The sequence below is a fragment of the Marmota monax genome, unplaced genomic scaffold (genome assembly GCF_021218885.2).
Source record: "Marmota monax isolate L192 unplaced genomic scaffold, Marmota_monax_Labrador192_F-V1.1 WCK01_AAM20220418_F8-fsc00245, whole genome shotgun sequence".
NCBI classification, from domain to species: Eukaryota; Metazoa; Chordata; class Mammalia; order Rodentia; family Sciuridae; genus Marmota; species Marmota monax.
Window position 1 is genome coordinate 614,994 of NW_026693895.1, and position 144,179 is coordinate 759,172.

General features: G+C 54.4%; 1 long non-coding RNA gene across 1 annotated transcript; it reads right to left on the minus strand.

Moving 5' to 3' along the window:
• Nucleotides 1–21,847: 21,847 nt before the first annotated feature.
• LOC124105601 (uncharacterized) lies at nucleotides 21,848–102,322 on the minus strand. Its single transcript, XR_006855793.2, has 4 exons — nucleotides 101,516–102,322; nucleotides 41,295–54,093; nucleotides 26,876–27,051; nucleotides 21,848–22,943 (listed from the first exon to the last, which is right to left on the minus strand). It is a non-coding gene; the product is annotated as an uncharacterized LOC124105601 (long non-coding RNA).
• Between the last annotated feature and the right edge of the window lie 41,857 nt (nucleotides 102,323–144,179).

Consider the following 144,179-nt stretch of genomic DNA (forward strand, 5'->3'; position numbering starts at 1 on the left):
CCAAAAACTGGCTGACTTTTGACAACGTAGTAAAGCAATATGATAAAAAGAGTCTTTTCAACACACGTTGCATGAACAATTGGATGTATGCGTGGAAAAAAAATGAACTTTGATCCAGGTCTCACACCATATGCAAAATCTAACCCCAAATGGGTCATCATAGATCAAAATAACTATAGCTTCTGAAATAAAATATGAGAAAGTCATTGTGACCTAGGGTTAGGCAAAGATTTCTTATGCCAAAAGCCTGACATATAAAAGAAAATATTTTTAAATTGGGCTTCTTCAAAATTAAAAACAAAAGACTCTGCTAAGAAGGTCAAAAGACAGGCTTTTAACTTAAGCAAGGGAAAAGAAAAGATGGGGAGAATATATTTGCAAATCATATATCTAAGAAAGAATTTGTATCCATAATATATAAAGAGTTCCCCAAACTCAGTAAGAAATTAATTTAAAAATGGGCAAATTACTTTTTTTTTTCATTTCTGTCACTTTTTTGTATTTTTACTGTGGAACTGAGTTTTCTTCTTTACATTGAATATCCTCAGTGGAAGAAAAGTCTGCACACAAATATCAGAACAGACGTGACAGGACAGAAGGGATGAAGGATCATAAGGTGTAACGTCATATACGGCTGCAGAGGGTCGCAAACCCCATTCAGAACAACAGATCAGAGTGTGAACGTTTCTCAGTGGCTTCAGGACAGCTTCACAAGGCTGGATAAAGAGGGGCTCACGCAGTGCAGGAGAAGTGTGACTCAGAGCTGCCCCATGGTGTCCTGGGCAAAACTAACTTACTTTCTATCTATCAGTCTGTGTATCTATGCTGGGGATTAAACCCAGAGGTGCTTTACCACTGACCTGCATCCCCAGCTCTATTTTGTTTTTAATTTTGAGACAGGGTCTTGCTAAGTTAATAAGGCTGGCCTCAAACTTGTGATCCTCCTGCCTCAGCCTCCCCAGCCTCTGGGATGACAGGTGTGCGCCCCTGTGTCCGGCTGGGCAAAACATTTAAACAGACGTTTCCTAAGGAAGAAAGACCAATGACAACAAGCATATGAAGGCTGCCGGTGGGGTCACCAGTAGCCAGTAGGGAGACTCACACTAAAGGAGCAATGAGGTGCCCCTCTGCACCCACTGGAATGGTCCCAAGACAAAAGAGCAGCTGTAACTGTATCACAGAAAGTGACAGGAAATAAGACTCCCCTGCACTCCTGTGATTCGAAATGACAAGGCTGTCCTTAACTGGACCTTTTCCTGCCAAAGGAATGGCCAGTGGACATTTCCTGCCCAGCCTCCCTAGGCCCGCTTCCCGGCCCCCAGGCTGCCCCAGCAGGGGAGCTTGCACTAGAGGCACCCTGGGGAGGCTAGCGCTCACAGGCAACCCTTCCGGTGTTTTGTTGAAGCACCAGACTAGGAAGACCACGGGCTCCCGACCATTGTGCTCAGGGGCCTGCCCGCCTGGCTTTGGATTTGCAGTCAGGTCTTTTGGCAACACAAGCCCAATCAAACGAGCCAGGCGGGAAGTACAGGACCAGCAGCCTCTACTCCGGGCAGTTTCAGAGGACTGGACAGAACCTGGTGTGTCTCTGTGCTGGACACGTGCATTTTGGACCAGCAGGAAGGGGCCGGTTGGGGGCAGGAAGGATCCTGCCTTAGCTGATAAAGCCAAAGCCTGCGGTTTTCTTCTTTGGGAGCTGCAAGCCTATCTTTAGCAGCTCTCCCCAGGGCCTCAGAGGAGAGGAACTCTCTAGGAAGAGGCACTTTACCCCAAAGCGTGATTTGCATATTGGGCAGGGGAGGCACCTGGCCCATGTCCGGGTGGAGACCTGGGCACCCAGGGCCGTGTGCTCCGGGTCAGGAGAGCAGGACAACAAGTTTTCTCTGTTAAATGTCTTAACAGTTGAGTTCCTCCTCCGACCGCCTCCCTGGGCTTCTTGCTGTCTGGGGAGGAAAGCCGGTCGGGCTGCTGTGCAGCGGGGCCAGGGTGGGTCCCAGACGGCCCGGCCCAGCCCAGGTGCTGAGCACTTAGCAGTGAACTTGGCCACTGAAAGACTGGACCTGTGCACATGCTGCAGGCCCAGCTTTGCTTTGGAACGGAAAAGGCTGTCTTTCTGCTCTCCTGAAACAATTCAGGGAACTGCTGGAGGTGGGGGGGACTCAGTCCTGCTTCAAGGACTAGCAAAATCTCTCCAGAGCCAAAATCAATCAACACAAAAAGACCGATTTTTTTCTTTTTTTTAACCAATAGCTGGTTTGCAAATGGAGCTGTCCTCCTGGAAGCCCCTGAGCCCAGCCTGGGTCTGCAGAATGGGCTGTGAGATTCCAGCTGGCCGACCCTGCCGGCTCCTGGTGGCCTCGGATATGATGCAACCTGGGCCTGAGCTTAACTGATTCATGGCGCCTCGCTGCACAGAGAAGCTCCAAGACTCACGGGAGGCCAGCAGGCCAGCCCCCTTGGCAAAGCCGCCCATCCCATGCCTTTTTTTTAAATCTTCAGAAGATTCAGTACCATTTGGAGGGAAAAGGACATATCAAAGATTTATAAATGAAGCAATCATCTGATCCATTTTGTCTTCTGCTTGGTCCCAAGTCCAGTTCTGGGCAGACCCTAGACACCCGCCCCGGCGCCCCAGCTCTCACCTGTCCATGAGACGATGACGCCTGCTGTCTGACCAGCCAGTCTCCTAGAGAGCTCCAGAAAGATGCTGTGGGTTGCAGGTCTGTGGGGCCCCTTCCCCTCCTGCTCCCCACTTTCTTGTCTGAAATTAAGGAGAGGTACAACCTTACCAGTCACATTTCAATCATTTTGGGTTTTTTTAGAAGTTAGAATAAACCAGGCGCAGTGGCGCACACCTATAATCCCAGCGGCCCAGGAGGCTGAGGCAAGAAGATTCCAAGTTCAAGGCCAGCCTCAGCAACTTAAGGAGGTTTTAGGGAGGGCTTAAGCAATTTAGTGAGACCCTGTCTCTAAATAAAATACAAAAAAGGCCTGGAGATGTGGCTCAGTGGTAAAGCACCCCTGGATTCAACCGCTGATACCAAAAAAAAAAAAATAAAGAAATTAAAAATAAAAGTGGAATAACCATCATAAAATATCCACATCTGTTATTTCTGGAGTGTGGGTCCACAGGTGTTTGTTCCGCTCTTCTCTGGGTTTTCCTGTCTCCCTCCAACCTCCTGCCCCAATAAAAGAGGAAAGAGTCAGAGGGGCCTGTGACCTATAGACCTCTTTACTTGGACTTTGTTTTGTACAAGAAAGTGCTGAGCAAGCCCACTCCTGCAGGAAGGAGAGGCGTCACTACTCGCAGGGCTCATCTAGGAACTCACTGGACCCCTGCCCTGGGCCTCACCCCCACCTGCCCCTCTGGTCTCAGGTGGCTGTTTGCTCAGGGGCTGTTTGATTGACAGGAGTTTCCAGTCCAAGGCTCAGCGCCCAGGATGATGTAACCTCATTTCTAAGGCTCTGATTCAATCTCTCCCCCCCACCATGACCCCAACCTGTCCCCAACAGAAGCGCACACCTGTACAAAGACAAACCACTGTCCACCGTGGTTAAAAGACTGCTTCGTGTAATAAAATCCCAAATGTGTTCTCAGGCTTAACAAAAACCCAGAGCTAGAGAAAACCCACGTGGACATTTGCACTCCTCCTGACTTCAAAACAGCCCAACTAAATTAAGTAACAACAGCAACAAAAAGTTGTTTCCCACACCGATTGCCCAGCTCTTACCGCCAGTTTTCAGCCTGAAACAATTTTCATGCTTCAGTTATTAGCTTATGAAAATAGGCACCAAAGGGGGAAAATTTGAACAGATCTCCGGCTGCATTATTAGTCACCGCTACAGCTGAATGCGTTCCGGCACACGGCGGGTTATTCTGCCTGCCAGTATCTCAGTTTTGAACAAAATGTAGCTCACTAATGGGTTCTGCCTCACAGACCTTTCTGAAATCGTTACGTTGCCTTTCTCCGCCACTTATCCTACTTTTTCATGAGTAGTATGTGCATTAGTCATTTGTAACAAAAAGGAAAGGTCACAAAGCTGCCAGTCATTTGAAGGAAGCGCCACAGTATTGATAATGATGATCTCTGGCACTCAGGGTGGTGGATGGGAACAGATTCTGAAAACCTGGTGAGACAAGTGTATGGAGCTAGCAGGTGGTAGTCTGGAATAGAGGGAGCCAGGGTGGGTGAGTTGGACCCTCCCTCCGGCTCTTTGATTGGGCGCTTGGTGCTGGACTGACATCTTTCTGGGCCAATCAGAGACACCTTGTTCAGTTGCTGAGTGGTTTCAGGATTCCCGAATGAGCCCCCCAGGTTCCCAGCAGCAGCAGCAACAATGGGGCAGTTGCTATTGACTTAAGCTAAGAGTGTTGCCCCCCCAAACCAGTTTGAGCCAAGTGGGCAAAGAAATTGAATTTTGAGCCTCGTTTTTTTTTTTTTTTAATTTCTGCAAACTCCAGAATTGGTTAAAGAAAGTAAAGCCTGTGAATATTTATCTTTGAAAAAAGTACCACCAAGTTAGTGTGCAAGAGAGTAACTGGGCAAAAGAATAGAGAAGAGATATGGAAAGCTTGGTGTGCACCCCAGTTTTCACAAGGCAAGTGTGAATCGCTAAGACTCTTTCCTGAACTGGTCAGAGAGCTGGAGGCTCCTCCACAGTCTCCACTCTCCATGGGCTGAAGAGGTCCTCAGAGCTTCCTCCCAGATTAGGGTAACACATCACCCATCAGAGGCCCCCTGGCCAGGACTGCAGCAGGGACAACCAACTGTGTTCTCTGAATTGCTAACAGACGCTTTGATTTCCTCTGAAAGACACACGTGGCTCTCGCTGCCCGGGGAGGCTGACCTCACCTCCCAGGCCAGCCGCTCGGCTTGCCTTCCTGCTCTGCTAAGCCCAAACCCTGAGCCCAAAACATGTCCCTCTTGTCAAGTGGCCTAAATATCTGCCCTGCCAAACTCTTCTCCACCAGCGTCCCCACATCCCGGGGTCCCGGCCTCCTCGGGGTCTCTCCCTGCCTCTTGCTGCTCTGGAGCCCAGCAGACATCACTGCCAGACTCCAATTAACGTGACGACACAACCCTGAAGTCCTGCTAGACACTAAGAAGCAAAGAGGTGATTTCTTTTCCCCTGACTCTGTGTCCGTGGGGCATTACCAATCTGGACAGAACCTAGGAAGACGGAGCCCCGCAAAGACCTGGGATCTTTAGAGATGCTGAGGTTCAATGGAGCAGAGTGGCTCCCTGGGCCTTCCTGCCCGGCCACCAGCACCGGGACTGGGGCAGCTTTACTGGCCCAGCTGACCTCGAGCCCTCTGGTGGCCTCCCGCCTCAGCCCTTCCTTCCCCTCCTCCCAGTGCCAGGGCAAGGCCACAGGATGGGATGGTACCTGTGGACCTGAGGGGGCCTGAGCCCTGTGGCCTACCCAGGGCCACTGAAGGGGCCTCTCGCATCCTGTTCCAGCCCCAGGGCAGATTTAGCCATGGGACAGAGTCTGTGGCCCAGAGTCACAGTGCCCAGTGGGCATGGATGGCTTCAGGTGTGCCCGCGACCTAGGAGCCCAACAGCTGTCAGTGGGAAGTGGGAGGTGGGAGGGTGGAGTGAGCACCATCCTGGGGAACAGAAACCTGAGCAAACATGGCCCACCTTGTCTCGCTCCAAGTTACGATCCTCACCGCCCACCTTGTCTTGCCCCAAGTTGCAATCCTCACCGCAACAGGCCATGGCGTACAAAGGGCATGCACCTCGCTGAGTCCCTTCGCCTGTCCACGAGGGGCGTCCTGGTGAGTTCCCTCCCTTCACTTTTCTTTTTATTCATCTTGACCATCTGAGTGCAGGACTCAGCAGTGTGATGTGCCGATCTCCAGAACTCCTCATCTTGCAAACGGCAACTCCACACCCTCTCCCGCCCCGCGCACTCCAATCCATGTCTCTGTGGATTTAAGTACTCGAACACTGTATGCCAGTGCGCTCATCTAGTTTTTGTCCTTTGTGTCTGGCTTATTCACTTAGTGGAATGTCTTCCAGGTTCATCCAGGTATCAATGTGTCCCTCTTTTTTTTTTTAATTTTTATTGTTGGTTGTTCAAAACATTACATAGTTCTTGATATATCATATTTCACACTTTGATTCAAGTGGGTTATGAACTCCCATTTTTACCCCATATACAGATTGCAGAATCACATCAGTTACACATCCATTGATTTACATATTGCCATACTAGTGTCTGTTGTGTTCTGCTGCCTTTCCTATCCTCTACTATCCCCCCTCCCCTCCCCTCCCCTCTTCTCTCTCTGCCCCCTCTACTGACATTCATTTCTCCCCCTTGTATTTTTTTCCCTTTCCCCTCACTTCCTCTTGTATGTAATTTTGTATAACCCTGAGGGTCTCCTTCCATTTCCATGCAATTTCCCTTCTCTCTCCCTTTCCCTCCCACCTCTCATCCCTATTTAATGTTAATCTTCTTCTCATGCTCTTCGTCCCTACTCTGTTCTTAGTTACTCTCCTTATATCAAAGAAGACATTTGGCATTTGTTTTTTAGGGATTGGCTAGCTTCACTTAGCATAATCTGCTCTAATGCCATCCATTTCCCTGCAAATTCTATGATTTTGTCATTTTTTAATGCAGAGTAATACTCCATTGTGTATAAATGCCACATTTTTTTTATCCATTCGTCTATTGAAGGGCATCTAGGTTGGTTCCACAGTCTTGCTATTGTGAATTGTGCTGCTATGAACATCGATGTAGCAGTGTCCCTGTAGCATGCTCTTTTTAGGTCTTTAGGGAATAGACCTAGAAGGGGAATAGCTGGGTCAAATGGTGGTTCCATTCCCAGCTTTCCAAGAAATCTCCATACTGCTTTCCAAATTGGCTGCACCAATCTGCAGTCCCACCAGCAATGTACAAGTGTACCCTTTTCCCCACATCCTCACCAGCACTGGTTGTTGTTTGACTTCATAATGGCTGCCAATCTTACTGGAGTGAGATGGTATCTTAGGGTGGTTTTGATTTGCATTTCTCTGACTGCTAGAGATGGTGAGCATTTTTTCATGTACTTATTGATTGATTGTATGTCCTCCTCTGAGAAGTGTCTGTTCAGGTCCTTGGCCCATTTGTTGATTGGGTTATTTGTTATCTTATTGTCTAATTTTTTGAGTTCTTTGTATACTCTGGATATTAGGGCTCTATCTGAAGTGTGAGGAGTAAAGATTTGTTCCCAGGATGTAGGCTCCCTATTTACCTCTCTTATTGTTTCTTTTGCTGAGAAAAAACTTTTTAGTTTGAGTAAGTCCCATTTGTTGATTCTAGTTATTAACTCTTGTGCTATGGGTGTCCTATTGAGGAATTTGGAGCCCGACCCCACAGTATATAGATCGTAGCCAACTTTTTCTTCTATCAGACGCCGTGTCTCTGATTTGATATCAAGCTCCTTGATCCATTTTGAGTTAACTTTTGTGCATGGCGAGAGAAAGGGATTCAGTTTCATTTTGTTGCATATGGATTTCCAGTTTTCCCAGCAATGTGTCCCTCTTTTTTAAGGTTGAATAATATTCTGTTATTCGTAGAACCACACTTGTTAGCCATTCTTCTGTCGACGGACCCTTGGGTGGCTCCTCTCTTTGGGCTACTGTGAATAATGCCATTATGAACGTGGGTTTGCAAATGTCTCTTCAAGACCCTGCTTTCTCTTGGATATGCACGCACCAAGTGGAATTGCTGGTGGAACGGCCATCCTGTTTGTTCCGGGGGGCTCGCCAGGTGGCTTCCTGCACAGCTGTAGCTCTTCGCAGTGCCACCAACAGTGCAGGGACTTCCAGCTTCTCCACGTCCCCTTCTGTCTGGTCATGTGCTCTTTTTCTTATTAGCCAGCCTAATGGGTGCGAGGCGGGCTTGCTCGTGCGCTTCCCGTGTTGACGGTGACATGGAGCAGCCTTGTATGAGCTCACTGGCCATCTGTACGTCCTCTGAAGGAAGTGTCCACTGGAGTCCTTGGCCACTTTCCCGTGGGTGCCTTTCTTCTCAGTGGTCTTGTTGTAGCAGCTCTTCGTCCCCCTCCACCTTGGGCAGTTGACAAAGCTGAAGAGCGAAGACAAGGGGGACTTGCTGGAGTCTCTGGTCGAGGACGGCAGGTTTCCCAGCACAGGTGACAACTGGAGAGAGCTCTAGGCTCATGCTCCCAGCCCTGGGGTCCCCGCGAGAACACTGTCCGTCAAACACGCCGTCCGGGTTCACAGCCTCCTGTACCAAATGCCTCTTTGAAAGCCAACGGCCAACACTGGTGGCCGAGACCCTCGCGGGGTGTGTAATATCCACTTTAACGATGGTTCCATTTTCTTGTTCTTATCCTGCTTCGAGAATGGGGACAGAAAGCAGAGGCCATTGGTGGAAAGATACTGAAACAGATTGGAGCAGCGGAACCTCGTGTGCGTCTGTCCTTAACAGGTTTCAGCTGGGGTGACTGAAAATCTCCCTGGATCTGTTTACGTGGAACCAGGTAAATACGATCAGATCACAGCGGGGAGGGCCATGGATTTAGTAGTGGGAAAAGAGAGCCCCCTCCACGCGTGGTCTCCATGCTCAGAACATTCTACCACAGATTTGTGGAGGGGGTGGATCTGCTGTGAATTTAGATCTGAATTATTTGAGAGGAGATGTCCCTTAGCCTCTCTAAGGCTGCCTGGCCTCCAGCTGGCCCGGTCTTTGGTTAGGACAGGGCCTCCCCTGGGGAGTCCCTGGTTTCTATGTAGTTCTGTCTTCACTCCCGCCGGAGGCTATTCAGGAAGAAGGCAATGTGAAGGATTTCACAGACTCCGAAGGCCCCAGTGCCCGCTGAGGACACACAGGCTGGGCTGGGGACCTCTGCCGGCAGGCTCTGTTCTCTTTAAGGAACGCTTTTACCTAGTACTTGCAACCACCCCGTGAAGCCCCACTGTTGTTCCCATTGTAGAGCTGGGCAGACTGAGGCCCTGGGCACTGGGTTGCTTTGCCTGGGGCCACACTGACAGGGAGGTGCTCCAGAGGAAAAAGATCTTTTAAATATCCCCATGACCCAAATCCAGCAGGGCTCAGCAGGAAGGGAGGGAATAGGGGCTCCTGAGTAGCTGATAATGGCTTCAGCAAATTGGTTCTGGGGGTCAACACAGCACTGTGGACCCAGGTCCTCTGGTGTTTGTAAAGAGAGGTGGGAATCTAGTTTTTCACAATGGCTTAAGTGTTAAACCTAGCTTTCCGCACAGCCCAGCTGTGGTCCTTTGTAGCCCCACAGGCAGTAGGAAGGGGCTGCTTTGGCTTTGCCCCTCCAGGTGGAGTCCCGGGGTCTGACTGTCAGGATTCTTGCATCCTGGTGCAGGAGGGCTCTGTCCCAGGTGGCAGATACCACAGCTCAGCACCCCGTCCTGCCTCCCTTCCAAACCTCCCTGGACTCCACACCTTGACTGGGCAGTAAGCATTCATCTGTAAACATTTACTCTGTCATTTACCTCTCCAACAAGTGACATCAGTCTATAAAACGCACCACAGGACTCGGGAATGGAAATCACGCGGCTTCAGAAGCAATCAGCCCAAATTGACATCTGAGAACGCACCCCCCCACCGCAACCCCCCGGGGGGGCCGGGCTGTGATTGGGAAGGTTCCATTCCTGATGGACCCCATGCTGTGAGAATTCACCCAGTTTTGTTCCTAGAAGATCATTTCTTTTTTAATAAGCAGCCTATTGAAAACACTTGTGAATGGCAGTTTCATTACATTTGGATTTTTAGAACAAAGAGAATATTGCTCACACTCTGACCTGTTCCATGATACTGAATTTTAATTAAAAAAAATGTTAACGTGTCAGATCGATGACAAGCAAAGGTGCCTCTGCAGGGTTTTTGAAGGAATCCGGAAGGAGGAGTATGGTTGACAGATTGTTGCAATTATCTGTTCAGTGTTACTTCACATTTGTCGTCTTTGGTTTTTCATTTGAAACTTTCTGTTTTGAACAAAAGGGACCAAATCCAAGCTGTCCAGATCTGTGGGGGTGGGAGGCTGGGTGGGTATGAGGAAGGGGAGCCCTATTATCCCTCTGGGAACCCCAAATACCATTCTGGCAAAGGAACAATGGTTGTCTTAAAGTCCCCCCCCCTGCACCTCCCACCCCCGAAATGGCTACTATCCCGGGCTGTCCTAGAAAAGCCTCCAAAAGGCATTTTTCTGGGCAAGAAACTTGATGCCACTTCCAAGTGATTAATTGAAGGAGGTCATCCTAGCTGGATGCGGTGGCGCATGTCTGTAATCCCAGTGATTCGGGAGGCTGAGGCTGGAGGATGTCAAGTTGGAGGTCAGCCTCTGCAATTTAGCAAAGTCCTGTCTCAAAAGAAAATACGTAAGGTCTGGGAATGTGGTTCGGTGATTAAAAAAAAAAAAAACTGGGCTCAATCCCCAGTACAAAAAAAAAAAGAGAGAGGAGGAGGAAGAAGAGGGGAGGGAATATCATCCTTAGAAGGCTTGATTCATGGAAATAAGTCATCGTGGGGCAAAAATCTCCGCGCTGTATGGGCAGGTGCCTGATGTTCAACCCAGCCCAGGTTTCACTAATCAGAGGAGCATTTTCCTGAGATATTGCAACCATAGTATTGGACAGTCCAAGGGCTGAGAGCATGCCAGTGCATTGTCTTGAGAAAGAAGGGCCTTCTAAGCCAGGCAGAGCCGTTGGCACCATGTACGCTATCTTGGCAGGCCTCTAGGAAATGCCATGTCCATTCATCCAATGCAGAGCCTGAGCTCTGGCCGAAGGCTCGTGGTGGAGACCCCCATTCAGCAGCTCCTGAGGGCCAGCTTCAACCTGGGCAGGGGAGGGACTGCAAGGTGCTGGCAGAGCCACGGCTCCTGGAGCATTTAGGTTTGGGGGTGTCTGAGCCCAGCAGGCTGCAGAGTTAACCAGCGGCCTGCTCTGTTCTCCACCTCCCCAGGAGGAGACAGAATGCCCTCTGAGTCCAGGGCCCAAATCAGGGGTCGGCAGCCAGAAACCCAAGAACCCGCTGAGCAGGTGAGCCAGCTGCGGGATGGCGGAGGTGCTGCTGAGCACAGAGAGGAGGTGAATTCTAAGAGTCACAGGAAGCAGGAAGCAGGAAAGGTCAGTGTGGGTTTCCCAAAGATCATGCCGGCTGCTGTCCCAGGGGGAGTCTGGGCTGAGGGTCACGTGGCAGGTCACGAGGCAGACACAGGATGGAGCTGGACCGTGATGCATCTCACAGGTAGGATGGACAGACCCTGGAAGGAGCTGGGCCAGGAGGGTCAGTGGGTCTGCGAACGAGACATCTGGGCCTCCGATTTCCTCGCTGGCAAAAGGAGTCCGAGAATGCCCACCAGTCAGGGCCTGTGCTGGGAGTGGGGTCTGCCTTCAGGCCACTGCCTGCTGGGCCACTGCACCCACGGGGGCCTCGGGCTGCAGCCACTCTGCTTCGGATCCCCTGGGGAGGTGGGAACCAGGCCTGGGTGGAGGTGGGGGACAGGGTGCGTCCTGGTTGCTCTTTCTGGGAAACCACGGGCAGCGGCGGGCAGAAGCTTATGCAATGACTCGAGGCTCCTGAAACACTGGCGGTTACAACAGAAAGTGAGCAGGGTGCTGACGCAGCCTGCAGCACCCTCGTAACCACCGTCACCCTGCAGCTCCAGTGAGCTGGACAGAGCGATGGCCCTTCCGCCAGGACCTGGGTCTGCTCCTTGCAGCACCTGCCGGACATGCACCCTGGAGTCAGTCCTGCGGGGAGCCAGGCCTACCCACGGGAGGCTCCAGGCTCTCCACTAGCAGGCAGAGCTGGGCCCTTCCCGCAGGAGCCTTCCCGTGGCTGGGAGCAGGGGAGGAGGGAGGTTTGAGCTGGTGCAGATGGACGACGGCAGGGCCGTGGGCGGGGGTCACAGCACCCTACTTGGACAAGGACACGTGACTCCTTTCCTCTGAGCCAGCAAATTTTCCATTCTAAATATAGCCCCAGATGATCCAAGAGCCTTCCCCTCCAAAGAGACCAAGATTCTGTGTTTTTCACCATTTCTGTGATTTCTGAAAGACTTGGACACTGAACCCCAGTGCTCTGCACCCCCATCCCCTGACGCCCCGACTCTAGGTCCAAAACACCCACGTCCACCCTTGTTTGAAAGCAGCACCTACCCCTGGGGTGGAGGGAACTATTTTGGGCAATCACTTTGTTATAGGTACCAAAATACTTGGCCAGCCTCTGTCCAGCAAAGGGACCAGGGCTTCTGTGGACCCGTGAAGGGTCATCTGTCACCCTGGGGCCAGCAACAGGTGACTGTGGCTGTCTACAGCCCAGGGCTGGTTCACTGCTGCCAGTGTAGGACCCAGCCTAGGCCCAAGGGGCCTTTCATGGACAGCGGGTCCCTGTGTCTCTGGGAACCTTCCTGCAACATCAGCGTTTGTAGTTTTGCAGGACACAAACGAGGCTTTTGAAGAGAGGCGCCTGCCCTGGGCCTCGGGTGCAGGGGTGACCCTGGGCTCCGAGGTCCTTCTGGGCTTGTTTGCAACTGAGGGGATATTTTTGCGTATCTGAGTGGGGCCCACTAATTGCTACACAAGCATTTCCGGGGAAGTTCAAGTTTCCAGAGGCAGGAGGCTGTTAACTCTAAAAGTCCCGGAGCACAGCAGACAGGGCCCTGGGGGCCTTTGGTGAAGAGGTAGACACAAAGCATGCTGGGTGTCTCTAAAGGGTTAATGGCTGAAGACAAGAGGACAGTTGCCAAGCCCTACTGGGAAAGGGTGAGAAAAGCACATTTCCCTTTAGAGATACCCAGAATTAACCCTTTACAGATACCCAGCATGCTTTGCGTCTCCCAACTACCTCTTCACCAAAGGCCCCCAGGGCCCTGTCTGCCGTACTGGGGACTTTTAGAGTTAACAGCCTCCTGCCTCTGGAAACTTGAACTTCCCCGGAAATGCTTGTGTAGCAATTAGTGGGGCCACTCAGATATGCCCCCGCAGTTGCAAACAAGCTGGGAAGGACCTGGGGATGTGGCTCAGCTGGTAGAGTGCTCATCTCGCCTGCACAAGGTCCTGGGTTCAATCCCCAGCACTGCAAGGGGGAAAAAAAGAAAAAAGAAAAGAAAAGCAGCAAGAAAAAAAAAGGTAGATAGAAAAATCCCTCCTGGATCCCCTGCGCCCCCATCTGCTCCTGGCCGCCCCTCCCCGCCCCCTGCACCACACTGTGTATACAGACCGCAGCTGGGAGCCCAGTTAAATCTGGTACACAGAGAGCAGAGCAAAGAAAGAAAACAGATCCGGTTACACGGAGTCCTATTCAGATCTGGAGCTGGGCCCTGTGTGCGCCGTGACTGGCCCAGCACAAGGCCTCCGTTTTGTGGAAGCTTCCCAGTCATATGCTGGCTGGGCCCCAATGGCAGGTTGGTTCCTGGCCCCTCAGGTGGAGTCCTGCGCTGCAGGAAGGCTTGCTTTCACAACTTGATCCCCCTCCAGAAAGGAAACGCGCAGGGCCTCTGCCCTGGACAGTAATCTGTTTTCTTAGGGTGCAGAGAGGGACCTGGTGGCCAGGATAAATAAGGCAAGCGGTGGTAGGGGTTTTGGCAGCCCAACTGCAAGGGAAGTTTGAAAAGACCCACTTCCTACGCTCTGATCCCAACCCAGAGGGAGCTGTCAATCTTGCTGGATGGAGGTGTTCTGGAAAACACCGTGGAGGGAGCTCCAGCTGATGGGGAGAAACCTGAGCCACAGGTGCACGCCCGCCCGGAGCCTCGCCCCCCTCCCTCCCCGCTGCCTCATCTGGCCAGAGCCCAGCCTGAGAGGCTGCTGCCTTCCAAGTGCACCAGTGGGAGCGCAGGCTGGGACTCCTGGAACCCAGCCCGGGTGGGTTTCAGCTTGTGCCCGGCTGCCGGCAGGCTGCCAGGGAGGCTTGGCTGAGCCACCACTGCCTGCAGAGCCAGCCACGGGAAGGCCAGGCACATTTCAGTGATTAGACACGGGCCCACTGGCAGGCAGGCAGGTGGTACATGGTGAGACTGCCAGCTAGCTCTTGGCAGCACCGAGCATCCTTAGCCGGATGGCGCCTCACAGGGCCATTGTGTGGGTCTTTGCAAAGCCATTGCATCTTGTATCCATTTGAGCTTCACTTGACTGTAGGTGACCAGGGCAGGCAGAGCATTGTACCCATTCCACTGGAGGAGGTCTCAACACAGCAAGGTCGCCCTGCCTGGGTGGGTACAAAGGGCTCAGAGGCTGCCCTTATCCAGCCTGCTGAACAGGCACTGATACCGGGTGTGCTCCAAGTCACAGGGGCTGTCACGACATGTACTCAGTCCGCATCCACAACATGGGGACAGTGGCTCTCAGTGTGTCTGGGGCTGCCCCCCAGGGAGGGGCCCAGTGCAGTGCATCCCCTTTCCCTGCCTGAGAGTTGATGGCTCTCCAGACTTGGCTGCCCATTTAGAAAGGATGCCATCAGGTGGCACGGTGGGTCCCCTTCCAAATGCCTGCATTTCAGTCCTGACCTCTCACGTGTCAGAACGTACCCTTCTCTGAAAACAGGCCTATTGTACACGTCCCCATTGAGACAAGGTCATTAGGGTGGCCCTCGTCCAATAGGACTGGAGGCCTGACCCACAGGGAAATGTGGGCACACAGGTGCCCACACAGGGCCAAGGCCACGTGAAGGAGGCACAGGCTGGGCCACGAAGCCACAGCCAGGGAATGCCAACGTGCCAGCAGAGCCAGAGGTGAGAGGCGCTGCAGGCCCGAGGTCACCTGTAAGGTCACACCCACCCTCCGCCCTGCTCAGCATTACAGATGCTCTATCATAACCGTGATCAGTCTGTGAGGTCCCTGCTCCAGACCACCCTGACAGGGAAGAAGGACGGTCTCTCCTCCTCCAAACCCTGACCTGACTTTTTTCGGCAGGAATTCTGTTCTTCCCAACTGTCCCAAAGTGCCTTCAAAGCCGGACAAATGCCTACTTCCTCTTTTGGACATAGGTGGTCCCCTGGCACGTGACAAGGTGTGACAGTGCCTCTTCCAACCAGCTGAGACCCGGCCTCCTGCCAACTTCCTGACTCTGCCATGTAATTTGCAGGAGAGTAAAAACTCCTTCCCGTGAGTAGAGTGGAAGTGACAGGCAGGAGCTTGCAGTGCCAGCTCTCCAGGTGGAGGAGGCCCCAGTGGGGACCGAGATGGCAGCTGGTTCACACAGAGGTCAAGGGCCCACTTTGCCAGATACCTGGTCCTTCCCACGTGGGGGGGATCCCCCCTATGGCAGCGTGAAACTCTGTTCTATCTCTACAGTGTCCCCGAAACCCAATGATACCACCACCCTGTGGGACTAGGAAAGTCCTCCCAGAACCTGCCACCACCCTGGTACCCTGGCAGACCCTCCTTGTGATGGAGCTTTGGATAGGGCAGCACTCAGGGCTGAAGTTTGCAGTTCTGGGGGGGTGGAGGGAACCACAGAGAAAGGCCATGTTATTAGGCCTGGTGACTGAAGGCCACTTTGTGACTCTATCCCTGGATTCTTCTGTTATGTTTTGGACATGAGGTGTCCCCAAAAACTCTTGCATGAGACGATGCAATTATGTTCAGAGGTGAAATGATGAGGTAATGATCAGTAGATTAATCCACTGATATGGGTTAACTGCATGATAAGTGTGGGCAGCGAGGGTGTGGCCAGGGGAGGTAGGTCACTGGGAACCTGCCTTTGGGGCTTACATTTTGTCCCTGGTGAGCCGAGTTCCCTGGCTGCTTCCTGGCTGCGAGTCCCGAGCAGCGTTCCTTGGCCACACCGTTCTGCCTGGTCTGGGGCTCAGAGCCATGGAGTCAGCCAACCACGGACTGAGCCTCTGGAACCAGGAGTCAAAATAAACTTTTCCTGCTCTCAGTTGTTCCTGTCAGGTCTTTTGGTCACAGCAAGGAAAAGCTGACTAACACACGTTTCTCCACAGTCGCCTCCTGAATTCCCGTTCAGCCCGCAGTCCCCCGGCTTCCTATTGTTTACGCAAGGCCTGGCTCTCCCCCTCCCACCCCCCACCCCCGCTAAGCATAACCTGGTGCATTATTAGAATACATTGTTTTCAGAGGAGAGACTGACCTCTCCCTTTGTCCCCTGTAGGATTTCAGTGGTTTGAATGTAGAAGTCACTCAGTAAAGATCTGTCGAAGCTTGATTCCTTCCACTTTAGACATTTGGTCAACCCATCTAGGGATATTGCATCTCCCAATTTAGACCACACCTGAGGAGCATCAACTGTAGCTGATGTCCTTATTAATCCAGTGGCAAAAGGACTCAGACTTTCAGAGCTGTACGATCCTTTAGAAAGTCCATTTCTTTATTTTATTGTATTTTTATGTGGTGCTGAGGATCGAACCCTGAGCTCAAAAGTCCATTTCTTTCATAAGAGGCCATGTGACATCCTGGGCCACATGGCTGGGGAGGTGGCAGAGAGGAACCAGGAAGCCCCATGTTCTGGTTTGAAGTGAGGGTATTGATCATGTCTATGGAGATGGCATCAATGTTGCCAGCATGCCAGGGTGGGGGCGGGGCGTCACATGACACGTGTGTTCTGGAAAGTTCCATCTGTTAGCCTCTGAAAATTTTCAGTTTAACCTAAACATGCTTTCAAGTAAGTCCGTCTTCTGCACAGGCCTTCCGGGTGGACAGCTGGATGTGACCCACCTCCAGCACAGCCACCTGCACAGCCTCTGCTCCGAGGCTGAGTGGCAGACCACCCTCTCCTGCTCTGTCTCGCAAATCCTGCATCACAACCCACAGGAGCAGTTCCGGTGCAGAGCACCGTGCAAATCTCAGAGATCCATCTGTTTTCAACTGCTGAGGAGACCTCAAGCAGGAGTCTTACCGGGGTACGAAGGAGCCCCGTTGTTCCCGTGCCAAACACATGTTTTCCACCAGGGGAGGGCTGTGCTTGCGGCAGCGGGGCCCAAGAGAGAGTCGCAGTCTCCTGGGCTCTCATGGGTCTCGACCTGCAGGAAGTCTCATCCCACTGGACAGCAGTGCCCACGTCTCAGGGGCCACAGTGCATGCACAGGGCTCGGCTGTGGTCCAAGAACAGAGAACAGATCCTGGTGGGACGGCCACCTCGCGGCAGATATTTTTCCTGCAGATGTAATTTTTCCTTTGGGACTTGATGAACTCCCTGCGGCACATTCACCTGCACAGAGCAGCTGATCCTGTCAGCGAGACCACGTCCAGCATCATGGCGATGCCTGTCAGTCCCCCACACACTTCTGGAGACAGGCGACTTCTCCCTGGGACCTCTGGCAGGTGGGTCCCATCAGAGCCAGAGTCAGGGAGGACAGTGGTAGGAACACACGTCCATCTGAGAACTGGAGCATGGTACCGGTCAGGGTTCTACAGAACCCACAGGAAGAGAGCTGGAAGTAACGGGTGCTGGACACAGGGGTGGGGCGTTTCTAAAGGAGAGGAGCAAGAGGAGGGCGGGGGGAGGAAGGGAAAGAGGAGAAGGATTGCCGGTTTTCTTCAGTAAACTCCTTATTTTAGAACAGTGCTGAATTTCCTCACATCCTTTCCCTGTTGTGAGTTAACTGACATCAGGACCACACATTCACCATGATGGATGACAGATACCAACACGTCTTCGTTAGCCAAAGTCTATATTTTACTGTGATTTCCTTAGTTTCCATCTGACCTCCTTTTTCTTGTACAGGATCCCACGTCACATTTCGTTACCAGAGCTCCCCAGGCTCTTCTTGGCAGTGACAGTTTCTTGTTTTTGTGTTTTGTTTGTTTGGTTGGTATTTTGTTTGTTCCATACTAGGAATTGAACCCAGAGCTTCACACAGGCTAGGCAAGCGCTCTACCTCCGAGCTACATCCCCAGCCTCTTTCGTTTTTTATTTTGAGACAGGGTCTTGCTAAGTTGCTGAGGCTGACTTTGAACTTGTGATCCTCCTGCCTCAGCCTCCCAAGTCCCTGGGATTACAGACATGCACCGCAAGACTTTCCTTGTTTTTGGTGACCAGGATGGTTTTGAGAGGTACTTGGCAGGTGTGTGGCAGAATGACCCTGACCATGCATTATCTGCTATTTTGCTCATGGTAGGGTAGGGACCATGAATTTTGGAGAAGACCACAGAGGTGAAGTTCAGCTATCCCATTGTCGAGGGTACACGCTCTTGACCTTGACCTTCATCATCTGGCTGAGTAGTGCTTGTTGAGCTTTTCTCCTTGTGAAGTCCCTGGGCTTCCCACACAGTACACTGTGGAAGGAAGTCACTATGCAGGAACACACTAAGGGAGGGGACTTAGGCTTCACCTTCTTGGGGATGAAGAACTTCTAAATCATTTGAACCCTACTGCACTCTGGAGGTTTATGTATTCTCTTCCATTAATTAATTCACTTATTTAATTGTACACACATATATCAGTGTGGAGTTACGGCTATGTATTTTATGCTTGGGTTATTTATAATACAACACTGTATTGCTCAAATTGTTCCCGCTTTGGCCACCTTCAGTTCTTCCAAGTGGTTACTATGTTCCTTGGACACGTCTTCTGCTGTGGGTTCGTTGGATTTCCTGAGCACTTTCTTACTTTGGGGTACAGTAAACAGATCCAGCCTCCTCTTGTCCGTTCCCTGCCTGTCTTAGAAACCAGCCATTCCTCCAAAAGGGTACAGTTCCTTTTATTAAGTGGTATTAAGAAAGGTGCCAAACCAGGCGCAGTGGCCGCATCTGTGATCCCAGGGGCTCAGGAGGCTGAGTCAAGAGGATAGCGAGTTCAAAGCCAGCCTCAGCAACTTAGTGAGGCCCTGTTTCTAAATAAAATATAAAAAGGATAAAAAGGGCTGGGGATGTGGCTCAGTGGTTAAGAGGCCCTGGGTTCAATTCCTGGTACCAAAAAAAAAAGGATGGTACTGAAAACTAAGATCTGGACACAGGGTGTGCCCATTGCCACAGGAGTGACGTTTCTGTTAGGCCCTCTCCGCTGACAGACTGAGGAAATCCGTGCATATACCCCAGCCCATATCTGGGACTATTTGTAGGCACCGCTGCATCTGCATTAAGCAGAAGTTGGTTCCACGCTGATTTCTCTACCACTGGCGCACTAACAGGATTCATTCCGACCTTGCCCTTGGCTGGTCTATGGGTTCCTACTCTGACCCTGAAAGCCTGGCTCCCGCCCTCCGCCCTCGTTTATTCCAGTCTCAGTGTGTGATTCTGTTTTATTTTGCATACATGCGAGCTCACTTGACCTGGTGATGTCAAGGTCACGTGCTTCGACACGTGCGGCATGGCGTATCCACGCCTCAGCGTCATAGACAGCAGTTTTTACTCTCCTAAAAAGAGCTCCCCACTCCCTCGTGCAGCTCTCTGCCCTCCCCAAGCCCCTGGAGACCACTGGCTTCTATTTTAAGCTCCCCCTGCTTCCTGGCTGCCCTCCCCACGCCCTTCCACCACGTGCCCCACCTCAGCCCAGGCGCAGGCCCATGGAGTCAGCCGACCCCAGACTGAACCTCGGGCTCCGTGAGCCAAAGTAGACTTTTCTTCCTCTAAGTCGTCCTCGTCAGGTCTTTTGGTCACAGTGAAGCGGGGAGGAAGACAACAACATCTTAACAATATTAAGTCATCTAATCCCTGAAAATGGAATCTAAATTTATTAAGATTATTTTTCTCCTGCCACTATTTTCTAGTTTTCCACATACAGACCCCATGCATATTATGTCATATTTATAACTCAGTACTGATTTCTTGATTGCTCTTATAATTGCTAATGTGGTTTTTCAATTCCAATTCCGATCGCTCATTGTAAACGGCAAAGCAATTGACTTTAGTATATTGGGCCGTGGCTGTGCCCGTGGCACACTCCCCTGTTAGTGCCACGAGTTTGGTTGCTTTTGTTGTTGTTTTGTTTTGTTTTTGTCGTAAATTTGGCATTTTCTACATGGATAATCACGTCTCTATGATAACAGTGTTTTTCTCTCTGATCTATATGTGTGCCTTTTGTCTAGCTCATTTTCTTATCTTATTGCTACAGCTAGGATTTCTAGTGTGATGTTGAATAGGAGGGGGAGAGAGACTCCTTGCCTTGTTTCTGATTTTAGGAGGAAGCTGTCTAGCCTCCCACCATGAAGTGTGATATTTGTAAATATTTTATCTAGTTGAAGAAATTCTCCTGTATTCCTACTTGGATGAATGCTTTTTTTTTACATAAATTGATAGGATCATATGAATTTTCCTTTCTAGACTGTTCATATGATAGACTACATGGATTTTTTTTTTTAGTGTCAAATCATCCTTGGATACCCACAATTCCATTTAGCGTTGGTTTATAATTCATTTTATGTATTATTAATTATGATTTAGTAATATTTTCCAATAATTTTTGCAGCTGTGAACGTTAAAGCTAGTGGTCAGTAGCTTTCCTGCTTTAGTTGGCTGTTCTGCTGCTGTGACTAAAAGACCTGAAAAGAATCATGTTAGGAGGAAAAGTTTATTGGGTGCTTGCTGTTTCTGAGGTCCGTGGACAGTGGACTCCACTCCTCAGGGTAGAGGTGAGACAGAAGAACAGCATGATGGAGGGTGTGGCAGAGGAGAATCAGGAAGCAGAGAGACTCCATGTGCCAGATACAAATTGTACACCCCCAAAGTATAGCCTGGATGCCCACCTCCTCCAGCCACACCCACCACCTGCAGTGACCACTCAGTTATTCCCCATCAGGGGATTCAGGCCCTCAGAACCCACTCATTTCACCTCTGAATGTCCTTGCACTGTCTCGTATAGGAGCTTTAGAGGGACACCTAATATCTAAACTGTATCATTCCCTTTCTTAAAAGTCCTTATCAGACTGTAGTGTCAGGTGATGTTGGCGCTGTGGTCTGAACCAGGAGGCAGCCCTCACCAGACCCCAAATCTGCAGATGCATTGAGCTTGACTTCCCAGCCTTCAGGACTATGGGAAGCAGATCCCTGGGGTGTAGAAGCTCCCAGTTTACAGTGTGAAGTAAGTCAGCCGACCTCATGGAGGGAGTCGGAAGCATCCCCTCTGCCTAGGTTTCCTGGGGACAGTGTGGAGGGACATTGTTTCCTCTTCGGAGTTCTGCTCAGTGCACCTGGGACACTCTGGGCCTTCTGCTCCTTCTCTGGAAGGTTGACATTGCTGAGTGTGATGAAGGTTGACACTGCTGAGTGTGAGGCTGCTCTTTCTGTGTGAGTTGGCAGTTCGCGTCCTTCAAGGCCCCGATTCCCGTCACCTCCGTCACACTCGTGGGCACAGGGTGGGTTATAGGATCACCTGATGGTGCTCCTGGGTCCAGAGGATCTGTCATGAGGACCCCTCTTTCATTCTGGCAATCTGTGTCTTCCCTTTTTTTATTCCTAGTTGGCGTGACTAGAAGTTTATTGATTTCATTGATTTTTTCAAAGGCTCGGTTTTTGTTTCATTGATTTTGTTCTTTGTTTTCCTATTTTCAATTTCATTTTTTGACTGGGATTGAATTGATTCTATGTCAATTTGGAGAGGATTAACCATCTGTTTTACTCAGCTTTCTCGTTGCTGTGACTAAAGGACCCGAGCAGCTCCACCGTAGAGGAGGAAGAGTTTATTGAGGGCTCACGGTGTCAGAGGTGTCAACCCATGGACAGCAGCCTCCATTCCTCAGGCTGGAGGTGAGGCTGAACCTCATGGCGGGAGAGTGTGGCGGAGGGAAGAGGCTCACATGGGGATCAGGAAGCAGAGAGAGACTCCACTCCCAAGATACAAATATGTACCCCAGGGCCAGCCCCATGCCCACCTGCCCAGCCACACCCACCACCTCAGCTGCCATCAGCTCATCCCAGCAGGGGACTGATCACCGACTGGGGGACGACTCTCACCTCTGTCATTTCTCCTCTGACCCTTCTTGCCTTGTCTCACACCTGAGCTTTTGGGGGACACCTCATTAAACCACAACACCATCTTAACAATACAGACTTTTGGCCCAGAGCTATTTAGGTTTTGTTTAGCTCCTCTCAGCAATACTAAGGGTTTTCCTAAATATTTCAAATTTCTAAGGTTATAATAATGGCATTTTAAAAAATTCCTTACTGTTCATTGTTCACCAGCAAACTCTGATCGTTTGTGTTACCGACCCCATGTCTTGTACACTATCTAAACTCTCTGTGGCTAGTTCTAGTTAGTTCTTTTGTTGATTCATATACCTTTGCCATTTTTTTGCTTATTTCCTATGAGTTTAAATTTCACCTATTTCACTCCTTTAATCAGAAGTGCAGAGGGTCTGCTTTTTAAGAGAAATCTTCCCAAGGTCAGACAGGGATGGTGGACTGAGTGGCTGCACCTGGGCGTGGTGGCAGCAAGACCCAACATGCACTGGGGATGAGGAGTCTGGTGTGCCCTGGCCATGGGCCATGAGTGGAGGGGACGATTCTGAGAGCAATTTGCCCCATGAATGAGAGTGAGCCGTGTGAGGGCTGTCCTGGGGGTCCCTTCTGCAAACGAGGGTGTTAAGTCCAGTGCAGATTTAGCGTCCATCATGGAGGGACATTAGACAAAGTAGGAGAGGGCCAGGGAATGGGGTATTCTGCAGCCACTAAAGCAGACTATGTCACAAAGTTCTTTGGTGTGAAAAATGGTTTTATTCTGTTTGCTACAAACAAAAAAAATAGTTTTATTCTGTTTGCTACAAACTTACCAGCTAAAACCCCAAATGTTAACAAAACACCCACTCATCTATCACCTCCCAGTTGTACAAGGCATAAATCCAGGTGGACCCCAGGGGGTTCTGCCCGGGGTCTCACAAGGAAGGCCCAAGTTCTCAGCTCTAGTTTGGAGGCTCCAGGGAAGAACCTGCTCACAAGTTTGTTCAAGTGTTTAGAATTTGGTTCTCTGTGGTTGTCTCTTGGCTGGTTGTTAGCCAGGGCCGTCTCAGCTTCTAGAACCTCGGAAGGCTCTGCCTTATACGATTACCCAATAAAAGCCTAGAAGATTCAAAACAGAACGTGCAGTAAGACAACATTTTTTATAAGAAAGAGGCACATAGTAAAAATTTATAGGTAATAATTTCTTTTTTATAATAAATTTATAAGTAATAGATTTCTTTTTCATCCTGCTTTGTTTGTATGTTTGTTTTTTACAATAAACGAACATCACTCGGATGCTATGAACGGTTTACACAAAACCCAAACCCTTACAAATCCACCTGCAAGCTGGAACTCAGGGGGCCTCTTCCCAGAGACACAGTGTTTGGGGTGATTCGAGTCCTGTGACTTTCCATGAAAGACCTTAGTCCCCAAATCCTAGTCCCCACTTGTTACTCCTGGTGGGGCCCAGATCCCCAGGTCTAATCCAGGATGTCAGGAATAGAGGCTCCGTCCCCGTCCCCTCGCCCTCCAACCCATTAGCTAACCCTGTGTAATGGGTGCTCCCTGAGTTTACAGGGGTGTAACGTCCCTGAAATGACAACATGGTAACAATGGAGAGCAGATTGCTGAATGCCGAGGGTTAAAGACAGGAGAGGATGGGAGGAAATGGCTGTAAAGGCAACAACCCCCCCGGGTGGGAGGAGAGCCCCAGCAACGGTGGCTTAGGATGCAGGAATCTCAAGACCCAAGAGAACAGCCCGCAGACAAATGCATGCACACACACACACACACACGCACACGCACACACACACACCACAGGCACACGCACACCGCGGGCACTAGTGCATATTACCGTCACCCCTCAGCGTGTGGTATTACACTATTGCTCTGCAAGATGTCACCTTGGGGAGGGACAAGGAAAAGGCACATGCGATTTTCTGATTTATTTCTTACAGCTGCCTGTGAATTCACCACTGTCTCAAAATGAAAGTTTAACTTTTAAAAAGTGAAGGACAAATGAAGATTTTTCTTGGCGAAATTAAGGAAGGGAACGCATTGCCGGCAGCCGCGCCCTGCAGGAACTCCCAAAGCCCTCTGAGCAGAAAGAGAACCTACAAGCTGCAAACCTGAATCTGCATAGAGCGGTGATGGGTGTCGGAGAAGGAAAAGTGAAGGTCAAACGCAAGAACACATTTCTCTTATTCCTCGTTGATTTGAATTCCTATTACATTGTGCAGCTTTTTAAAACTTCAGAGCCGTTTTTTTTTCGGGACTGGGGATTAAATCCAAGGGTGCTTTACCACTGACTGGCATCCCCTGCCCCCTCCCTTTAGGTCTTGCCAGCTTTCCCAGGCTAGCCTCAAACTTGCCATCCTCCCGCCTCAGCCTCCCAAGTAGCTGGGGTGACAGGTGTGCATCATTATGCACAGCGTCTAGAGCACCCTCCTCCTGTGTTTGTTTAACTACAGTGTGAAGCACGCCTTGCAATTTGGCAGACTCAGGTATAGCTTGGGTCTATGAGTCAGTGCCTGGGAGGGCCTGGAAAGAATGCTGACAGCTCAAGGTTCAACCCAAGGCTCACCCAGCCGTGGCCTCCGGTCTTGTAAAGGAACCTTGACAGCTTTTGTTAGAGGGTCCCACTGACTAGCTTAGCACATAGATGCTGTTTAACGCCATGGTCATGAGTGGCAGATGCTAGTGCACTAGAATTAGGCAGACTGAGTTCAAACTCCAGCTTTGCCTCTTGGTAGCTGTGTGACTTTGGGCTATTTAATCAACATCTCTGGCTCCAATACTGTAATGGTATTTTCCAGGACAGTTTTAGAGCCTAATAAATGTGAGAAAGACCACCACCATGCAATTGCCTCTGTTCACTTCCTCTTTCTTCAGGGTACTCAACTCCTTCCGACTGAGCCGCCAGTGGGTGCACTTACATAGGAGACCTGGTTCCTTGACGAAATTGGTATGTAGGACCCAAGCACCCGTCTGCTACCCAGAGTTTATTCTCTGTAGGAGATTGAACTTAACTACCACTTCTTGGTTGTCCTCAAAACTGAGGTGGAGGCCTGTCCCCCAAGCTCTGGAGAGCAGGACCATTGTACGGCCTTCTTCATGGCTCCCAAAACTGGGCATCTTGGTTCTGATACAATTCTGCAGTCCATCTCTGCCCAGCAACCAAAATGTGGCTCTAGACATTTGAAATAGGAGCTGTTAATGAGCAAGACTCCAGACCCTGTCTGCTTAGGTCTCTCTATTCTGCCCTTGGCTCCCGTGACCCCAACCACACCCATCTTTCTGTTTCTCAGTTAGATAAACTCATGCCCCCAGCCCCAGGGCCTTTGCATATGCTGATCCCTCTGCCTGGTGAGCTTCTCACCTGACCTGACAAGCTGGCTCCTCAGTCCTTGTCCCTGCAGCTCTGCTGTGGCGTGTCACCATTGTCTACAGCAGAGTCTCCTGCTTGTCTCCCTCAGCGTCATTCCTCCCACCTACCCTGGGCCCTCGCCATGCCCAGAATCGTCTCATCCCTTGACTTTTTCTGTTCCTTGAGCAACATCAGCTCCGTGAGCCGAGGGACAGTGACAGAGTGCTATGGATTGAATATGATCTGTCCCCTCTGAGCTCCTGTGGAGTTTGACTCCCCTGGTGGTAGTAAGAAAGGGAAAAGAATCTGACGTTGCTCCTTAGAGGCGGCCTTGAGAGGTCACGAGGATTGGTGATTGGGTGGAGCCTCCGTGACTGTACACTGCAGCTTTACAAGAACAAGGGCCAGCGCACGTGTGTGTGCATGCACGCTCACACACACACACCCGCCCAGCTCCCTCCGTGGGATGCTCTACACCCGCTTGGGCCTCTGCCATAAGAAGGCCACCACCAGATGTGGCCCCTCGACCTTGAACCACAAGCTAAAATAAATTCCTCTTGATAATTTCCATAATATGTGCTCTTGTGTTGTTAGCCCATAGAAAATGGGCTCAGACCCCAAGAAATCCCTGGTGCCCCCATCAGGGGCCGCACCCAGGGCAGGTGCCCCCCGATCTGCTTATAAATGAATGACAGCCCCCCACCCCGCCCCCACCCCCACTGAGGACTTCCTACACCTGCAGAAGTGACCCTGTCCCTGCCCTGCCTGGAGCTCCGTCTGTGGATCCGGAGCCATTCAGATCGGCTCTCTGCAGCTGGCCCCGGGGATGTGCCGGGATCCAGGGGCCCTGCAGGGCGGGTGTGAGTCACGGAGCCCATTGGGAACAGCTGACACCAAGGTTGGGGGGCACCCAGGAAGATTTACGCCTCGTCTTGCACACCTCCTGTCCCCCCACCCCCACAGTGGCCGTGATCACCAGCTCTGCCGCCCGTCACTCAGCCCGCTGGGCCACAGCCAAGCCATGCTGCCCTCCCCACAGCCACAGAGGAGCGTTCCCCGCGCAGCTCCGGGAGGGGAATGAGTATTCCAGAAAGATTTCATTTTTGTTGGACTCTGTCCACCTCTCTATATGGTCATCAAACTTCAATAGGAAACTTCCATTTTAGAAAAAGGAGGGATAATTAAAAAGAGATGGCACAGCTCCTGCGGAGGCTGGGATTAAAGGCCCAGAGGCCCCGGGCGGACGGGGAGGTTGATGAGCTACCAAACACACCCCACACAGACGTGCAGCCAGTAGAGACGGCCCGGGTGCCCTGAAGGTGGGGACAGGCACTCAGGGTCCCTGTGCCATATAGGGGCGTCAGGGTGGCCTAAGACAGTGTGTGTGGGCACCAGCTGGAGAGGGCCCCTGGGTCTGTAAGCATTTTTCCTCATCACAATTCTTAATCACTTTTTTTGAAAATTAATAGATGCACAGTGTGAAGAAGTTCACATGGAACTCCCTCCCTGGGCCCCCCATGGCCAGTCTCCTGCGAGGGCCGCCCTCGTCGCCCGCCAAGCTGCAGGCTCCAGTGACGCAGAGAAGCCAAGCGCCAGTCCCTGTGCTTGGAGCCGGAAACTCCACAGGGGCCAGTGAGCACATCTCAGAATTGACCTGTTTCCCCTGAATTTCCACCCTACAAACCTGGGGAGGCTCCTTCAGATCCTGCAAATTTGTAGTTTTCCATGGAGAAAGAAAATAAGAGGCGTAGGGTCCTGGTGGCCTCTCTGGGGTGACCCTGGTATGGCGTGAGCAGCTGCCTGTGGCCTCCGCAGCTGTTACTGAGTGGTCCTGGTCTTCCCACTCCTGGCCTTGGTCGCCTGTGGACAGTGGGAAGGAGAGGGTTCCCCTGGGCCTCCTCCAGGAGGGTCCTGCAGCTTTCCATGTTTTAATGATATTTACAGCTGGAAACGAACCAGGCTCACAGCCACGGTGGCCATAGGGTGGGTAAGTCAGGGCCAGGCCAGCCCCGTGGAGCTGGTGTCCAGCAGGAGGGGACACACAGCAGCTGGGAAAGGGACCTGGCCCTGCGTCTTGTTGGTATCACACTCAGAGGTACTTCCCTGGCCCCCCAGTCCTGAACCCCATGAGCCAAGTGGCCGAGCCTGTGGCTGTGCCTGAATGAAGGTGGACAGAGGCCCCCAGGGCCACTGCTCAGCAGCCAGCCAACCACCCCATCTTCAAAGCTGTGCCGTACCCACCCCGTCCCCCCACCACCACCTGGCACCTCAACCCCAGACCTCAGGGTGGGTCCCAACAATTTTGAGTCCTGTGTTCCTGGGGACGAGCTTCAGACACTACGGGAGTGTCCCAGGCTCCCAAGACCCACTAGGTCAGTTAGAAATTAAATGGCCACTCACACATGCAGCCTCACACACACACCTCACCCACACAACCTCACACACACAACCTCACACACAGATACACACACAACCTCACACACGCAACCTCACACACACCTCACACACACAGCCTCACACACACAACCTCACACAGCCTCACACACACAACTTCACACACATACAGCCTCACACACACAACTTCACACACATACAGCCTCACACACACAACTTCACACACACACAGCCTCACACACACAACCTCACATACACAACCTCATACACACACAACCTCACACACACACAGCCTCACACACACAACCTCACACACACAACCTCACACACGCAACCTCGCACACACCTCACACACACAACCTCACATACACAACCTCATACACACACAACCTCACACACACACAGCCTCACACACACAACCTCACACACACAACCTCACACACGCAACCTCGCACACACCTCACACACACAACCTCACACACACAACCTCACATACACAACCTCATACACACACAACCTCACACACACAGCCTCACACACACAACCTCACACACACAACCTCACACACACAACCTCGCACACACCTCACACACACAACCTCACACACACAACCTCACACACAAACACACAGACAACCTCACACACAACCACACACACATCTCACACACACAGCCCCACACACACATCTCACACACACAACCTCACACACAACCACACACACATCTCACACATATAACCTCACACACATACAGCCTCACACACACAACCTCATACACACAACCTCACACACACAACCTCACACACAAACACACACACAACCTCACACACACAACCTCACACCTCCAAACTCAGGCACAGCAAGATGAGCCCAGCGTCTCCAGGAGGAGCTGTGCTGCATCCGCCCCTCTCTTCCGACGTCACCGCAGGCCAGGGAGCCGCCAGCCCAGGGAAACCCAGTGGGAGGAGCGGATAGGTGCAGTCACATTGCTGCCTTGGACAAGGACAGGACCGTCCAGAGAGTGCGGATCATGCCCCATGAACAGCCAGTCGCCTGGGTGCCACGCAGCTCCATCCTGCCTGGTGAGCCAAGGAAACGGAGCCCCAGGCAGGTCAAGGGTCCGGCTGTCGTCCAGGGAGCCCCGGGTGCCTCTCTCGCGTGCTCTTCTCCAAACGCATCCTCTGTCCCCCTCTGGAGCTGCCCCTTCACAGCCAGGACAGCAGCGAGCTCACAACAAAGCCTGAGCCTGCTCTTCCATCTGCGCCCAGCGGGAGCCAGCCTGGGTGACCTCAGGCCACTCTTCCTCTCTCCAGGTCTCAGAACAGAACAGCTGAAGCTGTCCCATCTTGGTGGTCAGAGGTGGGTTCATCCATGAGGCCCAGACTCACCAGCCAGAAGTGTCTGCTCAAGCCGCCCAGGGCCACGCGGCTCCTCTGATAGACCTTCTTTTCGAGGTCCCTGTGTCCTATGAGCCACGCTGCACTTATCGACAATGCTGCATTCTGCTTTTTAAATTCGGGTTGACCAAAAATGTAGCCAACTATCACATAGTGCTCCTGACGAGCAGGAGAAAACCAAAATCTCCATGAAGAGTGAGACACAGATCTAGTCCAAGGTAGGACAGGTAAAGCTTTCCTAACTGGACCCCCTTCCACTGACTTCCAGAAACTGCCCCCCGCCCTGGACTTCCTTCACAAACCCTCTCAGAATCCAGGGCCCTTGAGCTGGGAGGGACTGGGTCCGGCTTCCTAAGGTTCCGGTGTTGTACAGTATTTAACCTGAGAGAGTCCGGCTACCCAGAGGAAAGGAGACCAGGACGTCCATGTACCGCCAGTGGAGTGGAATGTCATCTGCTGTTATTTGTGGAGGTCAGTTTTGCAATACATTTTAAAAACCTTAAAAGAGCTATAGAAGTTCCAGCTCCTACTGCAGAAAAGATTTATAAGTTCTGAATAAAATGTAAAAAAAAAAAAGAAAAAAAAAACATGATTATTTGAAAGTTTTGGGAGCAACCAGAAGCAGACAGAAACTGAAATTCGACCTTTGAAAGAGGGAACTGCACGGGGTGCGATCTGTCCCCACTGTCCTCTCTAAGGGCTCCGTCCAGTCTGCCCAACACAGAGCTGCCATCTTATGCTAAGAGTCAGAGGACAGAGCCCAGGGCCACCAGAGTGACTGGAAATTGAGAGGTGCAGGTTCAGAGTTTTGAAAGCTAGGCAGAGATTTCAGCTCCTGTCCACGGATCGGGAGACAGAATTTGCAGTTTGAATCCTGCCAGTGTTTCCAAGAGAGGCTTTGGGACTATCACTGAAACCTAGGGGGGTGTCATACCTAGGGACAAAGACTGGGTTCCCAGGATTAAAGACTTTCCCTCAGACCAAGGGAAAAATCTTGAACAACCCTACCCCAAAACAGAATCCAACAAGTTTCTCCAGCTTCGAGGTGATGTTCCCTCATCAACCGCCCGGTGTGGTCAGCGGAAGAATCCAGAATCTCTAAAACTGTCATCCATGAAAAACAGCATGCCATAAAAAGCCACGGACATGCAGGGGAATGAGACAAGGGGCTTTGAGATCAAAGACAGAAAACCACTCAGTAGACACAAAGCCAAGGCCCGCCCCAGGCCCGCCACACGTCAGATGGAGACCTCTAGATAGCAATTCCAACAGTCCAACCACTGTGGAAATCGGCATGGAGGTTCCTCAAAAGACCAGCCACAGAACCACCGCAGGGCCCAGCTGGGCCACTCCTTGGCATTCATCCTGAATAATTAGAGCCAGATAGTACAGCGACCCATGCACACCCTGTGATGGCCGCAGTTCATAAGCCCAACGGTGGGACCAGCCTAGGTGTCCACTGGTGGATGAATGGATGAAGAAACTGTGGAGTCTATACACACTGGAGCTTCATTCAGCCGTAAAGAAAACGGAATTAGGTCATTTGCAGGAAAATGGATGGAACTTGATTAGGTTGAGTGATTATGTTAAGCCAAACTCAGAGGGCCCAGCGCTATGTGTTCTTTCTAATGTGTGGAAGAGAGAGAGGAAAATGGGGGGAGGGTGTCTCATGAAAATCCAAAGGGGATCAGGAGAAGACAGGGATCGGGGAGGGAGGGGAGGAGGGGAGAAATCCCGGGGGGTCGATATCGGCCAAATCGTGTTGCTCCGTTTTGTGCGTGGATTAAACCTAACAAGAGTCCCCCACTATGTTCAACTACAGGGCACCAATAAAACTTCGGGGAACTAAAAAGGAATGGCAAATGTCAGTGTGTTTAAGGACTTAAGGGAAACATTGCCATGTGAGGGAGCCGGTGAAGAATTGCAGGAAAGAATAGAAACACACACACACACACACACATTTTTTAAAGAACCAAATGGAAATTCTAGAACTGACAAGACCCAGAAATGACAAATTCAGCAGATAGGTTCAGCATATTGGAGGTCACAAAATGCAGGGTCGATGAGCCAGAAGATAGGTCAATAGAAGTTCTCCAATCCTAAGAATAGAGAGGGGGAAAGGTTTTTTGTTTTTTTGTTTTTCCTTTCTTAATATTTATTTTTTTAGTTTTCGGCGGACACAACATCTTTGTTTGTATGTGGTGCTGAGGATCGAACCCGGGCCGCACGCATGCCAGGCGAGCATGCTACCCCTCGAGCCACATCCTCAGCCCCAAGGGAAAAGGTTTTTTTTAAATGGAAATCTTAGTGACATTTTCTACAATATCAAACAGTTTAATGAATGTGTGATTAGAATTTCAGAAGAGGAAAAAAACATGGACGGAAACATATTTTTAAAAATATGGTTGTTGGGGCTGGGGATGTGGCTCAAGCAGTAATGCGCTCGCCTGTCATGCGCGGGGCGCTGGGTTAGATCCTCAGCACCACATACAAATAAAATAAAGATGTTGTGTTCACCAAAAACTAAAAAATAAATATTAAAAAAATTTTCTCTCTCTCTCTCTTAAAAAAATATGGTTGAAAATGACTTGTTTGATAGAAAGCATTAACTTATAAACCCAAGGATCTCAATAAACTTCAAGGAAGGTGAATTCTCTCTCTCTCTCTCTCTCTCTCTCTCTCTCACACACACACACACACACACAAGCATGGAGGCAGGTCATACCCAAACTCTTGAAAAGAAAAAGAGAAAACCAAAAACCTCAAGCAGCACTCCCCACAAAATGACACACCACATACATGAGATCAGTGATATGGGCCCCCATATGATGGACTGATATTTGTTGAAACTTTGTATTTTAAAAATATATCCTTCAGTTCAAAAAACTCGAAAAATTAAGAATAATAGAAACCAGTCTCAACTCAGTGGAAGGTATCTATGCCGAGCCCAAGGCCAACATCGTTCTACATGGAGAAAAACTGAAAGGTGTGGCGGAAGAGCAGCTCTCGGCTGGGTCAGCAAGCAGAGAGGTGCCGGGAAGGGGGCCACAGGGAAGCCACACCCTTCCAGGGAGCCCCCAGGGACCCACCTCCTCTAGCCATGCCCACCCACCACCGTCACCACCAGCCTGGTCAGTCAACTAGGATGGACTGATTTGGTTCCAGCCCCACAGTCTAATCACCTCCCCTTAGCACAGGAGCTTTGGGGGACACTTCATACCCAAGCCACCAACAGGTGACTAACCAAGTTATGGTATAACTATGCAATGAAGTGCTTCTCAGCCAATCTGGGGACACACATCATAGCTGGCCTTAGGGTCACGCCCATGGCCAGACCAGGCCAGAGGGAGAAACCTGTGGCCAGCAGAATGAAGTGTGTGGTCACTAGTAGGAAGGAGGCTTCGATGAGGATGAGCTTCCATGGGTGCTTTCCAAATGGAAGCTGTGATTTTTTGCAATTTCGACATGGCATTGAGCTGCTCCCGGGGTTTTAGAGGATGTAAATGCTAGAGGTGGGCCTTGAGGGGAGAGGCCTGCTAGAGGTCAGAGAAGGGGGACCCAAGAGGCCTGAGGCCTTGAGGACTCCACTGAGAGAGCTTTGGGACTCCTTGGCACCAAGGTGTCCCCGGAAGTAAAAGTGCTACGACCCTCTTCATCGCACCAGGAAGTGAACTCCTCTCCTTGTCTAATTCCAATGAACCCCAGGGCCATGTCACCTCTAGACAAAGAATAATTCCCATATCAACTCAAGACTGCTCTAAAAAGCATGATGTCTGCACATTGCCAAATAGTGTAATTTACTGTTAAAATAAGATCTTCTTAGTCTCATGAAATCCTGAAGGTTTTTAAGCATGCACCTTCCACTCCCCAGTCTAAGACCTTGGGGGAACCCTTCCTTCCACTCCAAGGGGGAACCATAGGGCAGCCCATCCCTCTACCCTCTCCTGCCCCTGTAAGAACAACCAGTGAAGGGGGGGCATCCCAGGGGTACCAAGTGCAAGATTAAAGAGGGTGAAGTTCTTTCATAGAGAATTCTAGAAACAGAAGATAACTAGAAACTATTTTGAAAATTTATACTCTAATAAAAAAGAAAATATCAAAGACAAAAACAAAGTTCTTAAACTGAATGAGGAGGTCATACATGATTTAAACAGATCAATTCCAAGTAATGAAATAGAAAATGCCATCAAAAGCCTACCAACTAAGAAAAGCCCAGGACCAGATGGATTCTCAGCCGAGTTCTATAAGACTCTCAAAGAAGAATCAACACCAATACTCCTTAAAGTATTCCATGAAATAAAAAAGGAGGAAACCCTTCCAAACTCATTCTATGAGACTAATATCACCCTGATGCCAAAACCAGACAAAGATACATCAAGGAAAGAAAACTTCAGACTAATATCCCTGATGAATATAGGTGCAAAAATTCTCAATAAAATTCTGGCAAATAGCATACAAAAATGTATAAAAAGATAGTGCACCATGATCAAGTGGGGTTCATCCCAGGGATTCAGGGTTGGTTTAACATACAGAAATCAATAAATGTAATTCATCACATCAATAGACTTAAAGATAAGAATCATACGATCATCTCAATAGATGCAGAAAAAGTATTCGACAAAATTCAGCACCCCTTCATGTTCAAAACACTAGAAAAACTAGGGATAGTAGGAACATAGCTCAACATTATAAAAGCTATGTATGCTCAACCCAAGGCCAGCATCATTCTAAATGGAGAAAATTGAAAGCATTCCCACTAAAAACTGGAACAAGTCAAGGATGTCCTCTTTCACCACTTCTATTCAACATCATCCTTGAAACTCTAGCCAGAGCAATTAGACAAAGGAAAGAGATTAAAGGGATATAAATTTGGGGTAAAGGAGAACTCAAACTATCACTATTTGCTAATGACATGATTCTATACCTAGAAGATCCAAAAAAAATCCCACCAGAAAACTTCTAGAACTAATAAATGAATTCAGCAAAGTAGCAGGATATAAAAACCAACACCTATAAATCAAATGCATTCCTGTACATCAGTGAAGAATCCACTGAAAGAGAAATTAGGAAAACTACTTTGTTCTCAATAGCCTCAAAACAAACAAACAAACAAACAAACCTGAGAGTCAATCTAACAAAAGAAGTAAAAGACCTCTACAATGAAAACTACAGAACACTAAAGAGAGAAATAAGAAAACCTCAGAAGATGGAAATATCTCCCATGCTCCTAGATAGGCAGAATTAATATTGTCAAAATGGCCATACTACCAAAAACCTTATACAGATTTAATGCAATTCCTCTTAAAATCCCAATGACATTTTTCATAGAAGTAAAAAAAGCAATCATGAAATGTATTTGGAAAAAAAAAAAGAGACCCAGAATAGCTAAAGCAATCCTTAGTAAGAAAAGTGAAGCAGGAGGCATCACAATACCAGACCTTAAACTATACTACAGAGCTATAGTAACAAAAATGGCGTGGTATTGGCACCAAAGTAGACTGGTAGAGCAATGCTACGGAATAGTGGACACAAACAAACCCATATAAATTTAGTTGTCATACTAGACAAAGGTGCCAAAAACATTCACTGGAGAAAAGATATCCTCCTCAACAAGTGGTGCTGGCAAAACTGAAAATTCATATGTAGCAAAATGAAATTAAACCCCTATCTCTCACCCTGCACAAAAACAACTCAAAGTAGATCAAAGACTTAGGCACTAGAACAGAGACCCTGTACCTAATAGAAGAAAATTAGGCCCAAATCTTTACCATGTCGGCCTAGGATCTGACTTCTTAACAAGAGTCCCAAAGAGGAAAAAGTAAAGTCAAGAATCAATAAATGGGATTGATTCAAATTAAAAAGCTTCTTCTCGGCAAAGGAAACAATCAGTAATGTGAGGAGAGAGCCTACAGGTTGGGAGAAAATCTTTACCACATGCACCTCTGATAAAGCATTAATCTTAGGATATATAAAGAACTCAAATAACACCAAGAAAACAAATAACCCAATCAATAAATGGGCTAAGGAACTGAACAGACTCTTCTCAGAAGAAGAAATACAATTGATCCACAAATATATGAAAAAGTGTTCAACATCTCTAGCAATTAGAGAAATGGAAATCAAAACTACTCTAAGATTTCATCTCCTGTCAGAATGGCAATCATCAAGAATACAGGGAATAATAAATGTTGGTGAGGATGTGGGGAACAGGTTCACTCATACATTGCTGGTGGGACTGCAAATTGGTGCAACCACTATGGAAAGCAGTATGGATACTCCTCAGAAAACTGGGAATGGAACCACCATATGACCCAGCTATCCCATTCCTTGGTTTATATCAAAGGACTTAAAATCAGCATCCTATAGCAACGCAGCCACATCAATGTTTATAGCAACTCAATTCACATTAGCTAGACTATGGAACCAACCTAATGTCCCTCAATAGATGAATGGATAAAGAAAACATGGTATATATACTCAATGGAATATTACTCCGATTTAAAGAAGAGTGAAATTACGGCATTTGCCAGTAAATTGTTGGAATTGGAGAATATCATGCTAAGTGAAATAAGCCAATCCCACAAAACCAAAGGTTGAATATTTTTTCTAATATGCAGATGCTAATTCACAATAAGGTGGGGGGCATTAGGGAAGAATAGCGTTACCTTAGATTAGGTAGAGGGAAGTGATGGGAGGGGAGGGGAGAGGGAGGGGATAGGAAGGACAGGAGAATGAAACAGACATCAGTACTGTATGTATACACGTGACTGCATGACTACAGAGTCTGCAATATGAATGCTCAGAAAAATGAAAAATTACATCCCATCTAGGTATGATATATCAAAGTGCATAAGTGCCTTCTACTGTCGTGTATAACTAATCAAAACAAGTTAAAAATTAAAAAAAAAAAAAAAGAAATCGACAGGAACTTGAGTGACAGCCACCCAGTTCTCTGGGGTTGATCTGGTTTTAGCTCTGGAAGTCCCACATCCCAGGGTATTTCTCAGTCCCTTCAACCAGCATGGTTGGCCCCAGGCCCAGAGTAGAGATCAGAGGCCCAGCCTCCCTGGCTGCTTCCTCCCCTTGAGCTTCAGTTTAAGAGTTCTGATGCAATGGGCAATAGCAGCCTTCCCCCACCCTGGATGGTGTTATTGTTCCTCTCAACCCCACCCACTCAGCCACCCACCCCTGCCTTGCTGGATTCCACTCTCTGCTTTGGCTGTTCTTGGTGCCAATACCCAGTGTCACCAGACTACTTCCCCAGGGACCCAGGGTTTAGAAAGTTTCAGTGCGGTGTTACCTGTAAATCCACTAAGCTGTGGGTTCTGATGCTAGAATGTCTTTCTGGTTGCTGTCGTCATCCTCAGCAGAGCTGCATAATTCCAGAATGCCTGGACGTGGGGGGCTGCAGCTCAGGCCACGGGACACGCTCAACATATACAAGCCCCGAGTCAACCCCCAGCACCCAGGACACAAAAACCCAAACAGCGTGCATCAGCATGACACCACCTGGGTCCCTTCACAGTGCAGAGATCTCCTACCTCCAGAGAAAGACGAATGGGGGGCATCCGTCTTCCTGGCGCTTCCAGTCCCCGGGGTCCCCGTGGGAGAAAACGCAGCAACGCAAAGCAGATGCGCCTGGGAGGTACTTGGTGCTCTGCAGATACCAGAGGCTCTGCTCTGAGGGACAGCAGACGTGCCTGGCCACGGCAGTCCCCAGCAAGGACGCTCGGCCCAGCTGGCCCTCGTTGGTTTGTTCATTCAACAAGCATGTGGTCATTGTCTAGGTCCCCAAAATCAAGACCCTCCGGGGTGCACTGAGGCCGTGGCCTGCTGCTGGGTCACAACCTCATGCCCCTTTCTCTATCCTGTGAGTCCTCCAAGCTGCTGTGTCCATGGGAATGTCATCGACACAGGGCTCTGGCAGTAACACTGATACCTTACTGAAGAGAAGAGCTGTTGAGCGAGACAGATAACCAGGGCAGAAATCCACGGAGCCACTCCATCCGCCATCGCCCCAGGACCTCCCAGGCACACCCCACAGAGCAGACAGTCCTGTCTCGGGACTTGAGGTCCACAGAGCCTGTGGGCCTGCGAATCCATCACGGGGCCTGTGTGCTAAGAGGGTTGCCGGTTCCCTGAACCATGGGGACATGGTTCTTCCGGCTTGGGAATGGGCATTTTGGCAGGGGCAGATACTAGGAAGCAGGAGGAATGTGGTCAGAGGTCCTTGCTGAGCTGAATAGCAGAAGCTCTCAAGTCTCAGAGAACAGCATCCCGGGGACAGAGCTCGTGGCATGTCCACCCCTGGCCATGCCAGGGGAAGAGAGGATAAACTGTCCCTCTGACTGCTGTGTGGGCTGGCATTGAGGTCCAGTCGCCGACCCAGGGTATCCTGTGACTGAGAGGACACCACCCCAAAGCAAACCAGAGGCTGCAGGGACACAGATGTGTTGGAGGGAGACTCTAAAGACACTCAGCCCTCCTGACCAGGTCTGGTGGCCCCTTTCTTACTAGGCTCCTTAAAGTACCACTCGGGAAGCCGGATGTGGTAGCACATGCCTGAAATCCCAGCAGCTCAGGAAGCTGAGGCAGGAGGATCTCCAGTTCAAAGGTAGCCTCGGCAACATAGTGAGGCATTAGGCAACTCAGTGAGACCCTGTCTCTAAATAAGATATAAAATAGGGCTGGGCGCGGCTCAGTGGTTAAGTGCCCCTGAGCTCAATTCCTGGTACCAAACCAAACCAAATGTACTACTAAGGAGGCTGCCTTGGAGTCTTCAGTGTGACTCTCTGTAGGAGATTGATAATGGCCCCCAAGACATGCACAGAGCCCAGCACTGAGGGTGCCACTTACAGAGTCAAGGGGAGTTTGCAGATGGCATTAATTGAAAGATCTCGAGTTAAGAAGCTTGTGTGCATTATCTGGGAGGGCCCTAGATGTGACCTTGAAATCGCTGGGGTCCTTATGAGAGGGACCTAGACTCTCACAGAGGGAAGGCCATGTGACACCCGGGCAGATCCTGGAGTGACATGCTTTAGGACAGTGGAAGGAGCCCCAAGCCAAGGGTTTCTGGCAGCCTCGAGAAACCAGCTCCCCCCTAGAGCCCCAGGGCCACGGTGACTTCTGCCCAGTCCTACTGGCTCCAGGCTCTGGCCTCCTGAGCTGTGGAGAATGCGTTCCTTCCGGGAGCTTCCGAGGGTGGAGCCACAGCCAGGAAGATGAGGGCCCTTCGCAGGAGGAAAGCAGGAAGAATCGTGGGGGCTCCTTCGGCCGTGGAGTCACATCCCAGGAACTGAAACCTCGTCCAGGAACCAGCCTCCAAACCCTCCATCCCTGAGCAGCCCCCAAAGCCTCAAGAAGAAAATGGCCAGGCGGGGTCCCCCCGGCACCAGCAGTCACCCTTCATTAGCCCAAAAGGGCTGGCTCAGCGGTGCTCCCTCTGCGGACAGGGGGGCGCTGGCCGTCCTGGAGCGGGCTGGCCTGTGAACGGCCTGTCAGTAGGCTCCAGATGCAGAGGCCCTGCAGCTGGAGCGCAGCCGGGGGACCGGCCTGGCTCACCAGGGCAGAGAGTAGGAGCTGTCGGTCTGCGGCCCGTGACTGGCTGTCCACTGCCTCAGCAAGACGTGCTAGAAACTTCCAGATCAGAGCAGGAGCCACTCTTCAGTGGCTCAGAAGGTCTACAGAGGGTGCTGCTCTTGGGCAGCTGCTGTCCTGTCCCCCAGCCACAGCACCTGGGGGACAGGGACTGGGTTGGGGTAGGGTTGCAGGTCTCCTTTAGAACATGCATGAGGAGGTAGGGAGGGGATGTCCCCACGGCTCGCTCTGTCCCCCTCAGCTCTGGCCTCCGCACATCGGGGTGGGGGGGCTGCTCTCCAGGGTCCCCTCTGGCTGAGCTGAGGTGCCGTCCCTAACAGCCCCTGAGGACAACGCGGGTTCCACTGACAACGGGAAAGTCCCCAGAAAAGGGGTCTGTCATCGTCATTGGATTCCTTTGCTTTTTTTGGTTGCAACAGTCAAAACTGTCCTTCAGACTGAGTCCCAAAAGACATCAGAGCTTGACAATGACAAATGGGAACACATGTTCCTTGCCTTCAGAGTCGCAGCTTCCTCCTCCTCTGCAGGCTCCTGGACATGGAGAGTGTGTCCCTGGTCAGCCTCTTGAGGCCAGGCCGGTGAGACTCTGCACACAACGCTCAGGTCCAGGGGCGGGCAGGGCCGGTGGCTCAGGCTCCCTTGCCACGTTGGGCAACCTGGGCTCCCGACTGCCTTGGGAACTAGGGTGCGCCTTAAATGAGGAACTAAGGCCACCCTGTTTCCCAGCAGTGGGACTGCTCAGCCCACGGAGCCCCTGTCCCTGAGGCCTCTGGGGCAGGGAGAGGGGAGGGTCTCTTCTCAGGACTCTGGGCAATGTCACCAGGTGGGCTGTTCACCCTTGTGTCCACCCTTCCTCCCCCGCCTCTCCCCTCCTCGAGGACCCCCACGGGTCAAGGACAGAGACCTGAGACCTGCAGAAGCTGGAGGGAAGGATCCTGCTAACGACAAGGACAACCTCCATCTCTGGTCCCCCTGGTGCCCGCCTTCTTCACAGGTAGCCCCGAGGGTCTCTGCCCCGACTTCCCCTCTGCAGCCCACCAGCTCAATGGTAGAGGTTTGATGATGCCTCTCCCTCCTCCTTCCTGTCCGCTCAAGTTCAGGTGCATGGTGAGTGGAAACTGGACGTCCTGTCACTTGCATGAGAATCCACCGAGACCTGCTAGGTGCCGGGTTCCAGGCAGGAAGACGGTGGAGTGCCCGTGACCTCGTTGGCCAGACCCCAGCCCAGAGCGGCCTCTGATGGGCTCTGGCATTGCCCCAATGCAGAGCCTCAGTTTCCCCGTCCTTAAAGGACGAGGAGACAGAGGCTCAGAGAAGCTGAGTTCCTGGCCTGAGGGTGGGGCAGGGTACGAGCGCAGAGGTCGGTGGCCCATCCAGTCCGGCCCTCACCAGCCTTCAGTGGGCGGAGCGCGCTGGGAGAGCCACCCATGCCACTGATGCGGAGCAGCGGTGCTGGGCGGCAAGCAGGGCAACGTGGCCACAGCACGGTGCCTCCTGAGTGGCAGGCAGGGACAAGGGGTGTGGAGCCCAGTTCGTTTTTGCGAAGCACTTCCTGAACTGCACATTCCGTCACCACAAAATGAGTCAAGGTCCCTTTTAAGTGGCTTGCCGAGCTTCCCTCTGATCTGGATGGACAGGCACAGCAGGCTTCCCTGACAATCGGACAGGCTCCTGTCCCTTCAGCAGGGAGCCTCCTCTGGGCACTGCCCATGGCACTGCCACGGGCCATCCTCACTTTGGAGCTGGGGAAACTGAGGCTCGGGAGTTTCTTGACTTTCAGAAGGAAACGGGCACCCAGCCCTCCAGGCAGAAAATGCCCAGGCCTGGCTGGTGGGCAGGGGCCGCCCTGTGGCCCGATTTCCCGAAAAGAAGGGGCCAGCCAGACCCAAGAGCTGCCTCTGAAAGACCTGTTCTCTGGATGGGGACCCAACACAGGGCTTTCCAGAGCTGGGCTGCAGGAGCTGACGCCAGCCTGGACACAGGAGGGGTCGCAAGAGGGTCCTCCACCCTGGGGTGGGGACTGGAGGTCTGGGGGTCTCCCACAGGACCCTGCTAGTGCTTCCATAGTGGCTCCTTGGGAGACCAGAACAAGAAGGAGGGGAATTCAGTGACAGGGAACGGGCAACTGGCACATCCTGGCGCATGGACAAGCCTTGCTGACCAGAAGCAGCCTCGGGGCAAACAGTGCTGCCAGGGATTCCGGGGGGCTGCTCGTTTCTCACTCCCTCCTGTGGTTTTCATTCCCTTTAGGGGGGTTTTCCTGGTCATCACTCCTGGGAGCCATATACACACACACACATGCACACACATATGCACACACACGCACACATGTACATACACACACTCGCACACACATACACACATTCACATGCACACACTCACACGTGCCCACATACACACTCGCACACACATACACACACTCACATGCACACACTCACATGCACACACGCACACACATATACACACACAAACACACACATACACATACATATGCACACATACACACGTACATACACATGCACACTCACGTGCATACACCATACATTCATATATACACACACACACACATATACACATATATACACATACACACACATACACGTGCACACTCAAGTGCACACACCACACACATACACACACATACATACACATATACACACACCACATATACACATACACACACATGCTCACACATACACATATACACACATACTCACATGCACACAGCAAGCCTGGCCTTGTTTTCTGACCCTCGCCATATTGGTGGAACGGAGCAGGCCTGGTCCAAGATCCTGACCCTGGTTTCCCCGACTCTCTGTCTTTGGAGAGCAGCTGTCAGCTACAGGAAGAAAAAACAGACTCCTTATCAATAAGGCTCATGGGCACCCAGATGGCTGCTCAGCTCTGCCAGCTGCCCAGGGCCGTCTGCTCTGGGTCCTTGCAGACTGCACCCATGGCTTCAGCTCACCCCTGCTCACTGCTCCCCAGGAGGGCAGGCTGAGGGGCACTGAGGCCTGCACTTAGAGAAGCATGTCCTGTGGTCAATCCCACACTTTTGCCTGGTGCCTTTCCCCCCAGAAGAGCCCAGAAGATCCCAGCTGCCCTGGCGCCTTGCCCAGACGACACCTCAGCCTTCTTCCCAAAGTTCCGAGGCTGATGCAGGCGGGATCAGCATTTCTCTACTGCAAAGAACTAAAGTCTGCAAGAGGCAGGTCTCAGGCAAAGCCGCTGCAATGATCAGTCTCCACTAAAGCAGAGACCCTGCGTCGCCAAGCCTGCCTTCTCACCGAGGACTTGGGGCCCTGGGGCTGCTGACCTTCCAGGCGTGGACATCCTGTGGTCACGGCTCACGGCCGTGGCAGCACATCCCTGGCCCAGCCTGCTGCACCTAGCTCAGCCTCCTGAAGTGTGGCCCATGTTCTCCTGAGCCAGGTCTTCCCAACAGTCTCTCAAGCCGGGAGCCTTGGCCTTGCGAGGTTTGGGAGGGTCTAAGGGACCAGAAGCACCTTCCAGAGCGCGGTGGCAGTGGCAGGGTTGAAGAGGAAGGAGACACACTGAGCCCCCTGCAGCCCTGCCCTACCCACACCTTCCAAACGGCCACGCAGATGACCCAATGAGGCCACAGTGTGGCTCGGAGGGTGAATAAGACACTGTGTGGGTCAAAACAACTCAGGTGGGTCCCTTTGAGTGGGAACAGGTGGAGAGGGCAGAGAAAAGGAAGACGATGGTGTGATCAAGGGCTTCCCAAGGAAGGCTCCTGGGCAGATGTCCCCACACACAAAGGACTCCCCACCAGCAGCTCTGATGGACCGGCCTCCCCTGCTGAGAGCCGCCTCATTCCTCGTCCAGTGCTTCCTAAGCAGTGGCAACTCCCACACCCTGATGGCAAGGGTGCTAGCCCCAGCCACCGCCGGGACAGACCCAGTGTCTGAAACACCAGACTATGACACTTGATGGGTTGAAAGCCCTGGGGTCCCAAACTATGGTCTGAGGCCAAACCTGGCTGCCGCTCAGTTTTTTAAATAAAGTTTTACTGGAACACAGCCACTCTCCTTCCTGCACGTCTTGCCTGTGGCCAGCTCTGTGCTGCAGTGGCGGAGCTGAGTGACGGTCACAGAGACCGTAGGGGCTGCAAAGTCTGCATATGCACCATGTGGCCTTGAGAAAGATGCTTACTGAACCCTGGTGTAAAAACAAATCAGACTCACCTGAAATAATAATTATATAAAGCCTCAATTGCATGGAAAACGTAGCTTCTCAATCCGTCAAATCTGGACAGATCCAGGTCATGCTGGGGATGTGTCCACACTGATGTAACTGATGCCCACGAGGGAGTAGGGGGTGTGTGCGCACATACAGGTGTGGAGAAGGAAGGCACAGGGCGAGAGGGTGAGTGCGACTTTCACACTTGAGACCAGAGCGCAGATCCTGGCTGTGCCACCAGCCCATAAGCCACGGCTCGATCATCTGGGAAACCCAGAGATGATGTCCTTGACTGCTCAGGAGGATGGCAAATGAGAGCATGTCTGTAGGGCAGACTCAGCAAGCCCTGGGGTCCCCCCCCCCCTCACCCCCACGGCTCCCAGTGGGGCTCCTCCCATGTGATCAGTGCTCCTTCCAGGAATTATGTGGAAGCAGACACTTTCTAGATCAGACAAAATCCCCACTCTTCTCTGGTTGGGTGTGAAATGCTTATTTGGGTCACCTCTTGAATGTGACTTTCTGCCACACTTTCAAATGTGGCCTTGGTCACTTTGCAGGCAAGTAGGGCACACACGACTACCGGGGGAAGCAGATGGTCCTATAGGAGTGACCTGCAGGCTCCACATGGCCACAGGCAAATGGCGCAGTGTGCATGGAATGTTCTGAATTTCTTGGGGCAGACCCGAGCAAACCTGCCCTCTGTCAGCTGGTAAGGGCTGCCCAGAGAGACCCTGGTGTCTGTCCCATATCCTTTAGTTTTTGTGGCACTCGGCTGCCCTGTAGGACTTAATGGGGGGGAATGTGCTGAAATGGTTACCCAGTCACAGGGGGGAGAGGGAGGGGCTGGGAGCTGATCTTCCACCCCGAAGTTGGCAAAATGTCTCATTAATCAGACCTGTGAGTGGGACAATGTTATTCATGTTGAGCATTAGAACTTGAAGCTACAATTGTAGCAGGAGGTAATTTGAGTCCAGCAGCCTGTCTCTGAGATGGATTTATGATGTTTACTCAACAATGAGTGGGAACTTTCAGGGCAAAGAATGACCCCTACTTTCCTTTTTTCAAAACACAGAGCTGACCCACAGGGATCAAGTTCCCCATTTTTGTGAGAGGGTGCAAGCGTTTTTGAAACAATTCTTCGTGCTGCATTTGGTCTCCCCGATTCTGCCATCTGTGGAAGGAGAGAAGCACACAGCTCAGACTATGTCCGGGACACAGTGGGTCATGGCAGCGCTCTCCAACAGCGTGGCATGAGTCAGGGGCACTTGCTCAGGGGACACACAGAATTCCCAGCCCACCTCCATGCCTCCTCTCCAGGGTTTTGCTTTTGGGTGATTTGTGGTTACAGTTCTGAGAATTGATGGCTGATGACTTCAAAAAAGTGGGATTCCCCGTTTTCCAGGGTTCCTCACCTCCTTTAAGTAAAACAACAACAACAACAAAAAAAACCCGGCAGAAAATAGGAGAGACACGTCTGCCTCCACCAGTCCAGGTAACATTTCCTTCAGGTCTCACGCAGTGGAGGGAGGGCCACCAGCCTGTCACTGGGTCTTGCCGCCCAGAGGGGAAGGTCTTTCTGGAAGAGGGTTCCTTCAAGATGCAGAGTAAGGAGCTCTCACGCTGCTGGGGTACGTGTGACAGGCAGGCACAGAGCGTGGGGACCTGGAAGTACTGGGCTGGGCCCACCTTCTCACCTTGGCCCAGGGGTCCTGGAGGCAGTGGGGAGGGGGCTTGCATTCCGATTGATCTAGTTTCTGGCTGCAGAACTTCACCTTGGGCCTGGGGTATTGGTGATCAATCGGAGATGATCATACCAACCACTCAGGTTGTTTGCAGTAACATGATGAGCCTCCGGGTGAAACAAACCCACCTTTTCCTAATAGATCTCAAAAATACTTGATTCACAGAGCCTTATAGATGCCCGGACTTACCAGTTGGAACACTACCGAGAATGTTTATCAACTAGAAGGGACATAGGTAGAAAAATAAATGAAGTTTCTTTTTTTTTGTACCAGGGAATGAATCCAGAGATGCTTTATCATTGATCTATACCCAGTTCTTTTTTTTTTTTTTCCCTGTATCAGGGATTGAACTCGCGCACACTAAACCATTGATTACCTATTGAGCCACATCCCAGCCCCTTTTTATTTTTTGACATTGGGTCTCCCTACATTGCTTAGGACCTCTCTAAGTTGTAGAGGCTGGCCATAAACTTGCCATTCTCCTGCCTCAGCTTCCCACAATTTCATTCTTTAGGATTTACCTGATGTCTTGTTATATTGCGGGGGAGAGTGGCTCCTTGCGTGGTGTGGACGTGGTCACCAGTAGCACCAGAAGCGGCTTCCTAGACCAAAGCTCCCAGTGAATGACAGAGGATGAACTGTTCACAGTAGCTATGGTTTCTGCAGGACAGGGGTGTATGTGTGTGTAGGTGTGTGTGTGTGTGTGTGTGTGTGTGTGAGAGAGAGAGAGAGAGAGAGAGAGAGACAGAGACAGAGACAGAGACAGAGAGACTGACTAACATTTAAAGAAATCGTGCGAATAATGTGCCTGGAGACCAGGAGGAGGATGCTAATAATTTACAAGTGAAGATAAGATATGATGAGGAGAAGGAGGTCAATCAGATAAATATACCACACACTTAACTTGGATTTTAGCCGATTCTCTAATTTACTCTGAAAGGAAGTGGAGGAGAGAAGGATGGAGACTGGGAGAGCTGGGGACTGACTTCCTAGGAGCTGCCCGTCTTAACTCATTCTGTGGTCTATCCCAATCCCGTCCTTTAACAAAGGTCCTGTGGGTCATTTCATTTTTCCTGCGACCTTCCTCCCCGTTCTAAGACTGCAAGGAAAATCTTGCCTGGAAGCTTCGTTGGCATTGCCACGCATCTTGGAAGACCTGGGATACTTATCCCAGTGTCCTTGGCTTAACTTTAAAGGACTGGTTCTGCTAGACGCAGAAGCCCTGGGCGACCCAGTGAAGACTTGTCCTGAGGCCAGGTCGCTGTTGGCCTCGTGGGCCCTTCCGGCCCCGCATTGCTCTGTTACAGTGGGGCTTCACAGGACATGGGATCCGAGGTGTCTTCATCCCTGTAGGTATTTCAAAGCACATGAGAGATCTAACACCAAGGCAGCAGATCTTCAGGTAACAGAGAAATTACAGGACAGAGGTGAAGGGAGACTCTCAATGGAACCGTCAGTAGTGGGACTCAAGTTGGTGTGGTTCCTGTCATTGTCACAAAATAACCTTTTGTTTTTTTTTGGTACGAGAGATTGAACCTAGGGGTGTTTAACCACTCGGCCACATCCTCAGCCCTTTTCAATATTTTATTTAGAAACAGAGTCTCACTAAGTTGCTTAGGGCCTCACTGAGTTACCTAGCACCTTGCTAAGTTGCTGAGGCTGGCTTTGAACTTGCAATCCTCCTGCCTCAGCCTCTCGAGCCCCTGGGGTTACAGGTGGGCACCACTGCAGCCGGGTTCACAAAATAATTTTATGCAATGGATTGGCACAGACAGGGTCTCTGAAGAAGGTTGGCCCAGTCAGCCGTCTGCCGGGAGAAGGAAGGCAGCCCCTTGGACATTAAGAGTGGACCTTAACATTCCTTCTTCTATCGTAAAACCTGCTCTAATGGATAAGCATGAAACAAAGTGGTCAGGGTAGGACAGGAACCAGGAAGGAATAGAGTCTCTACAGGCAGCAAACTGGGACCTGGAGTCTTGTATGGTTTGCTGTCTCAGGGACCTGGCAGGAGACTTCCCTTCTGTCTGCAGGTTTGCTCTCTGAATCTGGGCTCAAACACATAGTCATGGTTTTGATTTCCATACATTAAACTAAGGCTCTCTTTTAGTGGCCCAAAATCTCCTGAAGCAGGCTTAAGAAGCACAATAAGAAGGTTTTCAATCACATGCTAGACTGATAATTAGCTAATAAAAATCTTTCTTTTTTTTTTTTCCTATTTCCTCAAAAGTCAGTTCTCAGAAAAACAATTCATTTACTGTATGTGCCCTGTTTACCATCAAGGTTAAAAGTTCAGGAAAAGAAATACATCAAAATATTTACATTAAAGCAAATCACTGTTCCTATACCATGTCTGGCTCTGCAGATGAGGAGTGGGTCCTGGGTGTCCTGCTGTCACAGACAGGGGAAGCAGCAGTCTGGCAGGCTGGCCCTGCGTCCCTCGGTTCTCTCGCTCTCTGACCCTTCCTGCCTTCTTTCCTTCCTTCCTTCCTTCTTTCTTCTGAGACCTCTGCTATCCCTTCTCTCTAGATCCCCTTTTCCTCCTTGTGATAGTTTTCATTTCATGGCGAAGGTCATAAGGACCCTTGGGAGTGTCCTCCGGTGGCATGGCTATGCTCCTCTCTGACATATTTATAGTTTAATACACACTCAGTCTTTATGAACTAGGATGCTGTGTAGAATGGCCACCAGGTATTAGACCAAGCAGCCTCCCTCATGCCCGAGTGGGAGGCCGTGTTCTCTCCAGTTTGTGGATTTGGAAAACAGAGACTTGGAGCGACTCAGGGGAGGCCATGCAGACCAGATCAGGGACCCATTGTGACCAACTCCTGTAACTTATCACGTCTCCTTCTCCACAACCCTAAGAGAGGGGCCCCAGCTCCTACCATGTCTTCAGAAAAACGTTCCTGGGCCATTGTTGCCTCTGGGAGAGTGACTGTGACAGTTGGGTGGTCCTCAGCCAAGAGCAAAGCCCTTCCAGAGAGGTGACGGTGGGTGGCAGGGCTGGGGGTTGAGTAAACAGAGGGCAGGATGCCTCTGGCCCTGGGGGCGGGTTAGCCACCCTCCACCCATCAGCAGCAGAGTGATGTCCGAGGTGGGGCCATGACGGAGGGAAGCCCAATGTGCTTTCTCAGGGGGACACAGCAGGAGAGACCAAGACTGAGCTGGCAGGGGCCCTCCTTCTGGAGGACAGCTTCCTCGTGTCATAACTTCCACCAGCTAGGTCCTGGTCTCTTCTGCCCTATCTCCAGGAGAAAGCAATTTAGGAAGGCCAGTGACCCAAGAGGCAGGAGGAGGGAGCTCCCGGCTCCATCTTGGCTGCTATACAGGAAGTTGGAGCCAGAAGCATCCACAGGGGCCTTGTGTCACTAAGCAGGGCAGGAGGAAGGGGCTCCAGGTGGTGACCTGGATACAGCCTTCCTGGGGCCCAGCAAGGTGCTAGGCCCAACCTGGGGAAGCCCCACCCACCCACCTCGCCTCCAGGCCTGGGTGTCTGGCTCTGCACTCAGCAGGGCCTCTGTGCCCGTGGGCTAGCAGGCCTGGGAGGCGTTCCCTGTAGGCAGTGTCAAGCAGAGACCTGGGGAGACAGGTGGCCTGTGCCTCTGCCCCTCCCTGGCCCAGGAAGCACACGAGGCATCATGTGACTCCCACAGCCAAGGGGCACTCCACACCCACATCACATGGGCACAGTCCTGCACACACCCACCAGGCCCACACGTCCACCTGTGCCACAGACCCTTGTACCACAACACCCACTCACGTCCCCCTTGCACAACCACACCACACCACACACAAGACACACAGGCAGTGCACACCCCCTCACAGTGTGCCACCCCGTAGGCACACAGGCACCCCATCCAAACACCCCATGTCCCCACATGCAACACACCCATGTCACACGTTCATGTATGCCTGCATGACCACGGGCCTTCACCCAGGTGCCGAGTGCATACACTGTCCCTCCCCATTGTCCACCCTGCGTCTTCTGAGGTGGCCCTGCCAGAACTGCGGGGGCTGCCGGGCTCACTTCCCCGAGTTAGGAGCTGGTGTTTGCAGATCCAGCTCCTGATGGCACAGCAAAGCCGATGTGGGGCCCAAAGAGGGGACCCAAGCGTCCACACCAGGACGTCTCTGAGCACGACAGGGACATAGGAAGTGAGGCATGGCCCTAGGTCAATGTCTAGCCGCCATGAAGAGGCCATCCTCAGCAAACCAGGGTCCCTGGCCACCTTGCCAAAGGGACCGGGGACAGTGATTCCAGAGCTGTGCCCTGCACCTGGAAGAAGGGAGGAGGAGTGGGGCGAGGGCCAGAGGGGGAGCAGCCACCTGGACGGTGTCCCCCTTCTCCTTCCTCCCCACCCCCATGACAGTGATGGCCTGCTCTACGCTGCTCTTTCCATGGCTTCCTGACCCTTCCCCCTCCCTGAGGAGCTGAGGGGCCAGGGCTGCCCACTGGACCCCAGGAGCCTCCATCTGCCTGGTTGTCCCAGCCCCTGACCAGCTCCTGGGAAGAACGAGGGCAGAACCCACTTCTCTGTCACCCACACAGGGCCCAGAGTAAGGAGCAGACCTCGCACCTGCGTGCCCTCAAAGTCCCCCAGGATCTGTGGAAGTGCAGCTTCTGGTGGCAGTGGGAGGGCCAGCCCCTTGCTGCCTTTCTGACCCAGGTGGCCTGCAGAGCCCAGGTCTGCCTGCCCCTGACCCCAGTGACACAGTCCCTTCCCAATGTCACTCAGCACTCACAGCCCTTTCTAAGGGAAAATGGGTTTTCCTTTACGACGTACAGAGACAACATAATGACGAGAGGCGTGGGGCTGGGTTCCTCTGGATCTAAACCCAGGAGGCACCATGTCACAAGTGTTATGACCTGGGGTCTCACCAAAACTGTTTTCTTGACCTAACAAAAGGACACTAACCCTGCCCCTGGGTCCTGCTGTGGGGTTGGCAGTTACAAGCCACCAAAAGCTGATCCAGAGCAAACTGAGGCTCACCAGGGAGCCGGGGTGTTAGGAAGGCGCCTGCACCACCGAAAACATGGCGCCCCTAGACCTGGGGAGAGGACGGCCAGGCCCCGGGATGAAGGAGAGGAGCAGGACTTGACCCACTGCAGCCGCCGCTCAGGCTGGCCTCTGAGGTCCTGCTGCATCGTGTGGGGAAAAGGGGCAGATCCGGATCCCAGTGGTGAGAGCACAGGGCCCGGGCGGATGCATTTCCAAAAAGTCAACTGAGCCTGGTGCTTGGAGACAAGTGTCCAGCCCAGTGTCGAGGTCAGGCCAGACCTTCCCTCAGGTCGACTCCTTTCTCCCCCATGAAGGGAAGTGTGGCTCGAAGCACTTCAGCACTCAGGGCTGCTGGTGGGAAGGCCCCCGCAGGGGGGAGATGATGCCGCTCTTTCCATGGCTAGGGCACCGTGTGGGGCTCACTCGAATGCCACCAGGCCCGGTTACTCCCCTCTTGGCACATTCTGAGCCAAAGGTCGTCTGTGGAGCCGAAGGACAGTGGGTGGCTCCCACGAAGCGTCACCTCCCTGGCTCAGCCTTCTCTTACCACCTCCCTGATAATGTGGGAACGTGCTGGATCCATCAACTCCCTGAGGGAAGGAGCCACCTGAAACCCGGGAGCCCAGGCGTGAGCCTGGCGCCGGGTGCGTGCACCCAGCTGTGGCTGGAGAATGTGCCGTCTCACTTCAGGCCCACAGGCCCACGGCTCAGGGACGCTGGCCTGCCAGGGAGGGGGCCGGGGGCTGGAGCCAGGAGACCTCCCACTGTTTTCCCAAGGAGCCGCCCCGAGCATCGCAGAGGAGCAGATGCCCTCGCCTGGCCAGGAAAGCCCAGGGGAGGCTCGGAGCAAGGCCCACGGCCTTTTGGGAAGCTAGAGGTGGTCTCTAGGAGGCAACCAAGTTCTCTGAGAGAAAGTCATTCCATGCTAACCTCATTTCCTGTTTTGACGAGCCTCCCCAGCACAGCCGAGTGGGGGAATGCCCCAGAAAGGGTGGCTTGCTTTCAGTAGAGCATTTGACAACCTCTCGTGTCCTGTATGTGTGTGGGTGCACACGATGGCCCCGATGATGGTGTGGCTAGGAGGGGTCACACGGGCAGGACAGCCATCCTCAGGGGTCAGCTGGTGGCATCAGATCCATCCTGCCACCCTTACTCCCACGTCAGCCCTGGAGACGGCCCTGGTTGCTGGGGCCACCATGAGGTCTCAGCCGGTCAGACCAATAAGCAGTTGCTGTCCCCTGGAGGTGTGGTTTGACAGCCCTCTCTGCTACTACTCTACGTGGGAAAAGGTTGAAGACCCCCAAGGGAAGGGTGTCATGCTGTCTGTGCCTGGTAGGAGGGAGGAATGAGTCTCGTGGAGACCCACAGGGCCCTGTCCTGGCTGCCATTTTTAAATAACTTGCAGAAAGACACTGAAGGCATATTTACCAAATCTGTAGGTCACTGGAGCCTCCGAGGAAGGAATGTCCCCAGAGAATCCCGCCTGGAGGATTAGGAACCTGGTATGCAACCCAATAGAACAAGTGCAGAGTGCTGTTTTCCTTCAGAAACACAACCCACTGTAAATTAAAATTTAAAAAAAAAAATCTGTGTAATCTGTACATTTGTTTTGAGTTACACAACCTAAGCTCACGTGTGCAGCCTGGGATCGGACAACCAAACCTGCTCCCTTCCATCCTACCACGGTGTCGAGCTCCTTCTCGGGGTGCTGGCCACCAAAGGCCCCTTTCCTGCTTGTCTTAGAGGCTTGTTAGGAGGACCAAACAAGCCCAAGAGGGTGAGGTGCTCTGAAAAAGGGAAAGCTCTGAAATTCAAAATAGTATGACTCTTTTCGTCGTCCAGGTGCTTTCCCTCCAACAAAAAAAAAAAAAGAAAAAGAAAATCTGACACTCTCTGAGTGATAAGCAGAAAATGATTCAGCTTTGACTTCTATTTCTTCATCTGTAACCCCAAACTGGTGGAGCTTGCTGAGCCACCTCCCTGAGCCCATCTCGAAACCATGACTCCTCTCCTGGGTGACACATCTAGTCCCTGGTTTTCCCAAAAGTTCTTCGGGTACTGTCCCAGATTCTTGGAATAGAGTCATCCCATAGCAGAAAAGCTCCCTTCCCAGGCTGGGTCTCCAAAGAGGCAGACACAGCAAACTGGCAGAGGGGACACAAAGGGTGTCGGGTCTGGGCCTTGCACCTGGGTCGAGATTGATTCTCAATTCTTTTCCTCGTACGGCTCAGTGCTTTGAAAGCATATTGGCCTTGCTGGTACACAGCCCCCGTGCAAAATATAGATGCAAAACACACTGTAGGCCCAGGAGAGGAGGGCAGGTCCCTCTGAAGTCAACAGAGCCACGCCACAGGCCTCCCACGTTCAGACGGCAGTAAGGTCTGGTGGCCCCCTCAGGCCACACGAACCCACGGAACTTTCTTTATTACTCTTTTCGTGATACGTATGTTCTTTTCTGAGCTGTCCTACATGGCAGACCCAAGCCACATGTGGATATTTAAGTTTAAATTAAACCAAAATAAAAAAAAGGAAATAAAAGTTTAGCTCTTTGATCACGGGAGCCACGTTTTAAGTGTTCAAAGGACACCTGTGGCCAATGGCTACTGCACTGGACAGGGCAGCCTTGGGCCGGTGTTTCCAGCTATGCACCAAAATGGCCCGTGAAGTTGTTAAAAGGACTGAGATCTGACCCCATCCCCAATTCTGATGGGATTGGTCTAGGTGGGCCTGAGGGTCTAAACATGTTTTTCTGTAAGTCCTGAGTAATTCTACTATCTGGCCAGGGGCAGAGTTACTGCCTAACCACCTAGAGTTGCACGGTCCACCCTCTTGCTTTTTCTCTTATCCTCCTATGAACTGATTGGCCTGTGAACACTCTGGGGGTTATTTGTGATTCTCCTCAAGCCTTTGACTTCCATATTTTTAAGGCCCAACGTAACCCTAGCAGGTAAGATTGGGAAAGGGCAAAGGATATTGTTGTGTTCTGCTCTGGAACATGGGAGAGGGGTGACCCCTTGGGAGAAAGTGTGCCTGTCAGGGGAGCCCCTTGTGTGTAAGTCCAGCTAGGCCTGGGTGACTCGGGGTCCATGACACTAATGTCACCCGTCTGCACTGTTCCCTCTCTAGTAGAATCCAGTCACATGAAACCAGTAGAGAAAAAAAAAAAAAAACCAAGAAGCTCCGACCAGTGGGATCTTAAGAGTCACTTTATCTGGCCTTCTTAATGTCCTGCTGAGAAGCAGCAGCTAGAGACAGCCCACTGAGGACACGTCCCTCCACAACACAATTTTCCAGGAATATAAGCAAATAAACTTTTTTAAAAACATAGCTGAGCAACTTTGGGTTTCTGATGCGAATCGATTCGCAGGCCACCTTTCCTGTTGGGCAGTGTCATGGAGAGAGCCTGGCTGACACTGGCCAGTCCTGGCCACAGCGTCAACCAGCCTCAGAGATGGACTCGAAGTGCCCACCAAAACCCTGGTCAGAAGGCCAGACGGCTCAGCATGGCAGCCTTGCGGAGAAGTGAAGAGCTGACCCACTCAGCATTGTTCTGGAACGTCTGCTTATAGATGAAGAGACAGTACTGGGAGGTGACAACAAGTGGCCTCTCTCGGCACATCCTCAGGGAAGTGGGTTGTCCTGCTCGTGGCCTGGGGCAGGGGAGGCTGGCCTGCCATCTTGTTTCTTTGAGGACTATTCAGGGGCCAGTTCCAGGCCTCAGATCTGAGGCATGGATCTGGGGAATCAGGGCATCTCAGTGAGCCAGGCCTGGTGATCTGTCCGGCGCTCCCTGAGCGAAACCCCTCAGGAGGTGAGCAGCGCTGGGAGGTGGGGGCAGAGCTGGCCACAACCTGGGCCTTGTCGGCAGCCATGGGCACACAGTAGGCCCCAGAGAAAACTTTAGGGAATGAATAAGCAAAGGGGTAGTGGATGTGGGGCAGGGAGGAGGACACAGACAAGGCCAAGATCCCCAGCTGAAAGGCTCCTGGTGATCTTGGGGTCACAGGTGCAAGCCAGAATCAGGGTGGGCGAGGCAAGAGATTTCCAGATGGATTCCAGGGTTCTTCTCAAAGGTCGACCTGGCCATGCTGACTCTAGAGAGACCTTCTGGAGATTTAAGAAGTAGGACAACCATGGCTGAGTAATTGAGGTTCAAGCTCAACATCGTAAGGAACACGTGGTGGAGACGAGCATCACCTGTGCCTTCGGGAAGCTCAGTGGACATGGGTCGGCCCCTTCAGCTGGGGTTTCCATACAGCGAATAAGCAAACAGTTTGGTTTTCTTTAGTTTTGCTTTAATGAAGGAGAGGGATTAAGACACAAGAGACTGGCCGGATAAATAAGACAACATCACGAGTGCACCATCCATGACCAAAAGATTGCAGAAACATCCCAGTGAACATGGAAACCCTGAGCGTCCACAGCAGCTAGAATCCGGTCCCAGGAGACCCCTTGTCCTGCCTTCCAGCCGGCAGCAGGCAGAGGCGCTGGGGGGCTGAGTCCTGGTTTTTCTGAGTCTGTGTCATTTTCGATCAAGTGTGTCATAGAGCTTCCTGTTCCGTCTCCCAGTTATTCTGAAACAAAAACATGCATGAAAAACACAGGTCACTGCCAACCACACTGAGAGACAGTCACTCCATGGAAACCAAAAGGAAGAGACTGTAAATGCCACGGTGAGCCGGGGAGTCGAATTGGTCAGCATCTATTCACACAGTGACAATGAGAGCTGCAGGTGGTGATGGAGACAGGCAGTGTCCACCTAAAAATAACTCAGAAGCCACCAGAAATGTCCCCAGAAGCTCACTGCTTAGCGCGGGACCATCCTGTCTGCTTATTGAAAAGCTGAGGCCAGGTCTGATTCTCCAGCTGCGTCTCACCCCCAGGGGACCCTGAGGCTCCTCTCCGAATCCTGATGTTGATTGCCTGAAGAGTAGCATAGGACTTCAGAGACACCCAGGAGTTTGCCCGGGTGACACACTGAGCTCCCCTCCCCAGGGGCCCAGAGACACCCTAGAGGTCACATAGAACTCTCACTCAGTGTGTCACCTCTCCTCTTCCCACCTCAGGGGACGGGAGTCTCCCAGGAGCCTCAGCCAACACTCAGGAGCTACCTGAGCTTCAGCCGAGGAGCCCTGGTAAGGAGAGAAGGAAAGATGGAAACCCTCCTCCTCAGGAGGCTGCAGAGGCTGCAAGGACTGAGCTCCCCAAAGACTGTGGCTCTATTAATAACCGCCCCGCCGCTTGCCGCCAGCACCGTCGGCCTCCTTGTTTGCAGAAGATCATTTTCAGATCTTTCAAATAAGTGAAAGGGTATTTCCAAAAGACAGAAGCAGGGCACATTCAGAAATGCAGATAGTGCCATGTCCCCAGGGTCCCCACAGTAGCCCCACAGGCCAGATCTGTGCTCAGATGCATTTCGGGAGAGCAGTTTTCCCAGGAGGGGACTGGCAACAGGGCTCCCCTGGGAGGGTGGCCAAGTCCACGCCAGCCCACTCTCTCCAGCAATGTTCTCTGGCCAGCGCTGTGGATGGCCAGAGAAGAGATGCATGACTCTGAGCTTCCCTGGCTCCTCAGCTGTCCCCTCCCCCTGCAGCCTGCCCAAGGTGCCAGGAGGGTTCACTGTGAACGCCTGGGGACCGCCCCTCCCCCATTTCCTTCCATTAATGTCACAACATTTTCTGTAAAGTGGGAGGGAGGATGTGGCATTTTGGAAAAGCTCGGTCCTTCCCCTAGAGATTCATTCACAATGCGCCGCCTAGTACAAGGGACGTGAGAAGTTAGGAAATAAAGGAGGCGGCTCAGATCAGCGCATTGTGTGCTTTCCAAACATCTGGGGGAGGGCGGGCCAAGCCCTCCGTCGCACCAGGCCTTTGGCAGCAGGGCCGAGCTGTGTGGTGCAGAGGGCAGGGTGCACCCCCTCCCTGGAGAACCTCTCCCTGAGCTGCAGGCCGCAGAGAGCAAAGCCTCTCCTGGGGTCATGGCAACACGCGGCTATTTGTGACAGTCTTTTATTTCTCAAAATTTCACGTAGTGTCCCCCAGTGTCGTGTACACATGAGTCAGTGGATCTGCACCAGTTCCTACAGGACTTATGGCCTCTAGTGGCCATGGGGAGAGCAGTCGGGGGCAGTTGAGGAGCCGGCCCTTCTGGAAGGAACACCCTAGATGACTCTGCAGGGAAACGGCCCCCTGTCCCATGACCTGAGAGCCTGTTTGCCCCCCCCCCTCTCTGTGCTGGGGATCAAGCCCAGGGCCTCACACATGTCAGGCCAGCACCGTCTCAGGGGGCCGCACCCCCAGCCGGGTGAGCTAGCATTTCTAGTGGGGCTCACAGCCTGGCATCCGGACCCAGGATTTTGTCAGCAGCGCCTTCCTGGGTGGGCAAAGAGAAACGGGAAGTAAGTGACGCACCAGTGGCCACATGGGTGGAAGGGGACCCTGGTCCCCCCCGTTCCACCACTGAGAGGGGAGGCTTCCCAGCCAGCCCTTGCAGCTGGGATCAGCATGAACTGCCGCAGCCCAGGCAGCTGGAGAGGGCACACCCCACCATGAGCACATGGATTAAAGTCACAGCGAGAGGCCATAGGCCCCAAGGTCCCCGGGTGACCCTCAGTTTTACAGGTGAAGAAAGCAAGGCCTGTAGATGGGAAAATAGGGAGCCTTCCCAGGTCATGCTGGAAGGGACACCTGGGCTTTTGCCAGCTAGTCCCCATGGGACAGCGGCCCAACCTGCCAAGAGTTGGAACCCAGCTCGCCATGCGAGGCCTGCTCTCCCTTGTCTGGAGATTTTGCATGAATTGATGAAATTCCCGGGGACTCCACGAGGGCTCCACCTGTCACTGAAGGAGCCAGGAGGACCCAGGGGGGACTACTTCCGGTTTGCCCCAATTCCAAGGAAATCGCTCACATGGATTCCACCTGCCACTATGCACTGGGGTGGGTGGAGACCTCCAGCACCTCCCAGAGTTGGGACAGGCCCCAAGGGTTCTGGTTACACATACCTAAGGCCGGCCACCCTCCCTCCCAGCTTGGCTCAGTGCTGCTGTTCCTGCAGGTCTCTGGTGCTCAGGTCCCCCACTTAGCGCTCCCCATGGCGGGTGCAGAAGCCACTTGCCCACAGACCTGAGGGAAGCCTGGGGGCCATACACCACGCTAAATATGAGCCCTCGTCAGGGGCCGGAAACGCAGCCCAGGCCAGCTCTGCATGCTCCGAGCCAGCTCCTCAATGTGCTCTTTCTGCTCCTGTCAGCAACCAGAGGAAAGGTCCTGGCATGGAAGTCCAAGGAGGGACGAGCGACGGGAGCCCAGACGCCCACCCCAACTCCCCCTCACACCAGAGGGCAGGGTCTTGGTCCCTGGAGTTGACCCCTCCATGCCTCTACTTCCAGGAAGTACCTGGGGAAGTGAAAACCAGTTCCTCACCTGTGAGAGGCCAATCCAGAGCCCCCAGGCCCCCCACCCCAGCAAAGGACACACCTGAGCTTGTCCTACCCCCCTTGCCACCAAGGGCCTCAGCAATTCATAGGAAAATGGCCATCGAGGCCCCCCGGGCTGTTCGGGGCAGGGCTGCAGGTCAGCTTGTTGAGATTTCAAGCAGTCGGGGGGAGGGTAGGGCCTGCTCAGTGAGACCAAGGTGTGTGGATCTCAGGCCCCTGTTTTTATTTCTCAGAACAAGGTCGTTGATCATCATGGACTCTCTTTAGGGACAAGATGGCTCTTTGGGCAAGTGACTAGGGTTTTGAGCTGCTGGAGATGTCAGGGCCAGCAAGCAAGCCACCAGCATTGCCCATATCCCTGATGGGGATCCTGTGTCCAGAGCAACATCCACATGGCTCCAAGCGGATTCAGAGCCATTTGGAGGGATCTGACCTGAGAAGCAATTTCTCCAAAGTGTCCCCCATCATGACATACCTACGCATTGCTCCGAAACAGACTGTGTCCTCGTGGAGGGACTTCCAGGCCCCTGGCAGCAGAGCGTGCTTCAACCCAGGGCTGCCCCGACACACCCCGTGCCCTTGGCCACCACACACTGAGCACCTCCCACCTCCCGGAGTCTTCTCTCAGGAGGGGGCTGTCAGGATTATCCTGAGGCACAAGGAGTCCCACAGCCAGCAGGTCAAGGGTGACACACATCTTGCAATCCAGCATCCTGGTCACCAAGTCCTGCAGCCACCTGGGGTGATCAAGAGCTCACAGAGGACGCCACAGCTGGCCCCCAAGGACCATGCAGAAGACCTTGGAACAGAGAGATACTCTAACAGGTCCCTCAGTTTATACCCAAGGTAGAAATGGATGGAGGTCACGACCCAAGGGCCTCCCTCACTAGGTTATTTTCTGGTCTAGTCCTGAAGAGGACCCTCACCTTGGCCACTGTATTGGCTCCATAAAACCCATTTTTCAAAGAGCTAAATGTCATAGACATTTCAGCAGATATAGTGTGGTTGACATAGCAAAAGGCCAAAATTACAGATGACCTTGCTGGACAGTTACTAAGAAATGCAAAGGGCCTCTGGAAGGCTGGCCTTACCCCCAAGGTTGTGTGAGGACACAGGAGGGATCCACCCCTTGGGGAGAATGTGGACGACACACAGACTCCGTGGGGCCTCCCCGTCACCCGGGGCTCAGTGCCACCTAGCACATAGGTGCCTGCGCGTGTGAGCAATGCAGATTCTCAGGCTTCTCTGAGTCTTCTCATTGGAAATGGAGGGGGTGGGGTCCAAAGGTGCATGTTTCCACTTCCCCGGGTGAGTCAGACAGAGGCAAGCACTACGAGAGGGAGGTCACCATTGTAGCCACTGTCCCTAGGCTCAGTCCCTACTGACCACAGTGACTGCACCTGCTTAGGTTCCTGGTAAGCAAAACTTAACTGGATGGCTCTCTCCAGAGTCCCCAGAGTGGGAGGGGAGATCCAGCAGCAGCTTGAAGCCTCCAGGACTTTGAATGAGTCTTGGGGTGGCCTAGGGTGATAACCTCCTTTCTGGATACTGAGCCCCAGGGGGTGGCAAACCTGCTCCCTAGTGCCCCCCCAGATCAAAGGTCCCTCCAGCCTCACAAGGCTCACCCAGCCCCAGACTGCTTCACCCCCTCAGCTCATGAGGCCATGAGAACACCTGAGCCCCGATGATGTCCACTGGCATCATGTGAGGGTAGGATCTTGCTGCCATGGGGGAGGGGGGTGCAAAGCCCACAGCCCCTGAGCTCTACACACACAGCACCCGTATGCAGAGGGAGGACACCCACAAAATGCTCCTAAGAGCACAGGCAGCAACTGGGCCAAAAAAAAAAAAGTTGAAAAAAAACATAGTTTGTTTATCATTTTAAAAAGCTAACCTCATACAGGAAGTATGAGAAAAAGAAGAAAGAAGAAGAGAAAAAAAAAAAAAAAACACCCGCGACACACTGGCAGGGCACACTCCTGTCACGGATGACATGAGCCTTCCTCAGTTTCCAAGCTCACCTTGGCAAAGGCAGGAACAGCCCCACAGGCAGGGGACCCAGTGCACGGAGCACAGGCTTGCCTGACACAGGGAGGCACCCCGGCCGGGCCTGCAGGTGTGGCTGCCCAGTTGGGTGGACATCTAAAACAGAAACTGCCTTCCTGGACCTCCAGCCCCTCCTGCCCCTCCTGCCCAGGCTCTGCCCCTGTGTGTGCTTCAGGATTGGCATGATCGTGACCCCTCTCCCTCGCATCCCCTCCAGAACGGGACAGCCCTGGGACAGGGGAGCGCCACCCCCTACCCCAAAGCCTTCCACGCAAGCCTGGGGCCATGGGCCCTTCAGGACAAGCCTAAACCGGCAGACCTGCTTGAGTCTGATGGACCCTGACATGCGACCAATCCCCGGGGCAGCCAGGAGCACGGGGCTGCTGCTGACAAGAGCCCTCTGCCCTCCATGAAACGCAGCTGGGTGGGCTTTTTAAAACCGGGGGTGGGGGACTCACAGCCTGGACTGGAATGCAGAAAAAAATAGGGAGACAAAGGACACTTCCTCTTTCGCAAATCCAAACAGTGAAGAGAATAGGAAATAGAAATCCTCGGTCCCCACATTAAAAAACCAAAAGACAAACACCATCAAATATGCCCACGTTGAAACAGAGAGCAGATGAGGAATTTTTTAAGTCATGTCCATCGCTGTCAAAGAAAGCAATTACTCAAGAAAGAAAAGAGAAGCAAGAGACAGAAAGAGAAAAAAGCTGTGTACAGCAGCCTCTCAAAACAGAACCCAACCTGCCAACCCTTCTACAGCCAGTCCTGCACCCGTGTTTCAGCCTCTGTCGAAAAGGTTAATAATTTTCCTACCGAAACTAAATGTGGGTTGTGAAAGAAACATTAAAATGAAGAAAATTTCCCCGTGGCTGCTAATTTATTATCACCAAAGCCATCAAGTTTCAGTTTGAGTTATTTGTATTTATTTGTGAAAACAAAGATTAGATAAGCAGAAACATCAACCCCATCCTAAGGTTTTGTCCTGGAGTATCTGATTTTGAAGGCGAACAAAATAAGACCCTCATACACGTGCGCGAGTACACACACACACACACACAAAGCATGAGAAGGCAAAAAGAAGACCCGAGTCTGCCTTGAACCCCCATCATTTTAACAAGATGCAAAGTCTCGTGTGGAACATTCACATTTGTTTACAGTCTGTCCAGATATGAAAGTCGATGTCTAATTTTAGTTGTTGAAATTTTCGTCAACTGTATTCCCAGACGAGAAGGTTTTTTTTTTTTAATTTAAAAAAAAGAAAAAAAAACTCAAACTGAAAATTTTGCTTTACACTTGGAGAAGTGCACCAACAGCCATTAATTCAGTGGGGGAGTCTTGGAGAGGAAGAGGGAATTTAAATTCTGCTTTCAAAGATCAAGTGAGGAGTTTTGATAGACAGGTAAAGCCGGGAAGAAACCCCAGGCTTCAGGTGCCCAGGTGGCTTTTAGCTCCCGTGTGCCTCAGAGGCCAGGTGGGCAGACTGCTTTCTGAAGTCTTAAAAGCCATCCAAAGATGAAATGGTTAATGAGCCTCCCGGGGAGCACAGACGCCTCTTCATGTATTTCCATCACAACATCAACACCAGAATGAAAAAAAAAAAAAATAACATGCAAAAAAAAAAAAAGACCTCCAGTGGTCTCACATCATCGAACAAACTGTTTTTCTACCTATTTTGTGTTGCTGGCTTTTGTTATCAACCCAATCGGCAAATTGTGGCCAGTTTTGTCATGGTGTAAGCAGACATTTTGTTCCCAAAAACTGCTTTCAACATTTGAGCTACCAAATACAGTTTATGAGAAAATGAACAAGCCACAGGCACACAGAGAAGGTGCCTCTTCTCAACAGATTAACCCCTTTTAAGGTTAAAATGAAAATAATAATAATAATAATATTAAAATATTTACACTCACATATATGTACATATATAGAAAAACAGAATTCTAATAAATTCAAATTCTTTAGCAACCTAACTAATCACTCCTGGAAAAAGAATAATTAATAATTAACCTAACAATTGGTTTTGAAACCAACTACATGATCCTCCCTGATCGTCACCACCACGGCACCATGAAACTCTACATCACAGTTAATTGACAAAAAAATCGCACACACCAAATAACGTTTGAAGATCAAGATCCCACAGGAGTCGATTGAATTAAACTAAACTCATCGGTGAAGCAGTCATTTACTACTGAAAATAATAACACCCACGTAGTTCATGCTATATGTTAATATTGAAACCAAATAGGAGTCTTACACCGCAAATCATTTCTTTAAAAAAAAATATAATAATGAAACTTAGTTAAGATGAAAATTCGGCGTTTTATTTTATAAAGCGTTAAAATAGGAAGATCAAAAATGATGGAGAGCTGGTGTGGTTTTTTGAAAATCTGTCTTGCTTGATTACAATAACAAATTAAAAATGGAAAAAAAAAATGAGAGATTCTCTCCTAAAACTTCAAGAACAACTCCTCAGAGGCAAAGCAGAATTTCAGGCAGAGGCTGAAGAAAACCCCCAGCTGTAGCCCTCCCTCCCACTGGAAGGTACAGCAAGAAGTACAACATTTTTAGCCTTTTAAAATACCAGCATGCCCACACACCGTCTCAGATTAAACCAAGGAGAAAATGACACATTCTGAAACCATTTTCTAAAGCTTCTTTTCCTGATAACACCGAGGCACTTACAATCAAATTAATGAGTTTCTAAAAAGCCCAAACAACTCTCCATAAAGAGATAGGACTGTTCACAGCAGCCTGTGGACCCTTCTAGATTTTTTTCAGGCAGCAGACGTTGGAGCATTTGCCCCGGCTGTTTCCATTTAGAAAAGCTGAACCGTCTTCCACATCTATTTTAAAAACACTCCTGCTCGGTGCTAGGCTAATTAAATTGAGGAACACTTTGAAAAAACACCAGTCAAGTCAGCACAGTAGCTGTCTGACTTCAAACCATTCAAAACTTAGTTGCCTCTTGCTCCCGAGGTCCTCTGCCCGTGTGGACCCTCCTGATCTAGTCCTAATGGAGCACTTTTTAAGTAGTAAAGAAAGGAAACACCCACAGAGAACAAGAAATGATCGTTTCTTCTGAAAGTAGATTTCTTCCTAAACTTGTGTCACCAGCAAATAAATGGCCAAAAGGACCAAAAAAAAAAAAAACCAAATAACAAAGTTTAGGAAGATCACTGGAAAAATACCTATGAATTGACAGAAAACTGAGCCTGAGGAATTTCAGATCATTAAGAAAGGGAGAGACATTCGTGGTCAGCTTCAAAGAGCCTCAGAGAAAGGTCGGTGGTGTTTCTGGTGAATTCCCATCGAGGGAGCATCTGGGCAGCCAGAGGCAGAGCGTGAGGCTGCTTCACCCACACGGGATTCAGAATTGACACTTTATCTTTCTCCTTTCTGTAGCTCTCGACATCACGAGGCTGTTCTGATGGTTTGAAGCGAGCAGCCTGGCTCAGGCAAGACAGCAGCATTTAAAAACAGAGGGAACCCTGAGAGAACAGGGTCAACCAAAGATGACACCCAGAAGAGGACGCGGGGGTCCCCTTCCTCTGCTCCTGTCTGACATTTTCTGTAAGGGGATTTTACCCTCCAATGCCATTCTCAGGCTGGTCCAGCAAAACTGAACTTCACATTCAGAAAAAGCCTGTCCTGAGCTAACAGATGTCACTCTTATAAAACCACACAGATCCCCGTCCCCCGAAGCGAGGCTTGGGAGATGAGGGTGACTTTAGTCATCTGGAAAGAGTGAAACAGGACACAGTCTTCAATCGCTTTCTTCAGAACCGTTGTCATCTGAACTTTACTTCACCACAACACAAAGGCCGTGCTCACCAAACAAGTTCAAGTTCACCCTCGATGGTCTCTGACACCCGGGAATTTCTTAAGAGCAGGGTAGCGCAGCACTAAAGTTTTCACTCAATAAACAAAAGCTTTTTAAAAAATCCTACTTTTTTTTTAACAAGTGTATGAGTCAAAATGTAAAACCTCCTATATTAAAAATCAATCATTTCAGCACAATTACTTCACATGAAAACTAGCTGATTTATTCTTTCTCTTCTCCACAAAATGCATTTGTTATCACCAAGATTTTTAAAACCTCTGTTCTATTTAGAGGCAGAAAGTGTAAGTAAAATGTAGCTTCCCCACCATTTAATTTTTTTTTATTTGAAGCCAATCTATCATGTTTGAAAAGAAGGCAACAATTTTGTTAAAGCAAATCTGACTTTAGGGCTTAGGGCTGGCTCCACCATGAAATCACAATACCAAGTATTTTTTTTTTTTAAGTCAGGAATAATTTTCTAGAATCTAGAAATAACTTCAACTGAGAGGAAAAAAAAAATTTTTTTTTTTTTTAAATCAAACAGAGAAGCCCAGAAACTCAGAATTCCTGCCTTGGGCATGTGAGTTTTTCACATTTCATTTTCTCTTTTTTTACAGAGGAAAAAATAAAATGGATTTCTGGTGATAAAATTAAAGACACAGCAAGCCTAAGAAGTTTGCAGTTTATTTAACACTAATTGACCTGAGTGAGCTCAGGAAGGCACACGGTGCTATAGCTGGACTCCACCCGCAGTTCCCCTGCTGCAGAGGGCTGGGTCTGTCCCACTGAGAACAGGATGATTTGGGCCGTGAGCTCAGAGCACAGCTCAGTGATTTTCTGGAAGGGACCATTAGCACAGGTCAAAGGCCCGTGGATACACCCAGACCATGCAGAGAAGAGTGTGCCTGGGACAGTCACCTGGGCCCTGTCCATGTTGGCCTGAAGCCTGCTGAATCGCCGGAGATGCCAATCAATCTCTTTATCAAAGACAGCTGAAAACAAAACTGAGAGGAGCAACTTGTGGTTTCACGAAAATGTATTTACATGAAGCCTGTTTGACAGGGAGTCCAACCGGGCACGATGTCATCTCTGATGTGCCGCGGGTTTGACATTTAGAGATGTCAGAGGTTGTCAGATTGATCTGCAGTCTCTACTTGGTTGAGATGTCACCCTCCTACCATCACGTCTTGTTTTGCTGACTTCCAGCCTAGAAGTCTGAAGATTCCACTCTGTTTACCTCCTGCCCACCTCCCAGACCCTCTCGCTTCCCAACCTGACATCTACTCCAAAGAAAGTAGACCCGGGGACGACATGTAGAGCAGAGGCCCACTTCCACACGCCATCCCAGGGATGACGACGGGACGCAGGCCATGGGGACAGTCTCAGGGACAGCGAGGTGTTTCCTGGGGTGGAGGAGGACCACCCCCCCAGCCCACTCCTGCCCTGCAGGCTGCCTTGTGGACCTCGTCCTGACATGGCGGGCTTTCCTTCAGTGGACACTGAAAAAATTGATGACGATGAGGAAAACCCAGAGAGACACCAAAGACTTCACCTCCCTCTTTACAGACGTCCCATCAAAGGAGCGGGAAAGTCCCTGGATGAATATCTGTCTTCAGGTCTCTGTCCATCCTTTAGCAGCCAAGAATGACCCCTTTGTTTTGTCAAAAGATGGAGATGTGAGTCACCACCCTTGTGCTGTCACAGAAATCGTGCTCTTTCCTTCCCGTCTTGCCTACGGCTGGGAAACACACGTCCCAGAACTGACCCCAGTGAAGTCTCCCAGTGGTGCCCCCAAACCTCAGCACGTCACCCTGGGTGGCACAGGTCTTGCAAATAGAAAGGGAAGGCTGGTGTCACTGGACAGAGCTGCACACGAGGATAGGAACTCTGCGCCTTAGGACCCCTCTGCCTGCACTTACAACCCGGAGGTCAGGGACCTGGGAGTCGCAGGGCTGCCAGCAACAGCGTTCTTAAAGGATCACAGGGAGAAGACACTGCCGAAGCTCTACCCCCGTTCATCATTGTTCGTAGTTTGTTTTAAAAAGGTCTTTCCCCCAAGCTCACCTCTTTCACTATTGATCATCTTGTTTAAGAAAAGAAAAATTGTGGTCTTATTACACAGTAGGGTGACTGTAGCAAATCACCACGTAGTTCAGAAAGCTAGAAGAAAGGAATTTGAATGTTTTCACCACGAAGAAAGAAAGGGTGACTATTTAAGGAGAGAGAGGTATTAATCTGATTCAAACATTACACAGGGTAGACAGGCACCAAAACACCACGTGGCACTCCACACACCAAAAAAAAAAGGACACCTTTTATGTTTGTATTTATCAGTTAAAAAATAAATGTGTAACAAAAAGGGTGAAGCAAGTGGTGTGCCAATTCCATCTCAATAAAGTCGTAAACTGTGGCTTAAAGTCTGTCCGTGTGGGTTGCAGCTGAAGCCCAGGAGAACGCACCCAGAGGAAGTCCCCATCAGGCCCTGCAGAGTAGTGAGAAAAGAAAGCAAGACAGGGGACCTTTTAGGGACAATAATGACGGGGACCTGGTACCTGTTCTGCACCTGTCCTCCAGCAGGAAATAGCGACCTTGATTTATTTCTCATCTCACAGGCACCAGCCTTCCTTTATCAAGAGCTCTCTCTCCCTCGGGCCTGGGCGCCGGGGCTCATTGGAGAAATCACTGAGGCCAGTGTATGAGGGGCAGGAGGCTGGCCCCCCGGGCAGCAGGGGTCTGTAGCCAGCTTCTCCAGACTCAGAAGCCCCATTCTGCCAGACGGAAGTTCTGCGCCAGGGCAGAGAAGCCCCAGGGAACAGCTGATCAGCCAGTTTGCTTTTGGGATCAGCTCTGAGAAGGACAGAATGACAACACAGCACCTCAACAGTTCTGACAGAAGGACCCCCCAAGTGGCAAGGCTGGCCTGTGACACACACCAAGTCCTCCCTTCCAACCAGCCCGAGGGGCCTGCTCCCCACTGCCTCCTCAGCAGCCCCCGCACTCCGCCCGGGGTCCCTCCTCGGCTGCTTTGTGGTTGGCACCGTCCCCACTGTGTTTAGCCAGCTAAGCTTTCTTTGCTCTGCGACTCGTTGCTAGGGGACGAACCCTACTGGCCTCCCGAGGAGAACCAGGGCAGCGGGCGCCACTCCTCAGTGAAAGAGCGCAGACGTCTCAGTTTGGTGACAAAAGCAGAAATCATCCTGGAGGGACCCTCATCAGGACAGCCACGTGTGCCCCGCCACGAAATACACACGGTCTTCAGTTTCCACACTGAATTTCTGCCCTTGGTCACCAGCCGGGTGTCCCGAGGAACCGCGGCTCCTAGAATTGCTGGGTCGTGGGCTTTACTCGGTTGTCAGCCTTTATTTACTGTTTTTTTCCCTCAGAGGGAAAAAAGGAAAGAAAACCACATCGTCAAAGCGTTTAAAAACACAAACCAAAGGAACGGGTCTCCCAGCTCTGAGCAGGTGCCGTGTCCCACAAGCACCCAGGACACCCTGGCTCTTCTCCATCTGTGTTCCCCCAGGGGCTCCAGATTGGAGTCCAGCTTCTGGAAGCCCAGGGCAGAGACCTCCTCAAACTTGAGTCACCTAGATCTTGGGGAATGTGGCATCCCAAACCCTGCCTGTGCCTTTCATGGGGGTGTGTGGCATCTGGCCAGGGCTGGTGACAGTGACAAGGAAGCTGGCAGAGGTGGCAGGCCCCTGCCACCCACACTAAGCAGAAGTCCAGTTCCAATCTGTGGCATGAAAGGCACGTCCTCGCCCTCTTGCTGGGAGTGTGGGCCTCAGCACGGGCAGCACCGGGCCTCAGCGTCAGTTTCCACTGGGGGGTCAGGGCCGTCAGGATGGGGAGGCCAGGGCTGGGGAGGCCAGGGCTGGGGCTGGCACCCTGCTCAGCACGAGCTCCGCTCAGGGCCGGCTTTGCTGAGGACCCGCTGAACGGGCTCACCAGTGGCTGGGAGCAGGAACTGACCTCGCACATGGGATTCCACACCAACCAGCACGGCCACCACAGGACCAAGGAGGTGAACAATGACCCCACAAACCAAGGTGCCATCCTGGGCCCACCATGTGACAACCCTCAGATGCAAATATGCCCCTCCTCCTCCTTCAAGAGAAGGAGCCAATAACAGGGTGGCCAGGTTGGTGGCCACAGCTCAGGGAAGGACCCAGACACCTGCGGGCCCAGCCCTGGCTCTTGCTCCACTACTATTCGAGTCATGGCCACCACCCCAACCAGCCCACAGAGTCCTCCCTTGGGCCTTGGTGACCTCCCCTGACAGATGCTCAGCCCACCCTGACTCTCCAGCACCAAGCTCCCTGCCTGGAACACCCTGGGCCTCCTGCTCTCTGTCTGGTGCACCCTGAACCTCCTCAGCTAATATTCTACGACTCTCACTTTTCAAGACTCTCTCTGTGTTCCTGTCTCCCACCCTGAGGCCTCCTCAGGCAAGGAGGAGGCTGCCTTCAGGATCCGGGACTCAGCCTCTGCTAAGGGTAGGAAACCTCTGGGCCCAGAGAAGCTCCTCAGTGAGACCATGGTTTTGCCAGGGCTGGGCCTTCTCAGACCCACCTGTGCACTACCGTATGCCAACCCTCTCTCCTCCACCCACACCATTGCCATTCCGAGCAGCCACGTGCCCCGCAGGGAAGCCTTTCATGCCAACACTGACTCGAGTGGAAATCTTTTCAAAAATGGCTTCTTCAGCCCAAGAGCGGTGCCTTGGAAGAAAGCAGAGAAGCAAAGCGTTGCAAAGATTGTCCATCCAATTAAATAACATTTATCTTTGGAGGCTTGAGTGTGTGACCTCTTCACCTTCACAGTCACAGCAAGTCTGGCGCACCTAATCCAGCCCTCTGCTGAGAAGCCTCACGGGCAGAGACCAAGAGAAATGCAAGGCATCCTCACCAAGATGGCACCAGGTGCATGGGAAGGAACCGTGGAACCGGCCTAGGACGCAGCCTGGGCTATTCTAGAAGGGTCTTGCCTGGTAAAACAGAGGCCTGAGGGCCCAAGGGGAGGTGGGTGGGGAATTGGGTTCAAGGACAAGGAGCTGGCTCCTCATGCTGGCCACCCACTGTGGCTGAACCTGGCTTCTGCCCACTGCCACATGCCGTAGTCACTGCAGAGGTGTGCACCAGTGCGCCCACCCCACACGCCCAGAGGACTTTAAAACACACCCAGTAGCACCAATCGCCACACAGATGTGGAAATGATTGGCAAGGTGATTCTCAGGACTTAAGTGATACGTATTTAGGAACACACACCCCGTGGTCAGGGTCCGGGTGCATCATCCCCTCCACAGTATCTCAGCATTGATAGGCCAGCCCAGTCTGGGCGCTGGGAGCTGCGCTCAGGCATCAGAGAAGGAAGGAGTGCAGGGGCAGACCTTGCCTTCTCTTTCCTGGGCAAAGCCACCCTCAAGCTGCCGGGTCCCTCTAGCTCTGACAGAACACGGCCAGCAGTGTCCCGTGGACCCCCTCTCCATGCCTGCTCCATCTCCCAGAACCACACAGCACCACCTTTCCCTTCCACCACCCTGTCACTGTCCCCCTGTCCTCCAAACCCACCGTGGCCTGGAGACACGGGGAGGGACTGCACACAGCCTCCCGACCCAGAGGTTGACAGGGCCCCAGCGCAGCCGTGTGTGTGCCTGTGACTCTAAGAGCAGAGCTGCAGACCTCCTCAGGCCAGGCTGAGGGCAGGGCAGGGCATGTTTGGGGACAGGCCGAGCTCATTAGTGGAGGCTGATAAGTGTTCCCCCAGGGGACCTGGCAGACTGTCCCCTCCCTGTTCTCCTGCTTGGCCTGTGGAGCAGGGGCAGCCAGGGTCACCAGGAGGGTCAGGGGGACCACCCAGGGCTTTGCAGTTTTTTTGCCAAGTCAGAGATCTGGCCCACCCCCACTCAGAGGCCATCAGGGAGCTCATCGCCCTAGGAGGGGACAGAATCCCCGGAGTCTCTCCACAGCTGCAAAACCAACGCTGTACTTCTACTGTTTGCTTCTTATCTCATTCTGATTTTCTTCATATAGACTGATTTATTCAGGGTGGGTTAATTGTTAAACTTCAGGTCTTTGGGTTTTTTTTTTGGGGGGGGGGGTACTGGGGATTGAACCCAGAAGTGCTTAACCACTGAGCCACATCCCCAGACCTCTTTATATTTTATTTTAAGATTTTATTTTTGTATTTTAAGTTGCTTAGAGCCTCACTAAGTTGCTGAGGCTGGCTTTGATCCTCCTGCCTCAGCCTCCCAGGACCCGGGGATGACAGGCGTGCGCCACCTTATGTCTTTTTATTTTTTAAAGAACAAACAGCAAAATCCTTTTTTGAAACAAATTTTAAAGCAATTCAAGTACATTGTAAAAACTAAAAATAAATTGCAGAATAAAGGACAGGTGGGGAGCCAGAGTGAAAAGGAGGGGAAAGAGGAAGAGAAGAGGGGGAGAGTGGTGGGGAGGAGAGTAGGAGGACCCAGCACAGGCAGGCGCTCCATTCAGACAGAGCCGGGAAGAAGTCACGGCCTCCTTTTTCATTCAAATATTTATTCTGTGGAGTGTTTAAAAAGCATCTGCAGAAATCACAAGACCCCCAGACTGAGTCTTCTACAGAGAACCATCCTTTCTGGTTGGGAATCGTCTTTACTTTGTTACACGTGATGCACACACACACCCACCCACACCCACACACACACACACCAGTGAGGACCACCTGACAGGCACATTTCCCCACAGCGTCACAGCACTGGTACCAACAGCCCCGGGTCTGGGAGCGGAAGATTCAGTGTACCTGCCCCTGGGGGAGGGTTCTAAGGCAGATCACTCTACAGAGCCAGGAAGATCAACCCCAGACCAGGAGAAACACTGGAGTCCTCTGCTAAGAAAACCATCTCTGCCCGCAGGGGAAGGACCAGTCCAAAGGGGGGAGGTGGCAGGGGGCATCTTGTGGGGCCCTTTTAACAAATACAGTTGTAATGGAAAGTGTATCAAGATGAGTGACAATTTTGTAATTTGGAAAGTCAAAAGATGGTTTTTAAAGATAATTTTCTGTATGAATTCTTAGCTGTGATTCCATAAACAATATCTCACAGTAATAAAGAGGTTTTTGTGGGAACACAGACTGTCACCTTTGGGAATCCATGGTCCTAAGGTGACCCAATGCCCAAATTCGGGCACAGAAATGGTAAAGGACCACCTGAGTGTCCAACAGCTCTTGATCCAGCGTAGGTCTGCCAGTGCTGGGGACTCAGTCTCCCTGATGAGTTGGTGCATGGAAAATACTTTAAAAACCCACCCCTGCCCCTCGGGCCAGCAGCCTCGGCCTGGCCAAGTGCTCCATCTCTGACAGACATTCTCCCTGTTCCTGAGCTTTCCATGGGACCTCCTTTCCAACATCCGTGGAACTGGCATTCAGGATTTTTTTTTTATCTTTCTGATAAGCCCATTTCACTCTCTGAAGGACACTCCCATTCATAAGTTTATTTCTTTTTCTTTTCTGTAGCCAGGATGAACCCAGGGATGCCTCACCACTGAGCCACATCCCCAGCCCTTTTTACTTAAGAGACAGGGTCTTGCCAAGTCGCTCAGGACTTCACTAAGTTGCTGAGGCTGGTTTTGTGCTTGCGATCCTCCTGCCTCAGCCTCCTGAGCTGCTGGGATGACAGGCGTGTACCACGGTGCCCAGTAGGAGGTTTATTTTTAACCCCACATTCCACAGCCTCCTCCCGGGTATGGCGGGTCTGTCTGGCTGCCCTCCTTCATGCCAAATGCCCCGGGTATCAGCAACCTCCCCACCCAAGGAGTTAGGATCTTTCTCCTGCCTAAGTTGCTTTACTTATTTGATTCTTGGGAGCCTTCTAGCCACCAAACTGCTCCCGGTGACTTCTAGTTCAGCATTCCCCACTCAACGTGTGTGGTCCATTTCAGAAGAAGCTTAGAATCAGGAAAATATGTCTCAGATTAGGGGAAACACACTTCAGCCTGAAATTTCCAGCCAGCCGAGTAACAAAACCAACCGCAGTTAACGGCCCAGAGGATGGTGATCTGAAAGGGGCACAGAGCCCTGCTGTGCCATCTCCAGTTATCTCTGATCCAAGGGCACTGTCGCTCCTGTGCATTTTTCTGCCGGGCACCACGGGGCTATGGGCAGGACGGAGCCTCTGGTTTTCCCAGCAAGTTACTCTGTAGAAAGTGAAAGGTGAGCGGGCCCTTGAGTTCTGACACTGCCTCATTTGGAAAGGAAAAGTATGCCGTGCCTCTTGTTCACAGAGCAGCCCGTCTTCACATAGCAGGTCCCTTGTGGTCCCCCACGCAGGCGATTTCTTCATTTCACTCCACCTTCTTGCAAAGCCATCAATGCTGCTACCAGGCACAAATGTGTTACGACAAAACCTCACACGGGTACGTGGTGTCTGCTGCCAGGAAGTCGGTGCATGGGGACAACAGCTAAGGGGAATTAAACAGAATCAGTGTTCCTTCCACCGAGGTGGGGTTTCCAAAAAAGGTCAAATGTGGCTCATAACCTTGCTTGATGCATAGTACAGTAAAAAATAAAGGCACACCTTAGAAAAGGCATAGGAAGTGGTGCTCCAAGGTCACGGAGTGCTTATCAAAAGTGGTTGCAGGAGGTTTTAGCTCCAGAGCTGAGAGAAGCCACTTATGAAAACCATATGGATCATTTTCGCATAGCAAAATGATGCTCTTAAGATGATGCTAGATAAAAAGGGGTTTTGAATGTACATTGTGAAAGCGTGGGTTAGGCCCTGCCCAGTTCAAAGCTCCCATACAGCGATGTTGTCTCCCCGCCCTGGAAAGGCTTGCTGTCTACCCGAAGAGCCAGTGGGCTGCACACTGAATTCCCTGTGGAAGGCAGGGCTCCCCCACTCACACATCTGAGGGCCATGGGGCCCTGTGTCACCAGCTCCCATGGGGGAGTCTTCCCTGGAGACACACCAGTAACTCAGGAACCGTCCAGATTAAAGGATTCAGAGGTCCCTGCTGCGTCTCTATCACGAAGCTAATCTAATCTAATCAGTGGCACGTTTACTCAGAGAATAATGGCCACTTTGCAGGGCGGGGTGCAGCATAGGGCAAGCACAGAATTCTAGGCTGAGCTCCTGCCCTCGCGGCTCCTGTCATTCAGGAAACAGGGGCTCTCTTTGGCCCCAGTTTCCCCACCTGCAAATGTTGTGAAAGGTGCTCTTGAGATTTTTTTGCTCCGCTATAATTTCTTGCTATCCCATCTAGCTTCTCTAACTTCATGAAACACCGTGGTTTGAATGCCCAATTCCCATGCATTTTCTATGCTAAAATATGCATAAAAAGTTTAACATGTTAACCACTTTTCAGAGTGCAGTTTAGGGGCATGAGGTATACCTCATAGTGCTATCATCACCCCCCCCCAGAAGTTCTGTGCCCATCAGACACCAGCTCCCCGTCTCCCCCACCCCTGCTACCTCCAGCTTAATTTCTTCTGCTATGGATTCGAGTACTTCAGGCACCTCATCTAAGCACTGTCATGAAAATTGGTTTTGGTACCAGGTATTGAAGCCGGTGGTGTTTAACCACTGAGCCACACTTCCAGCTTGTTTTTCATTTTTGTTTTTAAATTTTTTTTTTTCTTTTGCGACTGAGTCTCACTGAGTAGCTTAGGGCCTCCCTAATGAAATATAATTTTTTTTTAACCTTCATAAATACCTCCAACATCATAGGCACCCGGCAGGGGCATAGTTTATTTGCTCTCTCCAAAGTCATTGGCACCAGTGAAGCTTTCAGATATGAAAAATGGAAGTGGGGCCCCGAACATCTCATTCACATAAAGCAAACGTGAAGGCTGTCACCCGGTGAGAATTGCCGAGACGCAAAAGCTATTTTGGTTTGGTAAATGACACACTTTTAAAACTGATATTTTGAAAGTCATTTCAGAAGTAAAACAAGCTAAGCTGCTAGCTCCTTGTCCCTGTGGCTGTCCGCACGCCACCCCCGTCTCACCGCCACAGAACTGCGGGGACAATAGGAAGTGCCCGGGGAAGCCCGCATCAGCCCAGGGACTGCCAGCAGACAACACAGGGACAAATCCTCCCAAAGAGAGGGCCACCGAAGTCCTCCCAGGGATTTAAGACCCCTAATGGAACCCACAAAACTGGGGGGAAGAAGCTTTCCTTGTTGACAGAGGGCCAAGCTCTAGTCTTAAAACCCCTCTGTAGACATCAAACACCGTTGATAAGGATAGCATCTGTCATTTGGTTTGTACAATAAGGATCTTGCTGATCTTGTCAACTTGGATGCTATAAGATGAGGTGTGACATCACAGAAAAGTCCACGTCACGGGCAGGCCAATGGGGCGCGCAGATCTCCTAAGTGAGCTTCTCTGTAAGGCCAATGTAAGAGCCAGCCCGTGTGAGCTGTTGATATCAAACAATATGGATGAATATAGAGGTCAAAAAAGAAAAATCACTGGTTCAGAAAATGAATTGTTAGTTTAAGAGCATGGCTTGCTATGTCATACAGAGACAAACGTGGAAGTGGGGAAGCAACATTTCTAACTTGAAATGTACTTCTAAGTCCTGTTTATCTAAGATCTGAGAAAGATCCATCCACAGAAACTCAACCTTCTCAGAGAAAACACAAGAAAGGCAAATGCTTCATTTTCCTTCAGAGCTGGGTGATGTCCACTCACTTTCATTCCTGAACCCTCTCTTTGGGGGTTATTACCCACTTGACATCAAACAGAAACTGAGGTTAATCAGCTAATAACTACTTCTGCTTGAAAAAGCCTCAGATGATTTGCTTATATGTGCCTAATTAAATAAACAATATACAGAGACATATAAAAATGTAAAACATGATAACCACCAAGATTCATTAAGAGGCTTCTTAAGAAACAGAGAGGAAACATCGCAGAGAAAAGCAAAGTCTTGACTTGGCCTGATTAGTTGTAGGTTCTCTTTATTACTTGGATGCAGAATTTGGAAGGGGACCATATTTTCTACAGTTTACTGAAGAGAATGACTCTGAGCTGACAAGCCAACAGGAAACACTAAAATTACTGTCCCTCTATGTTGTACCAAAGCAAACCCACTCCTGTGCTTTTGAGGCAAAGGTGAGACGGCGATGGGCAAGCCTGCAGCCCACACCAGAACTCCCATACCTCGCGCCAGAACCCCCGTACCTTGGGACGGTGAGGATGCCCAGGGCCTGGCGCCTTCCTGCTCAGTCACATCTTTAGTAATAACATCCAAACTCTTGGGTCCCAATGGCAGGGCCAGGGGGGTGACTTTCACAGGACTCTGGGGTGCGGGTTTTATCTCACACCCCTTCCAGGCACCAAGTGTCCTAGCTGGGTGGGGTGGGCATGTTCCAGAACCACCACTCACGGCTTCCTGCTGGTCCAGCTCACATCTGAGTTCCCTAAAGCCACAGCGGGGAAGGACAGTGGTCTGAAAGGTCTATGGGGAAACCAGAGTGGGTGTTCTAGGTCCCCGGGCATCTGTGGGTGAGCGTAGCCTTTGCTAATGAGTAAGACTGAGATCAGTGAAAAGGCTCAGCTTTAAAGAGAAAAGTAACCTATCTGCTGTATAACCACGGGGCCCGGCCGTCTAAGAGTCTTCAATGATACGCAAAAACTTGGCTCGAATTCAAGAAGTGGCCCAGGGTCCTTGCAGAATATTGAAGCCTGACTTGACTTTGGGGTTCCATCTAAATATCTGGGGTGCACAGACACGGCAGGGAGCTGGTCTAGGAAGCACAGAGACACTTGGGTTGCTGGGACAGTCTGCTTAGTGCTGGGGACTGACTTAGGTGGGTAAAGCTCCTGACCCTGAACAGAAAGTGAAATGTCAAAAATAGTCCTGAGAGTGCTGCCCATCTGCACAGCTGACCCCAGGATGTGCCCTGCACTCAGGAGACACTCTGGTGACTTGAAGAACGAGGGCCACGGTGCCAGATCCCTCAGGAGCTGACAATACCCGGGGACTCTGGCTTCTTCCCAGCCGTGCCACAAAAGGCCCCTTAAACCTAAAGCCCCTGGAAGCCCTCACTGTTCTGGAACCTTCCCCAGAGACAGGGCAAATGTCCCCACACTCACACATGGTCCCATTCTTCCCCCAGAAAAGATTCCTGGGCTGTGTAAGCAGGGGCCACCGAGGATGGCTGGGTCTGCCCTCCTCCAGGAGCAGGGTCACAGGGGAGTGTCTCCTCTCTCTCTGCTTTTTGACATTAACAGAGCTGAGCCTCCTGGGTGAGCTCTGCCTGCCGATCTGGGGACCAGGGTCCATGCACCGTCTCTGGAATCTTCCTTTCACCCCCTCACCTGTCCCCCCCCCATCTCTGGCCTTTTCCAGTTTTAACAATGGGCTTTCCTTAGCACTCTCAGAAAGTAAAGGGACAGCAGGCCAGCCCTGGACACCGGCTCAGCCTGTCCAGGTGCCCAAGGTAGGCCCTGTCTAAGGAGCAGAGATCCTGGAGCTAGAGGCCTGGCAGCGGTGATGGGAGGAGGGGGTTAGCCTTCCCTGTGCCCCTGGGGAGCCAAGCGTCCCCTTCGCCAGCACCTCCCAGAGGGAGCCTGGACCCCTGGTGACAGAACCTCCCAGCAGCTCCAGGGTGCTCTGAGATCCCTCCCAGCAGCCTGCCCGGCAGCCACTACAGGAAGCCCAAGGACAGGCAAAAGGCTAGGGTCTGAGATTCAGGCCTGGTTCTGCAGAGCGGGGAGCCAGTGTGACCTTCCCGGGGACTCGGGAGCTCAGCTCTCCCAGGGCCCATTCTTGGCCTCTAGAGGCAGTTCCTGGAGGCCAGTCTCTAACCCTGCAGATCTCACTGGCTGGCCAGGCCAGGTGTGCTGGGTTGCTACGGACAGGGGCACAGGGCTCTTTGCAAGAGTTTCTGTCCTTGCCCATAAGCTTGTAGTAGATCATGAAACCGAATCAGTATCACTATGGTTATAAAAAGTCACTTAAAAAAAAATAATACCCCAGATTTTTCTTAATTTGTTCAAATGACAAATTAAGTGGCTAATTAAGGGCTCTAAAGATAAACAAAAGGTCACATATTCCTGTTAAGTTGTTCCTGATTCTCTCTCTTAAACACACACACACACACACACACACACTTTCAGGGGAAACACAATATTCTTAGGTACTCAACATGAGGAGTAAAGGAGCAAAAGATATTTTCTATAGGATGGCTTTGGTTTTTCACCTCCTTGAAATTCTACAACTTAGTTCGGGACAAATAAAGAGGACAGGGCTGCAAAGCCGGAGCCACCTCCTACAGTTCGGTGGAGGCCGTGGCCTGCGCAGCACCCGGGCGGCCGGGGACTTGGTTTCTTTATTCACAGCGCCACCTACAGGGGCTGCCGCGCACAGGCCGGGGCGGCGAGGCCCAGGGAGCCTTGTAAGAAAAACAAGGTTGGAACAATTGCCCCACGTTTTTTTCAACTTCCTGTTTATTAGTGTTTTATCTGAGAGCAGAACAAAAGTCTGCCTAAATGGGGGGGTGGATGCCAAATGAATGTCCACGCACACACTGCCCTTGACAACACCCTTCACCTGGCCTCTGAACACCTCTGAAGATAGAGGTGAGGAGGAGAGAAACGGGAGGAATTCACCAACTTATGAAAATCACATATTAATTCTAAATTTTTGGAAAAAAAAAGAAAGGGGCTTGTTCTCCCCCCAACTGTCGGACCGTTTCCATTTCTACGCTGCAGAAGGCCACATTCCATCAGCAAGAAAGAACAATTTACAAGAAATCCCCCTGAACACAGCCAAAGGGAAATGGCCCCGGGAGGGCTGCTGATGGGTGTGGCTGGGCCAGAGGAGGATGAGGAGTGCTGGCCAGGCCAAGGTGTCCATTGAGCTTCCTGGGCTCTGAGGGGGACAAAGGACCCGAGAGGCCTGCTTTTTCTCTCCCAGGAGCAGAGCCCCTTGCTGGGTCCTTCCAGGTGAGACAAGAAGCCGCAGAGGACTGCGGGGACTTCTGCCCTTCTTCCTTAACGGCCTGCCACCTTGTCCTCTGGGCTCCTTCCTGATGACATCCAACAGGAGTTGATGGCCATGGGATCCCTGGTCTGGGAGGCCACAGACGGTCCTGAAAGCAGCCTGGAATGTGTGATCAAAGTCCTGGGACATTTTCACGTTACATGGGGCCCTTTCTCTTTTATGTCCCCTGTTCTAAACACCACCAGGTCCCCTTTATTTATGAACATCATGTTTTCACAATTCAAGAAAGACAATAGAAATCGGAGGTTATCAACTCGGGAGACTGCCAAGACCTTTCCCGAGGCCCCAGGAATCAGGAGTTTACCATGGCCTCTCCGTGTGTCCAATGATGTCAGTGCACGTGGCTTGCCTAGCTGCGCCTGAGCCCAGCTCCCTGTTCACCAGACAAGGGAGGAAGAAACGAGAGGCCACCCGGTGTCCACAAGAGCAAGATTGCGCTGCAGAGAGCCAAGGCATACATCAAAACCGAAATATGGATTTACTAGAGACCAGATGGCAAATGCACCTTTTTTTAATAACTGAAAGTACTAAGGGACTAAAAGTGACCTGAACCATCCCAACACTGAAGGTCACCAAGTGACACTTCATCCTTCATCTGTTGTGGTCACGGAGAACTCGCTCGGTGTGCCTTGAACTTGGGAGACCAAGAAATGTGGAGTGGCTTGTTTTCTCCCAGTGGTCTCCACCCACCTGTCAGTACCCAAGCCTAGGAAGGGGACCCTCGTGATGAGGGAAGCCCTGTGCTGTGCCTGACCGCTGCACCACAGCTATCCTCTCCTGCTCAGCTTCTTGGCCACAGAGTTGACAGCACAGCAGCACCTGGAAGGCGTTTCTGAAGCGGCTCGTCGGCTCCAGTAGAATAATCCAGAAAGACAAGCCTCCAAAGTGGGCTTCACGGGAGGGCAGGGTGGAGGCCTGGAGTGCGAGAGTCCTCCTCAGACGCAGAGGACGGCCCCATACACCAGGAGGGAGGGAGGCGCTGGGAACCGGGACCTGGGGGGCTGGGGGACAAGTCACCAGGGCAGGTGGTCCTGGAATGGGAACTGCCCTGGCCTCCCACCTGCTGGGTGGAGGAATACGGGTGGTCATTGGAAAGGGACCGAGGCCCCTCTTCCAGACAGCCTCCCAAAGCCCTGTGTGCCAGGTGAACAGCAGGTGGCTACTTGCCAGTCAAGAGAGGGCTCCTGTGCACGTCAGTTAGCTTGAATTTAGTGGGTCACTTATGTCCTTAAGTACGACTTAGTGGACACCTATAGCTCACCTCCCTGGCGTCCTGACAGCCACCCCCAGGAGAGGACAGAAGTCAGGAAAATCAGTCAGGTCACTATGGCCCTCTGTACCCTGTGATGGGCCCCAGGAGGGGCACCCAACCTCAACTGGCCCAGCTTGACTGAACCTCAGCACTTGTCCAGCAAGACAAAGACCAACGTCCTTTTCTGCTGGATTCGGACATGAGATCACAATGGCAGCCACCTTGAGACCATGAGAACCGAGTCTGCTGAAGAACAGGTCACACCTAGACACTGAGCCAGGACAAGCCAAGGGGGAAGCTGAGGCTACCCATGTCATGTGGGCTGTCCCTATGTCCCCTGTTCCTAGATTGTTCACTTACAGGAGATGGCAAAGTCTGGACTTTGCTTAAGCCACTTGGAGGAGGGTGACACTTGTAGCATAAAGACTCCTGATTAAATCAGACATGCCTCTGCAGTCAGATGCCACCCGCAGCCACAGGAGAGGATGGCCAGCCCGGCTCCTCCTCCTTCATAGAGTCCCTTGGGCCGGCCGGCCCACCTAACCAAAGATCGGGACCCGTGCCCGCAGTTATAAAGGCAGTTAAAAGAGAAGCTAAAGCATCCAGATAAATGTGAAAGCCAGATTAAACGGTCCGTTAAAAGACAAGCCGGGTGCGTAGCGCACGCCTGCCATCCCAGCGACCCAGGAGGCTGAGGCAGGAGGATGGTGAGTTCAAAGCCAGCCTCAGCAACTTAGTGAGGCCCTGAGCAGCTCAGCCAGACCCTAATGCTAAATAAGGTATAGAGAGGGCTGGGACGAGGCCGGCCTTCCTGACTGTGGAATCTGACCAAGCAGGGCACATGTGGGGGAGCCTGCCATAGTCCCCTATCCTGGTTTCTCACAGACTCAGAACAGCTCAGCACAACGGGGACTTCGGCCAGACGCTCACACAGAAAGACTCAGAGGAAAAGGAAATAGGAATCCAACTCCAATCAGAGCACACCTCTTTAAAAATGCGTCCTCGACACCAGAAAACTCCGATTTGCTGTGCAGAGTGTGGAAGGCCCGGGCGGAATTCGGCGTCTGACCTGGGCTGACCTGGCCCTTACTCACCTCTGCCCAGCAATTGAGCCAAACCAAAAAGCCCGCGTCACTGAGCTTAGAATGTGAAACCGAGTCCACCCAGCCCAGGACCAGGAGGGCCCCCCTGCCCAGGACCAGGAGGGGCCCCCCGCCCAGGACCAGCAGGGGCCCCCAGCCCCCCACTGCCAGTGGAGATGAGATGGGGCCCAGCAAGCCCACCGCTGCCCGGTGGCCATCTAAGTCCCCGGGTGGAGTGACTGGGGAGGATCACACTCAGCCTCTCCTTGTGTCCCTAGGAGATCTCTAGCTGGTCACAGCTTCTTGATGAAAGTCTCCATCTGATCCAGGGACATACCTGGTCCCCCTAAAATCATGCTGCCCCGAGGAAATCCATGGGTGTGGACTCTGACTTCTGAGCGGGGCTCCGTGGGCCTTGTTTTACAGGGGAGGGCGCTGGTCTCTCTCCAGTGAGAGAGGACCTTGGTGGGCTTACTCCCAAGGAGAATTCCAATTTCCTGCCCCATACGAGGTCTCCCTGCCACTCCAGGAAGAGCAAGGAAGGAGCCCCTCACCCGCCAGGGCCCCTCAGTTACCCACCAGCCCCTGGCCAAGCTGTCTGGACTGTCCCAGGCGCCACTCCACCACCCAGAGCTCCAAAGCCCAGAGGCCTCCGTCGTGGGGTTCCCAGGCGGAGAGAGACCTCTGGGGCTGGGTCCGCACCTTGGGGCTGTGACCGTTCCTTCCTCAGAAACAAGGAGCGCACCTTGGTCAGGCAGCCCGCAGAGGCCAGGGGCAGGGATCTCAGGCCTGGAGGGAGGTCTGAGGTCAGGCTGGGGCAGGCGGCTTCACCCTGGGCCTCTGTCCTTGGCTGTGGGTGGCCCCCGCTTGCTGTGTCCTCTCACGGTCTTCACCTCATCTGTGGCCCCGTGATGTCCTCCTAGGAGGACACGGGTGGCAAAGTCACCCACGTGACTTTGCTTTATATGAATCTCCCTTTCCAAGACCTGATGTCCAAACGCAGTCCCCGTCTGGGGCCCGGGGTCAGGCCCCACCTTGAGAATCTGGGGCTGGACACACTCCGCCCACAGCCAGCACCAGCAAGTTGCTAGGGTGCGGGGAGCGGGGATGGCTGGCCTGGCCTCCACTCTGAGCAGGGGACCCACCTTCACCAAGGATAGCACTCGCTCCTCGATCGCTCTGGCCCGACACCGCCTGTCCCTCTTCGTCGCAGTTTTTCAAGTGTCCCCATGTCCTTCCCCTACTGGCCCCTGTCTGCTGGGCCTTGTGTGGTGGTTTGGATGTGAGGTGTCCCCCAAAATCTCCCATGTGAGACCAGGCAAGGAGGTCCAGGGGACAGGTGACCAGGTTCTGAGAGCCTTGACCACTCAGCAAAGTGACCCCCGACAGGATTTACCAGGCGGACGGCAGGCAGGTGGGCTGTGGCAGGAGGAGGTGGTCCCTGGGCTGAGCCTTTGGGTGTGTATCTGCCCCTGGTGAGCAGAGCTCTCTCTGCCACGTCCCGAGCTGCTCTCCTCCTGAGTTGCCCCTCCACCATGAAGTCCTGCCTCACCTCGGGCCCAGAGCCGAGGAGCTGGCCATCCATGGACTGAGACCTTGAAACTATGAGCCACAAGTTCACTTTTCCTCCTCTGCGTTGTTCTTGTCCGGTCTTTTGGTCAGAGTGGCAAAGAAGCTGACCAGGACACCCTCCTTCCCACTGCCGAGCCCCCTGCCTCGCCCTGCTTAGTCACCGGGACCTGCTGGGGACAGAGCCCAGGGTCCAGGGCAAGGCTGGCAGCGGGAGGGGCCCAGCCAGCCTCCTGTCCTTGTGGGAGAAGATGCAGCCTTCTCTTGGCCTCTGACCGGTCAAAGCTGCTGAGGGCCTTGGGGCGTCTCCCAGGCCTCCCTCTCCTCACCCTGCATGTGGGGCGCCCTTGGCCACCAGCAGGAGAGGCCCCGGCCAGCGTTTCTCGTGACTCCTCTTCCAAGTCTCCTGTTCTCACTGTCTGCCCAGCATCTTGGTATGAGCAGTGCTCAACCTGGGCACGGGGGCGAGAAACGGCCAGGGCCCTTTAACCTGAGCTCGGCTTTGGGTGTAGATAGATGGCTCGGCTTTACACTTTCCCTCTACTGCCACTAGAAGCAGGGCCATCTTATGTGTCCATCCGACCAGGCACCGGCCCTCCCGGGTAGAGCCAGACATTGGCTCTTTGAACACACCTTAGACTCCACAGGCAGCTGACCCCAGCGTCCTCTGTGCCCTCGGTAGATTGTGTTCAGTGTGTGGTTTAGTGACATGGCAATTAAGACCTTGCATTTGGGGATGGGATCCAATTACCTGGCTTCAAATCTAGGTCCTGCCACCTGCCTGCTGTATGGCCTTGAACAACCTTTTCCTCCTCTGTAACATAGGGCTCCTGCTGTCACCTCTCTCGTGAATTATGTGAAGATGAAGTAAAACAATTTGCACAACAGCCAGGTCCAGCGCCTAGCACATATCTGGCCCTCAGGAAACGCGAACGTGGAGCTCACTTTGTCTTTCACCCTGTGAACTTGCCAAGTCCAGCCTCCTGTTTCACTCCCTTAGGGCTCAGTGGTGTCTGGGACATAAGCAGAGCCATAGTTCCTCCTGGGGCCCAAAGCACAGGGACCAGATGATCACGAAGACCTCCAGAGGACCCCAGTGTGGGTGCATACCGCCACCCCTGGCACACCTCCAGCCAGTGCAAAGCCACCAGGCTGGACACTCCCCTCCAGCCCAGGCCACGGCCCCCCACACAGCCCAGGGCACATCACGCCTCACTGCGTGTCACCAAGAAAGACGCAGGTGATCTCTGCATGCAGAGGCATTTGTCTTGATGATGGCAACAGGGCCTCTGTGTCAGGCCACTCATGTGACGAGCCACTCTTGCTGGAGCCACTGGTTGGCAAGTACTCACAGGGCTGCCCAGAGGTCCATTTCAGAGCCACCGAGGGGGTCCAGGGAACAGAGGCCCCCAGGAGTGGCTGGAGCTTCTCTGGGAGGAGGACCCCCCTCTGCCCAGCAAGCACACAGGCCGACAGCTGCTGAGAACAGCAAAAGGCACAAAAGCAACTGGGCGTTACCCCAGCGACTCAGGAGGCTAAGGCAGGAGGATCAAAAGTTTGAGGCCAGCCTCAGAAACTTAGGCCCTAAGAAATTTTGCGAGACCCTGTCTCAAAATAAAAAAGGTCTGGGGATGTGATCAGTGGTAAAGCACCCCGGGTTCAATCCCTAGTAGAAAAAAAATTATAATAATAATTAAAAATAAATAGATTTCAGGAGCACAGATCAAGAAGGACAGGCGTCCCCGGCACATATGGACCCTGGCTTCCTCCAACCCTCAGACAGCGAGTTCTGGATGCTCTGACTCAGAAAACAACTCTCAGGGGAGGCAGAAAATGAGCAGGGGCAGTTCTTTGGAAATGATTTACCCTTGCTTTCGGGTCTCATGTCACCCACGAGACCCCAGCGGCAGATCCACACCCTGGTCCCCAGGGAGCATCTCTGTGACAGTGGGAGCCTGCAGCCAGCCTGGGCACCAGGTGTGGCCTCTGGTTTCACATGAGGCGCCCCCACCCCCGGCCTCGCCATCCCTGCTCCTGTGGGTGGCTGGAGGGCGCCTGCGTTGGTGGGGACGTTCGTGGGCAGCCACGCTGATGTCAGGAAACAAGGCCCCACCCACGGCAGGTTTCAGTTTCCCCCTACGATGACGACTTCCATCCTGCACACGCCTCCCTGCGCCCCCCGGGGCCTCCGGCCTCATCCCTCATCCCAAGTCCACAGCCAGGGGACAGTGAGGTCTCTGCACCGCAGCTGCTTTAAAAGCCCCAGTGCAGGGACAGATGTCAGCCAGAGAATCCCCAGAAGGTCAAGAGTGGAGCCCAGAGGGACACCAGCAAGGAGGGAGAGCAGCCAGGGTCCCCTCTTGCTCTTCCACCAGTCCAAGGGCAGTCAGGCCCCGAGGGTGGACAGACAGCCTCGGCCCGTGACCACAGCCACGTCCAGACTCCTGGGTGTCCCTGGGGTTTAACAAATGTCTGGCTCACGCTCGAGGCACGTTCTAGAACCTGAGGTGTGCGTCACTTCACCTGCATTTCATGTCACTCATTCGCAGTGAATGCAAGTGACTTGGGGACATCCACTCACCTAAGAAATTCCAGGACCACAAACAGTGCGGAAAATGGATGGGGTGGGGACACAGGTGCACTGTCCCGCACTGTCCCTGGTAGGGCGGGGACACAGGCAGGCCCTCCACACTGTCCCTGATGGGGCAGGGACACAGGTACGCTGTCCCACACTGTCCCTGGTGGGGCGGGGACACAGGCGCACTGTCCCATACTGTCCCTGGTGGGGCAGGGACACAGGCAGGCCCTCCACACTGTCCCTGGTGGGGCAGGGACACAGGAGGCCCTCCCACACTGTCCTGTTAAACAACTTACCCAGGGATTTCATCACATGAGTCTTAGACCAGAATGATTCTATGAATCCGCAATCATGACTATTTATGAAATTCAGAATGATTTTGCATTTTTGCCTAAAATATGTCACAGTTTCAATCAGTAGATACAAAGGAAGAGGCATTTTGGGGAAAGTAATTTCTCTTTTTATTTTTCTTTCTTAGGTACCCGGGGCACTGAACTCGGGGGCACTCACCCACTGAGCCCCATCCCCAGTCCTGTTTTGTATTTTATTTGGAGACAGGGTCTCACTGAGCTGCTTAGTGCCTCGCTTTTGCTGAGGCTGACTCTGAACTTGCGATCCTCCTGCCTCAGCCTCCCGAGCTGCTGGGATGACAGGCGTGCGTCACTGCGCCTGGCTGAGAGAGTAATTCCTCTTTCCCTCAAAGACACCCTTCCTTGGCCCCCACTTGGCCCCAGTTTCATTTTCAAGGTGTGTTTGCAGGGTCCACGCTAAGCTCACTGTCGCCATAGAAAACTCAGCATGCAAAGAAAATGGAGTCCATGCACTAGCAGGCCTTAGCAGGATCGTACTCTAAGCCGCGGGCGGGAACTTACAAGCCCAGAACTGTAGAGATGCAAGACCCACAGACCCGTGAAGCCCAGGCCAGGGGTGGAAATTGTGCAGGACACCTGGACATCGACGGACAGAGCTCTTCTCCGTCCTGGTGACCTGTAGCCCAGCAGGTCAGAGCCAGCACAGTGAGCGTCTCAGTGCTCAAGGGACTGGGCAGTTCTGGTGTCCAGAAAGAGCTGGAAGGTGGTTCCATGATTCCCGAGACGCAGATCCTCCTTGACGAGGTTCTAAAGTAGATCGCCAGGAGCAAGCCTCAGATGACCTTCCGAGAGGAAGGGTGGGCAGGACGGGCCTCTGCCAGCCGACCCCATGTTCTCGTGGGGTCTCAAGACTAGTAAGTCAGGGAGCTCTCCAGACCTGAGCAAGGCAAGAGGACAAGAAAAGACCCCAACTACACAAGTTTAAAACAGTGGAGGCTCGTCTGGGTCACAGAAATTAAACGGGAGAGAATCTGGCGAGATTCCATCATTGATAGCACTGGAGCATGGCCACGGGCTAAGCAGAGCCCCGAGATGTGCTGGTGGCCCTGCAGAGGACAGTGGCCCCTTCTTGCTCTGGGTGGTCAACCTCATTGGAAACCTCTTATTTCTGTCTAAGATCCACACTTCCAGAAGGAGGGAGGCGGCCGAGAAGATGCAGGGCAGGGGGTCAGACCTAAGGGGACTTGTTAGCCATCTAAGAAGACTTGTTAGTGAGGCGGTCCAGGGACTCCGGTTGGGGGTGCTTGGCGGGGCTCACCCATGGTAGACAGGCTGCAGCATCCCGCATGGAGAGGTGGGATGTGGACCAGAGGCTGGCAGTGCCCCCAACCCCCACAGGCCAGTTCAATGAAAACCAGAGACCTTCAGTCATCAGGAGGAGGCCAGGGCTGCCGGTCATTACAGAGGACCTCCCGCCCTGGCAGAGCTCAAGAGGACTTGCAGGGCTGGACACCATGGTGGCTGGTCCTCTCCAGCCTTGGGTGAGTGTCAGAAAGGAAAAATCCCTTTGCAAAATGCTACAGCAAGTTCAGAGAAGCTAACAGCAGAGCTGGGGTTTGCTGCCCAGGGACGCTGTGCCCAGCTCAGAGCCCGGGGTCACATCCCTCCTTGACCACCGTGGAGGCTGCCATCGGCACCTGCTCAGAGGAGGCCACACCGTCCAGACTCAGGGTACGCCACAGTGTCCCCCCTGTGACTCCGACACCACAAGGGGCCCCAGGAGAGCCAGGACGTCACTGTCAACCACACAGGAGCGCTGGACACACAGAGCCCAAGTCACTGGTGGAGACGCAGCTGAGGTCTTGTGGAGCTCTGGCCAGCCGCCACGGGGAGGGGACAGGAGGCCCCAGGAGCCCTGGGGAGTCCTGAGAAGGCCCAGCTGAGAGGCGGAGGCGGAATGTTCCAGATGGACCTCGCTTGTTAGAAGGAGGGAATCGTCTCTGTGCTTGGAACCAGGGAAACCCGCCGGCCCACTCCGGTCCTGTCTGGAGTCGCACAGATTTGCACGTGGAAGGTGTCAGTGAAGGCTGCGTTGATCCTTCCCGCCAGCCCTGTGTCTGGAATCGCGTTGGCTTGGCCGGGCGGGCTCTCGAGCTCTTTCTGGAATGGCTTTGAGGGCCCACAGCCGTGTCACGGCTGCCAGGTGCAGTGACACATTCTATCAGGCCCAGTGAGCTGGTGGCCTGGGAGCTGGCTGGGTCAAGGCCAAAGCAGTCAGGGCTCCTTTCACCATGGCTCCAGACGGGCTCCAGAGTGGCCCCCAAAGGACTTCCAGCCACTGTCCAGCGTGTCCACTTCAGTGGAAAGATGGATGGTCCCGAGGGGCTGCGGGGCCCATTGCGTGTTTGCTGAAGTCTCCTTCCCACTGGAGCTGGGGACCCAGGGAGAGCCAGGGTCCTCTACCTCTGTGCGCATCGGCCACCACACAGTGCACAATTCCCCTTCTGAGCCCCAGGCCTCCACCCACCATCACCAGGAGGACCCTGCTCCCCCAGGCCACCTGCGCCTCGGTCTAGTCCACATGCCACAGAACCCAGGGCGGGTCACCGTCTCCTCCATCTCCAGGCTCGCCCCCGGCAGCCCCTGCAGCACTGCCCCCTCCTACAGCCCAGGCCATTGGTCACTGCTGTGGGCCCTCTCTGACCCCCTGTGTCTTCATCAGGACCACCCTAGGGTGCTAGTTGTACGTGTGCTGATTGTTTTCCACCCGGACTCCCGTTACCCCCTGACTGCCGTGCAGAGCCAGAGCAGAGAGCCCACTCCAAACGCATGGACTTCTCCTGTTCCTCATGTTACCCAGCCACCAGTGGGCGGCCTCCTGAGCGTCTGCCATCCTGGGGTCCACCCTGGTGGCAGAGCGAACAGGAGTTAGTGGCATGCAGGGCAGAGCCCCCAGCACGTGTCCACAGGTGGGCATGGACCAGCAACCCCCATGAGGGGTGGGGTGGGCGGGAGGGGTGAGCACAGAGGCTGATGGTCTCTTTGCAGATGGTTAGGAGGAGCCGATTTGCTCCAAACACCAAGCTTTGGTGGAGGAAGAGATGTTCCTGGTCGGAGACTTGGATCCTGTGACCCCCAGGCCATGGGGCACTTCCAAATGAGCTGCTCAATCCTTATGAGCAACTTCAACTCGCAAACCCGTGGGATTCAGGGTGCGCAAGTCCATGCAATGAGCAGGGAACTGCACTGGTCCCCACACCAAGAGGTCTCAGCTGGATGAGATGTCACCCTGTCTGGGACCATGGGTGCTGGCCAGCAAGGGTAAGCCACCCAGCCAAGCAGCACAGCCTGCCCAGGCCTGGGGTTGGTTCCCAGTAGCCAGAGTCATGAGCCTGGTCACACACATAGTGTCCCTAGGGACAGCCCAGCAAAGGAGCTGGCCTTGCTAAAGAGAGCAGGGGTGGCACCTGGCACGTAGGTGTCACCCCAGTTGGTGGCTGCTCAGCCAACATGCACGTGGGGGACAGGGGAGTCCCCTAGAGATGCTTCGCCGACTCCATCACAGTGCCACCCATCAGCCTCTTAATGCTGGGTGAGAGGAACATCGGCCACCCCTCACACAGACGGAGGCCCACTGTGCCCGTCCACCCTGAGCTCTGGAAAGGTCACTGTGACATTCACGGCCAGCCCACTCTCCACGCTGCACTTCTGCCTGGACTGTGGCTCTCCTGGGCCCTTCCCCCGCATCTGAGGTCCAGGCCTGCTCCTTGCCGGCCACACCATGTGTCCAGGCTGAAAGTGGCCTCTACGAGGCTGCAGGACTCCAGGGTCTTCAGTCCTGCCCTCGAGCTGTTCATCCAAGCCATGAGCTAACCCACACTGGGATCTGCCCCCCAGGGAGGAGCCGGGAAGCCCTAGAAGTGCCCACCCCTTGCCACCGTGCTCTGCCTTGGACAGAGGCATTCGGAATCCTTGTCCCACTTCTGAAACTTTACCAAATGTCAGCAAGTCCCTCAGCCCACAGGAATTTGTTCCTTGTGAACTGTTTTCAAATGTTTTTTTGTACCAGGAATTGAACCCGGGGTCACTCATCCATTGAGCCACACCCCAGCCGTTTTTTATTGTTTTTTGTTGTAGTTGTTGGGTTTTTGTTTGTTGGTTTGTTTAGAGACGGGGTCTCACTGAGTGGCTTAGCCTTGCTGAGTTGCTGAGGCCGGCTTTGAACTCGTGCGTGAGCCTCCTGTCTCAGCCTCCAGAGCCTCTGGGATTGTAGGCGTGGCCACCGCGCCCGGCTCCTTCCAGTCTTCCACAGCGTTCGTGTGCCGACCCGTGGAGGCTGCAGGTCATGTCCGATTAGCCCGGGCTGCTGCATGGGGCCATCCTGGGACCTTTAAAGCAGGCGAGTGGCTGTTTCCAGTTCATGGCGGAAGCTCTGGAAGTCGTGCAGGAAAAATAAAAACATTTCTCTTGGCTCAACCCGGGTTTTCCAAATCCTTCAGCCACTCGGGTGCTCTCAGTCATGGCACCCCGACCTCCAGGGCTGTCTTAGAGGCACCCCACGCTGGGAATGACCGTCCCCAGGTGGCCTGAGCCTGCAAAGGGCAGAGAGGACCAGTGTCCAGCAGCTCTGGCCTGCCACCTCCCCGTGGCGGGAGCCTGCGCCCACCATCCCGAAGAGCCTGGGTTGGAAGAGCCTGGGGGGACTGCTTTCCTCCTAACCGCCACAGCGTCCCCGTCCCCCTGGGGGCTCATTTGCATAGCTGTCTCCTGAGTGACAAGGCCATCGCACCTCTCACCTGTGCCCTCTGTCCCTGAATGTCGAGGCCAGGCTGACGACGCCCCTGTGTGGGGAGGACATCCAGGGGCACAAGGACAGGATGGCGGCAGGAGGATCGGGAACAGGGAACCTGGTAGACCCCAGGGCAGCCTGCAGCTGGCGGATGACGTGGGGACCCTCCAGCTCCCAACTCAGAGGGTCTCCACGGGGCAGAGGTGTCCTGCGGCCAGTGTCCAGAGCCGGTGGCGCCTCCCGCTCTGCAGGTCCTCGCAGAGCACAGAGCACAGCCCCCCGGGCTGGAGGCTCTTCAACCAGGGCAGAATCTCCACCACGAAGACCTAGGAACTTCAAAGTCGTCCTTTCCTCGGGGAAAGAGGGGCCACTTAGGAAGTGCTTCAGGACAGTAGCTGCCTCCTTAGGGGAAAGTTAGACCCCTGCTGCAACCACAGACAGGCCTCAAACTGGATTTCCTAGTTTTAAAACTTCGAAAATGAAATTATGAAGTATCAGAACAAAAGGGAGAATATTTTGTAAGCAAGGGGTGGGAACAGACTTTCTAAGCCAGATGAAGCCTGAGCCTCAAAAATAACAGCCGCTTTAGAAGGAATCTGCACAGTGAGCAGCACAGTAGCCAAGACCGGCCGGGAGGGAGGAGTGGGCAGCATGTATATGAACAGTGGGAAATCGAGAGAGAGAGAGAGAGAGAGAGAGAGAGAGAAGGAGGGAGAAGGGAATAAATGGGCAGAGCTATGAGCAGGTTATTTGTAAAAGATCAATTAATAGGGTCTTCTTTTTGTCTGCCAGATCTTTTATTTAGAGGTTATTATTTAGAGACAGGTCTCACTGAGTTGCTTAGGGCCTTGCTAAGTTGCTGAGGCTGGCCTCAGACTTATCCTCCTGCCTTAGACTCCAGAGCTGCTGGGATTACAGGCCTGCACTATGGCGCCTGCCTAGGATCCTTGATTTTAGGATCACTGTCTCTGGAGGCTGCATGTGCTCCGGCACATCCTTTTCAATGTATAGCTACAGCGTTGTTAAACTTGTGCCGTGAACTTCAGCGGGCAGCAGGGGGGTGGCGGGGCGGGGGGGTGTTCTAAACGCAGCCCCAGATGCAGAGCCCGCGTTCAGTCAGGACCACCTGTGTGACTGCTGAGTCAGGTGGCCATGGACACGGAGGCCAAGGCAGGACTTCGACTGTGTGGTTATAAATTGCCAGGGGGTTAACAGCGTGGGAGATGGTGACGCCGCTGTCAAAGGTGCACAGAAGCCGAGGACTGGGGGCCTGGCTGGCAGCACCACTTGTCCCTGGTGCTAGAAAGATCTGAAGGGGTTTCTCCTAAACCCTGAGCTGGCAGGAGACAGCACGGCCCCTTCTCCGTAATGGGCCGTGATACTTGGGGTCCCTGTGCCCATGGGTGTCTGTCCCCTGGTGCTTCTCAGCTGTCACCTTAGAGCAGCCTGGCCATACTTGCCAAGTGGGCAGGGATGGCAGGAACTCTGGGCCCAGCGGAGGCTGCCTGGGCACCGTCTGGACACTCCAGTTCTGAGTCTCAGTCACCGCCCAACTTTGAAGTCACGGTTTCGCTCTCCTGACACACACTCATAGCTGAAGGTGACCCCGCGACGAGAATAACTTTCCATGAACAACCTGGAGTGGCGACTTGACTGTAAAGCCCGGGGTTTTATAAGAAATGCCTGTGTTTGTGTGCGGTTAGCTCTCGTGTGACTGATCTGCGGGCTTCTCGGGGTGGCAATGGCTCGTTTTTGTCATTTCCAAAACCTGACACTCTTTCACTATAATGTGGCACGTTCTCGGTTCTTTAAACTATTTTTCTCTTTGGGTTCTCATGAACTGAGGGTTCCTGTTTTTCTGAACTTTTGGTAGAACCCTGTTTCTGCCAGGCTCACCCAGCACCCTTGTTCCATAACTAGGAAATGAGGCCAAGAGGACACACATTAGAGGTGACATTTGGCCTCTGTCCCTTCTCTGTCACTTGTCACTTGAGGTGATGCTGGAGAGCACCAGAGAAAGGCATAGGAAAAGGAAAACTACAGTTCGGGTGAAAGTCTCCGCTGCGGCCGAGACTCTGGGTGTGCGGTTCACCTGAGCTGGGAGCCACCAGTCTGGGGGACCCCGTGGTCCCTGCATGGGACACATCCACAGCCCACTGGAGTGTGGGTCACGTCACCGGTAAGGATGAAACACGTCTTGCCTTTGTCTTAGCAAATGGAAAGACCAAATTCCACGTCTGAACCTTTGATTCTCTGCCGCCCGCGGAAAGTTCAAAGACAGCAGGAACATTGGTGCACTTCAGTAAGAAAGCATCCTGATCTCCTGCTCCCGGGTCGCCAGTGCGCCCCGTCCTGCAGACAGACAGCCCTGGAGTAGCCGCAGACCTGGGGCTCCGGGGCCTGCTCGGAGGAGCCACCTGGAAGGACACACTGTACCCTGAGTCCACTCCATATCCGTTTGTGAAGGCTGCCATCTACACACCACCAAGCAAGTGGCTCTCACAGGGGACGTTTGTTGCTCACACGCTGAAGGCCTGGTCGGAGATCAGAGGTCAGCTGCGCCCCTCTGAAGGGAGGGTCCATTCCAGGCCTCTCTCTGAGCTTCTGCTGTTCCTGGTTTGCTACGGGGTGACTCCAGAGTCCCGTGACATTCTCTGTGTGTGTGTCGGCTGCTACATGTCCTCTTCTTGTAAGGACACCAGTCACACTGGACTAGGGGCCCACCCTGCTCCAGGACTCTGTTGCCAAACAAGGTCAGCTTCTGAGCTGCGGGGAGTACTGGACCCCGGAGCCCCAGTCAACCCCCACACAGGCCCTGAGCAGAGCCGCCGGCGTCGGTCCGTCCCCCTCTTGTGGTTCCCTGGGCCATCCTCCCCCTGAGTTCGCGCCCCGAAGACCTCCGGTAAGCATCTGCTCTCTTGTCCACGTCTCTGCTAAGGTGTCGATCACGGGTACCCAAGGCCAGGAGCTCAGGGCAGCTCAAACTCCTGCCCCTGTTAGAGGTGCTCCCCAGGGGCCCCCACTGTGGCCTGGCCTCTGCAAGGAACAGGGCTGGCCAGACGGGGCCGCACTCCCCGAGCCCCAGCCTCTCGGCTCTCATGCCACCTGCTGGCTCTAATGTCATGGGCACCCTGAGGCTGCTGCTGCAAGGACAGCGTCCCCTGCTCTCAGGACGGTGGCTGTGTGCACAGGAGCTGCTGGGACAGGTGGAGAGCCGGTGGCCTTCCTTTGGCTCCCCTACCTGTTCGCTGGGTGACCTCAGCTCTGCCTCCTCCCTAGGAAACGGGGATAATCTCTGACAGTCACTATGGGGGCCAAAGTGTGTGACCCCTTAGAACAGCTCAGGCCCAGAGAGGGGGCCGTGAAAACCCACCCAGGCTGGTGCCTTCAGCCCCCCACCCTGCTGTCCCCAGGAGAGGTTTGGTGCCCACACTCCGACCTCCTTCCAAGACCCGCTTCCTAGCCCTTCTGCTTTGCAAATACAATTTGGTGTCAGGGTGACTCTGGGAACCCTCCTGAAGCATGTGGTGTCCAAGTCTCAGCTCTCACTGAGGACTGTCACCTGGGGAGTGAAGTCCTAGTCCCCTGAGAGCACACCTCAAAACCACCACCGATCCTACTGACGGCAACTTACCACTCCGGCCCTTGGGGCTTCACTGGGGACAGAGACCATACAGGGTGGCTCCCCTCTGGCAAGGGCCTCCTGTCCATAAGTCCCAACCTCCCCAGGGGATGCCTGGAAGAGCCCAGGACCCCAAGGACTCACAAGGGAAGCTGCCCATCCTGCACCAGAGGCGGCCAGTGGAGCTCAGGACACAGAGCTCGGTCTCAGGTGCTGACTATGAAAGGGCGGCTGGGGGCCGGGGGACACTGGGGCGGGGGGCGCTGGGGGCCAGGGCACTGGGGGCCAGGGCGCTGGGGGTTGGGGCAGCTCAGAGGCTCAGCACTTGCCCCGCATACGCGAAGCCCTGGGTTCCAGCTCTAGCACCAGAGAACAAAAGCAAAAAGAGAGAGAGAAAGAGAAAAAGAAAGCAAAAGCTCTTTGTGATAGTTTTTGTGAGAAATAAGAAGATAAAGGTCCCATTGCTGAGGATGTTTATACAGTTCCACTTTCAGCTCCTTCACAAAATGAATTAAAGCTGGACAACCGCGTCCTTCCTTGGCCTCCTTCGCAGGTGGCAGGAGACATCCCATCTGCTCTTCTCAAGAGCTGCTGGAAGCTTCCGCAGAAGGTCAGCCCACCAGCCAGAGCCCTGTCCAGGTGAGCGCCAGCCCCGGGTGCTGCTCAGGACTCACTGGGCCCTGGAACAGCTGCTGGGGATGAGTCACACAGACGTTGCCACTTGTCCAGCCCCGAGGGCTGCATTCCTTTAGGGCTGGACAGGCAGCCGTTGTCCACCCCTGAGTGACAGGTCCTGTGGTGTCCAGGTGCCCCACGATAGGCTCAGCCTGTGATGGCAGAGGCCCGTGGTCACAGAGGCAGGTGAGACCGGGACTCATTTCCTCTCAGAACCTCCTGCCTTGCAGTCACCTCTTGAACTGCTGGGTGGCAGTCTCCACCCACCCCGTGTCCCCGGCTCCCCTCTGCGAGCAGGACCGTGAGAGACGCTTCTGGGGACTTCAAAGAGACTACTGCACGGAGATGGGCAGCCAGCACCTGTCAGGCTGGGCTCAGGGGCACCAGCTTCAAAGGCGGATTGGTCGCCTCCAGCCCACAGACCCCAGGGCGGCCACACGGAAGCGGCTAAAGCCAGGACACCTGAGCCTCAGGACGGGGACAGAGCCCTGCAGAGAAGGCTGAGCGCCCAGCTCCGCCCGCTCAACCTGTGACATGTTCCCAGGGCCCTGGGGCCATCCTATGCAGCAAGAGGGGCAGCCTGCACCCAGGAGATGCCTGCTGGGACACTGGCACCTGGAGCCAGCCTGGGGCAGAGCTCTCGGTCCCCACTGACCTGCAGTCTCCCGAGGGTGCAGAAGAGTGGCCCCCTGCTCCTACCTCCTGCAAAAGAGCGCGAGCCTCATCGGGGCTGCATCAGGACGACGTCAAGTCTGATTGAAGTTTAAAAAAAATCAAAAACAAGAAAATGGCCAACTCAGACCCAGAACAGAGAGGGGTGGCCGGTGGCGCGTCCCCGCGTCAGCAGCTATTAGGACCCTGTGGGTCCAACAGATGCACGTGGTTGCCAACAGCCTCAGCCTGAGTCCAGGGCAGGGAGGTCCCTGTGCTCAGAGGAGGAGGGTCAGTGCTGGCCGAACGCTCAGGAGGGCAGCAGGACCCGGATGCTGACACAGTGTCCCTGGGGACTTCCCAGGAGAGGAGGGAGAGTGGACGTGGAGTCCTTTCTGGTGCAGTGGTGCCCGGCAAGCCAGGGCCCAGGAACAGTGACCTGACCCTCTTTAGAATCACAGGGCCATCGAGTGGCTCCAGGGGACGGAGCCAGGAACAAACACAGCATGCACAGGGATGCCTGGGGAAGGGGACGGGCTCCTGGGTGACTGCGGGGACTCTCAGAGGGACTGCTATGGCCGGAACTGCCCTGGCACCCAGTGAACCCAGAGTCTCGGTAATGAAAGTGGCCCCAGGCTGGTGGGTGAGTGTCCAGAGAAAGGCACCATGGTCAGGAACAAACAGCAAAAAGACAAAAAATCCCCTGCGCACAGCCGTCACCATGGAGCCGTCACCACAGAGCACCTGTCAGGCGCAGCGCCTTCCAGAGGATTGTGCCCTGTGGTAGCTGCTCCTGAACACCCATTCTGCAGATCAGGAAACTGAGGCCGGGCACAGAATACGGGCTGTGTGTGCAGCAGGTGACTAGCTGAGCTGGCGTTTGGCCCAGGCAGGGGCATGACCAGGGTGCTTCACGGCCTCCCCAGGGAAGGACAGTCCACATAGCTAGAGCTGAGGCACTGTGTGTGGTGGACAAGCTGTTTGCAACCTCTTGGAACTTGATGGGTGGCTCAGGGGAGGGACAGCCCAGGTCTCAGCCCATTGTGTCTGCACCAGGTCTAATGCTTCTCTCTTAAAAAGCCACCCAAAGCCAGCTTCGGGTACTTGGTAGGACCCTGATCTGAGGTTTGCTTATGCTAATCTAATCAGTCCCTGAGGTGAAACACAGGAGAGTACAGTAGCCCCCCTTTTCCACAGAGGAGACAATCCAAGACCCCTGAGGATGCCCGAAACCTTAGATGGCACCGAATCCTGCATAGCTTATTTTTTTCTTATACATTCTTACTAGGGTAAAGTTTGCAAGTTAGGCACATGAGAGAGTTAACAATAGTAACTAACCATAGAATAGAACAACTGTAACAATATCTATGATAAAATCGCCGGCATCACTGTGGCTTCTCTGTGTTGAACAGGAAGGTAGCAGATACAGTGTGGATACACTGCACCAAGGGCTGATTCGCGTCCCCGGCAGGAGGGAGCAGGATGGTGAGGGATTCCATCATGCGGCTCAGCAAGCAATTTAAAAGTCCCAGATCGATTATTTCTGGAATGTAATGCTTTGTGGACCTTACTTGATCACGTGTAACTGGAACTAGGAAAGGAAAGCTGTGGACAGTGGCGGGGTGGGGTGGGGACTATTGCAAGGATGTCCAACCTCAGACAGGAAAGTTCACCTGCCAACCTGCAGCGGCTACCACAGGTGGCTGTGGGCATAAATCCACTGACGTTAAATAAAACTTCCGGGTCAGTTCTAATCACACTGGCCACCTTCCCATTGCTCAGGAGCCACGTAGGGCTGGTGGTCACTGCGGGCCCGGCAGAAAGACCATCCCCGTCACGGCGGAAGCTGCTGCTGGATGGTGCTGTTGAGAGGCCGTGGAAGGCACTGTGTGACCCCCAGGCCCCCTAAAGCTGTCCCTTTCTGTTCCTCTGCTATCGCTGTGCTCATCACCTGTGGTCAGGGACCAGGCCACCGCCACCGTGCAGGTCTTGCAGCCAGGCACACCAAGTCCCCAGGTGTCAAAGCGCCCTGGTGGCTGCCGGCCCCCACAGACCCTGCCCCTGATTTCTGGCATCACGTAGGCCAAGATGAGGACAGATGAGGACACAGTGGTAAGAGAGAAAGAGAGAGAATTTTAATATTTATTTTTTAGTTTTCGGCGGACACAACATCTTTGTTTGGATGTGGTGCTGAGGATCGAACCCGGGCAGCACTCATGCCAGGCGAGCGCGCTACCGCTTGAGCCACATCCCCAGCCCCGAGGGCCATCACTTTCTGGTACCTTCTGTAGGAGACTGAAATTCATACGCACTGAAGACTCAGTCGGGCAAGTAGAGGAGATTCCACAGGAGAGGATGAGGGACGACGGAATAAAAACAGGCAGAGGACAGAAGAGCCGGTGCCCAACGTCCACACCACCATTTCCAAGGCAATGAACCAGCAACCAAAGCTGTCTGCCGAGCTCGGGCGAGTGAAGCCCCCGCTCCCCAGTGCTGCTGTCCACCCTCTGCCCCTCAGGAGCTGCCCCTCGGGAGCCCAGCCTCCTAGCTCTCCAGCAAGGCCCTTCCCTGGCCCTTCTCTGCCCTCTAGGGCCTACTTCTCCACCGGGCATAAAGGGTCCAGTACACAGGGTCATGCTACTTTCAGGAGCCCACAAAAATGTTTTAATGTATTTTGAAATCAAAGGGAAAAATGAATCTAATAGAAATAGATTTATAGTAATACACCCAGCCTGGATGCTAGCGATCTTTAAGCCAAGGAAGTCATAATGTGTGTGTGTGTGTGTGTGTGTGTTTAATGAGGAAGTGGCCAACAAGGCTGCTAGAGCTCTAGCCATCACCTCTGCACTCCAGACAGGAGACAGAAGGGAAGTGGTAGGCAAAAGGTTAGATGCAGGCTCCTTTAAAGAGTCTTCCCAGAATCCCCTGTGAAGCTTTTGGGTCTAATCTTTCACTGGCCACTCTATCTGGAAAGGGCCTGAGAAATGCAGTTTCTAAGTTGGAAACATTGTCGCCCCGACAACCTGCCAGTTGTTGCCCCACAGGGAGCAGAAGAGGACGGCTTCAGGAGGGACTGCTCTGTCTTTATGCCATCCCCTGGGAGTGGACGCTGGGCAATGGCTCCACTCCTCTGCGACTTTCTCCCTCCAGAAGCTGCAGGAGGGGCCTCAGAGACGGGGCGTCGGGGGCCTTGAGCCGCTAGCCGTGGCGGTCAGACCGCAGACCCTGCTTGCTGATGCCTGCAAGGCCACCACGGCTCTCGCCACCACGCTCTCAGCAGCCTCATGCTGTCCCTGAAGACACAGGGACAATCCTCACACCCTGTGTCTGGGTCCTCTGAACAGGGGCCTCTCTGTCCCCGGTCCACGCAGGAGGGAGGCACGAGGCCGGGCAGCACCATCACTCACAGAGGCCGGGCTCAGTGGACAGCCTGGCTGGGACCCTGGACCTCCCTGGAGAGAAGCCACCAGGGAGGTTGCTGTGGCTGCCCAGGTGACTGACAAAGAGGGTCACCTCCCCCAGCTGGGCCCTGCCGGGGCAGGAAGCATCAGAGCCAGGAATCTGTGTACCCCGTGCCTCCTGCCGGCTCTCTCTGTTGGGACCATGCTCTGCGTCCCCGTCCCCAAGGGCAGCAGAGAGGACCTCAGACCCGGCTCCAAGCCCAGGCTGCTTCCCACAGAGCCAATGGCTCCTGTTTGGAGTGTTTAGAAAGGGTCTGCTTCACTCCTGCAGCCCCTTACAGGTAGGCTGGCAAGTGAGAGGCGCAGGCCCATGGGGGTCCTAGAAAGCCCTTTAAGGAGGCTGACACAGGAGTCTCAACCTTTTGTCCACCACTTTCTTCCTGCCTCCTAAATGCATAGGTGTTGGCCGGAGCTCCAGCAACCTTCTTGGAATTCTAAGACAAGCTGGAGGAAGGCTGAGAGAGCAGGGGATGGATGAACAGTCTGTCCGTTGACCTTGCCCTAAGCGTCTCCCTTCCTGTCAGAGAACAGCACATGACGGGGACAGAATCCTTTTTCTGTGTGGGAGATAATAAGTCAGAGTCCTCTGGGGGCCACTGCTGTTTCATAAAGTTTTCTTGTGTCCAGCGGAATGGATAGAAACCTGTGCGTCCTTCTCATGCTCTGTGAACCGTCTGTGCAAGGAGAAGAGCCGAAATAATATGTTTTCTGCCATAGTTTAAATATTCCTATGAAGTTTTTAAAAGCACAGGGTGGAGAGGGGCCAAAGCCTGGCTTTGCAGATTCCTCCATCTCAAAGCCAAAGAGCAGCAGAGAACCGTGTGGAGAAGACCAGCGTCCCCGCTGGGCCATCCCGACCCCGCTGGGCCATCACGCGCACGACAGTAACAGCTATGTTTTCTGAGTCAGAAGGAATCCTCGGCAGCCAGCACCCCACCCACTCCTGCTTCCTGGGGCCCAACTTCCTTCTGATCTGTGGTCGGCGCCTGCAGGGCCCTGTCCCTGCCCCTGACCCACCCTAGACAGGCTGCCTGCCCCGCCCACGGGCAGGGGAGTCCATGCTGGCTCCAGCGCCTCTTGCAGGGACCCCCACCACACCCACCATCAGCCCCCCCCTGCACCCCACCCTCAGGCCGCCTGGAAGCCCAGCTCTCAGAGGGGACACAGCACAGAAGCTTCTGGAAGGGCCTGTGCTACCTTTCGCGGACCCTGGCAGGTGGGGCGTGAGGATCTGGCTCCTGGCCCCTGTGTGGTCCCGAGAGTGGGGTGGATGAAGAAGGCCACAGCCGTGCCCCTGGCTTGGTTTGTCTTCTTCATACCTTTCAGTCCGTCTCCCCGTGACCAGTAAACAGACTGGACGGCCAAGCCAAGCTGGTGCTGCTGGGGACACGGAGCACAGTCCCGCTCTGCCCTGCCCTCGGGCAGGCCCCAGGCCAGCTGTCCAGTCTGCACTGGTCACCCTGGAGCCCCACACGGAGAGGGTGCCAGGGGACCCCGCCCCAGAGCATCTCCAAGGAGCTGTGGCCCTGGCCTCTGAGGTGGGAGGCAGGGGGAACACCCATGTCCCCAGTGCAGGGTATGGCTGCTCACCCGTCCCCTGCCCCACTCTGGACTCCCCCATTACCTGGCCCTGCCCCCCAAAGTAATTCCCCCATGACCTGGCTCCGCTAAACCCCATGAAACCCAGACTCTCACCAAGGCCCCCGCGATGTGCCCCGTGATGTGCCCCGCGATGTGCCCTATGGAGCTGAATAGAGCCTCGCTGCCCAGAATGCATCCCTCCTCCGTCTCCTGTTCCTCCTGTATTCCCTTCCGCAGGCACCAGCATGTGGTTGACCTGGACGAACGGGGAGTTGTTCTTTGAACTCTGATGTTGACCACAGTGACAATGACAATCCCAAGGTTGTGATGACATCGGGGACCCAGGCTGCCCTGGCGAGGACCAGGAGCATTTCCCACTTACCTAAAAATATCCATTCCCAGGCAGGCCTTGTGGCGCACGCCTGTAACAGCGGCTCGGGAGGCTGAGGCAGGAGGACCAAGTTCAGGGCCAGCCTCAGCAACTAGCGAGGCCCTAAGCAGCTCAGAGAAACCCTGTCTCTAAATAATATAGATAGACAGACAGGCTGGGGGCAGGGTCAGTGTTAAATGCCCTGTCCAATCCCTGCTCCCCCACCTCAAAAAAATGTATATATAGTTGCCCTGAGAGCAGAGGTCACGCCGGGCAAGGAGGCCACCAGAGGGACTCAGCCCAGAATCCTTCCTTGGTGGATGCCCACAGGCAGGCGTGCCCAGGTAGCCCCGGTGTCTGGATGCTTCTCTAAGTGAATGGACGTGGCTCTGAGGGTCATGGAGCCCTCTGGCCCCTTCACAGGAGCGCACGAGCCTGGGGCCATCTTCACACTCATGCCACTGTGAGGACGGGGACTCCAAGCACCTGAGGAACCAGCCTGACACAGGGTGCACCGGGCGGGACATAGGGTGGGACAGCAGAAGCCCCTGGGCTGGAGGCACAAAGAGGCCCCTGTATGGGGAGGGTGGAGAAGGGGCAGCGGGGGTCAGGTAGAGGGCTCTGTGCCCACCCCCAGGCACTTCCCGATGGCACTGATCTGTGGGCATTTCCTTTTTGAGATCATGTCCTTCTAAAACACAGGCTCCATTTCTACCATGGAAGTTCCCCTCTTTGTCCTGCCTGCAACCACACTTGGAGTGAACTTTTGGTAGCTGGATCCCCCCCCCCGCCCCGAGCCCCATGCCACCTCGTGAGCAACCCGTGTGCCCTGTGTCTGCGGCATAGCAAGTGACGCTGCCTACTCACAGGAGTGGGAATGTCGGTCACCCCAGGCTGGATCCTGCTGGGTCAGAGGTGGCCCACCTGCATAGTCCCCATCACTGCCAACCACCTGGAGCCCTGGCCCAGCCCTGCTCACGGGGGACTCAGAGATGCACGGGGTCAGAGTGTGGGACCCGCGATGGCCTGGGGCAGCTGCCTCCTGGGTCCCTGCCTGCGCCCACGGCACCTTCCCACACCTTCCCTGGAAGTGCCTCAGGTCCAGGGTGGACCAATCACCAGGACAGACCGACAGACAGACAGGGCCTCCCTGCTGGCCCAGTCCTCAGCCTTGGACAGGCCCTGCCGGCCTGGGCACCGCAGGGCCATTCTTCTCCATGGCTGGGAGCTCAGGCCAGCCCAGGGCCTGAGGCCAGCTCAGCCAGGGCAGCAGGGCTGGGCCATCAGCCTCAGAGCTGCCCTCCAGGGCTCTTGCCAAGCGGCAGCCTCAGGGTGTGGCAGGGCCTGTGACCCAGAGCTGGGACCCCACCCAGCCTTATCTGCCCTCAGAAAACCACCTGGGCCACCAAACAGAACCCAGGGCTGCTCCCCAGGGCTGTGTGCCCCAGGGCTGCTGTGTCCCAGGACTGTCATGTCCCAGGGCTGCTGTGCCCCAAGGCTGCCCGTGCAAAGCCCAGCCCACACCAGGGAAGCCTCCCTCCTGGACCGTGGCCCTCTGACTTGAGGCCCACCTCACCTCCCTCCTACGTGTCACCCATCCAGCTTCGAGGTTCCGGGCCTCACCGACCCTCCTGCCCCACCCCTCAGTTTGTGTGACCCACAGCCAGCCAGTGGCCAGGACGCGGGCGCAGCCTGAGGGCTCATTCATCACTGTTGCTCAGCCACATCCTCAAGGGGGGCCTAGAAGTCACCAGCTCTGGCCACAGGAGGCGACGTTCCCACCTCCACCACCAGACCCCAAGCTGGCGCCTTGCAGCGGAGCCCAGGGCCCCCGAGAGCCCCAGGCCCCCGGCAGCCGTGGCAGCAGTGTCAACCAGGGCCCAGCAGCTGAGCCCTAGAAGCACCCCCAGGTTCAGAAAGTCACTGCTGAGTCATTGTCAACCCAGGAAGCTGCCACTCAGAGCCCAAGGTGGCTCTGAAAAAGCTCCCCGTCATGCCTGCTGGCCCCGGGGCTGCCTCTTAGGCAAATTCGAAAAGTGTTTATCACAAGGTATTTATGACATTTCAACCGTCCCAGTTACAGTAACGGGGTGACATTAAAAGAAGGCTTCCTGGTGTCACTTGGCAGTAAAGCCAGCCGAATAGGGGCTGCTCGCTGTCAGGCCACTCAGCCCCCAGCCCTCCAGGACCCTCGTCCACCCCCGCCCTGGCCCCTCAGCTTCTTTCCTTCCTGATTTTACCAATTTGTGACTCTCAGCATCCAAGGGAAGGAAAGGACATAAAATAAGCCCCTGGACTCATTCATCGGGTCCAGGGAAGGAAGAACAACCTCCACCCTCTTCCTGTGGACACTTTACCGAAGCCGGGCAGCTCTGCCTGGGCTGCAGGGACCAGAGGCCACAGTTTGCTCCAGGGTTCTTTCCTCCAAGCCTGAGAAGCAGAAGCCAACGGCCCAGCTCTGGGGCTTGCACAAAATCCAGACACCTCCACCTCCGAACCTCTGTGCCCTGGGAGCAGCCTGACCGCTCCTCTCCAGCCAAGCACCTCCTCTCGAGTCTCCCTCCAAGACAGCAAGATGCTGTCACAGTGAGCCACCAAACACCTCCTCCAAGAGCCCAGCCCAAACCCAGCAGCCCCAGGCTGGGGGGCAGAGAGCCGCTTCTCCAGACGCACAGACCCTCAACGTCTCCCAAAACCCACGTCCACTCCAGGACGCACCATGAGCAATGAGGATAAATGACAGGCACATACTCACCAGGGAGAAGCTGAGGGCTGTTCCTTCCCGGGGACCAAAGTCATGCTCAGGCCCAGCCTGCCCGCACGGAGCGCTGCTTTAAAACTGACCGAGCGGTACAGTCACCACCGGCTCCCTCCATTCCCAGTGATGTCCACACAATCAAGACCAAAAAAAAAAACAGGCGCACACCTCGGCCCTCATTCTCATTGGGACGATGACTCATGCTGACTCTCAGCCGCCACTTCCTCCCCCTGCATTCTCTTCATACTTGCGAGCTGGGCTGGTCCAGTTCCCAGGGTCTCTGCCGCCCTTCCGGAAAGAGCAGCCTTCCTGACCCAGGCAGAGAGGTCCCAGGGCTGCTCCCACGGTCCTAACCCCCGGGATCGCCTACCCTGGGAAATGCTTTATTTAGGCGACTTGGGAACCACCGAGAAATGAGATGCATGATCCTACATGCATTTGAATGTCAAGTACAGGCTGAAATTGTGCAGGGCGCTGCGAAAGTTCCGGGGAAGGGAAAAGAATGAGAAATGGGCTCGTTACTCTTTAAGGCGCTTGGGTTTGCTGTGCCCTGCTAACACCCATTTCCGGGCTGCTTTCTTCCTCCCCATCCCCTGATATCACAAGTCCCAGCGTTCGGCACCAGCACCTCTGCAGAGCTGCTGACCAGGGCTGCTGTGCGGTCCTCGACTCTGGAGACCTGTCTCTTGTCTGCATCCGACAGATTTCCAAGACTGAGCTGGACTAGCTCAGCCCAGTCCCCGGGGTGAGACGCTCTGGCTTGGCACTCGCGCTTCTGAAACGGTTGACACGTGTTTCTGTGCAGGCGCGGAGGTGGCCGCCTGCCTCCAGTTTTCTTTTGAATGATGCGGAGGGCGGGGCAGTCTCCCCACTGGGCATTTTTTGAATTATGAAAAGCAGTGGGGAGAGCAGACTCCATGTGTCACCCAGCAGGTCTGTGGAGCCTCCCAGGGCAGAGCCACATCTGTGTGGCCGACTGGGCCTGGAGGGCCCCCGCCCCCGCCCCACCGAGAGCGGGACGGATCTCAGGGGGAGTCCTGCTTCCCTATTCTCTATCTCAGATCTTTCACCAGCGAAATCAGGGCATCTTCCCGTTGGGCAATACCAAGTGTTTGCTTTCCCTATAAAAGTCGGCCACTTGGTCAAACCTGAGTCCTTGCAGTTTCGTTTTGGGGTTATTTTTTTCCCAGGAAGGCGCAAAGCCTGCTGCTTTGCTGGAGTTTAGGAACATCTTTGTCTGCAGAGTGTTTTGGATTTTTTTTTTTAATTGTTTGTCGTGGTTCTGGGACTGAACCCAGGGGGCTTAACAGCTGACCTGCATCCCCAGGCTTTTTATTTTTTTATTTTGAGACAGGGTCTCCCTAAGTTTCTTAGGGCCTCACAAAGTTGCTGAGGCTAGCTCTGAACTTGAGATCCTCCTGCCTCAGGCTCCAGAGCCGCTGGGATGACAGGTGTGCACCACGGTGCCCGGCTGCAGTGTGTATTGTTTGGGGCGAGAGGCAGCGTCTCACCTCTGTCCTCCACGGGGACAGATCTCAGGCGGCGGAAGTGCAGTGACCCCCAGAAATCTTCATGCCGTCCTGTCTGTCCTGTGTGGGGAAGGCCAGCCTTGACCTTGTGCATGAAGTCGCTCCTTGGCCAACTCAAGAGTCCCTGTGAGAACAGAAATAAACAAACAAATAAATATGAAAAGCAACAGCAGGAAGGAATGCAAGAAACCAAAGTCATTTAGAAACACGGCCATGCCCCCTTTGCTGCTCTGGAGTGGTTCCCTCCACGGCAATGTGTTACCATGGGGCTTCTGGAAGGTTCCAGGGCAGGGCCTCAGCCCCATACCCAGGCTTTCTCCCAGAGGGAATTTGGTGGTGAGGAGGAAGGGGTGAGGCCAGACGGCTTGAGGAGAGCACTTGGCTTTGACGAGGGAGCGTGCAGGTGGGTTTTCCTCCAAAGCCTCCAGGAGCGAGCCCCGGCCTCCATACCTCCACTTTGGTCTGCGAGACCCTGAGCCGACAGCCTGCTTTCTGACTGATGGAACTGAGAGCCTACAGATGAAGGCTGTCTAAGTCACTCTGTCACACAGCATGAGAAGAACACACTTGGCTGGGCGCAGTGGCACACACCTGTCATCCCAGCAGTTAGAGAGGCTGAGGCAGGAGGATCTTGAGTTCAAGGCCAGCCTCAACAACTTAGTGAGGTTCTAAGCAACTCAGGGAGACCCTGCCTGTAAATAAAAATATAAAAAGGGATGGGATGTGGCTCAGTGGTTAAGTGCCCAAGATTCAAGACTTCAACGGCCTTGAAAAGAATTCACTCCTGCCGTGGCCACAGGGGGCTGTGGAATCCCCTCAGGCGGGAGCCTGACAGACTACGTTAATCTCTAGCGACCCTTCATGGGAACCGCGGGTTCGGTGTGTAAGAGGCCTCTGGCCAAGGGCCCAAGAGGAAGTCTCCAGGCTGGCGCTCGGCCCTGCACGGTCCCCCTCTGCCCACCCAGCCTCCCCAGTGAGGCCGCCTCCTCTGCATTCCTCAAAGGATGTGCCCACCCCCGCCCCACCCCCCTCCCCAGCTCGGCCACCAGCTCTGAGTGCCCCCCACACACACTTGGGTGAGGACACACAGCCTCGGATCTGATGACCCACTCCAGCTGTCACATCCGCAGGGCGACTTGGGTCCGGGCAGGATTTAAGGGTTCGTCCTGGGGTCATGAGGAAGGGCCTGAGCCTCTGCTTCCCAGGCAGAGGTAGAGGAGGCCCCTGGTCATGGGGGTCCCCAGCACAGCACGGGTGGGGGGTGGATAAGCCGGGGAGGGGGCTGGGCCCCGCAGGCCACGCCCGACACTGTGGTCATCTTGTCTCCTGTCCAGGAACAGTGCACATGGCCACCTGCCATACGCCAGGGTTCTCAGTTAAGAAAGGGGAGACGGGATACCAGGCAGAACAGGCAGCTCCTCAGGACCCGACGGCCAGGCCTGGCCACCTGTGATCTTCCATGGGATTGGACGCTGGGAAAGGGAAGACCCCCGTTCCTTGTGGGCACAGGTGGAGGGACACCGCCCTCCACAGGGAGGACACAATCAGCACGCAGGGCAGACAGAGCCAGCAGAGGGACAGCGCTCCCTCTAGGAAGGAGGCATCACCAGGGGAACCAGGCGCCCTCGGCTGAGGCTGTGGGGCGTGGGTGGGGGGTGACTGCCATAAAGACCGCAGTCTGTAGTGATGGATGGCCAGCTTCTGTCATTACCAGTCCGCGGGTGACATCGGGGACCCCTCTGGTGGATCCTGCCTCCTCACAGAGCCCCCGCAACCCCTCCGTCCAGGCTGACCCTTGTATGGTCTCAGACGGAAAACACTGGTCATGTCCTCGTGCCCACACCTGGTCCCCTGTCACCTCTTGGGGGCCTTCCTCAGCCCCCCTCCCCCTGTGCTCTGTGAGCTCCTTGCCATCCCTCTGCAATCCACCACCCCTCCCACCAGACTGAAAGGACCTGGGGGGAAAATCCCCTCCCACCCACATACCCTCCCACATGTGACCTTTCACGTTTGTCCCTGGATGGAAGAACCAACAACCAGCAGCCGGAGCTTCGGTGTGTGGCAAACGTCATCCAAACAGGTGTCTTCTGAACCCCCTCCATCTGCACCGCCCTCGAGAGAAGGAGAGAGGCTAGAGGTACTCCCAGAGTACCAACCGCCATTGCGGACACACAGCAAGACCTCACGACCAGCCCTGGCCGCTCAAGTTGGATCGTTTTTCTCTGCGCAGTGACCCTGAGAGGCCCGTCCCTGCCAGCTCCTGGCCCGTGTGGTGTGGCATGTTGGGTGGGTGTGGTTTTTCTTGGTGGCACTGTTCTGTGACCAGTGCTACTCGGAAGTCGAGGACTTGTAATCGGTTCTGAAATCCAGGGCCTCATGAAGTCAGAAAAGTGGCCAGGAGTGAATCCCAAACAGCAAGGGGCGTCCGAGTGGCTCAGACAGAGACCCACGGCGAGGCCAGGCCCGTGCTGTGTTCCAGCAGGGATCGAGGTGGCCACCGTCCAGTCCCATGGGAGCAAGTCAAGGGCCACAGTGGAGGGCGGGGCCGAGCAGGCCTGAGCAGGGCAGCGCGTGGGGCTGATGGGAAGCTGCGGGTTGAACCGGGTGTCAGAGGCCAGACCCAGGAGAGGCGCAGCCTTCATCCCCGCTGGGCGGAGCTGGGCCCCGGAGCTGGGCCTGGGGAGAGCAGGGGACCTGGAGGACTGCTGGGCTTGACCACCCTCCTCCTCCCTGTGCTCCTCCAAAGGGGCCGGTCAGGGTGGAGGGACAGCGGCCGGGTTGCCCGCGCTGGGGAGGCCAGAGGGAGCCCCTCCTGATGGACGCGTGTTTCCTTTGGGGCAATGGAAGGTCTTAGAGCCACACAGAGGTCGTGGTTTTACGCTGTGGTCACATAAATGCTGTGGAATTGCTCATTTCCACGTGGCCAAGTGCCTGCCGCGTGGACTCCACCTCGGTCTTTAAAGACATGGGATGGTTTAGCGGTGGGCGCCCACCCCCGGCCTTCCCGCCCAAAAGAGCTTGCAGCTCCCGGGTGGGCCTGCGTCACCAACAGACAATGGCCCTGGTGTTGTCCCCAGGGGGTCTCAGCAGGCACCAGCCAAGGCCTGGATGTCTGGGGCTCCCTGCTGGTCCGGGCTTGAGGGTCCCGCTTCCCCTCTGGGAGGGGCCGCTGTCCCCGCCTGTCCCTGCCCCACAGCAGGGTCTTGGCTGTGCAGAAGCCAATGCGTCCTGCTCTGCTACCTGCGGATGGGCCTCCAGGTCCAAGAAGGCCACACAGGACCCTGCTGAGACTGCCCCGGGCCCCACGAAGACCAGAGCACCCCACAGAAGGCTGGTTGCCTAACCCACATCTCTGGTCCCCTTTGTCCCTAATAATTGAGCCCCTGGTTTGGGGGCCAGACAGAATGAGCCTTCCTAGAGCAATCACCCTGCTGATTCCTCGCAGCTGGACATGGCCACCCGCCGAAGGAACCGGCTGAGGGAACGCTGGCTGCTGCCCGCTAGTCCTGTCCCCCGCCCCTGGTTCCCTGCACCCGGAGGGTCAAAGGTCTTGGGCTGGGCTTTGTGGTCACGGGTTTCTGTTCAAGGCAACCAGCCCTGGAGGTCACTGGTGTAATGACTCCTTCCTAGTCAACCCCAGGTCCCAGACTGAGAAGCCACCATGCGGTCTGGGGTTGGGTGGATGCCCTTGTCCTCTCAGATCTCTCAGGATTGATCAGGACATGAACCGTCTCTAGCAGAACAATCCCACGTGTTCCCGCAGGAAAACTTGCCGAGTGCCAGGGGAAGGATCGCCGTGAGCCTGCAGGCCACCCCTCCTGGCCTGTGCAGCGTCTGGGCGGACTTACAGGGTCGTGAGGGAAACAGCCTTGCCCTCCATCCCCCCATCCACTATGTGCCTGGAGGGCGACCGCAGAGCACCCTCATTTCACCAAGGATAGGTTTAGCACGCTCTAAAGAGGAAGTCCTTCTGTGACGCTGTCATGAAACTTCTGCTCTATTCTCAGGTCATTTTTGATATTCTCATTTTGTAGGCGAGGTCATCCACAGACGGCCCAGGGACACGGCTGCCACGGGCTTCTGCTTAACATTTGCCTGGTCTCCTCCTCCACTTGCTCCTCCTCCTCCTACTCATGCTCCTCCTCCTCCCTGTGCTCCTCCTCCTCCATGTGCTCCTCCTCCTCCACGTGCTCCTCCTCCTCCCTGTGCTCCTCCTCCTCCACGTGCTCCTCCTCCTCCACGTGCTCCTCCTCTCCATGCTCCTCCTCCTCCCTGTGCTCCTCCTCCTCCACGTGCTCCTCCTCCTCCCTGTGCTCCTCCTCCTCCACGTGCTCCTCCTCCTCCTACTCGTGCTCCTCCTCCTCCACATGCTCCTCCTCCTCCCTGCGCTCCTCCTCTCCATGCTCCTCCTCCTCCTACTCATGCTCCTCCTCCTCCCTGTGCTCCTCCTCCTCCTACTCGTGCTCCTCCTCCTCCACATGCTCCTCCTCCTCCACGTGCTCCTCCTCCTCCCTGTGCTTCTCCTCCTCCACGTGCTCCTCCTCCTCCACATGCTCCTCCTCCTCCATGTGCTCCTCCTCCTCCCTGTGCTCCTCCTCCTCCACGTGCTCCTCCTCCTCCATGTGCTCCTCCTCCTCCCCTCCTGTCTCTCTCCCTCCTTTCCCACTCCTGTGTCCACACTGTTCACATGATGGTCCCTGCTTTATTTCACTTATAAGCATTACTAAAACCCCAGGGCCTGGCACGAGGTCTGCTTTTACTGGTGGGCTTCAGACGATCCTCCGTGGGATCTCACCCAGGCTTCATAGGCAAAGGCAAGTTAGAAGGGCCTCCAGGACGTCCCTCCAAAGTCAGGGGCTGCTCCCCGTCCGCGGAGCAGGCAGCAGAACCCAGGCCGTGGAGGGAAGGACGCGGCGACCCCCCAGCTGCCTGCTGGTGCCCAGGGCCCAGTTCCCGCCTGCCAGGAGCCCGGCCAGCCCAGAAGCGCTTTCCTGCAAAAGCACAGGTCAGTTTTGCACCCAGGAGGTAGGCCCCAGCAGGGGACGCCCCAGACACGGAAGGGGAGGGAGGCCAGGGGAGTGACAGGCAGGGACAGCTCAGGGCTGCTGGCTTCACCTCAGAACAGCGAGCAGTCGGTCCAAATGTGTGCATTTGAAGTCACCTGGGGGCCCAGGACAAGGAGGGCAGGCCTGGCAGTCTGAGCAGCCCTGGACGTGGACTCAAAATGGACCGGCCCAGGCTCCTGGGGTCCCATTTGGTCTCTTAAAGAAAACTGTCTTTTCTGCAGAGACAATGATACAGGGCAGGGCCCCGCCCACTTGCTCACTCCTGTGTCCCCAACATCTGGACGGTGCCTGACGCACACTGCAGCATTCAGAATCCTGGATGGACAGTGACTCTTCACCAGGCCCCTTACGCATTGAAACCCAACCCAGTCCGGGCTCATGAGAACATTCCAGTGCAGCAGAGCCGATCACCAGGCTCCAAAGGTGCTCTTCAGTGCCTGACGGGCCGCGTCCCGGGAAATCCACCAGGAAACTGCACAAGCGCTTCACACAGGTGACGTCCCAAACCTGCTCGGCATCCCAGTGCCCCAGGAGGGGCCACGACACATGGTCCACCCAGGACAGAGAGGAGTGCCCTGCTGCCGGCCTTTCCAGAAATGACCGCATCTCTAGCCCAGGAAAGGATCAGACCCACAGTGGGCAGCGGCCCTGTCCTGGATGAGTGTCTCTTGGGGCCACACTGAAGAAGCAGGAGTGACAGGCTCAGCAGCGGCTCTGCCCCCTCACTGCCCCGATCCCCAGGGTAAGGCAGACGTGGCTTCAGAGAAAGAAGGGCAGAGGGACCTGGGGGACATGCCCTGAGGGGCAGACAGACTCTCCTGGCCTCGGTATGGTCACCTTCCTCAAATCTCTTGTCCTTCCCCTTCTCATTCTTTTACGTCCCCCCAGTACCAGGCAAGAACATGGAGTAGCACTGCGGATGCTGAAGGTCAGTGGCCCACAGGGCTGGCGGTGTCCTCAGTGAGCTGTCCGGAGCAGGGTAATGTCATTCTGCCTCCAGGAACATGCAGCAGCAGGTGGAACCTTGAAAGAATATTTTGGGGCAGGATGTGGTGGCACATGCCTGGAATCCCAGCAGCTTGGGAGGCTGAGGTAGGAGGATGGTAAGTTCAAGACCAGCCTCAGCATCTTAGCAGCGAGGCCCTGAGCAATTTAGTGAGACCCTGTCTCTAAATAAAAATTAAAAAGGGCTGGGTATGTGGCTCAGTGGTTAAGCACCCCTGGATTCAATCCCCAGTACCAAAAAATAAATAAATGAATTAATAAGAACATTTTGGAAAATAAAGAAGAGTATCTGAGGCCATGTGGAAGCTCAAAAGCCGGGCATTGCTTGTCTGAGGAACCGCAGGGGCCTCTGCACCAGGGGAGAGTTGTCCTGCCACCTCCCTGCCCTGGGAGACAGGGCCAAGGAGTCCTGCAGCACGGAAGGGTTTTGTCTGCTCCATGAGGCAGTGAGGCCCAGAGAGGTTCAGCAGTTCACCCAAGGAGACACAGCAGTGGCGAGCAGTGACCCACACTTAGACCATCTCTCTGGAACTGGACCTCTGATCACTAGCCATGGTAGGAAGATGGAGGTAAGCAGATGAGACCCCAGGTCTCTAATGGAGAGCGACTTTGTCCCAAGCCACCGACAGCAAAGCAGGGCAGGACTGGGCCTCTGAGGGCTGCCTGGATGCTGTCACTTACTCTCCACCGTGTCCCCAGGCAGGCCACACACTGAGACACTGGAAGACAGCTGCTGGGTGGAGCAGCCCGGCCTTCTGCAGGGCGTGCACCAGGAAGGCCCCAGCCCCGCCCGGCTAGCCCAGGCGGGTGGCCCTGATTTCCAGGTCAGACTTGGGCGACAGTTAGCCAAGGCGTCGTTGACTTGGGGGCCTCGGGGGGCACACATGGGGCAGAGAGGGGCACTGAGGTGTCTTCAGCCATGTAGGGCAGAGGCGCTGCAGGCCATGAGGACATTCGGATCCGGGTGGACCTGTGTTCACTTCCAAGGCGCCGACCAGAACAGCCGTAAAGGAGGGAAAGTTATTTAAGGGCTCAGGGTTCAGAGGTCCTAGTCCGTGGAAGGCTGCTTCATTTCTTGGGGCTCAAGGTGAGGCTGAACGTCATACGGCTGAGTGTGTGCTGGAGGGAAGCAGCTCACGAGGTGATCCAGAAGCAGAGAGAGACCCCGCTACCTGGTGCAAGTACACACCCCAGAGCCAGCCCCATGCCCACCTGCCCAGCCACACCCACCACCTCAGCTGCCATCAGCTCATCCCACCCGGGGCTGATCACTGACCCCTGCCATTTCTCCTCTGAACCTTCTTGTCTCTCAGCTGAGCTCCTGGGGGCCGCCTCACACCCATATCCTGGGTTGTTCACCACCCACAGCACCAGCGCTGAAGGGAGCTCGTGGGTAAAGCCCAGGAAACACCAAAGTGCATCTCACCAGCCAATTGTGACTAGATCATCCTCAATTTACTGAGGTTGGCACTTCTGTCCTGGTTCCGGTATGGGGTCAAGGCAAATCCCTCTGCAGAGGCCCTGTTAAATTAAAAGGGTTCCAGACTCACGCAGTGGGCACACCTGTGATCCCAGCCGCTCAGGGAGCTAAGGCAGGAGGATCATAAGCAACTCAGCGAGACCCTGTCTCTAAATAACATATGTGGCTCCGTGGGAAAGCACCCCTGGGTTCGATCCCCAAAAATAAAGAGGCTTCCCGAGCACCCCACGTTGACCTCTGGTGTAATGACACACCAAGGTGGACCGTGAAGGCCAGAAGCCGCGAGTCAGGCCCGATTTCAGAATCGGCTCCAAGGGTCTGGGAACAAGGGTGCCCTATTTGGGAGGCGACAAGGGTCACTCCTTCCCGTCACACAGACAGGACTCTCATTCCAACCCATGCAGCTTTTCCTTATCCGAGACATTTAGGTGGTAGCCCCAGGCAAGCTGATCCTAAAACCCACATCGTGCCCTGATCCAAAGCAGGTCTGTTTCAAAGCCTTGGCCCACAAGCCACCTTTGCCAAATCCGAGTTCTGTGTTGGAGGGGACAGGATTTCGCAAAACAGAGATAGGAAGTATTGGCTGGAGGGGTGACCATGGGGAGGGGGAGGGGGAGGGACAGGAAGAGGAGGGGGGGAAGTGACCATGCCTGGCCGGCCGAGGCTGCCCGCCCCCCACCCCCCGGGGGGGGACAGAAGGACATGCTCAATGTCTGGGCATTTGCATACCCCCAGGTCTGCATGACGTCATCCCCATGATGAGGAAGAATATTTTAAAATACCTTCTCTATAACTCCAGTTTTAAATTCAGGGTAAAACCTGTTGGGGCTTCCTGCACGATTCACTCCGATGCATTTGGCAGATGAATGGTTGGTCCTGCGTCTTATAGAGAGCTCAGGGAACATTCTAGCCACCCAGGAGCCCAGGAGCATTCCCCGGTTTTTATTTTCCCAGCACTTCCCTTCCCTCTGTCCCCCAGGGCCCCTCATTGTCCCCCAGGGCCCCTCATTGCCATCGAGCCTGCAGCCTCTGCCCCAGGACACACCCTGATGGTCTGCAGAGCAGACCCCCAAGTCCTTCCAAAGGTGACATCTCCTGGATTCCTTAGAAAGAAATAGTGGTAGCAACTTCCTGAAATGTCACTGGACTCTACCAATGGCCCCAAAGGACAGGACAGTTCCCCAAACTACTCAAGGAAATGGCCGATGCTGGGCAGAGTCTCGCTGTGGTCCTTTCCATCCCTGTTTCTTTGGGTCCTACCTACCAGAAGGACCGTCCTTCCCCCAGTCTTCAGGTCGCTTTACGTGAGCCGGCACAAGGGAAGCCTGGCCCACGCCCCACGCACCCAGGTACTCCTCCTGGAAGCCCAGCGCTCCTTCAGAAGGGGCTCATCGGTCCTCACAGCTCCTAGGCCAAGACACTGGGCCTGGGGACAGCCAGGCCACTCCATCAGGGAGGCCGTGCAATGCCTGTGTGAGAACAGCCAGGAAATAATAATAATAATAATAATCAGGTGACCTCCTCAGTCTTCAAAGGAGAATATCGGCCCAAGCAGTTTCCATGATTGGCCCCACATGGAAAGTTTATTTCATTTGTTAGAAATTTTTTGGTGGACTGGAGGACAGAGCTCTGGCTGGGTCCTGGTACCTGAGGGAGAAGAGCATTTAGGCTCTTAAACACTGCAGTGTGGCTGGGCATTGTCACCCACGCCTGTAATCCCAGCAGCTCCAGAGGCTGAGGCAGGAGGATCACAAGTTCAAAGCCAGCCTCAGCAACAGTGAGGCCCTAAGCAACTCAGTGAGCCCCTGTCTCTAAATAAAATACAAAATAGGGCTGGGATGTGGCTCAGGGGTCGAGTGCCCCTGAGTTCAATCCCCAGGAACCCCCACCAAAAAAAAAAAAAAAACAACCCTGCAGTGTCTGAACATCGATCACCAGGCCAGATCCTTCTTGGATCCCCGGGATTGAAGGGACTGGACGACGGGGCTTGGAAGGAAACAGGACGTCTCCAGTTACCAAACTGATACCCAGAGCTACGCACAAAATGTATGAATCATGTCTCCCTCAACCTCCGTGGGAACATGGCAGCCGCTAGCTTAGGACACTGTGGTCCCAACATAAGTCTGAAACAGATCCTGATCCTGTTTAATAAAGAGAAAAAAAGCACAGGATTGTGAGTTTTGTCACTGGAAGTCACCAGCCCCTCACTGGTGTCCAGGGAGGTCGCTCTCCAGGCAGGGGCTGGGTCTCCTGCTTCAAAGGGTCAGAGGGACTCCGCATGCCCACAGGCCTCTTTCTGTCCTTCCGAATACCAGCCACTCCCATTTCCTCCTCCTGACCCGTCGGGGACTCCCGAGAGAAGTGCTCCCGCGAAGCCCCCACCCCAGTGCTCCTGAGGCTGCCTCCACTCGCGTTCATGGCCTGGGGACAGAGGGTGCTGCGGATCTATACAACAGGGCGCCCACCACCGTCGCCATCCATGGGCCATGTCCCCATCTATGGGCTTCTGCTGGACTCTCCGCACAGGACCAGGGCTGGCAGGGAGCTGACCGCCTCCCCTCCTTCCCAGAGTTCACCTCCCAAGCCTCCCTTAGTTCTTTGAGCTGGTCTCAGGTCTCTCCATAAATTCTCTCTTATGTAACCTCAAGTTTTCTCTTTCTTGCTACCAAACAGCCTGACAGATAGAACATGTGAGTCCCCCACTTTTGTCACTCAACACTAACCAGCACACCCGATCACAGCATCTCATGTAATTGTCACCGCCTCCCCAAGCTGCCCTGAGGGGACAAAGTGGACTCCTTCTCAGGACTGGGCAGGATGGCTGTTAACCCCAGGAACCAGCACCCAGAGGGCCTCCTAAGGTTCTAGAGTCACTCACGTAGGGAAGATTCGTTGGTGTCTCTACAGCTAAAAGCCACCTTGGGGACGTGGGACAGAGCAGACTCACTGGCTTACCTGAGTTGCTAGACTAGGAGTGCCAAGCCCACCATGTGCACACGGATTCTTCTCCTTCATCGGTCTGTGTGGTACCCAGATGGCCACTCCTTCCTCACACCTGGCAGCCCTCACAGGACAACAGCTGGCTGGCTTAGCATGTGTTAGGACCGGGACAAGGGGCATGGGTCACAGAACCTACTGCGACTCCAAGACAGGTGAGGTGTGGCAAGCAGCAGCACGAATAGGCCAGACGGAGAGGGGCAGTCCTCCCTGTCAAGACCCCCCGCGCAGACCCAGGGCAGAGTCCAGGAGAGACGCAGAACCCCGTCCATGTCGTTGCCACCTCCCGGAGGTGGGGACTTGTCTAAAAAGAAAACCACGGAAAGAGCCCGATGTCTCCGCTGAAGCCGTGTGCAGAGGAGAGGCTCCAGGATTCACGCGGGGGGTGAAGATGGGGTGGCGGGGCTGTGGAGGGTCACAAGAGCCCCAGAGAGCAAGGCTAAGGGGACAGCCAGACACACAGACCCCCGCAGTGGGCAATCCAGGGACCAGAACTGGGGGTGGGAGGGGACCGCAGGACCCTGAGGATGGGGCAGAGGATTTATTCCAAGACACTCGGAGCTGGGGTCCTTAGCAAGACCCTTGCCAAGAGAGAAGGAAGGGCCATTGTAAGAAAGGACCTCTGGGCTTGGTGTGGAGGGGCCAGGAGCCACAGAGGACACTGGGGGCAGGAGCAGGGCAGCAGAAAGGAGGCCATCAGACTCAGAGAGAGAAGCTCAAATGGCACACCAAGCGTCCCCCGGCACCCAAGAAGTCAAGACAGACCAGACAGGAGTGGGAGAGCAGGAAGGGACGCCTGGGGGAGAGGTCAGCCATGTGGGGAGCCCCCACATCTCCAGCCCAGGCAGCTCTGCAAAGCGGGGGATTCTGCTCATTTACAGATGAGCAACGGAGGCCCGAGCCCAGATGCTCTTGGGGAGCAGAGCTGGGCAATTCCCAAGCTGTGGGATCCTAAGGCTGGGCTTTTCCTTGTAGGCTCCTGTGTCTCCGGGCAGAAGCTGTGTCCCCCCCAGACACTGAGCACCTGCACTCAGAACAAAGGAGATGGGGTTGGGTCTTCTCACGAGCTCGGTACGTCTGTGCTTTGAGGTTGCAGAACAGGACTGTCTCCGGGTTCCGCTGTAGTGATGAAATCCAGGGACTTCCTAGCAGTACACAGTCAGAAGCTCTGGAACCCACAGTGGCCAGACCCAGACCCAAGATAGAGCCTGGCAGGTGCTCAAGCTGAGGCTAGGACTCTAGGTCCAATCCTGTCTCCAAATGCCGGGCCACAAAGCTGCTCCTGGGCAGCTCAGTCCAGGCTGTCTTTTGCCCTCTTAAAACTTGCCTTCGAGACCATAGTGACACTGGAGGCAGGCTTTGCAGAGCACAGCCCGTCCCGGGGTCTTTGGTCCTACTCTGGAGCCTGCCCAATGCAAGGACTATTTCACCCTCCATGAAGACCCAGTCAGTAGTCACTCAGGCTCCAGAGTTTGACACCTCTGAGGAGACCGCTATCAGCCGGCGCAGAAGCACCTATGGCGTGATGAAAATGGCCTCCGTGACCAAAATGCAGTGCACTGTCTTCTCATGGTGGAGTTGAGGCCACCCTCAGCCAGCCAGCTCCCCACGGAGGGCTGCTGCCCTGGGCCTAGTGTCCCAGTGGGCAGTGAGGGAAGTGACGTGAGCCACACCTGGACCAAGGCTTCAGAGACACAGGTTTCTCCATTCTTCGCCTATCTGCTGGCTTGGTGCAGAGGTGTCCGAGGTCCCAGGGAACCGAGGGGAGCCACGAGACAGAAGGCACCGGGCCTCCCAGAAGCAAGGGGACCCTGCTGGGTTGTCAGGGAGCAGTAAGTCACCTGCATGCTGGGCCGTATCTGCACAGCTGCTGGTGTCACTCTGTCCCATGGATCTTTTAGTGTAAAAATGCACTGACATCTACGTAGGGCGCGTGCATTGCTTCTGAGAGCCAAATGCAGACGTTGACTCAGTTAGTTGCATTTGGGGGGGGGGGGTCCCTCATTGCACGAGCTGTTCACTTAGAGAACCTCTCTGTAATAGAAAACTTGTTCCATGTGCAATAGAAAACTTGTTCCACGTGCAAAAAGGTGACTTCTACAGAGCTTGAGACATGCTGCCCACAAGTGTGTGTGCTGGTCCACACAGGGGACAGGGTGGGCTCAGGATCACACTGGAATTCCTGGAGTCCCTCTGTCCCCTGCCTCCCAGTGGACAAGGCTGAGCATCTTTCCTCCCTGGGGACTCATGTCCTGTAACACAGTATGACCTGCAGCTCTGGGGCCCCTGCGAGTCCTCCTCTGGGGCTCTCTACTGCTGGATGCTCTTACCAGCAGCACATAAAATCTGCAGAGCCTGGATTTGGGCTATAGTGGGCTCAGGTTTGGGGGTGGTAACAGTGGAGTTGAGGTTTCTAGGATTTTTCTTCCAGGAAAGGAGAGGGAGGGCCAAGAAGAGCATCTGGGCCCAACGGATCTGTCCCCATGGGGGCGTGGCCTCACCTCAGTTAGCCTTGGTCCACGTGGGCACCCACCCCCCAGTCACGAGGCTCCATCCACCATTGATGGATGGAGAGTCTGGACTCAAGACTGAGAGAAAGCAGAGAGCCTGTGAGAGGGGCCAGGAGAGGGCCAGGCGGCCACAGGGCAGATGGGAAGAGGGAAGGTGTGAGTGGCTGTGAACTCACACTAAGCTGCCAAGAGCAGGCTTTAAGAAAACCCCAGGGGATCCAGCTGAGAACAGGAGGTAAATCCAAGAAGTACAATGGATCCTAAAACCCACCTGGCCTCTAAATCCATTAGTCACCAAGATAAAAAGTCAAGGTGACCTTGTTACCGCCTAGGGGTGCTGGCTTCACTGTCTCCTAGTTCAGCAAAGAATTGAAGAACAGAGCAGAGAAGTAGCAGTAGCAAGCAGCAGATTTATTTCAAAAGAGAAGGACACATTGAGGTGGACTTCTCCAAGAGAAGGGCCAAACGGAGCAGGCAATCTCGCAGGGGAGTTTTGGCCTGTTCTTTTATAATTTCTGTTATTTCCTCCTTTCCTCATCTCCGCCCCCTCCATGCTCTCCTCATCCTGACATGATTTTATTTATTGTTTTAATTTTGATTTGTTTTATGTGACAACAGAATGCATTACAATTCCTATTGCACACCCAGAGCACAATTTTTCCACATCTCTGGTTGTACACAAAGTAGAGTCACATCCTTGGTGTCTTCTTACATGTACTGAGGGTAACGATGACTGTCGCATTCCACCGTCTTTCCTACCCCCATGACCCCTCCCTCCCTCTCCCCCTTTCCTCTCTGCCCTATCTAGAGTTCATTTAATCTTCCCATCCCCACCCCACACAAGATACTATGGATCAGCATCCTTAAATCAGAGAAATCAACCAAATGATGACATGATTTTAAAATATTTTTCATCCAGATTTTTTGGGGGAAATTTGCTTGTCTTATCAGACAGAATGTTTGCAAGCTTGCTACCACTGGAATTGAAGGTACAATTATAGTTCAGTTCCAAATATTCTGCTAAAATTCCCTGTTAGAGATGAGGACAGACTGGACAGGGCCATCTTGTGCCCAGAGAGAATTCTCAGAGGCCGACGGACTCCGCCTCACATATGGCTGGATCTAGCAAGCTTTCTCTGCTTCTCAGCTGCTGAAATCCAATCCATCTGAAATTTTCCTTCTTTCCAAAGGAGATCTTAGTAAACAAAGTGGTAAGGCCACCAGCCAAGGACGCCAGGCCATAGAAGCAGCACCCAGGGTCCAGGGTGTGGCTCAGTGGAAGAGTGACTGCCCAGCATGCATGGGCCCAGGTACTGAAGAAAGAAAGAAAGCAAAAAGATAGCACAGAGACCATGCCAAACTCACCTCGGAAGTCCAAGAAGTCTTAAAGTACTCAGCCCTGGCCACGTTTATCACTAAGTCACCTGAGTGATGTCGGGAGCCACAGACAGGTGCCACCCAGGGAATGGAAGAGGACATCATCCCTGCCCAGGCCCGAAAGCAGCATGGGGCTCCTGAGTGCCCATGGGCAGCCAGATCCCCAGCCTCTCAGACAAATGCAGGTTCCGTGGTAGGCCTGGGTCAAGCCTGGAATTCAGCATCTTCAACACACTTCCTGGGGATGCCCTGTTGCTGGCCCAAGAACCACACATGGAGGAGCAGGCCTCTGGGTTCAGGGGCTAGGGGAGCTACAGGTATTGGAGGCACAACCTCTGATCGGAGGCTGGGGTCGGCACAGCCATGCTGCATCCACAGGACTTTGTTCACACACCTGAGACTGTCAAGGTTTGAACACACACAGGTGAGCTCACGTACGTGAAGGGAAGTACTCAGAACTTATACCGCTCAGAAAGACAAATAAACCTCACTCACACATGGAAGCTGGAAAAGTCAATCTTGCGGAAGCAGAGAGTAGAGCAGTAGTCACCAAATGCTGAGGAGGGTGGGGGAGGGGAGGGGACAGGGAGGATGCTTAACAGGTATGGGGATGCAGGTAGCCAGGAGGAATAACTTCTTTTTTGTTTTTTTGTACAAGGGATTAAATCCTGGGGTACTTAACCACTGAGCCACACCCCAAGTTCTTTTTTATTCTTTGAGAAAGGGTCTCACTAAATTTCTTAGGGCCTCACTAATGGCTGAGGCTGGCTTTGAACTTGCGATCTTCCTGCCTCAAGCCTCCCAAACTGCTGGGATTACAGGCATGTGCCCCTGTGCCTGGCAGGAGGAATACCTTCTAATGTTCTGAAGCACAGTAGGGTAACTATGGTTAAAAACATAATTCAAAAGAGCTAGTGGAGAGGACTTTGAATGTTGCCAACTCAAAGAAATGATACATATTTGAGGTGACAGATATGCTGATGACCCTGATCTGATCATTACACATTGTACACATGTATTGAAATATCACACTCTACCCCATAAATACACGTGCAATTATTATGTGCCAGGTTTAAAAATCGTGCTACAGATTTTTCTCCATAGCCTACATCCCATGGGTGATACATTCATTCTGGAAGTTTCTTTTTGAGTCCCAGTCACAGGGGTAACTTCTCAAAGTAAGTGTCTAAAATACATCCAGATAACCAAGCAAGCATTTACACCTGACTCTTTGAATGTCACCTCAGCAGATGAGTGTTGGATTTTTAATTGATATTAACATGCTCAAGTGCTCGTAGCCTGAGACCCCAAAATGAGTGTGATTCTGTCATTCTTCACACATCTGACAGCTGCTGACTGGAGGCGACAAGAACGTCCGAGGCACTGGAGGAGGGGGATGTCGAGGATATTGGGTCGCAGCCGGGTCCCAGGGTGCCTTTCTCTGATGGCTCAACAGGGAACTGACACCCTCACTGACCTTGAACTTGAAGAGGGGGGTCTATTCTCCTTCTCCGTCCTCCAGTTGAATCAAGGCTCTTCAAACCGAATGGAACCCACTAGGAACATGGTTTGCAGGGAGAAAAACAAACGAATGGGGTGGGTTTTGTTCAGAATTATGTTCAAACGGTTGGTCCAGGCTCCGAATTCAACAAAACAGATCACGTGGCCGCTCGGGAGCCCTCACCCAGGAAAGGCAGGGAAGGGGCCCACAGGAACTCAGGCGGGGCGTGGTCAAGGGCATGGTAGGGGCAAGGCCTGAGCCCTGCATCCAGAGCACAACTGGGGCCCTGCAGGGTCCACAGGCTCACGACCCCCCACCATTGGACCGGGGCCTGGTTTGGGGCAAATCACCGAACCTCACTCGGCCTCAGTTTCCTTGTATCTACTTCTGGGTCCTGTCCAGATGGAATGCGGTGTTCCGGGGGGCAAGAGTCCCACATGGCGACCCCTCCCTAGGGGACAGTGGGTGAAGGGGGAGCCCTGGCGGTGACCATGGGCTCCCTACCTCCGGGAGCGAGCTGGCAGTGACCTGGCCTCTGAGGCCTGTCCCTCCAACACGGGGAAACATGCTGCCCTGTTGGTTTCTCACTCGGATGGAGGAATAAACATGGACCAAATCTTAGTTCAGTGGCTTCTTTCCTGTTACTTAGTTTTATGGTGTTTCTGGGTCCAGTTTCCGCGATCATGAAGTTATCCAATGTTTTCTTCTAAAAAAAAAAAAAAAAAAAAACCTTTCCCATTGAAGCCTGCCATTCATCTGCAAGAAACTTCTTTGGCAACATTACTTTAAAAATTAATCTGGTATTTAAACATTATTTAGATTTTGATTGGCGGGAAGTGCTGGAGAGGCATACTGGCCACATTATATCCTCATATCGTGTGCACGTACAAATATGTGACAACAAACCCCACCGCCATGCACGACCATGATGCACCTATGAAAAACGTGGAAAAAATTATTGCCCTGGTTTAGATGTGAGGTGTCCCCCCAAACGCTCAAGTGTGGGAAAATGCAAGAGAGCTTAGAGGTGAAATGGCTGCGTTATGAGTCTTCACCCAAGGGTGTGTTAATGCCCTGATAGGGATTAAAAATGTAAGCAGGCAGGTGTGGCCAGAGGGAGGGAGTTCGGGGGGGATGGCTAGCCTTTGGGGTTCACTTTGTCTTGGTTTAGCTGAGCTCTCTGCTTCCTGGTGCCAGGGCCACAGCTGCTTTCCTGAGTCACACGCTTCAGCCATGTCTCTGGAGCCCAGGGAATGGAGCCGGCCACCTATGGACAGGGACCTCTGAATCTGTGAGCCCCCAAATAAACTTTTCCCTCTCTAATTGTTCTTGCCAGGTCTTTTGGTATCCACAGCAAAAAGAAACTGACAAAAGCAAATATTAATTCAGTAGTCTTTGCCCTGATTTTTTTGTCTTTCTTGTTTTTCAATGAGAAACCAGAAATTTTGAAAGTACTAATTGGGGGTTTACTTTTTGGAAAAAAAAATACATATGCCCTAAAATTATAACATTGTTCTGCTTTAACCTGAGAATGGTCAAAATGCCAGAAAATAATTTCTCATTTCACGAGGCTAAGTGAAAATCCACTTACCACTGGTAGTCATTCTACATCATTGTATGTCACTGTAGACATGGAGAGTGCTTGTGCTAGGTAGCCAGTCAAAAGGCCACTGAAGACATTGGGCTGTTCAAAGATGTGTGCAAGGCTCTGGGCTCCATCCCCAGCACCAGGAAAGAGAAAAAGAAAGATTCATTCATTCACCAACACCATATTGACATTTGTGTTATAAATACATGTCCACAAAATACAAAGGCACACTCAGTCATAGTTATCTTATTTATCTGTGCACATCTGGGTGCTCGTTAACACTCCTGGTGTGAAACACACTGATCACTGTGTGTTGTGAAGTCGTGGGAAACCAGGGAGATTGCTGCATCGATCAGCAGAGCCACAGAGGAGACTCAGAGAGGCCACCCTTTGGTGTGTGACAATCAGCCACCTTCATCCCTTGTCTCTGAGCCCCGTCCTTATTTTACAGCAGTGTCTTTAGGGCACAGTGCGACTCATGTGCACCAGAAGAGATGCTCGTCTCAGTTGAGTGAGAGACCCTGGCAGGCACCGCGCAGCCACGGCCACATCCTGAGTCAGACCGGAACACAGAGACTCATTCTAGACCTACTGTATGTGGCAAGGCACAATTTCTCTTGCTGGGAATTGACTTCAGATTCTGGGTTTTCAGGTGACCAAGCCACGAAGCAAAGAGAGCAGTTTATTTATATCCATCCTTCCAAAAAATGATAGCGAGAAAAAGGCAAGGGTAGGTAAATGACATTGTGAAGCAACCTGAAAACCTTAGATCAAAAGTTTCATCTTGTTCTATTTATAGCATCACAAACTGCTGTTTATCCCAACCTGGGGATGCCGCTCTCAAGAGGATCTTGGCATCGTCACAGTCATCCAAGCGGGAATTAGGTCCCTGTGTTCTGAGGAGAGGCAGCGCCAAGGAACCTGACCTCTGTTTCCTGTTGAGCCTGAACTCTGGCCCCGGGTTCTTGAGACAGGCAGAGCTGGGGACACTCTGAAAATGTTCAAAGACTGCTTTATTCTTGCCCAGAAAAAGACTGACTTAACAGAGGGGCCATATTTTCTCAAAATCCCTTTGACCAAAGCCCCTGGGGAAGACTCAGGACCCAGAGGGCTGGCCCACATGCTGGTCTTGAACAGGGTGACCTGGAGGGCTGGAATTCCACCCCCCAACAGAACAGGGCGTGCAGGCTGCGTGTCCCTGGAAAGGTCTGCGTCACTGGGGCCAAAAAGCAACATTTATCCTACTGTCTAGGTCAATTTTGAAAACATCTGCTAAAAACCCAGCTTTCCCTTGATTATAAGGAATCCCAAGCCTTTCTGCCTGAGAGTAAGGTACCTATGTGGTTTGCTGCTTTTAAATCCAAGCTAAGAGCAATGAAGCAGACTTTGGCTCAGGCAGGATGGGCACTTCCTGTGCAAGCTGTCCAACGCTGGGTGCCCCAAGTTGCCAATCATGAGCCAAAAAGAGTTGGCCCACGCCCCTGACACGTGGCCCTTCAGCTCCCAGGCCACCCTTCCCTGCCGCCCTGTAGAAGCCGTGGTCCAGACACCGCCAGCCACGCCAGAGGGGTTCACCCAGGACAGCACAGAGCGGCTGCGGAGGAAGCTCCTCGTCCTCAACTGGTTCCGATGAAATTAAACAGAGGGTAGAATCCCACCTGTGCTTTCTGCTGGTGTCTGTGGAAAGACCTCCTTCTACCACGCAAGTCACTCTTTTTATTTTCCTTTTATAACCCTGAGATTGAGCCCGGGGCGGGGCACTCTCCTATGAACCACACCCCCAGCCCTTTTCATTTTTTATTTGAATCATGGTCTCCTCCTGCCCCGGCCTCCCATGTCACTGAGATGGCAGGCTGCACCGCCAGGTCCTTCTAGGCACCTGCTGCTCATCAAACCCATTGCCGCCTGTATCTTCTCTCAACAAACACTTAAAAGCAGGCGATTTCCTAGTTAAAATTCTAGGGATGCTACACTTTGAAACCTAGTGATTCCCCATACAAATTCCTTTCCACCCAGCTGGGTCCATTGTCAGTGTGGTTCCGTGAATCCCCCCAGCTCCAAACTCCATCCCATGCTTTGATTAAAGAAAGGCAAGTAAAAAAGGTTTAGCAAAGAAGACGAAATCTGCCGTGACTGATACTGTGGTCAAACCCTTCCAAACCTGGTGGCAATGTGGATTTGATTTCTTGGATGGCTGGGAAGGAACAATACTTTGGAAACGAGAGAATGGAAGAGTCAGAATATTTCCTTCCAATGCGTGTTCCAGAACTTCACCTTATCACTTCAGCAATGCAAATGGCCTGAGGCAGGTCCCCAGCATCACACCTGCCCATGAGGTAAGAGCCTGGTCACAGACCACAGAGGGCAGGCACACATGAAGGGAGCAGGGGTCTCATTCCCTGTCCACTAAGTTTCTCCATGGCCAGGCCACACAGAGGCCGAGCCTCTGACTGCCTCACTCAGTCTTTGGGTCCTTTCTCAATTACAGCGCACTTTGGCATGGAAAAGAATGGGAGACCCATCAGCAAGCCGTTTTCCAAATGTCAATCATCTGCTTTAATTCTGGTTGTGCTGATTTTATTGCTCTTGGCAAAATCTTGTCCTCCCTGCAGTGTAGCTGAAAACACTAGGTTATATCAACCTCCGCTGAAAACACAGCCCGTTACACATCAGACACAAAGGAAATAAAAATTGCTGACACCCTGTTTTGCAAGGGCAAATTAATTTGCCCCAGAAGTAGCCTGTTTGCCACGGAGCTCATTAAAAGGACCGTGAGATTATCAGGAAAAATTAGTACAAGCTGTTGGTTATCAGCCACATCATATTGGCTCACAAGGCAGGCCCTGCTTGTCAGCTTGCTGCTGGGGGCAAGGACAGGCGTTAACGAAGAAAGTCACATTCAATTAGAAACCGTCACCCGGGCTGGCATTTGCGGTTACTCTGCACTGGATCAGCTTGAAGAATAATCACATTGCTTCTTTGGGGTTTGAACTTGAAAGTAAGGGCATTTGGGCAGCCAGGGAAATCAAGTGCTTCTCGAACGTGCTAACGAGAAGACAGGGCAGTTTGCTTTAAAGATGTGGGAAGGGAAGCCACGTGGTCCTGGGCCTGCTCAGGAAACCCCGGCTTGGGCAGTGGACAGCGTGCTTTGGAAAGACGCATTTGCTGAGCCTGCAAGGTATCAATGAGGCCCCCTCAATACCTGTCCCCAGGTGACTGCCCCACGATCTCCCATGTGCAGGACTGCCCGGGGACACCGTGGATAGCACCACACGGACAGCCTGCATGTGCCTAGTGAAGTATCCATGCACTAGCTGTCATCAGGGCGTCCCTGTGAGCTCTGGGAATGGGAGAGCAAAAACACCAGAGGAGAAGTCACCTGTGGAATTGCTCAACAAATTCCAACTTTCAGAGACCGGTCACCTGGGTTGCGGTGTCCCCTGGGTGAAGCTCATCAGACAGTCCCCAGGAACAGCCCATGGTTCCTGCTGATCTGCACAGGTGGCTCTCCCTGCTCCCCCCAGGCCAGCACAGAACACCAGGCAGTTCGGCGGTCTGTGCTGCAGGTGCCCACGTGTTAAATGACTTAGCCCTGGTCAGTCAGGGCCCACCTCTCCCTCTGGACCATCATATCCTGTGGGGGAGGGAGGATGTCATTTGTCATATCGTGTCCACCACAGCATTCTGCATACAGCTTCACAACAATAAATGCCCCCCAGGTGTCACTGGACCGTGCTGACGGTGGGACTGTTTGACATTCCACAGACTCAGGACCAGGGGCTGGTGCCTCCTCGTGGTGCACCGAGGCCGGGGGAGGACCTGTGTCTGGGAAGGAGACCCGGGAGCCGGGTACCTAAGTGACCCCAGATGTACCTTTTCCAGAAGCGAGTGCTGCTCCAGCCACCCGCTTCCCACGGCCATCTGCTCCTGGTCCTGGAGCCTGGCTGGTCACTGCCATGCTGCTGGCCCTGGGCTCTGGCCCTCACCTGGTGCTGACTGGTGCATCCCAGGCTCCACTCAGGGAGCCCAGGCCATTTCCCCTAAATGTGTCTGTGAGTGGCTGGTGGCCCTCCCCACAGAGCCGTCCCTCCTCAAGTGAGGCCCTGGCCACTGCAGCATCAGAGGGCGAGGGCCTGGGTCCATTTCCTGGGCAGAGCAGTCTTGGGGCTCCTGGGCCTCACCTAAGACAGCATCCCAGCATCACCACTTTGAGCTTCCAGCTCATTCTGTGTCCCACAGAGTGACAGAGCAGGGCTCTCTGCTCAGCTCTGCAGGCCTCAAGGTCCCTGTGAGTTCCCACAGGCGTGAGTGGCCAGGAGCCAGGAGGGCGGCCCAGGTGCCTGTAAGCGGCCACACCCATGGCTTCTCTCTACAGTCCAGGAAGGAATTGGAGATGGTCCTGGTCCTGCCCCTGGGCTCGGTCTCGGAGACCGGGCCTCCCGTCAGGGACAGAGCAGCTCCTTCATGTGCTCCAGGGACGTCCATGAGCCAGAGGTTGTGGAAGTTCTTGGGGATCTTTTGTGAGTGTGTACTGACCCTGGGTCAAGGCCCCACCTGCAGAGGTGGAGTGAAGCCCAGAGAGCCTGTCCCAAAGACACCCACATTCCCACGCAGTGGGGCCTCAGAGGGTGTGAAGGAGCCCATGGAGTGAGGGCAGAGGTCATGGACCAGGGTCTGTCCCTGGTGTCCTTGAAAAGCAAGAGATGGAAACAAGAGTGACAGCCTTTTCAGAGGCCAGCACCACTTCTCTGCTGTGGAGGCCAGCGGCGAGGGCAGGTGGCACTGCCCACGGATGGCACCCAAGAGATCCGTGTGGCTGGCCCTGAAGGGCAAACCGGGCAAGTCCTACAACACCCAGACGGCATGGGAGCCTCCGATGCCTCTGGTTGGAAGAACCACACTAATAACTCACTCGGAGGAGGGAACATCTTTTCTCGGCCTTCCTGGAGAAAGTGCCCCCCGCCAGGGACAAAGGCCAGGCCGGGCCAGCGCTGCTGTCTGACCACGACTCACTAACCACCCTTTACATATTAGTCCCTATTTTCCTTTTCCCTTCATTCAACCTCCTCTGACCACTCAGTCCAGCTCAGACCTGAGAAGGCCGAGGTGGCCACATCCCCACGGGGCATTTCCCACGGTGCTCACCCTCATGGCCGGCCCTGTGCAGAGGGACTGGGCCGGGGCCAAGGGCCGCCGGGCAGCTCGCTGTGTTTTTCTCAGCAGGCCCATTTTAGGCTCCTGTGGCAGTAAACCCTTCTGCCAGTAAGTAGAAAAGGCAACTTTTGTCAAAACAGAAACAACCTGCAGACAGAGCAGGTATTTCAGAAATGACTCAGAACCGTGTTTTGCTAGAAGAATGCTAATGAAATACAGGGCGCCAAACCCACGGCGCTCCCTCAGGAGGAGAACCACTCGGTCAGGCTTTTGAACCTGAGCAAAACACTCCCGGGGGTGACAGCCAGCGGGTCCTGTCCCTCTGCAGACTTCGGCTTTAGTGGACATCAAGCAGGGGCACGACTCTGGGGGAGACTACTACAGGGGACCTTTCTGAGCCTCTCAGACAGTCACCTCTGAATCTGACCTTGAGCCTCCAGGCAGAAGCTGCTCAGAGATACCTGACCCCATGGGCCTCCCTTGGCCTCCATCACAGGCCCACTGATGATGGCACTCACGGTGGCCTCTGTGGCTCCAGGAACAGCATACAGTCATCCCACATTCCATCACCCACGAAAACCCAACTAGCTGTGGAGCCGGGTGTGCCCAGCAGAGGGCTACCTGGCTTCTCTTACACACTCACTGAGTCAGGGTGTGTCTGTGGTTTGTGTCAACTACCCGGGGCGTCTCTGTGGCCAGCCAAGAGCCATCTGGGAAGCAGCCATCCCATACAGTCTGGATGTCCGGGGTGCCTGGTGCTTTGACAGCTCTTTATTTCTCTTTGAAAGAGACCCTATCGGCACATACTTGTCCTTGGACTGGCTGCTGTCTTGGATGGTGGCTTTGTTCTCAGTCCCGCCTTCACTGCCCTTGAGGATCTTCTGCCGCCACTCAGGGGACAGTGCCCATGTCGGAAGCCAGAGGGCGGGTGCACTCACAGCCACACCCAGGCGCTCTCCATAGCGGGCAGGCTCACCTCTTCCAGAGCCAGAGGCTCCAGTCTAGATGGCTCACCTGGGGGGGGGGGGCACCTCGAACGCATCTAGGAGCTACTTCTGGAAGGGTCAGAAGTGGACTGCAAAGCAGCCTTCGAACAACATGAAGAGTCATTGAAAACCAAGGGTGACAAGAAGGGTGTGATGGAGGGGATCGTGCTTAACCTCATGAATCGGATTTTGTTCCCCTTAAAAATCACAGCCCGTGCGCTTACACCTAAGAAAAATAGAGTTCTTATATTTTACAGATACACACTGAAATATTTACAGACAAAACCATATGAGGCTTAGGCTCTGCTTTTGAAAACTTTGCAGACCACAGCGAGGTGGTTGTCCCTGAGCAGGTCATCGCTGAAGCCCAGGGGCAGAGAAGGGGGAGCTCATGGTCATGATCGGTGTCAGCATATTATCTGAGAGGTTCTTCGACAACAAGTTTTAATTAAATATGATAAAACATACGAACGTCTTTCTTGGGGGTATCTCCTAATTTTGAAATTCAGTTTCCTTTTAACTCTAAAGATTTCTTTGCATATACCTCAGTCGTATGGGTTTTGTCTTGCAGAAGGGAAAGCACGGCGTTCAACCCAGACCACCTTCTTACCTTCTCTGTTTTGCTTTCCACCCAGGGGGTCCAAGCGGCAGGCCCCAGACTCACCATCCAGCGCCCCCACCCCCGCCACTCAGCACGGGCTGCTCAGGGGTTCTGAGGTCCCACTGCCTCATGAGGAGCAGGACCTGGCTCTGAAGAGACCCTTTAGAGGGACACTTGCCAACCTTCACTTTTGAGAAATCTTTTACTCAGTTTCTTGAATGAGGAGGAAAGAAACAGGGTGTTGCTGAGAGGCCCACAGGATTTGGGTGTCTCTGCACCTCCATCCCCACAGGACCACGGGGTCTGAGCACCGCAGCGCGGCCCACTGAGCTTTGGGGATTCTCAGGGGGACTCTCTGTTCTCAGGGTCCTTCAGTCCTTCCCAGAGGCCAGGGCAGCTCCCTGAGAGAAACAGGCCCTGCTGTGAGGCACCCTTAAGTGATTCAGGAAGCCACCACCTATAGCATTCCCGGAAGATCAGACTGCAGAAAGAAGCCCCCATCTGCCGGAGACAAGGACGTGCGTGATGTGACAAGGTTGCTTGTCCCCATTGGAGCAGTCTTGAAGGAAGAGACTGGAGGGGGACTCTGGCTGCCCCTGAGTGACAGGAGGGAAGGTGGCTGGCTGGGAAAGAGGGCCAAGGGTGAGACCAGTGGCGTGCAAGCAGGGGTGGCCGGGGTCCACGCACCAGGCCTGCAGCCGCGTCCAGCGTGTACTCTCCACACAGCTGCGTGGTTCCCGCTGCTGGTGTCCGAGGAGGTCAGGAGTCCCGGGAGATCTGAACTTCTGGTAGAATGAGTGTGGGGATGTCTGGGAGTGCCCTCGGGACCCCCAGAGTCTGTGGGGTCCTGCAGGGCCTCAGCCAGCTACTTGACTTCTTCACCTGTCACTTCCCCACATGTGACACAGGGAGGGTGGCAGGCAGTGCCCACCACACCTGCCTCAGAGGGTCAACCAGAGTGTCTCAGAAGGGCTGGTTCTAGTGACGGTGACATTTGAGGGACGTGGTGTACATGCCCTTTCAGGCTTTGTCAGGCTGACACTGTGGCCACTTCCAATCAAGGGCCTGTGTCCTTCCCCTGCCCAGTGTCACCAGCTGCCTCGCAAAGTAGCAACCAATAGCACTGACATGGAGTTGCTGCATGTCACCTGCCCTGGGAGAGCCCTGCTCTGAAGCCACCAGGCCCTTCAGTCCCCAGCATGGCCAAAAGTCCTGCCTAGAAGTCCTCCGGAGCATGTGAATGAAGCAGAGGCCCTGGAAACAGCTGCCCAGGCTCACCTGGAGGGCCTGGGGGTCACCGGTGACCAGTGGTGCCTGTGTGGCTCACGCTGTAGGCATGACCAGTGCACATGGGACTCAGGGTACGTGCGTGGCTCACGGGCTGCTCACTGAGGAGGCCTCACCGCCAGCTCGATACAGCCACCTTGCCCAGAGCTCCTTCAGAGCCGGCAGGAGGCACAACATGATGGGATGTCACTCTAGTCTAGGACCAAAGGCATTTCCCTGGGGTCCTTCCCTTCCATTTTCAGAAAGCTGTGGAAGCTGAGGCCTCTCCTGACTGGATCCAGGGAGAACCGGTCACTCTGCGTTTTCTGCTTATCCAACCCAGGCCATGCCAGGTAAGGGTATCTGTGCCCAGGAGAGGAGCAGCACCCATTCCTCTGGGAGCAGCAGGCCCACACCACACAGGGCCACACCAGCACAGGCACACACCAGCACAGGGCCACACCAGCACAGGCCTACACCAGCATAGGCCCACACCAGCACAGGGTCACACCACCACAGGGCCACACCAGCACAGGGTCACACCAGCACAGGGTCACACCAGCACAGGGCCACACCACACAGGGCCACACCAGCACAGGGCCACACCAGCACAGGCCCACACCAGCACAGGGCCACACCAGCACAGGGTCATACCAGCACAGGGCCACACCAGCACAGGGCCACACCAGCACAGGGCCACACCAGCACAGGGTCATACCAGCACAGGCCCACACCAGCACAGGGCCACACCAGCACAGGCCCACACCAGCACAGGGCCACACCAGCACAGGGTCACACCAGCACAGGGTCACACCAGCACAGGGTCATACCAGCACAGGCCCACACCAGCACAGGGTCATACCAGCACAGGGTCACACCAGCACAGGGCCACACCAGCACAGGCCCACACCAGCACAGGCCCACACCAGCATAGGCCCACACCAGCACAGGGTCACACCAGCACAGGGTCATACCAGCACAGGGCCACACCAGCACAGGCCCACACCAGCACAGGCCCACACCAGCACAGGGTCACACCAGCACAGGGCCACACCAGCACAGGCCCACACCAGCACAGTGTCAAACCAGCACAGGGTCACACCAGCACAGGGCCACACCAGCACAGGCCCACACCAGCACAGGCCCACACCAGCACAGGGTCATACCAGCACAGGGCCACACCAGCACAGGGCCACACCAGCACAGGCCCACACCAGCACAGGGTCACACCAGCACAGGGTCACACCAGCACAGGGCCACACCAGCACAGGCCCACACCAGCACAGGGTCACACCAGCACAGGGCCACACCAGCACAGGCCCACACCAGCACAGGGCCACACCAGCACAGGCCCACACCAGCACAGGGTCATACCAGCACAGGGTCACACCAGAACAGGGCCACACCAGCACAGGCCCACACCAGCACAGGCCCACACCAGCACAGGGTCACACCAGCACAGGGCCACACCAGCACAGGCCCACACCAGCACAGGCCCACACCAGCACAGGGTCACACCAGCACAGGGCCACACCAGCACAGGCCCACACCAGCACAGGGTCACACCAACACAGGGTCACACCAGCACAGGCCCACACCAGCATAGGCCCACACCAGCACAGGGTCACACCAGCACAGGCCCACACCAGCACAGGGTCACACCAGCACAGGGCCACACCAGCACAGGGTCACACCAGCACAGGGCCACACCAGCACAGGCCCACACCAGCACAGGCCCACACCAGCACAGGGTCACACCAGCACAGGGTCACACCAGCACAGGCCCACACCAGCACAGGGTCACACCAGCACAGGCCCACACCAGCACAGGGTCACACCAGCACAGGGTCACACCAGCACAGGGTCACACCAGCACAGGGCCACACCAGCACAGGCCCACACCAGCACAGGGTCACACCAGCACAGGGCCACACCAGCACAGGCCCACACCAGCACAGGCCCACACCAGCACAGGGCCACACCAGCACAGGCCCACACCAGCACAGGGTCACACCAGCACAGGGCCACACCAGCACAGGCCCACACCAGCACAGGCCCACACCAGCACAGGGTCACACCAGCACAGGGCCACACCAGCACAGGGCCACACCAGCACAGGGTCACACCAGCACAGGGTCATACCAGCACAGGCCCACACCAGCACAGGGCCACACCAGCACAGGCCCACACCAGCACAGGGCCACACCAGCACAGGGTCACACCAGCACAGGGTCACACCAGCACAGGGTCATACCAGCACAGGCCCACACCAGCACAGGGTCACACCAGCACAGGGTCACACCAGCACAGGGCCACACCAGCACAGGCCCACACCAGCACAGGCCCACACCAGCATAGGCCCACACCAGCACAGGGTCACACCAGCACAGGGTCATACCAGAACAGGGCCACACCAGCACAGGCCCACCCCAGCACAGGCCCACACCAGCACAGGGTCACACCAGCACAGGCCCACACCAGCACAGGCCCACACCAGCACAGGGTCACACCAGCACAGGGTCACACCAGCACAGGGCCACACCAGCACAGGCCCACACCAGCACAGGCCCACACCAGCACAGGGTCACACCAGCACAGGGCCACACCAGCACAGGGCCACAGCAGCACAGGCCCACACCAGCACAGGGTCACACCAGCACAGGGTCACACCAGCACAGGGCCACACCAGCACAGGCCCACACCAGCACAGGGTCACACCAGCACAGGGCCACACCAGCACAGGCCCACACCAGCACAGGCCCACACCAGCACAGGGCCACACCAGCACAGGGCCACACCAGCACAGGCCCACACCAGCACAGGGTCACACCAGCACAGGGCCACACCAGCACAGGCCCACACCAGCACAGGCCCACACCAGCACAGGGTCATACCAGCACAGGGCCACACCAGCACAGGGCCACACCAGCACAGGGTCACACCAGCACAGGGTCATACCAGCACAGGCCCACACCAGCACAGGGCCACACCAGCACAGGCCCACACCAGCACAGGGCCACACCAGCACAGGGTCACACCAGCACAGGGTCACACCAGCACAGGGTCATACCAGCACAGGCCCACACCAGCACAGGGTCATACCAGCACAGGGTCACACCAGCACAGGGCCACACCAGCACAGGCCCACACCAGCACAGGCCCACACCAGCATAGGCCCACACCAGCACAGGGTCACACCAGCACAGGGTCATACCAGCACAGGGCCACACCAGCACAGGCCCACACCAGCACAGGCCCACACCAGCACAGGGTCACACCAGCACAGGGCCACACCAGCACAGGCCCACACCAGCACAGGGTCACACCAGCACAGGGTCACACCAGCACAGGGCCACACCAGCACAGGCCCACACCAGCACAGGCCCACACCAGCACAGGGTCACACCAGCACAGGGCCACACCAGCACAGGGCCACACCAGCACAGGCCCACACCAGCACAGGGCCACACCAGCACAGGGTCACACCAGCACAGGGCCACACCAGCACAGGCCCACACCAGCACAGGGTCACACCAGCACAGGGCCACACCAGCACAGGCCCACACCAGCACAGGGCCACACCAGCACAGGCCCACACCAGCACAGGGTCATACCAGCACAGGGTCACACCAGCACAGGGCCACACCAGCACAGGCCCACACCAGCACAGGCCCACACCAGCACAGGGTCACACCAGCACAGGGTCACACCAGCACAGGGCCACACCAGCACAGGCCCACACCAGCACAGGCCCACACAGGCACCAGCACAGGGCCCACACCAGCACAGGGCCACCAGCACAGGCACAGCACAGGCCCACACCAGCACAGGGCCACACCAGCACAGGGCCACACCAGCACAGGGCCAACCAGCACAGGGTCACACCAGCACAGGCCCACACCAGCACAGGGTCATACCAGCACAGGGTCACACCAGCACAGGGCCACACCAGCACAAGGTCACACCAGCACAGGCCCACACCAGCACAGGCCCACACCAGCACAGGGTCACACCAGCACAGGGCCACACCAGCACAGGGCCACACCAGCACAGGCCCACACCAGCACAGGCTCACACCAGCACAGGGTCACACCAGCACAGGGTCACACCAGCACAGGCCCACACCAGCACAGGGTCACACCAGCACAGGGTCACACCAGCACAGGCCCACACCAGCATAGGCCCACAACAGCACAGGGTCACACCAGCACAGGCCCACACCAGCACAGGGTCACACCAGCACAGGGCCACACCAGCACAGGGTCACACCAGCACAGGGCCACACCAGCACAGGCCCACACCAGCACAGGCCCACACCAGCACAGGGTCACACCAGCACAGGGTCACACCAGCACAGGCCCACACCAGCACAGGGTCACACCAGCACAGGCCCACACCAGCACAGGGTCACACCAGCACAGGGTCACACCAGCACAGGGTCACACCAGCACAGGGCCACACCAGCACAGGGCCACACCAGCACAGGGTCACACCAGCACAGGGCCACACCAGCACAGGCCCACACCAGCACAGGCCCACACCAGCACAGGGCCACACCAGCACAGGCCCACACCAGCACAGGGTCACACCAGCACAGGGCCACACCAGCACAGGCCCACACCAGCACAGGCCCACACCAGCACAGGGTCATACCAGCACAGGGCCACACCAGCACAGGGCCACACCAGCACAGGGTCACACCAGCACAGGGTCATACCAGCACAGGCCCACACCAGCACAGGGCCACACCAGCACAGGCCCACACCAGCACAGGGCCACACCAGCACAGGGTCACACCAGCACAGGGTCACACCAGCACAGGGTCATACCAGCACAGGCCCACACCAGCACAGGGTCATACCAGCACAGGGTCACACCAGCACAGGGCCACACCAGCACAGGCCCACACCAGCACAGGCCCACACCAGCATAGGCCCACACCAGCACAGGGTCACACCAGCACAGGGTCATACCAGAACAGGGCCACACCAGCACAGGCCCACACCAGCACAGGCCCACACCAGCACAGGGTCACACCAGCACAGGGCCACACCAGCACAGGCCCACACCAGCACAGGGTCACACCAGCACAGGGTCACACCAGCACAGGGCCACACCAGCACAGGCCCACACCAGCACAGGCCCACACCAGCACAGGGTCACACCAGCACAGGGCCACACCAGCACAGGGCCACAGCAGCACAGGCCCACACCAGCACAGGGTCACACCAGCACAGGGTCACACCAGCACAGGGCCACACCAGCACAGGCCCACACCAGCACAGGGTCACACCAGCACAGGGCCACACCAGCACAGGCCCACACCAGCACAGGCCCACACCAGCACAGGGCCACACCAGCACAGGGCCACACCAGCACAGGCCCACACCAGCACAGGGTCACACCAGCACAGGGCCACACCAGCACAGGCCCACACCAGCACAGGCCCACACCAGCACAGGGTCATACCAGCACAGGGCCACACCAGCACAGGGCCACACCAGCACAGGGTCACACCAGCACAGGGTCATACCAGCACAGGCCCACACCAGCACAGGGCCACACCAGCACAGGCCCACACCAGCACAGGGCCACACCAGCACAGGGTCACACCAGCACAGGGGCACACCAGCACAGGGTCATACCAGCACAGGCCCACACCAGCACAGGGTCATACCAGCACAGGGCCACACCAGCACAGGGCCACACCAGCACAGGCCCACACCAGCACAGGCCCACACCAGCATAGGCCCACACCAGCACAGGGTCACACCAGCACAGGGTCATACCAGCACAGGGCCACACCAGCACAGGCCCACACCAGCACAGGCCCACACCAGCACAGGGTCACACCAGCACAGGGCCACACCAGCACAGGCCCACACCAGCACAGGGTCACACCAGCACAGGGTCACACCAGCACAGGGCCACACCAGCACAGGCCCACACCAGCACAGGCCCACACCAGCACAGGGTCACACCAGCACAGGGCCACACCAGCACAGGGCCACACCAGCACAGGCCCACACCAGCACAGGGTCACACCAGCACAGGGTCACACCAGCACAGGGCCACACCAGCACAGGCCCACACCAGCACAGGGTCACACCAGCACAGGGCCACACCAGCACAGGCCCACACCAGCACAGGGCCACACCAGCACAGGCCCACACCAGCACAGGGTCATACCAGCACAGGGTCACACCAGCACAGGGCCACACCAGCACAGGCCCACACCAGCACAGGCCCACACCAGCACAGGGTCACACCAGCACAGGGTCACACCAGCACAGGGCCACACCAGCACAGGCCCACACCAGCACAGGCCCACACCAGCACAGGGCCACACCAGCACAGGGTCATACCTGCACAGGGCCACACCAGCACAGGGCCACACCAGCACAGGGTCACACCAGCACAGGGTCATACCAGCACAGGCCCACACCAGCACAGGGCCACACCAGCACAGGCCCACACCAGCACAGGGCCACACCAGCACAGGGTCACACCAGCACAGGGTCACACCAGCACAGGGTCATACCAGCACAGGCCCACACCAGCACAGGGTCATACCAGCACAGGGTCACACCAGCACAGGGCCACACCAGCACAGGCCCACACCAGCACAGGCCCACACCAGCATAGGCCCACACCAGCACAGGGTCACACCAGCACAGGGTCATACCAGCACAGGGCCACACCAGCACAGGCCCACACCAGCACAGGCCCACACCAGCACAGGGTCACACCAGCACAGGGCCACACCAGCACAGGCCCACACCAGCACAGGGTCACACCAGCACAGGGCCACACCAGCACAGGCCCACACCAGCACAGGCTCACACCAGCACAGGGTCATACCAGCACAGGGCCACACCAGCACAGGGCCACACCAGCACAGGCCCACACCAGCACAGGGTCACACCAGCACAGGGTCACACCAGCACAGGGCCACACCAGCACAGGCCCACACCAGCACAGGGTCACACCAGCACAGGGCCACACCAGCACAGGCCCACACCAGCACAGGGCCACACCAGCACAGGCCCACACCAGCACAGGGTCATACCAGCACAGGGTCACACCAGCACAGGGCCACACCAGCACAGGCCCACACCAGCACAGGCCCACACCAGCACAGGGTCACACCAGCACAGGGTCACACCAGCACAGGGCCACACCAGCACAGGCCCACACCAGCACAGGCCCACACCAGCACAGGGTCACACCAGCACAGGGCCACACCAGCACAGGCCCACACCAGCACAGGGTCACACCAGCACAGGGCCACACCAGCACAGGCCCACACCAGCACAGGCCCACACCAGCACAGGGTCACACCAGCACAGGGCCACACCAGCACAGGCCCACACCAGCACAGGCCCACACCACCACAGGGTCACACCAGCACAGGGCCACACCAGCACAGGCCCACACCAGCACAGGGCCACACCAGCACAGGGCCACACCAGCACAGGCCCACACCAGCACAGGCCCACACCAGCACAGGGTCACACCAGCACAGGCCCACACCAGCACAGGCCCACACCAGCACAGGGCCACACCAGCACAGGGTCACACCAGCACAGGCCCACACCAGCACAGGGTCATACCAGCACAGGGTCACACCAGCACAGGGCCACACCAGCACAAGGTCACACCAGCACAGGCCCACACCAGCACAGGGTCACACCAGCACAGGGTCACACCAGCACAGGGCCACACCAGCACAGGGTCACACCAGCACAGGCCCACACCAGCACAGGCCCACACCAGCACAGGGTCACACCAGCACAGGGCCACACCAGCACAGGCCCACACCAGCACAGGGTCACACCAGCACAGGGTCACACCAGCACAGGGTCACACCAGCACAGGCCCACACCAGCACAGGGTCACACCAGCACAGGGTCACACCAGCACAGGCCCACACCAGCATAGGCCCACACCAGCACAGGGTCACACCAGCACAGGGCCACACCAGCACAGGGTCACACCAGCACAGGGCCACACCAGCACAGGGTCACACCAGCACAGGGTCACACCAGCACAGGCCCACACCAGCACAGGCCCACACCAGCACAGGGTCACACCAGCACAGGGTCACACCAGCACAGGCCCACACCAGCACAGGGTCACACCAGCACAGGCCCACACCAGCACAGGGTCACACCAGCACAGGGTCACACCAGCACAGGGTCACACCAGCACAGGGCCACACCAGCACAGGCCCACACCAGCACAGGGTCACACCAGCACAGGGCCACACCAGCACAGGCACACACCAGCACAGGCCCACACCAGCACAGGGCCACACCAGCACAGGGCCACACCAGCACAGGCCCACACCAGCACAGGGTCACACCAGCACAGGGCCACACCAGCACAGGCCCACACCAGCACAGGCCCACACCAGCACAGGGTCATACCAGCACAGGGCCACACCAGCACAGGGCCACACCAGCACAGGGTCACACCAGCACAGGGTCATACCAGCACAGGCCCACACCAGCACAGGGCCACACCTGCACAGGCCCACACCAGCACAGGGCCACACCAGCACAGGGTCACACCAGCACAGGGTCACACCAGCACAGGGTCATACCAGCACAGGCCCACACCAGCACAGGGTCATACCAGCACAGGGTCACACCAGCACAGGGCCACACCAGCACAGGCCCACACCAGCACAGGCCCACACCAGCATAGGCCCACACCAGCACAGGGCCACACCAGCACAGGGCCACACCAGCACAGGCCCACACCAGCACAGGGTCACACCAGCACAGGGCCACACCAGCACAGGCCCACACCAGCACAGGCCCACACCAGCACAGGGTCACACCAGCACAGGGTCACACCAGCACAGGGCCACACCAGCACAGGCCCACACCAGCACAGGCCCACACCAGCACAGGGTCATACCAGCACAGGGCCACACCAGCACAGGGCCACACCAGCACAGGCCCACACCAGCACAGGCCCACACCAGCACAGGGTCACACCAGCACAGGGTCACACCAGCACAGGGCCACACCAGCACAGGCCCACACCAGCACAGGGTCACACCAGCACAGGGCCACACCAGCACAGGCCCACACCAGCACAGGGCCACACCAGCACAGGCCCACACCAGCACAGGGTCATACCAGCACAGGGTCACACCAGCACAGGGCCACACCAGCACAGGCCCACACCAGCACAGGGTCACACCAGCACAGGGCCACACCAGCACAGGCCCACACCAGCACAGGCCCACACCAGCACAGGGTCACACCAGCACAGGGCCACACCAGCACAGGCCCACACCAGCACAGGGCCACACCAGCACAGGGCCACACCAGCACAGGGTCACACCAGCACAGGCCCACACCAGCACAGGGTCACACCAGCACAGGCCCACACCAGCACAGGCCCACACCAGCACAGGGCCACACCAGCACAGGGTCACACCAGCACAGGCCCACACCAGCACAGGCCCACACCAGCATAGGCCCACACCAGCACAGGGTCACACCAGCACAGGGTCATACCAGCACAGGGCCACACCAGCACAGGCCCACACCAGCACAGGCCCACACCAGCACAGGGTCACACCAGCACAGGGCCACACCAGCACAGGGTCACACCAGCACAGGGTCACACCAGCACAGGCCCACACCAGCACAGGGTCACACCAGCACAGGGCCACACCAGCACAGGCCCACACCAGCACAGGGTCACACCAGCACAGGGTCACACCAGCACAGGGTCACACCAGCACAGGCCCACACCAGCACAGGGTCACACCAGCACAGGGTCACACCAGCACAGGCCCACACCAGCATAGGCCCACACCAGCACAGGGTCACACCAGCACAGGGCCACACCAGCACAGGGTCACACCAGCACAGGGCCACACCAGCACAGGGTCACACCAGCACAGGGTCACACCAGCACAGGCCCACACCAGCACAGGCCCACACCAGCACAGGGTCACACCAGCACAGGGTCACACCAGCACAGGCCCACACCAGCACAGGGTCACACCAGCACAGGCCCACACCAGCACAGGGTCACACCAGCACAGGGTCACACCAGCACAGGGTCATACCAGCACAGGGCCACACCAGCACAGGCCCACACCAGCACAGGGTCACACCAGCACAGGGCCACACCAGCACAGGCCCACACCAGCACAGGCCCACACCAGCACAGGGCCACACCAGCACAGGGCCACACCAGCACAGGCCCACACCAGCACAGGGTCACACCAGCACAGGGCCACACCAGCACAGGGTCACACCAGCACAGGGCCACACCAGCATAGGCCCACACCAGCACAGGGTCACACCAGCACAGGGCCACACCAGCACAGGGTCACACCAGCACAGGGCCACACCAGCACAGGGCCACACCAGCACAGGGTCACACCAGCACAGGCCCACACCAGCACAGGCCCACACCAGCACAGGGTCACACCAGCACAGGCCCACACCAGCACAGGCCCACACCAGCACAGGGCCACACCAGCACAGGGTCACACCAGCACAGGGTCACACCAGCACAGGGCCACACCAGCACAGGGTCACACCAGCACAGGGCCACACCAGCACAGGGTCACACCAGCACAGGGTCACACCAGCACAGGCCCACACCAGCACAGGGCCACACCAGCACAGGCCCACACCAGCACAGGGCCACACCAGCACAGGGCCACACCACACAGGGCCACACCACACAGGGCCATACCAGCACAGGGCCATACCAGCACAGGCCCACACCAGCACAGGCCCACACCAGCACAGGGTCACACCAGCACAGGGCCACACCAGCACAGGGTCATACCAGCACAAGCCGAGGTGCCCGGCGTCCTCCTCTTGTGGGCTGCGGGTTGTCACTTAGACACTGGTGGGTATGGGGGTTCTGGTGAGAGGACAGGTTGCGTGGAAACTGGCACTGTTTGAGGGGACCCCAGGGCAAGGTTGGCATGTACCCTTCCCCCTGTGGTTCTGTGAATGCCTGGTGCACGTGGCTTTCATGGTGGTAGGACAGGGAGAGGGTAAGCAGCCCAGGACCCTACAGCCCAGGGTCCTGGGACACACAGGTACACATGGGGACTGCACAACTCCAGCTGCCATGTCCCAATTCCTGCCTGGCCTGGCTGGCACCCGGCATGCTGAGGCAGAGAAGCAAAGACATTCCTTTGAAGATGACCCCCTGCACCGCCCCCACACAGACACAACGAGGCTTCTGTGAGGGCTTCCTGTGGATCCCAGGCTGCTGGAGTTAAAAGACCCCCCTTGAGAGCAGATAGCAGGCAAGGCCAGCTGGCCAGGAGGACCCACCAAACCCCGCAGAAATAGTCCCTCTCTCTAGAACTCCAAGGAGAGATCACTGGAATGCCCCCTCGCTAATTGTCCTGGACTCCAGGGAAATCGGGTAGAAAAGGCGTGATATGAAGTGCGCCATTACACCTGTCCACTTCTTGCAGCCTCAACAAAGGTGAGAGGTCAGGAAACAGACCGGGGGGGCCACCCTGTTGGGTTCAAGTCCTGCCTTGGCCTCATATCAGCTCTGCAACTCCAAGCAGCTTAATTCACGGGGCTCATTTAATGAATATTGGTCATGGAGGCGCCAGAATACTCTGCTCCTGGGAACGGCCCCATTACTGGACATCTGTGGCAGACAGGAGCGTACACAGACCCAGGGATAAGACAAGGGCGCGTATCTAAGCAGCCCAAGACCCGAGCAGCTGAGGGCCCCCATGAAGCATGAAGCTGATCTGGTTCCATTCCTTCTTGAACACCAGGGAATTGGTTCAGATAACTTCTCCAGTGAAGGATCTCGCAGGGGTCTGCAGGGTGGAACTGGAGGCTGATCTCTGAGCAGCAGTGACCTGTGCGGTGGCTAAGCAGAGACGGACGGCTGCTGAGGACAGATGTGGCCTCCATTCGTTCCTGTCCTCTAAGGGAGGAGGAGAAGGGGATGCTTGTCCCCTCCCACACAGCTGCCCCCCCACCGAGCAGAGAGTGGGCAGGAGGACATGTTCTGTCCCTCTGCAGTCTTAGTCATAACCCAGAAGCCAACCACTCCCATGGGGAACAAGGACAACATGTGGAGGACATTTGCATATCAAAAGTGACCTTTTAAGGGGCCCTGGAGAAACAGGCCCTGAAAGTCAGGCTTTGCTGAGAAAGGACATACAATATTCCAGGTCTCAAAACCCCCTTCGCCAACAAAGAGCTGGGCCTGGCCAGCCTAGGAATCAAAAGAAGGCCGAGGAATAAGGTTAGGGAAGACCCACCCACAGGGAAGGGAAGCAGGTGCCCTGTGCCAGGTGAGTGGCCGACAGGTGTGCAGAGAGAAGAGGAGTTGAGAGAAGTGGACACCGAGCCACTGTCCAAGAACATCCACCCCAGGGACGGAAGCCTGGCCTGCCTCTCCATCCACTTCATCAAGGCCTGAAAAGGGCCCCAGTGTCCTGTGTGTTCCTGGAGCGTGTGTGTCAGCCTGTCGGCAGGTTACCACTGCAAGGCCTGGGCACAGACCACAGGCACGGCTGGGGGTTAGAGGGTCTGCAGGAGCAGGAAGGTCTGAGCAGTAGAGACCCCCAGGTTCCAGGGCCAGCCAGAGCCAGGGGCCCAGAGCTGGAGGCTGGAGGCTTATGGCTGAAGTCCAGCCCAGGCCCCCCCCCCAGCCCACCAGTCCTGCTCAGAGGCCCCCACACATTTCATGAGAGCCTGGGGCCTCTCCCTCCTCCAGCTGCCAACCAGGGACAGAGGAGGGTGAAAAGGCACCCTTTGAGAGGGAAATCTGAATTTTAAGTTGTGTATTTACCCAAAAGAAAGTGAATTAGACCCAGAGAGTCCACGCTGCTTTCTGTGGGTAATTTGAAGGCTTGTCTTCCTCCCCTTCCTCCTACAGGAAACGATGTGATCAGTGTCGAGAATTTTTAAATGAGATGCATGACTATTTTCTGCACCTCTGAGTTGCAGTGCGTAGCTTTTTCCTCTGTTGGAAGCGTGTGCAGGTGGGAATCCTGGGACTCAGCAGGAGGGGCGCTCAGGCTGCTGGTCTCGGGCACCAGAGATCTCTGCTCACAGGAAGACACCCTTGGCAGATGTTTATGCCACACAGAGCAAGACTGGGGATTAAGAGGAAGGACGCTCATCTTCCAGCCCAGGAACCCAAGTTTTCCAGGTCTAGCCCAGACACTGAGCCTCCGTGGGACCCCAGAGGAATCATGAAATGGATCTGAGCTCCCTCTTCTTTAGCATGAGGCAATTGGTTGCAGCAATTTCTAGAAGTCTTGTTTCACTAAGGAGGGATGGGCCCGGCAGCCACGGCGCGAACCAGCTGCCAACCGCTGCAGCTTCTCTGTTTGCATAACCCTAGTTCATCCTTAAAATAATCTTACAAAGGAAGTAAAACTGTTATGGTCTGCATGAGACATAATTGCTCATGTAGAAAACTCCCCCAGATCTACAAATGTCTAGTGAAATAATAAAATTGGATGAAGATATAAAAATGTGCTATAATTTGGACCTGGAATGTCTCCCAGGAGGCCCCGTGTTAAAGGCGGGTCTCCAGCGTGGCACCATCGGGAGATAAGGCCAGGCCTCATGGGAGGTCACTGGGGGCATGCCCTCGAAGAGGATTGTGGGACTCTGGTCTCTTCCTCTTCCTCCTTTTCACACACCAGCCATAAGTAAGTGTCTGCTCCACTACACGCTCCTGCCATGAGGCACTACCTCACCACAGGCCCAAAGCAACAGAGCCCATCCCACATGGACTGGTACCTCCACAACTGGGAGACCAAACAAACCTTTTCACTGTATAAGTTGATTATCCAGACATCTGTTACAGTAACAGAAAGGTAATACAGATTTGCATGCATCCAATAGCTAGGAAGTTCAATTGAAGACCTGATACTATTTGCAATAGTACTAGAAAATGCTAGAAAAACGTCAACTTCCTGAGAATAAATCTAACAATAGATGTCCAAAGCTTCTAAAAAGAGAGCGTAAGACTTTACTAACAGATATTAAAGAAGGCCTAAACAAATGGAGAGAGATATCATGCTCAAGGACAAAATGACTAAATATTATAATTTGATCCACACATTCAGGGCAATTCCTACCAAATTCTTGTGTATGTGTGGGTATGTGTGTGTGTGCACGCACGTGTGTGCGTTCGCGGGCCTGGGGATTGCTGGGGGTACTTGCATGCTGGGCAAGCACTCTGCCACCAAGCTACACCTCCAGCCCCATTTATTTGAAAAAGTAAAGGGCAAATAATAGCCAGGATATTTCTGAAGAAGAAGTGATCAGCAACTTGCCTTACTAGCTAGTGGGACTTCTATGATGCTGGAGTAATTAAAATCCTACAGAACTGGTCCGTGGGCAGGAAAAAATGACCATGGAATACGAATGAGATCCCAGAAAAAGGCCATGCGTAGAATGAGGTTTAGTATATGATAGAGAATAAACAAGCCTGGAAATACCATGTATTCAAGGACCAATAAATGGAACTGAAGAAAATGGTCACCCTGTGAGGAAAAGAAATGGAGGCCTCTCCCAAGAGTGTCTGGAAAGCAGTGCCAAAGAAATTAAGGCAGTAAGTGACAAAAACAAACTTTAAAATCTGAAGTAGATAATACCACGTATTCATAGTAGACAATCTTCTATAGGATAAAAAGATTAGGATCGCTGCAGACTTTCTTAAGCACAAAAATTGTTGACTATAAAATGATACATTTAACTTGTATCAAAACCAAGAACTGCCATCCACCTGGCAATGTCTCTGAAAAGAGAGTAGATAAAGGGGAACCTAGAACAGGATGTTCATAATGTCAGCCTCAGAGGTTTGGTATTAAAAGTGTGCATAGAACTGCCAGGCACAGTGGCCCATGCCTGTACTCCCAGCAGCTTGGGAGGCTGAGGCAGGAGGATCTCAAGTTCAAAGCCAGCCTCAGCAACTTTGCAAGACCCTGTCTTTAAATAGAAAACAAAAAAGGGCTGGGGATGTGGCTCAGTGGTTAAGTACCCCTGGGTTTAATCCCTGGTACAAAAAAAAAAAAAACTTCAAATCAAGATCACAGGGAAATAGCATGGTCCCCCCATTCAGTGAGCAAGAGGTGCGGGATGAAGCCCGGGGGCTACAGATCTGTGCAGTCTCTTAAGGAAACAGCACATTGGATGAAGCTTCTCAAGTTGAACTTTCCCGTGTTCTCTGACATGATCTCCTTTGAGGTCCATGACCACTTAGGCTTCCACAGGATGAGCACAAGGAAGATTCTTACAGCACTGGACTAACTAGCAAGTTCCCTCCTCCCCTCTCAGGGACCTTAGGTGGCAGCCTGGACAGAGACCACACCTCAATGCACTCAGACAACATCACCCACCATAGGGACATAGTGCAGTGGATGGCCCTAGTGCCCAGCATTGATAGGACACAGGAAACCCCCAAAAGTTTCACACAGTGTGCCATTTTTATAATGTTCAAAACCATCAGGATAAAACTACACACACTTTCTAGGAACCCTACAGAAGTGTCAAGATGGACAAGAAGGAGCCGGGATGTCAGAACACAGGACCCAGGGTGGTGGTGCACACTTGGG